Below are 144179 nucleotides of genomic sequence, written 5' to 3' on the forward strand. Positions count from 1 at the left end.
CGCTCTTAGGTGAAATTCACACTTTTCAACCTTGGCGTATAGTTGGTGTTGAATCAGCTGTTCCAGTACGTCTTTCGCTATTACGGCCTCCCAGAGGACATTGTTTCGGACCGGGGTCCCCAATTCACGTCCAGGGTATGGAAAGCCTTCTTCCGTCTCTTAAACATTAATGTCAGTCTCACCTCGGGTTACCACCCGCAGTCCAACGGCCAGACTGAACGCTTGAATCAGGAGATAACCAAATTTCTCCGGACATACTGTCACCTTAACCAGACGGATTGGAGTAGGTACCTCCCCGTGGGCGGAGTACGCCCAAAACTCGCTACTCAAACCATCTACCAACTTGACTCCCTTCAAATGTATCCTGGGATACCAGCCCCCCCTGTTCCCTTGGTCCGGCGAGCCTTCGGAGGTCCCCGCAGTAAACGACTGGCTTCAATGCAGTGAGGCGGTATGGGACCAGGCCCACGTCCACCTACAACGGGCAGTGAATCGCTCCAAGGAACAAGCTGACCGTCACCGTCGCCCTGGTCCCAACTACGCTCCTGGCCAATGGGTCTGGCTCTCCACCCGGGATCTCCGTCTTCGCCTTCCCTGCAAAAAACTCTGTCCTAGGTATGTGGGTCCCTTTAAGATTCTCAGACAAATTAACCCAGTTTCGTTTCGTTTACAACTTCCCACTAATTACCGCATTTCTCCCACTTTTCATGTTTCTCTGCTCAAACCGGCTGATAGCCTGAGGGCTGAGGAGGAGGTGTGTTCCAGGCCCCCTCCTTTGATGGTGGGCGGCGAGGAAGCTTTCTTGGTGCGGACCTTGCTAGACTCCAGACGACACCGGGGTCAGATCCAGTACCTGGTGGATTGGGAGGGTACGGTCCGGAGGAGAGATCCTGGGTAAATACTAATGACATCCTCGATCCCAATCTCATCGCAGAGTTCCACCGGACCAATCCGGAGAGACCGGCCCCTCGACCCCGGGGGAGACCTCGTCGCAGGTCGCATCCTCGCGTCCGGAGCCGCTCACGGGGGGGGGCTCTGTCACGAACATTGAGAACGCCTCCCTCTCCAGCCGTCGGAGATCAGATTCACCGGAGTACTGACCATAGACTACATTTCCCATAAACCCACATACCTAGGTCTGATTGCCCTACAGCTGTTTCTCGTTTACCTTCCACTATTTAATGAACTCTGTACTCACACACTTTGCGAAGTCTTGTTTTGCTCCGGCTACAATTCCAAGCGTTTAACTTGTTCTATATTCTGTCTACCGTGTTTCGACCCTGCTCTGTTCCTGTACCTTGTTAGTTTGCCGCCTGCCCTATATTACCTTTGCCTGCTCCTTGTTTATCGATTGTTTGCTGCCTGCCCCGATCTCCTGCCTGTCATCACACTGCTTCTGCCTACCTCCTCTATTCCTGTTTGCCTGTGCTTGACCATTGCCTGTACGACTACTATGTGTTCTATTAAAGACTGCTTATGGATCCCAACCAGCCTACGTCTTCGTTACACCATCCATGTCAGAGCATTGTGAGAGAAATTAAACTTTGACAGTTTGGATAACAGTACATTATGATTTACACTATCAAACGCCTTTTTAAAATCAAGGAAAACAGCCCCAACAACCCCTCCATTGTCAAGGCTGGATTTTATTTGCTCAACAAAATAACAAGTAGCTGTTTCTGTGGCATGATGTTTCCTGAATCCAAACTGCATAGGGTGCAGTGGAAAATGGCCTTGATTTAAATAGGCTAGCAACTGGTCACAGACAATCCTTTCCATTACTTTAGAGACCACAGGAAGGATACTAATAGGTCTATAGTTAATTATATTAGTTGCATCTCCAGCCTTAAAAATGGGGGTTATTACAGCTGATTTCCAGGCATTGGGAAAAAAACTTTGTTTAATAGATAGATTTACCAGATGAACAATTGGAGTACAAAGGATACTTTTATACTTCTTCAAAAATACACAGTCACAAGCAAAAGCATATTTAGCCTTTGAGTTCTTAAGCTTGCCTAAGATTTTAATTATTGAAGATTCTGGCACTTTAGAGATGCTAAACAGTGGAAGATCATCATTTGCTGGTGTAATGACCTCTCTCTTATACCAAATCCTTGTGCCAAATCCTGAACTGAATCTATAAAGTAGCTATTAAACATAGAAGAAATTTGATCTTTATCTTTAGTTAATGTTCCATGTACTTTTAATTCAAATTCTTTATTTCTTTTTCTGGTATTCTTTAAAACTCTATTGATATTTTCCCAAGTTTGCCTACTGTTACCTTTTGAATCATTTATAATATCAATAAAAAACTTTGCTTTTGCCTTTCTCAATTCATTTACAACCTTATTACGTAACTGTTTAAAAGTTCTCCTATGATGAACTAACCCTGACTTAATTACAGTTTTCAATGCATAATCCCTCTGCTTCATTAAATTCCATATTTGTTCATTAAACCAGGGCAGATTTTGCTTTTTTCTAGCATGTGTAACACTTTTACTAAAGTCATTTTTAACGCTATTAACGTTAGTCATTAAGCTCCTAGAAGCAACCTCTAAGTCTTCTGTAGATAAGATCTCACTCCAGTTTAGTTGTTTCAACTGGTTTTCGAACTCATTGATAAACCTCTTTGGTATAATGTTTAAAACCTTGTTACTTTCTTGCTGGTATAAGAACCTTTGTTTCGTTAATTTCCTTGATACCATTGTCAAATTATGATCCGATAACCCTGTTAAAAAATTGAATGTTTTAGTTATTCTTTCTGGTTTATTACTAAATATAAGATCAAGCTGTGTCTGAGATGATGGAGTGATTCTGGTGGGATCTTGTATTAATTGTTTTAGGTCATATTGACTTGTTATATCTTTAAGTTTTTTCCTTTTTGACTTCTCAGTCCAACTGATATTTAGGTCTCCAACCAAAATCAACTCTTTGGTCCTATCAAATTCTTTCAAAATATTTCTCAAATGTTCATAAAACATACTATTTGATGACGGTGGTCTATATATACAAATAACAGTAAATGACATATTGGTAGATAAAATCATTCTTACTGCCATACATTCAATATCCATACAGTTTAGTTCAATTTCATTACAATTTATATGGTCTTTGACATACATCAGTAGTCCACCTCCTCTGCCAGTCTTTCGATCTTTTCTAAAGATATTATACCCTGGTACTAGGTATGCTGTGCCCGGTGATGTGACTGTCAGCCATGATTCCGACAAACAAAGGAAATCCAGATTTGAGTCCACAAGTAATTTTTCGAGTTGATCAGTCTTTGAAGCAACACTTCTAATGTTTAAATGTCCCCGAATAACCCTTTAGGTTTTGCGTCGCGGATCCCATAAAACTTTTGCATGATTTGTTGTTTGAAACAGCAGAGGTTTATGTTGTTTATGAATGGGCAATTTATCGCGCACTTTTGGGATAGTTAGGCGCTAGAAGCGCATTTACCGAACCGGCTGAATAGAGCACGGTGGATGACTTCGTTGGGACATCTCAGTCATGGGATGACGCAGTTTAAAATCGACAGAGGGCCTACCTTGTCCAATAGATGCAGTGGCGAGTTGTGAGCCACCACTACAGCTAAAGTTAGGCCCAGGATTTTGATCTTCTGAAGTGATAATTTTTAATGCAATCACTTAAGGTGAGAAACAGATCAATATTTCAATCCTTTATTACTATAGATTTCCACTTTCATTTGAAATTGAAGGTGGATATTTATAGTAAAAGAAAATACACTGTTTCACACATATCATATTACTTTGGAAGACAAATATTTAACCTCTGGTTTTGTATTGGTTACTTTTATGTTTCCTTTATTCGATTTTTGGAGCTTGAAAGGTCTGGTCACCATTCACTTGCATTGCATGAACTGCAAAGCTGAGATATTCTTCTTAAAATCTTTGTGTTCTGCAAAAGAAAGAAAGTCATACAATTCTGGGATGGCATGAGGGTTAGTAAAAGATGAGAGAATTTACATTTTTGGGTGAACTATCCCTTTAAGACCCCTTTACATCGAGAAAGAACATTTACCACAATTTTACTCAACAAAAAAAGATTAGAATGGTACCAAACCATTTCAGTGAATCAATTAACACATGAGCCAATTTTTTTCAGATTACAAAGCAAGTGTTTTGTAAGGTGAGTGGTATCTTGCATTAATCTAGCTTTGCTCTTTGTGTGAATAGACCTTTCATCTGTGGTTTTGCTTTTTCGTTCAGTTCTTGGTGTGAAAAGGCCTGTATTGTTTGAATACAAACTGTATATTTGAAAATATATATGAGAGTGATGGGAAATGGACTCAAGATGGTGCCGAGTATGGCTGCTGCATTGCGAGCTCCATTACAACACTGCGGTTTATTGTTTGTTTTGTTTACAGTTCTTTGTTTTTTGTCTTGGATGTTGTCTGCCTTATTTTTTATGACAGACAAATGCTTTTGGACATTGGTTCTGCAATTACACATCGAAAACTGGACTTCAAATTCCTCAATGCCGACCCGCTGTTTACAAACACGCCAGCGGAGCCCTTTGTCTGGGCTGCTCGGCCACGGAAACGCAGAAGGAAAAGAGGAAAACGAGCCGGCGTTCTCATCAGCGTAAGACGTCGTGCAAATCGACCCCCGCTACCCAGTATACTACTGGCAAATGTTCAGTCTCTGGACAACAAGCTCTGCGAGCTGAGAGCGCGTGTCACGATTCCCTTGTTGTCTGCCCTGGTTTCACTTGTCTTTGTCCGAACTACATTTCCCACAATCCACCTGCAGTCATCACTGCCATTTTGTGTCATTGTGCACACCTGTTTATCATTTGTATTATCCTGTCCTTGTGTATTTAAGCCCTGTTTCTTGATCACTCCTTGTCGATCGTTGTATGTTGTAGCCTGGTATGTGTCCTCCTGCCCTATTGTTTTAGTTTATGTTTTGTTTCCCCATTGTGGGCTTTCCTTTGTGTTTTGCCTGTATTCTAGTCAATAAAGATAACTGCATTTGGATCCTCAACCTTCATCTGCCTTCGCTGCCTCATTCAGTAACCAGCGGATCTCTTTTCAACGAGAGCGAGAGATTGCTGTGTTATCTGCCTTACAGATACCTGGATGTCGGCCATCGGAGATTCCAGACTCAGCCATCGAAATCACAGGCTAACGAAAGACCTCTCAGGTAAAAGCAGAGGTGGTGGTTTATGTTTTATGATCAACAAATCATGGTGTGATCAGAGAAACGTACATTTCATCAAGTCTTTCTGCTCTCCTGATCTGGAATATCTCATGCTTCTGTGTCGACCATTCTGGCTACCGAGGGAATTCACAGCGGTCACCATCACAGCTGTGTACATCCCCCCACAAGCCGACACAGACCGGGCACTCAAGGAACGGTATGGGAGCATAAGTGAGCAGTAAACCGGACACCCTGAAGCTGCGTTCATTGTTACCGGGGACTTTAACAAAGCCAATTTTAAAACAATCGTCCAAAATACCACCAACACATAAACTTCAACACACGAGGGGACCGGGTTTTGGATCATTGTTACTCTCCTTTCCGGGATGGCTACAAATCCCTCCCCGCCCCCCATTTGGCAAATCGGACCACTCTTCCGTTCTGCTTCTGCCCACTTACAGGCAGAGGGTGGGAAATGCATACTTGCGTAGCCCCACGGGCCAGCTGTGTGCCAGCGCGTCTGCCCCAAGGGGAGCCTCTGTTCGGCCGTACCAGAGCGGGCAGTGGGAGGCAAGCAGGTCTACCTGGGCTCTGCCGAACCATTCCCAAATCAGCTGGACCGACTGGGGGTGGAGCCTCCACTCTCTTTATATGTCTAAAATTAGCCAAATTAGCTCTGACACAATTGGATATTTTTTTTATGTGTTTTTTAAAACTTAAGTTAGAGTCAATAATTAATCCTAAATACTTAAAATGATCAACAATATGTATTGTCTCTCCCATAATACAGATATCAGGCTGATGTCGTATAACATTCTTCTTGATAGAGAAATACATACCCACTGTTTTGCTTACGTTAAGACTAAGACAGTTGAGAGTTAACCAGTCTGATACTTTAGTTAGAGCTGCAGTAAGTTTTACTGCCGCTTGTTCCCTAGATTTTGCATGGGTGTAGGTAACTGTATCATCTGCGTACATTTGGATGTGAACTTCCGAGCAAGTCAATGGCAAATCATTAATATATAAACTAAATAAAATTGGTCCTAAAATAGATCGCTGAGGGACTCCAATAGTGCAGTTAACAAAGGAGGAACATCTATCATTAATCCTAGTGCACTGCTTTCTTGAATCTAAATAAGACTCCATCTGTCACGAACATTGAGAACGCCTCCCTCTCCAGCCGTCGGAGATCAGATTCACCGGAGTACTGACCATAGACTACATTTCCCATAAACCCACATACCTAGGTCTGATTGCCCTACAGCTGTTCAGCGGTCTCGAGGGCTGTGGGTAGCTTGGGTAATGGAATAAGACGGCAGGCCTTGGAGAACTGATCGATGACAGTGAGGATCGTGGTGTAAAGTTGAGAACTGGGTAGGTCGGTGACAAAGTCTACAGCGATGTGTGACCAGGGGCGTCGAGGTATGGTTAGTGGTTGCAACAGGCCAGCTGGTGACTCCTTGGGGGTTTTGACAATGTTACAGATATGGCATTTATTAACGAAGTCAGTAGTATCTTCTGACAGAGTCTCCCACCAGAAGCGGTTCCGTAACAGGCGAACTGTAGCTGTGGTGCCTGGGTGCCCGGAATATGGAGCATCATGTACCCAGTGAATTACCCTCTCCCGCAGACTGTGGGGTACAAATGTCCGATTGGGTGGGCATTCGGGAGGAGGGGGGGTGGAGGTGTGGGCCTGAGTGATGTCTGACATGATGTCCCACTGAATGGGAGCCAGAACCAACCCGGGAGGAATTATGGGTTCATCGGAGGAACTTTGAGGTGTGGCTTCGTGCTGACGAGAGAGAGAGTCGGCCTTAACATTCTTGGAGCCGGGCAGGTAAGAAATCGAGAAGTCGAAGCGAGTGAAGAATAAGGCCCATCTGGCCTGTCTGGGGTTGAGTCTCTTGGCAGAGCGAAGATATTCTAGGTTGCGATGGTCAGTAAAGACCTGAAATGGGTGTCTGGCCCCCTCCAACCAGTGTCGCCATTCCTCTAGGGCGGCCTTCATAGCCAGGAGTTCATGGTTGCCGACGTCGTAGTTTTGCTCGGATGAAGAAAGTTTGCGGGAGTAAAAGGCACAGGGGAACAACTTGGGTGGATTGCGCTGTCGTTGGGAAAGGATGGCTCCAATGCCTGTGTTGGAAGCGTCAACCTCTACCACAAACGGTATATCAGGGTCGGGGTGGTGTAAGATGGGAGCTGAGGTGAAACGTTCCTTTAATTGGTTGAAGGCTTGAAGAGAATTGGAGGACCAATGAAGTTTGGTCTGTCCCCCTTTTACCAGAGCAGTCAGCGGTGAGGCGACGGTGCCGAAGTTCCTGATAAACCTCCGATAAAAGTTGGCAAAACCCAGGAAACGTTGGAGCTCCTTAACCGTATTAGGTTGAGGCCAATTTAACACGGCTTGGACTTTACTGCTATCCATGGCCACCCCCTCCGGGCTGATGACGTAGCCGAGGAAGGCAACCGCTCTTAGGTGAAATTCACACTTTTCAACCTTGGCGTATAGTTGGTGTTGAATCAGCTGTTCCAGTACGTCTTTCGCTATTACGGCCTCCCAGAGGACATTGTTTCGGACCGGGGTCCCCAATTCACGTCCAGGGTATGGAAAGCCTTCTTCCGTCTCTTAAACATTAATGTCAGTCTCACCTCGGGTTACCACCCGCAGTCCAACGGCCAGACTGAACGCTTGAATCAGGAGATAACCAAATTTCTCCGGACATACTGTCACCTTAACCAGACGGATTGGAGTAGGTACCTCCCGTGGGCGGAGTACGCCCAAAACTCACTACTCAAACCATCTACCAACTTGACTCCCTTCAAATGTATCCTGGGATACCAGCCCCCCCTGTTCCCTTGGTCCGGCGAGCCTTCGGAGGTCCCCGCAGTAAACGACTGGCTTCAATGCAGTGAGGCGGTATGGGACCAGGCCCACGTCCACCTACAACGGGCAGTGAATCGCTCCAAGGAACAAGCTGACCGTCACCGTCGCCCTGGTCCCAACTACGCTCCTGGCCAATGGGTCTGGCTCTCCACCCGGGATCTCCGTCTTCGCCTTCCCTGCAAAAAACTCTGTCCTAGGTATGTGGGTCCCTTTAAGATTCTCAGACAAATTAACCCAGTTTCGTTTCGTTTACAACTTCCCACTAATTACCGCATTTCTCCCACTTTTCATGTTTCTCTGCTCAAACCGGCTGATAGCCTGAGGGCTGAGGAGGAGGTGTGTTCCAGGCCCCCTCCTTTGATGGTGGGCGGCGAGGAAGCTTTCTTGGTGCGGACCTTGCTAGACTCCAGGCGACACGGGGTCAGATCCAGTACCTGGTGGATTGGGAGGGTACGGTCCGGAGGAGAGATCCTGGGTAAATACTAATGACATCCTCGATCCCAATCTCATCGCAGAGTTCCACGGACCAATCCGAGAGACCGGCCCCTCGACCCGGGGAGACCTCGTCGCAGGTCGCATCCTCGCGTCCGAGCAGCTCACGGGGGGCTCTGTCACGAACATTGAGAACGCCTCCCTCTCCAGCCGTCGGAGATCAGATTCACCGGAGTACTGACCATAGACTACATTTCCCATAAACCCACATACCTAGGTCTGATTGCCCTACAGCTGTTTCTCGTTTACCTTCCACTATTTAATGAACTCTGTACTCACACACTTTGCGAAGTCTTGTTTTGCTCGGCTACAATTCCAAGCGTTTAACTTGTTCTATATTCTGTCTACCGTGTTTCGACCCTGCTCTGTTCCTGTACCTTGTTAGTTTGCCGCCTGCCCTATATTACCTTTGCCTGCTCCTTGTTTATCGATTGTTTGCTGCCTGCCCCGATCTCCTGCCTGTCATCACACTGCTTCTGCCTACCTCCTCTATTCCTGTTTGCCTGTGCTTGACCATTGCCTGTACGACTACTATGTGTTCTATTAAAGACTGCTTATGGATCCCAACCAGCCTACGTCTTCGTTACACCATCCATGTCAGAGCATTGTGAGAGAAATTAAACTTTGACAGTTTGGATAACAGTACATTATGATTTACACTATCAAACGCCTTTTTAAAATCAAGGAAAACAGCCCCAACAACCCCTCCATTGTCAAGGCTGGATTTTATTTGCTCAACAAAATAACAAGTAGCTGTTTCTGTGGCATGATGTTTCCTGAATCCAAACTGCATAGGGTGCAGTGGAAAATGGCCTTGATTTAAATAGGCTAGCAACTGGTCACAGACAATCCTTTCCATTACTTTAGAGACCACAGGAAGGATACTAATAGGTCTATAGTTAATTATATTAGTTGCATCTCCAGCCTTAAAAATGGGGGTTATTACAGCTGATTTCCAGGCATTGGGAAAAAAACTTTGTTTAATAGATAGATTTACCAGATGAACAATTGGAGTACAAAGGATACTTTTATACTTCTTCAAAAATACACAGTCACAAGCAAAAGCATCTTTAGCCTTTGAGTTCTTAAGCTTGCCTAAGATTTTAATTATTGAAGATTCTGGCACTTTAGAGATGCTAAACAGTGGAAGATCATCATTTGCTGGTGTAATGACCCTCTCTCTTATACCAAATCCTTGTGCCAAATCCTGAACTGAATCTATAAAGTAGCTATTAAACATAGAAGAAATTTGATCTTTATCTTTAGTTAATGTTCCATGTACTTTTAATTCAAATTCTTTATTTCTTTTTCTGGTATTCTTTAAAACTCTATTGATATTTTCCCAAGTTTGCCTACTGTTACCTTTTGAATCATTTATAATATCAATAAAAAACTTTGCTTTTGCCTTTCTCAATTCATTTACAACCTTATTACGTAACTGTTTAAAAGTTCTCCTATGATGAACTAACCCTGACTTAATTACAGTTTTCAATGCATAATCCCTCTGCTTCATTAAATTCCATATTTGTTCATTAAACCAGGGCAGATTTTGCTTTTTTCTAGCATGTGTAACACTTTTACTAAAGTCATTTTTAACGCTATTAACGTTAGTCATTAAGCTCCTAGAAGCAACCTCTAAGTCTTCTGTAGATAAGATCTCACTCCAGTTTAGTTGTTTCAACTGGTTTTCGAACTCATTGATAAACCTCTTTGGTATAATGTTTAAAACCTTGTTACTTTCTTGCTGGTATAAGAACCTTTGTTTCGTTAATTTCCTTGATACCATTGTCAAATTATGATCCGATAACCCTGTTAAAAAATTGAATGTTTTAGTTATTCTTTCTGGTTTATTACTAAATATAAGATCAAGCTGTGTCTGAGATGATGGAGTGATTCTGGTGGGATCTTGTATTAATTGTTTTAGGTCATATTGACTTGTTATATCTTTAAGTTTTTTCCTTTTTGACTTCTCAGTCCAACTGATATTTAGGTCTCCAACCAAAATCAACTCTTTGGTCCTATCAAATTCTTTCAAAATATTTCTCAAATGTTCATAAAACATACTATTTGATGACGGTGGTCTATATATACAAATAACAGTAAATGACATATTGGTAGATAAAATCATTCTTACTGCCATACATTCAATATCCATACAGTTTAGTTCAATTTCATTACAGTTTATATGGTCTTTGACATACATCAGTAGTCCACCTCCTCTGCCAGTCTTTCGATCTTTTCTAAAGATATTATACCCTGGTACTAGGTATGCTGTGCCCGGTGATGTGACTGTCAGCCATGATTCCGACAAACAAAGGAAATCCAGATTTGAGTCCACAAGTAATTTTTCGAGTTGATCAGTCTTTGAAGCAACACTTCTAATGTTTAAATGTCCCCCGAATAACCCTTTAGGTTTTGCGTGCGGATCCCATAAAACTTTTGCATGATTTGTTGTTTGAAACAGCAGAGGTTTATGTTGTTTATGAATGGGCAATTTATCGCGCACTTTTGGGATAGTTGGAAGCGCTAGAAGCGCATTTACCGGCACCGGCTGAATAGAGCACGGTGGATGACTTCGTTGGGACATCTCAGTCATGGGATGACGCAGTTTAAAATCGACAGAGGGCCTACCTTGTCCAATAGATGCAGTGGCGAGTTGTGAGCCACCACTACAGCTAAAGTTAGGCCCAGGATTTTGATCTTCTGAAGTGATAATTTTTAATGCAATCACTTAAGGTGAGAAACAGATCAATATTTCAATCCTTTATTACTATAGATTTCCACTTTCATTTGAAATTGAAGGTGGATATTTATAGTAAAAGAAAATACACTGTTTCACACATATCATATTACTTTGGAAGACAAATATTTAACCTCTGGTTTTGTATTGGTTACTTTTATGTTTCCTTTATTCGATTTTTGGAGCTTGAAAGGTCTGGTCACCATTCACTTGCATTGCATGAACTGCAAAGCTGAGATATTCTTCTTAAAATCTTTGTGTTCTGCAAAAGAAAGAAAGTCATACAATTCTGGGATGGCATGAGGGTTAGTAAAAGATGAGAGAATTTACATTTTTGGGTGAACTATCCCTTTAAGACCCCTTTACATCGAGAAAGAACATTTACCACAATTTTACTCAACAAAAAAAGATTAGAATGGTACCAAACCATTTCAGTGAATCAATTAACACATGAGCCAATTTTTTTCAGATTACAAAGCAAGTGTTTTGTAAGGTGAGTGGTATCTTGCATTAATCTAGCTTTGCTCTTTGTGTGAATAGACCTTTCATCTGTGGTTTTGCTTTTTCGTTCAGTTCTTGGTGTGAAAAGGCCTGTATTGTTTGAATACAAACTGTATATTTGAAAATATATATGAGAGTGATGGGAAATGGACTCAAGATGGTGCCGAGTATGGCTGCTGCATTGCGAGCTCCATTACAACACTGCGGTTTATTGTTTGTTTTGTTTACAGTTCTTTGTTTTTTGTCTTGGATGTTGTCTGCCTTATTTTTTATGACAGACAAATGCTTTTGGACATTGGTTCTGCAATTACACATCGAAAACTGGACTTCAAATTCCTCAATGCCGACCCGCTGTTTACAAACACGCCAGCGGAGCCCTTTGTCTGGGCTGCTCGGCCACGGAAACGCAGAAGGAAAAGAGGAAAACGAGCCGGCGTTCTCATCAGCGTAAGACGTCGTGCAAATCGACCCCCGCTACCCAGTATACTACTGGCAAATGTTCAGTCTCTGGACAACAAGCTCTGCGAGCTGAGAGCGCGTCACGATTCCCTTGTTGTCTGCCCTGGTTTCACTTGTCTTTGTCCGAACTACATTTCCCACAATCCACCTGCAGTCATCACTGCCATTTTGTGTCATTGTGCACACCTGTTTATCATTTGTATTATCCTGTCCTTGTGTATTTAAGCCCTGTTTCTTGATCACTCCTTGTCGATCGTTGTATGTTGTAGCCTGGTATGTGTCCTCCTGCCCTATTGTTTTAGTTTATGTTTTGTTTCCCCATTGTGGGCTTTCCTTTGTGTTTTGCCTGTATTCTAGTCAATAAAGATAACTGCATTTGGATCCTCAACCTTCATCTGCCTTCGCTGCCTCATTCGTAACCGCGCGGATCTCTTTTCAACGAGAGACGAGAGATTGCTGTGTTATCTGCCTTACAGATACCTGGATGTCGGCCATCGGAGATTCCAGACTCAGCCATCGAAATCACAGGCTAACGAAAGACCTCTCAGGTAAAAGCAGAGGTGGTGGTTTATGTTTTATGATCAACAAATCATGGTGTGATCAGAGGAACGTACATTTCATCAAGTCTTTCTGCTCTCCTGATCTGGAATATCTCATGCTTCTGTGTCGACCATTCTGGCTACCGAGGGAATTCACAGCGGTCACCATCACAGCTGTGTACATCCCCCCACAAGCCGACACAGACCGGGCACTCAAGGAACGGTATGGGAGCATAAGTGAGCAGTAAACCGGACACCCTGAAGCTGCGTTCATTGTTACCGGGGACTTTAACAAAGCCAATTTTAAAACAATCGTCCAAAATACCACCAACACATAAACTTCAACACACGAGGGGACCGGGTTTTGGATCATTGTTACTCTCCTTTCCGGGATGGCTACAAATCCCTCCCCGCCCCCCATTTGGCAAATCGGACCACTCTTCCGTTCTGCTTCTGCCCACTTACAGGCAGAGGGTGGGAAATGCATACTTGCGTAGCCCCACGGGCCAGCTGTGTGCCAGCGCGTCTGCCCCAAGGGGAGCCTCTGTTCGGCCGTACCAGAGCGGGCAGTGGGAGGCAAGCAGGTCTACCTGGGCTCTGCCGAACCATTCCCAAATCAGCTGGACCGACTGGGGGTGGAGCCTCCACTCTCCGCTGGGTAAGCGTTGTCGTGACAGTGCGTCCGCTATCACATTGAGCTTGCCGGGAATGTGAGTGGCACGCAGCGACCTGAGCGTACGCCGCCTTGGCGATTTATGTATGCTACCGCAGTGGTGCTGTCTGACCTGATTAGGATGTGTTTGTCTCGAATTAACGGGAGAAACCTCCACAGGGCAAAGAAAACAGTCAAAACCTCTCGGCAATTGATATGCCAGCGCAGCGGGGCCCCTCTCCAAAGGCCTGCGGCTGCGTGCCCTTTGCACACGGCGCCCCAACCCAATCTGGAGACGTCGGTAGTGACCAGGACGCGTCGGTCACCTGCTGCAGGGGCACTCCTGCCCATAGAAAGCAGAGGTCTGTCCAGGGTTTTAGTGTTTTTCGGCAGGCGGGGGTGATTGTCACACGGTGCGTGCCGTGGTGCCATGCTCAGCTTGGGACTCGAGTCTGAATCCAGTGCTGAACTGGTCTCATATGCATCAACCCCAGCAGTGTGGTTGCGGCGGAGGATGCTATATGCCCCAGGAGCCTCTGGAAGAATTTTAGAGGGACGGTTTTGCCTGGCCTGAACTTGGCGAGGCATCTCAGCACCGACTGCGCACGCTCGTTGGTGAGACGTGTTGACATTGAGACTGAGTCTAACTCCATGCCAAGAAAGGAGATGCTTTGAACCGGGATGAGCTTGCTCTTTTCTCTGTTGACCTGAAGCCCCAAGCGGCTGAGTAACTCTCGGGAGTGGGCCAGTATGAGCCAGTCGTCGAGGTAATTGAGTATGTGGATGCTGGCTTCTCAGAGCGGGGCAAGAGCTGCATCTGCGACTTTCGTGAAGACGCGAGGGGACAGAGATATGCTGAAGGGGAGGACTTTGTACTGGAATGCCTAGCTGTCGAATGTGAACCGTAGGAAAGGTCGGTGTCGTGGCAAAATTGAGATGTGGAAGTACGCGTCCTTCAGGTCTACCGCTGTGAACCAATCTAGGTGCTGGATGCATGTCAAGATACCCTTGTGCGTAAGCATTTTGAACGGTAGTTTGAGCAGCGTTCGGTTGAAAACTCGCAGGTCCAAGATTGGTCATAAGCCGCCGCCTTTCTTGGGTACAATGAAGTAAGGGCTGTAGAAACCCTTCTTCATTTCGGTTGGAAGGACAGGCTCTATCGCGTCTCTCACCAAAGGGACGAGTATTTTTGACATACCCGGCGGGGCTTCGCAGCGGGGCGGAGCAGGTAGAACGCCCTCGGGAGGCGAGGACGCGTCCCGAGGCTCTGGTGCTGAGAAAAGACTCGAAGCACTTACCTTGCTCTGCACATCCGGCAGGGGGCGGGTTAGTGACTGAGGAGGAGGTCCTGTAATAGTGTTCTCTGGACTCGTCAGAACCGGCCGGCCGGGGAACAGTCGTGGGGCTGAAGGCGGATCTGGGGCCGTGTCCAGCATGCCGGGACTGTTGAGGCCTGGCGTCAGAGTGCCGTGAGAATGCCATTTGCGGGCCAGGTGACCCAGAGACAAAAAAGGAAATAGCTCTATTATTGAGAATGTGAGTGCCGCAGCCCCCGTTAGGGGGTGTGGCAAATGAAATAAATTCAACAAAAGAGTCTCCTTCCGGCCCCCCACCGAGGAACAGAGTGGTCTTACCAGCTCCGGAGCTAACGTCTTGGTCTCTGGGTCGGTCATCTCAGGAGCACCTGGGAGCCTTCTGGGTCCTCGAGGTGGTCCGTGAGATGAGGGGGCATCCATCTTCTGTGGGGAGCTCGACGCCGGGGCTGAGAGCTGGGCCCATGTTTGTTGAGGCGGAGCACTGCTTTTCTTTCTTTCTTGAAAGCCGCAGGAGGACACCCTCGGGGAGCAGACAGGGCATGGCCCCTGGCGGCAAGTTTGCGGCAGGGCAGGATGTGTGAAATGGCCTCCGTCTGTTTCTTCACCACTGAGGACTGCTGGGTGGCGTCGTCAGGTGGTGTCGCCGAATGGACGGAGCTGGGAGATGGGAGCGTTTGAGAAAGCGTGCTTTGTCTATCTCCTCTACTGTGACCAGGTCAAGTCCATGTGTTGTGTTTCCGGACCACGAGGGTGGCAAACGCCTGTTCGAGTGCAGTTCCTGCAGCACGTAAAGAACAGGACTACCCAAGTGCAAAATTTTGGAGTACCTTGGCCCGGTGGACTTGCAGGAGGCGGCCATGGAATGCAGGGTGGGGGGGGTGCGTTCTGGGACCACTCTACCGCCGAGGGTAGTGAGAGCGGAGGAGCGAGGAAGCTTGGCTTGCTCAGCTCGTCATGCACGTCCGGGAAGAAAGGAACATGTCCGGAAGATATCGGACCTCTGTGCATCAGGCTCAGACTGGGCGCGCAGACCCGAAGGTGGCGGTGCAGACGAGTCATCAACATCAGACGCCGCTGTAATGCTCTCCGATGCAGCTGTGATTATCGCACTCATCCCAAGCAGATGGGAGCAAGCAAGTGTGCTGGGGAGGTGGGTGGTTCGCAGGGATTTACCCGGCGAACAGGCCCGTCATTGTCCCCAAATCGGCTTCATCGCCCGCGGCGCCTGCCTCAATCCCGTGGGAAAGAGGCGAGGTGCGGGGGGGGGCGGCTGAAGTGGCTTTCTCTCATGACAAAAGAAAGCCCTGACCGCAATGCTGCCACAGCTATGTTCTCGCACTGAGAACATAACCTATTGGAGAGAAATCGATCATCCCGAGCTCGGATGGAAACCAGCAAGCGTACCGGGTAGGCGGGAGGTTCGCGGGGATTTACCCGCAGCTTTATCTCATGAAAACATAAAGCCGCGACCGCAATGCTGTTATGGCTATGTTATCGCACTGAGAACATAGACCATTCATAAAAACGCTGCCTGCGTGTAATCGCAACCCAGGTACGCCAGGCAGCTTTTATGACCGTCGGAGGTGGGGAGAAATCAACCTCATCCAGAAACTACACAGAGGCGGAAACACATCTTTAAAAAGACGTGTCCTGAAAAGGACGTTCAACGCCGCTGTGTATTGCTCTTTTAGAGAAAATCACTCTTTTAAACAACTCTCTTAGAGTTTGGGTTTCTGCACTGTCGAAGCGCCCAGGGGCAATTGCACTGCCGTGCAAGAAGGAGAAATCGCCGCTGTAATGCGCCATCAATCCAACAGCATGCAGAGCATCAGAGGAATACTGGAACTGGTGTGATCTCACGCGAACAGCATGCACAACCATCGGCTCCGAAGAACATTTCTGAATGAACTCTAGTATTTGCCTCGCCTTTATACCCGTATGTCCAGGGGCGGGGTATGCAAATACTGACTGCCAACTTCTCATTGGCCTTTTTTCATAGATCAGAGGTATATTCGGTGCTCAAGAGAGACCCCTAGTGTCGCTTCTCCGACACAACGTGGAGAGAGCGACAGAAGGGGAACCATAATATTTTTTGTCATTTTGGTGTGCGATGTAAATGTGTTTTTAGTTTTTTATTTTTTTATCTCAGATGTGGATTCTCCAGTGATTAAGTGTCCTAATATAAAGGAGAAGACAGCTGAACCCAGAAAACTCACTGCCAAAATGACATGGGACACACCAGAGGGCAAAGACACAGCGGACGGCATTCTAACAGAGTCAGTGTATCATACAAACACCAGTATATTATGCTACAGTATTAAAGTGTTCTCAAGGTTGTGCTTGGTTTGCAGATTGCCAACAGTTTGCTTGAATCTCTACATCTCTTCGGCAAGAGACTTATGTAGATTACAAACACACGCAAATGCAATTGCACATTTAGAGTTGTTTGGCTTTTTGTTCATGTGAGCTTTGAAGTTAGCTACAGTACATACGACTGTAGCATTGACAAAATCCACTTTTAGCTAGATAGATATATGGTTCTTCGATATTCGTCTTTCTCTTCTGGGAATATGGACTAAAATATTGATCACTCATCTAGCGCTGCACAGGTTTTGTCCAATCAAATTCTAGAATGAGAATGTCCTTCCCCCTGCAACCAACCAACAAGTAGCAAATCATCATTCATGGCTCTGAATTAAAAGCCTATTGGCTATTTAAAAGCAAAAGGGAAGAGCCCTTTGATAGTTAGTGCTCAAACTTCCTGTTTCTAAATGAAATATTTCAACACAGGACATAAAGTCAAGCGATTTCATGTGGGCTTTAAATCACACCAAATCACTTTCAAAATTGTTAGTTTCATAAGGAAGAGACTGATTGTTTCTTTGTGTTGTAGTGTTGAACTGAAAGGAAAACCATCTGGAACCCACTTCCAAGAAGGATATCATAAATTATCTTATACGGTTTCAGACCGGGCTGGAAACAAAGCTACCTGCAGGTTCAAGTCAGAGGTGAGTCGTGTACCTTACCAGTGCTGATGAACCTCCTATGAAACCACGCATAATTTAAAGTAGTTACGCTACAGCTACATTTAAACAATTGTTTTAGCTACTAACAAGCCATGCATGGACCCAAATAAATCAAATAATGTTTTTTGGAACCGGTTAATTGAAATGAACTGAAAATGAAAGAACTGATTGATTTAAATGTACTGGCCTTCCCAACACTACATTGGAAAAGAGTGTGTTTGATTAATACCTCAGCTCACTTGGTTGAGTGCAAAATACATTGTGACATAAAATGGTGATGTAGCCTTTTTGTCACTCTACACTGCACTGCTGCACATTGGAAAAAATAGCTTGTTACTGGAAAGGCTACACTGTTTTGACAGCAACTACTACTGACAAATGAAGTTAAGTTAAAAGAATAGCTTTTTTTCAATTGCTTGCCATTACTGCAACTTGCATCACAATGCAAACACACACACTACCCACCAATTAGAATGTGCTACAGAGCACAATTCTAGGATAAACTGTTTACCACCTAGATTTTAAACCATTATTTTTGCAGCGTGGAAAGTCATAAGTGTATGATATGTGCGTGTTGCAGTGCATCGATGTACTCCTCTTTCTGTTCCTGACAATGGCTGGATGAAATGTGACAGCGGGGGTGATAATTACGGGCCACGTATGAATTCAGCTGTCGGGGTGGTTATGAGCTGAGGGGCAGCGCTGCCAGAGTCTGCCAGTTTAACATGGAGTGGTCTGGCCTGGAGACCTCCTGTGCTCGTATGGAAAGCAATTTTAACTCCTGACTAACATCTACATCAGCTAACCAAGTGAGAAATAACTTCACTATTCCTTATATGTTTTTATATTTGTGATTACATAGTATTTCAAGTTTTACATCATATGCCATAGGTAAAGGCATAGAAAGACTTACAAACAGAGTGATGCTGCTTATTTAGGCTGAAATGTAAGATTCAGAATTCTCATTAAAGGAATAGTTCACCCAAAAAAAATTTACTTATGTAAACGTGTATTACTTTTTTTCTTTTCTTTTTTCTTTTTTTTTTTTTCCAGAGAAACAAAAATGAGATGTTAGTCATAATGTTCATGTTGCTCTTTTTGGCCAAACTATTCCTTTAATGTTAATACAAAATTAATCTTAAAAGGATAGGATCTTTTACTTACCCTCATGTCATCCCAGATGTGTATGTCTTTCTTCTGCAAAACACAAAACAAGATTTAAAAAAATATCTGTAGGTCCATATAATAATGGAGACCAAACTTTTGAAGCTCTAAAAGGCACCTTAAGTCAGCATAAAAGTAATTGATAAGCAATCTAATAAATTTTGTGTGAGAACAGAACAAATGTAACTTCTTTTTCACTGTACATCTTGCCATTGCAGTCTCCTTGGTGATTATGGTTTCAAGCTTGATTACACTTTCTACAGCCATCTAGCACTCTGTGCATGTGCATGTGTTAAGCACTAGGAAGTGTAATCAAGCTTGAAAATGATTGTGCCTAGAGACTTCAATGTCAAGATGTATAGAGAAAAAGGAGTTACATTTTGGTCTGTTCTCATGAGGATCACTTCAAAAGATGTGGATTGAACAACTGGAGTCTAAAGAATTACTTCTATGCCTCCTTTATGTGTTTTTTGGAGCTTCAAAATTTTGGTCACCATTCACTTGCATTATATGGAACTACAGGTATTTTTTGTTATCTTGGTTTGTGTTCTGCAGAAGAAAGACATACACATCTGGGATGGCATGAGGGTTGAGTAAAAGATGCATTGAATGGACCTACAGAGCTGAGATAAATTATTATTTTACATTAAAGAATACTTTAGCTAAACAGTCAAACCAATACTAGTCTGGATTAAAAGTGAACAAATGGCCAAAATATTGACTCTATTGGATATATGATAAGTGCAGAATGTACTATTAATGAGTGCTCATGTAGGAATTAAAAGATCTTTGTTTGTGTGATTCAGCATGCACAGTGTGGTCTAGAGTTAAGGCATGTGACAGTGATTGAGCTGGTGGGGGTGTATCCAGCTCAGATTGGCCGCATCAGACATGGGCTCATCTCTTTAGGACTAGCTCTACAACTCAGGTACTTTATTAATTACCACAATCCATAAGCTTGATGATATGATAGTGTTTGCAAGACATTTCTTTATATTCTTTTTTTTTTTTCTATTAGAGTATAACTAAATATCCACAGAGTTTGTGTTTTGTTTGCTTTTGGGTATGTTGTTGCCACAGCTGTCTCAGAACTCATTTAGTATGGTGCTGTTGGATAAACAGGGTGTGGACAAGCAATGCTACACTTTTCCCATCACAGCAGCAGAGATCTTCACCATTGACACCTTTCCTTTGCACATTGAGGAGGCTATACAACAGAATGAGGCTGGACATGGCTGTTAAACACCCCTACACACAGTTCCCTATTCTTTTGTACTGGAAATAAGGCTAGCTAAACTATGTGAGAGTCTGGATAGAGCTGCTACATTTTATATTGAAAACACATATGCACACACATCTTTAAACACAAATGCATGAGTGAGTCTCTGTTTTTTGCCTTTTTTATGATGCTCTATTCTATTTTATTTGTCTCTATTTATGTAAAAGTGGGAAATCCACTTTTCTAAAGAAACACTACCAAAGCAATATTAATGTAATAAAGGCCTTTTTGATGATTGATAATTGAGAGTATGGGACACAGCTTTCTTAAAATGCCAGTCATGTTTATCTTATGTTTAAGTTTATTTTAAAAAGGGACAATGCATTACATTAATGAACATGAGCACATATGTCAATCATGCATATGTGCCTTATTTAGACATACAGGCTAATTTTCATCTGCAGTCTCTGGCAGGTTGATGGCATAGAAAACATACAAAGCACATCAGTCATAAGCATAGACAAAAGCACATAAGCACATACAAATAATAATACAATAACATAGCCATGTAGAATATAAAACATTAAAGAAACATTAATGTAAGCACAGACAAAAACACATTAGCACATAGACACATAAGTGCAAACTCATAAGTACATAAACACAGACAATATCCCAGACACTACTCCAGGTTATGACAACATGTCTGATAATCTAATAACCACTGCTTCATAGATTTAGAAAAAGAGTTGAAAGATGTGATGTTTCTCAGCTCTGTCGGCATAGTGTTCCAGTTATGTGCTGCTCTGTAAGAAAAGGCTGACTGCCCAAAAGAACTCAATTGTTTAAAGAACTCATTGAGCGGAGGTGGTGCCAGACCATGGAACATTTTATACACGTAAAATTACAGTACAATATATGCAAATGTAATAATATTTTCCCAGTTTAAGATATATTTAGTTAAAATGTACAATTATAATATGAATTTGACATTTCATCCAATGTTTTCAAAGCCTGCTTATAGAGTCCAGTGTGTCTGTGTCTAGCAGGTAAGACAGTAGTTAATGTGTGAGAGAATCATGGCACTGATGTCGAACTTTGAGGTCTCAGTAGTCAAATTGTTCCTAATGAGTATAAAATATGGCAAATTGAATTTTATTCTGTTCACAACTTTTTTAACTTTTTAATGCGAGTTGTGAATCTATTATTATGCCTAAATATTTATACTCGTGCACTACTGATAGTCTTCTCCCTGCTATTATAACATCTGGGTCTGGATCTCTATTTGCAGACTCTGAAAAAAAAACATACATACAGTTTTGCTGACATTAAGGTGTAAAAATGAGTTTGTTAACAAATTAGAGAGATTGACCATTGAAGCGGATTATTCTTCTGCGTCTTGCTTCTTGTTTTTGGCATGTAAATATATGACTCATATCATGAGCATACATCTGAGAATTTACAAAAGGTGGACAAATTTCAGGCAGGTCATTAATATCCCAACTAAATAACAAAGGACCCAATGTTGAAACTTGAGGTACGCCAACAAAATGATCAACCATTTGTGATGTTTTATGATCTACCCGAACACTATCAGTAAAGTATGACTTTATCCATTTAATTACATTAGGTGAAAAATGTTACTTTGATAACTGTTAATTAGAACCTCATGATTAACTGTATCAAAGGCTTTCTTTAAAGCCAGGTGGAAAGATTCTACCACACCTCCCTTGTCCAATTTAGCTTTAATATTTTCCAGAAGGAAACAATTAGCAGTTTCTGTGGAATTATATTTTCGAAACACAAATTGCATTGATACTGCTGGAAGGATACTGATGGGTCTATAATTATGAATAAACATGTGTTCACCTGAATTGGACACTGGTATAAATATTTCAGTTTTCCAAGCAATTGGAAACACTCCTTCATTAACAGACCAATTAATAAATTTTTTTAAATTGGAGGAATGAGTGCCTCATGGGTTTTGACATGGGTTTTGATAGATACTGTATCCATCCCATATACACCCTATGCCCTTGAACAGTTGAGAGAGGAATCATATGTACTTTGGAGTTTGTCACTTCTCTAAACGTCAGAATGAGAACATCAGTATTTAGGGGAGTGACTGAATAATTTGATCTAGGGAACTTCTGAATCAGAGATTTTGTAGAATCAATACAATTATTTTTAAATGCTGTTGCCAACTTACTTGGGTTTTGGGACACATTCTGCTCTATATTTAATTCTATTGCTTTATTAATGGTATTAGATTTCCCTGTCAATTTATTTAAATTCTTCTAGATTTCTTTAGCATTTCCCTTTGCTTCGCTAATAGCCTTAATGAAAAATGTTGCTTTTGACTTTCTGAGCTCTTTTACAACCTTGTTTCTTAGTGTGGTAAATAAACATCTCTCATGTTCCATCTTATTCTTGAGAGCAATCTTGAGAGCGTGATCCCTTTGTTTCATGAGTAATAAAAATGTTTTTTCATTTATCATCCATACTTTTATGTACAAAGTGCTCATTCCAATTTATATTAAAATCACCTAATGACCCCTTTGTTAGTATCATACCTTTTCATAAGGGTATTTCATTTATCATAAAACACAAATTTTGCAGATGGTGGTTTATAAAATCCAATCAAAGTGAATGACATTTGGACTGAAATAGTTAATTTGAGACCAATACATTCCAAGTCATTAACACACGGCCACTGGATTTGCTTACAGCTTAAATTATCCTTGACATAATATAGCACACCCCCGCCTGACCATCAGTTCTGTATCTAATATTATAGCCTTGCACAGATTCTGATCCTGAAGAAATCCAAATTTGATTAATATAAAAGATGCTGTAGTTGTTCACTTTTAGGAATAGCACTTTGAATGTTCAAATGTCCACCTAACTCGATATGTTTTGCCCAGGAGTCCCAGAGAATGCGAGCCTGGTTTACTGTTCTGAGAAGTTTAAAGCCAAAGATTTATCTTGTGTTTTGACTTGTTTGGTGATGCATTGTTAATCCTTTGCACATGATTCGCCATGAAAGGTGGCATATTGCTTGGCAAGATAACTGCTAGTTAGTTATTGGTATTGAATTAGTTGAAAGCTCACCCAGACAGCTGGCTTCAATGTTAAGCAGATTGCTGTTAGCAGACAGTTCGCACCCTGGTATAATCTCAACCAATCCAGTATAGTGATGCACATTCTCTGCCAGTGCCACTTGATGACGTCGAACTGGGCCTACGTCACAAGCAATTGGCTCGGGATTGAAAATTATCCCATATATTTTTTTTTTTTTGTAAACATATGTCAGTATATCCACAGAACTAAGGAAGCACTAGATGTTTGGCACAGATGTTTTCATTCCCCGTGCTTTGAGATTGATTAAATGTATTTGTCATGTACGGCCCTACTGGGTTAGCGACAAGACTAAAAATATAGAAGACTATCCATGTAGTAATCTTGAAATGAAGAACGTTGCTTTACTACTTGCAGGATGGCATTGCTGTTGCAGTGAAAGATCTAGAGAGCACCTGCCTTACCGAACGCTGTCATTTTTCCAATATTGGTCTGGTTAATTAAATAAATCTGATCAAAATACTCTGAAGTTATATTTGTTTTTATCTACATATAATAAATACTTTTATGTCAATGATGTGATGCTATATATATATATATATACATTTATTTTTTATTTATTTTTTTCTGTGAAAATATTTTATACTGTACCAGACAAAGCTTGGCACATAAAATATTTGTGCAGTGTAGCCACAATACAAAATGTATATTCTGTTTCGTGGCCAGGCACACACACAGGGCAGGAAGGAATCTTTGGTAGCAACAACAGTAAATCATATTTATTCTATTTCTGAAGATGATAAAGTACAGTACAGAACAGTACATGTTTGGTAATCCTAAACACAGTCTTCTTGATGAGAGTGGAAACTGCACTCATACACTGCACTTGCTTTTGACAATACTTGGACATTGTTTACAACAATTAACACATGGAGGTCACACTTTGACATTGATAAAGCCGAATACATGGCACAAAAATTATCACACTTCTTATTTATTTTAAAATGTCATGTAATGTTACACTTGATTGTAACTGATTCTAGCAAGAGTAATGGGTAAAAAGAGGGGATGCACTCATTATTCATTATTCACCTCAAAGTGAGATCAGGCTTAGTATTGGAGCTCTTGGTGCTTCTATAGTGCATGCGCATATGTGTGTTGCAGGCACTTTGTGCAGAGGTGCAAAAACCATATAGGCAAAGTATGCAAAGCATAGGGGTGCAACAGAGGCTTACCCCAGCTAGACAGATACATGGGGCACAAAATTTAGTTTTGCATACCCGCTTAGAAATGTGTAGTTGTACCCCTGACTGTATAATGATTCCAATACATACATTCTTGTTCTATCCATTTTTCTGCAATGGATTCAGCTCCAACTTCTAAAAGTGCAGATTTCCTTCCTATTTTGTTTAGTAGACTATTTTAGTTTTAGGTCAGCTGTGTATTTTTTGGCTTTTATAACTTATACATTATAACACATTTTGTAACATTAACTTTGACTATACATTTTTGTCAATAGCATCTAACTGCCAGGATGATGTCATAGTGATATTTGCATGCTGAATTGTGATTAGTCTTTATTTTAAACATCCAGGTAACATGTTTTGTAAATGGAAAGTGAAGTCAAATGAGAAAATTATTTAATCTCTCTACAATTTTACCAAAAATGTTATTCGTTTACTCACTTGCAAGCACTGGTATTTTCTGGAGGAAATGCAAATCTAGTTAAGGTAATGAACCAAAGTGTCCCTTATAATGTTCTGTCATGCCTGTTTCACATAGCTTAGAAATTTAACAGCCAGTCTCCCTTCAGCCAAAGTACATAATTACATGCCAGGATATCTTCACACTTTTGTGCATGTCTGTATGCATGTGCTTATTGAAAGCCAGAATGTGCTGTTCTCCATGAGTTTGCTATGTGCTAGGGTTGTGTGCAGACGCTATGGAACTGTTCACTCATTATGTAAATTTGTTGGCTAACCCAGAAGGCTAATTCAGCATGGTTTCACTCAGGAATATATAAAGAGTTTTTAGAATAGTGGTTTTCAATATATACAGTGCATTCAGAAAGTATTCAGACCCTTTAATTTTTTTCCACATTTTGTTATGAAAACAAGCTTGTAAATGTAGTTGGTTATGTAATGCAAATGTCATGCGCTAGTTAAGGTGTTATATGTCATAAGATTGCATTATGTGAGGAACAGAGTAAAAAGTAAGTGTTCATGAACTTTCAATCTGCCATTTTACTCGTGATTTGAGTGAAAGGGAATAGAAGTTGTTGTTTTAGCTCCTCTAGTGTACATTCCACCAGGAAATTGCCGTGTTACGTACAACAGACCTGTCATGTATTACACTGTCGTGTTTCACCTTGCTCCTTAGTTTTCACTTTTGTCCATTATTTAACTCCATAGTCTCCTTGTTAGCATTCGTGTTCACTGTCATTGTTCTCACCTGTGTCTTGTTTGTAATCATCCTGCCTTGTGTGTATATAACCCTGCCCGTTCCTCCATTACCTTGTTGTTTGTTGAATGTTGTTGATGTTCGCTTCCATGCCCGTGTTCCTAGTTCCAGTGTTCCAGCGTTTTGTTTTCATTTTACCCATCGTGGTTGTTTTGTTTGCTCCTGTTTTGCCTGTTTATCAATAAACCTGCTTTTGGATCCTCAACCTTTGTCAGCCCCCGTCCTCAATCATAACAGAACAAACGACCAACACTATGGATCCAGCGGTTTTACAGGCCAACTGTAACCTTCTCAGCCTACTGCAGGGAAACCGTCCGGTGGAAGAGCACATCCGCGATTTTCTCGCAATTGCCAGTGCCTCCGACTTCCCTGATTCCTCCCTGGTCGTATTTTTCCGGGCTAACCTGAACAGTGCGCTCAAGGAGCGGTTGCCATCGGCAACGCGTGGCTGGACGCTCCGCGCGTTCGTGGAGGAGACTCTACTGACCTGCGGTTCCTCGTTCACCGTGGACATCGTCGAGGAGAACCCCGTAGCTCCTCCCAAAGTGGTAACCCTCCATTCGCCCGTGGTTCGTCCCTTCACATCTGCCAGCGAACCAACCTTCATGCCTGCCATGATCAAGGAGCCAATGCTGCCAGCTTCGTCCGCCCAGAGGAGGAGGAGGAGAAGAAAGGCTTCCGCTCCCCAGTTCACGCCTTCTACGGTCTGCGAGCCAGAGCCCACGCATGCCACGGTGAGTGAGCCTGAGCCCTCGACCGTCCCCGAGCCAGCGCCTGTAGCCTCCGATGTCAGTGAGCCAGCGCCTGTAGCCTCCGATATCAGTGAGCCAGCGCCTGTAGCCTCCGATGTCAATGAGCCAGCGCCTGTAGCCTCCGATGTCAATGAGCCAGCGCCTGTAGCCTCCGATGTCAATGAGCCAGCGCCTGTAGCCTCCGATGTCAGTGAGCCAGCACCTGTAGCCTCCGATGTCAGTGAGCCAGTGCCTGTAGCCTCCGACAGCAGTGAACCTATGCCTGTAGCCTCCGACAGCAGTGAACCTACGCCTGTAGCCTCCGATGTCCCTGAGCCAGCGCCAGCAGCCATGACCATCCAAGAGCCAACGCCTCCCGAGCTTCCCAGAGCTCCGCCTCCCGAGCTTCCCAGAGCTCCGCCTCTCAAGTCTCCCGAGCCTCCCAGGGCTCCGCCTCTCAAGCCTCTCGAGCCTCCCAGGGCTCCGCCCCTCAAGTCTCCCGAGCCACCCGGGGCTTCTCCTCCCAAGACTCCTAGGGCTCCGCCTCCCAGGGCTCCATCTCGCAAGTCTCTCGAGTCTGCCAGGGCTCCTCCTCCCGAGATTCCCAGGGCTCCGCCTCTCGAGCCTCCCTCTGCTCTGCCTCCTGAGCCTCCCACGGCTCCGCCCCCTGAGCCTCCCGAGCTTTCCATGGTTCCTCCTCCCTTGGCTCTGCCTCCTGAGTCTCCCACGGCTTCGTCCCCTGAGGCCTCTGAGCCTCCAGAGCCTCATTCGGCTCCGCCTCCAGAGCCTTCCAGGTCTCCGCCTCTAGAGCCTCCTATGGCGCCACCTCCATCGGCTCCGCCTCTAGAGCCTCCTACATTGCCACCTCCATCGGCTCCGCCTCCAGAGCATTCCAGGTCTCTGCCTCCAGAGCCTCCCAGGCCTCCGCCGCTAGAGCCTCCTATGGCGCCTCCTCCCTGGTCCCCCAGACCTGTCCTTGCCCTGTGGCCAGCTCCCAGGCCTCCTGAACCTGTCCCTGTCCTTTGGCCGCCTCCCAGACCCCTGAACCTGTCCCTGTCCTGTGGCCAGCTCCCAGGCCACCTGACCCAGTCCCCGTCTTGTGCTCCCCTTGGACTGTCTGTCTGCCCCTTGTGCCCCCGTGGACTGCTCGCCTGCCCTCTGTGCCCCCTTGGACTGCCTATCTGCCCCTTGTCCCCCCCTGGATTTTCTGGTGTCCCCTTGTGCTCTCCGTGGTCTGCCAGTCCCCCCACTCATTCCTTGGACGATTCTGTTTTTTTTTTTTTGTTTGTTTGTTTTTAGGATCGTCTGGGATCCGATCGTTTGAGGGGGGTCTATGTCATGTATTACCCTGTCGTGTTTCACCTTGCTCCTTAGTTTTCACTTTTGTCCATTATTTAACTCTATAGTCTCCTTGTTAGCGTTCGTGTTCACTGTCATTGTTCTCACCTGTGTCTTGTTTGTAATCATCCTGCCTTGTGTGTATATAACCCTGCCCGTTCCTCCATTACCTTGTCGTTTGTTGAATGTTGTTGTTCCTAGTTCCAGTGTTCCAGCGTTTTTGTGTTGTTTTCATTTTACCCATCGTGGTTGTTTTGTTTGCTCCTGTTTTGCCTGTTTATCAATAAACCTGCTTTTGGATCCTCAACCTTTGTCAGCGCCCGTCCTCAATCATAACAAGACCACATAAAAATCATTTAGCAAAAATGGTGTTATTGTAACATAATTTTTTGACCAGGTTGCAAATGTCTCTGGGGAAGAAGTAATCAGAGACAGTAAAAAGGCAACTTTAACACCAATCGAATTTAACAACATCCTCTCTTACGTAATCTCCTCTCTCGAATTCATTCTAGCTAGGAAAACATTTACTTACTTTTTTTAATACTTAAGTACAATTTAATCTGAATACTTTTTTACTTTCACTCAAGTATATTTTGGCTAGATACTTGGACTTTTAATTGAGAAAAAGTTTCACTTAGTATCCATAATTTCACTTAAGAAGTTAGTGTTTTTTACACCCCTGCTCTATTGTAAAAAAAAAAACACAAAAAAAAACAATTATCTAAAACTAACAGTATATTTTTATTAACAATACTTTTTAAAAAAATCCATTGGAAATTCCAGAGGGAACCCATGGCTCAAACATTTTCATCTGGATATTAGGACTACAAACTGAAAAACTCTATTTGTGCAAATTACATTTTATATTTTATTTTTCAGTCTTTGCAGAGGAAGTGCTTTGTGCTTTGTGGACAAAATGTGATCTTGGATTGTTTATACAGTAATGTTCACTGTGCTCTTTTTAGTCCTCATGTGCTATTCGCTGTTATTTCCAAAGTTAATTTTTTTTGTTGAGTGTATAACACACAGTTGCCTGTCACACCTGGGTTGGAGTCGAGTATGTTTTTAATGCATGTACATTTCTAGAATTTAGCGTGCAGATGTACGTTAGAATGGGAATGTGGGTAACACCAAAGCACATAAAGAGCATTGAAAGTGGCTAGTGGAGATCAGAATTTCAAGGGAAACACCGTCTTCTTCATTTTTGCTCTGTCCTTTTTTTTTTATCTTTTCCTCTATGTCTTTCTCTTGGCCATGCTGGATCGCAGCATCAGCGTGCACTCTTGCGGGACTTCGGGGTTGTCAACCATGCGCTGCCATAGCTGCTGCTCCACTCCATAGGAATCGTTCCAATCCACTTCCTTCCCATAACTAAGACCTGTAGGTCAGAAACAGGTCAATTACCTGCTCTGTGTGCCAGTGCACCCAGACTATTATGGAACCCAGCCTGCAAAAATGGCACAAAATTACATGAATGTCTAGATTCTGAAATGTTAAATTAGAAAATACAAATTAAGAACATCAAAAAGACATTAACAATTTTAATATACAGTAAGTGGCTTCTTAGCAACTTGAGGAGGGTGTTGTTACTCATTTCACATGTGAAGATGTAAGCCAATAATAACAAGAGGACATTTCATATATAAGTGCTTGTTTTACTATTTGATTCCAAGTGACTTTGCCCTGTGCGGTTGTGTGTGTGTGTGTGTGTGTGTATGTTTGCGTGCATTTTCCCCTTTGGGCTTCTCGTATTAGGTAAGACATGAAGAGCTTCAGATGCGCTCATTGTCAGTGTTCAGTTTCAGTTTAGTTTCAGTCTCAAACCACCTCCAGAGGTAAGAGGTTTGAGTGATCGGATTTAAATTCATCTTTCTTCTATCTTGGAAAGCATTTACACTTGGTCTTTTCATGATCGGATAGCAATCCGAACAGTGAAAACGCATGAAGTGACCAAGTGTAAATACCCCCAAGTACAACGTTTAGGTCAAAGAAACCTTGACTAACATTATAAGTGGAACAATATATATATATATATATATATATATATATATATATATATATATATATATATATATATATATATATATATATATATATATATATATATTTAAATTCTACAAAAGTGTAGAACATGACCCTTTTAAAACATAATTATCAAAGTGAAACAAATGACTTTGTATGAGTAAAGAAATTAATGAAAGTAGGAAAAAAGGAGCTAATGATTCAATGTATTTGTAATGGAAAATTAGTTTAGCCTGAATATAAAATAATTTGTGCCACATCAAATAATGCTTAGTGCGTCATTCATGATTGTTTAAGGGAACAATTAAAAAGAACATTACAGTGGAAATTATATTCAAGTGCAATTGGGACAGAACGATTATCTTAATTTGATTTAAAGAACATTTAACTGTGAAGCACTGTGTCAGATCTTTCCTACTAATGTGGAAATAAAATAAATATATCTGCAAGCAGCAATTAGCGTAGTCCAGCGAGTACAGGAATTTACCCTAAAGGAGTAGATGAAATGGACATTGAAAGCTCAAGCTCCAGCTTTTGTGTTGCTTTCTCTGTAGACTCACTACAATTTATCAGTAGACTTATCCCTGCTATAACTTGAGGATTATGTGTGTATGACTTTCGTCAATTCAAATTCCTTGCCCATTTTTACCAGAGAAATATCAAGATGTGTAATGTGTAAGGGATGTCTGATATACATACAGTGTATTCCTAACATGAACTGACAAACAGTAGAGAGAAAGAGAGGGCTCACCTGTCCCTGCGCCAAGTCGCACCCCACCCAGGAAGACGTTGCTGGTGAATGGTTCTCTGTCCCACACAGTCAGTTCCAGACATACGCTGTCCAGATCACTGTGCTGCAAGCCGCAGTATGTGAAGGTGTGATTCCAGCTAGGGTTCACTGTGTGCTTCACCACGGCTGTCTTGTGCTTTGTGCTTTTCTTGTCATCAGGAAGCAGGTATCTGATGTGCAAACAGAAAACCAGGAATGTGAGTCTTTTTTGTGTGTATGAACTAGCAATCCAAGCAAAGCAATCTGCTGACCCTTTGACAAACGAATCAGAAGACCCTCCTTTGACGGCCGTCAGGTTTTTGGCCTCTTTCACCAGCAGCTCCACCATTCCTCCATTAGGAAGAGTGATGGTCTTCTTCTTTCCTTTCAGAAAACCCTTCTTCACTAAGATGGACAGAAGTCCAGAGAGAGAGAGAGAGAGAGAGAGAGAGAGAGAGAGAGAGAGAGAGAGAGAGAGAGAGAGAGAGAGAGAGAGAGAGAGAGAGAGCTTGATCGTATGCTCCATTTATGATTTATTCAAGTAATTTTAATTTGTATAGCACCTTTCACAAAATACATAATTTCAATGCAGCTTTACAGAAAATCATGCATTAACAGTAGAAGCTTAAAAGAGCCTTTGTTGATATTCTGCACTTGACAGTCTTGCATTATAGTGACTTTACAGTGATTTTAGTGTGGTTCCAAACCTTCTTTTTGCCATGAAAAAAAAAAATAAATGACATGATGGCAAGATGTCCAGTGAAAACAACTTAAATATTGTTCTGTTTCTCACAAAAAGCTATCTTATGACTGGTCAAAAGATGTGGATTATAGTGCACTGGTCATAGGACTACATTTATAGTGCTTTTTTGTACCCCTGGTCACTATATACTTTCATTAAGAGGGGAAAAGCAGTGTGAACATTTTTCATAATTTATCCTTTTTTTCCATACAGGTTTGGAAAGTGTAAATGATGACAGAATTTATATTTCTTCCTCATAGTAAAATTGTAAGCCGTTTACAAGCCGTAATGATCAAAGATTATTCAATAAATATTAGAATGTATATATATATATATATATATATATATATATATATATATATATATATATATATATATATATACAGTATATGACATATACAGTGATGAGAAAAAGTATTTTCCCCCATCCTAATTTCTTCTGTTTATTTTCTGATTAACATGTTTTATTGATTCACATAGATAACAAAGAAAAGAAAAGCATATATACACAGAGTCAACATTTAACCTTCCCTATTACCCCTCCCCCCTCAATCCCCAACACCACCCTGACCTTCAACAACATCCTTGTGGTTACACATGATTGTAGACATACACAAATGTTTTTTTTTTACAATATTCACACACATTTAAAATTAAACTTCACTCTCTCCAATGCCTCTCCCCTCCAAAAATGACAAATAGCTGCCCCATTTCCCATTATATGAATCCCAATTCCCCAGCCATCTACATGACACTTCCTCAAAAACTGCCACCCTCCCCATCTCCAGGCACCATTCTTGAAATGAGGGCGCTCCAGCCGACCTCCATCCCCTTAAATCAAATTGTCTGCCGAGATTTTTTTTATGTGTTATCCACTATATTGATGACCGTCCCATCGCCTAAATACAGAATACAGAAATCTGGGGCAAAATGAAATTTGAGTGCCCAATACATCATACATAAATCTCTGAACCTTCAACCAAAATTCTTGGATCTTAACACACCAGCAAAAAACATGGGTTGTGTCTCCATCTTCTGATTGGCATCGCCAGCAGGTGGGTGTGTCTTTAAGACCAAGCCTATACAATCTATAGGAGGTCCAATAGAATCGATGTGAAATCTTTAATTGCATAAGGTGCACCCTTGCATCTCTAGATGCCGACTTCACGTTTTTTAGAATCCTAGCCTTAACTCCCAACCTCCAATCCCAAGTTAAAATATTTCTCCCAGCATAACTTCTCAGATTAGTTTGATCGAAAGGCTTTGCAATGGCGAAATTGGGGCAAGACCTTCCTGTTCAATATCAAACCAGGGAGGGGCTCTCTCAGGTGGAAGTAACCAATGAGCCACATGTCTGAGACTGAATGCATAATAATAAAACAAAATCTTGGGTAGGCCTAGCCCACCTTTGTCAATCGGCCAATGCAACTTACTGAAATGTAATCTGAGACATTTACCATTCCAAATGAAGGACTTCGCAATGCTATCAAATTGCTTGAAATAAGAGAGGGGAGCATCTATAGGGAGAGACTGGAGCAGGTAGTTACATTTTGGAATACAATTAATTTTAATAACATTAACCTTCCCAATCATAGATACATTTAATGAAGCCCACCTGCCCGCATTGCTCAAAAACCTTTTTATGAAAAGAAACTAAATCACACAAATTTGCTGGGAATAAAATGCCCAAATACTTAATGCCCTGTTTGGGCCACTGGAAGGAGCCTGGCTGAAAAGCCATTACCAGGCTGTAGACTGTCGGAGCCAAAGCTTCGTATTTAGACCAATTAACTCTGTATTCCGAGAATTTAGAAAAGGAATTAATAATTCTGTGGAGGTAAGGCATAGATCTAGCAGGGTCGGAGATGAAAAATAAAATATCATCTGCGTAAAGCAAAAGCTTATGTGCCACACCTAGTGCCACCACCCCTGGAAAATCCTCCTTCTTTCTTATCGCGGCTGCTAATGGTTCCAGGGCAAGACAGAACAATAATAGGGAAAGAGGGCAACCCTGCCGGTTCATTTGTTCAGCCCCTACTGGGTGTCTATAAAGTAACTTAATCCAACCAATAGAAGTATTCCCAAACCCATACATTTCCAAAATATCAAACGCATTTTCGGTGTCAAGTGAGATGGCAGTGACTGGAGTCTGATCATTCGCCACTGACCACATAAAATTCATGAAACACCTAATGTTATCAGAAAAGGCCCCAAATAAACCCCACCTGATCTATATTTATATGAGATGTCATAACTTTAATAAATTGGTTAGCCAATATTTTAATGTCTAGCTGGAACAGGGAAATTGGACGGTAACTCTTACACTCACTTGGATCTTTTTCCTTTTTAAGAATCAGACTGATCTGGGCTTGCGTAATGGTTGGCAGAAGCTTTCCATTCTTTTCATTTCTTTTTCTTTTATAAATATTTTTAAATTGTATCCCCTCTTATCCCCAATTTGGAATACCCAATTACCACTACTAAGTAGGTCCTCGTGGTGGGGTTTTTACTCACCTCAATCCGAGTGGCGGATAGAGAAAAGTCTCAGTTGCCTCCACTTCTGAGACAGTCAATCCACGCATTTTATCACGTGGCTTGTTGTGCATGACACCATGGAGACTCCACATGTAGAGGCTCATGCTACTCTCCACAATCCAAGCACAACTTACCACGTGCCCCATTGAGAGCGAGAACCACTAATCACGACCACAAGGAGGTTACCCCATGTGACTCTACCCTCCCTAGCAACTGGGGCAATTTGGTTGCTTTGGAGTCCTGGCTGGAGTCACTCAGCACACCCGGGATTCAAACTCGTGACTCCATGGATGGTAGTCAGCATCAATACTCGCTGAGCTACCCAGGTCCTGAAGCTTTCCATTCTTTAATGATTCCATATAAACTTCTAGCAAATTGGAGCTATTTCTGTAGCATAAGTTCTAAAAACTCAGAGGCAAAGCCATCTGGCCCCAGAGCCTTGCCTCTAGGCAAGGCCTTCATTTACTCGCCATTGCCAAGTTGCTCCAAGGCTATCTCAAAATCAAGATACATTTTTTGCTCAGCCATCTGTTTTGGAAGTTCTATTTGTTCTAAAAAGTTTCAAATATCTTCAGCAGTAGACGAAGACGTGGAACTATAGAGATCAAGAATCTTTAAAAGCATTATTAATATCAATAGCTGATGTATATATATTTCACCACCAGTGGATTTCACTGAGGGAATGGTAGAAAAAGATTCTCTCTGTTTTATATATCTAGCCAGAAGTTTTCCTGCCTTGTCCCCCGACCCTGAATAGCCAAAACTCCACCTTCCATGACAAAATAGTATTGTATCTGTATTTCAATCGGGTCAACTCTCTGAGGCCATCAGATGACATTTGGCACTTCAGCTCTACCTCTGAACTTTTAATATTCCCTTCCAACTCCGAGAGTTCTCGTGTTTTGGATTTTTTGGTGAATGATGCATACTGTATTATCCAGCCCCTAAGAACCGCCTTAAGTGCCTCCCAAGCCATGCCCACAGAGGACACTGAGGACCAGTTGGTCTCCGTATAAACATTGATTTCAGCCTTTAACAGTTGTTGGAATTCAGGATTTTGAAAAAGGTATACATTAAAGTGCCAACTATTTGATTTCCTTTTCTCTTTATGTGGCAACACCTCTAAATTCACCAGGGCATTATCTGAGACTAAGATGTATCCAATTGAGTAATGATCAACAGATGATATGAGGGACTTATATATATATTTCTCTCTCTCTCTCTCTCTCTCTCTCTCTCTCTCTCTCTCTCTCTCTCGCTCTCTCTCTCTCTCTCTCTCTATATATGTATATATATATATATATATATATGTATTCTAGAATAAATCTTATGGGCTGATGAAAAAAGAATATAGTCCCTCCCAGATGGGATCAAAAGTCTCCAAATATCTGTAAAGCATCCTGCGAAGCATCATTGTTGCTCTACAATGACTACATTGTTGCGTAACTATTAGCCTTAAAGGGGTCATGACATGAGAAACCAAATTTGCCTTGATCTTTTGGTATATAAGAGGTCTTTGTATCATTAAAACGTCCTGCAAGTTTAATATTTTAAGACGTCCTCCCCATTCTAAACAAATCATTTATTTAATCAAGCTCAAAATACAGCTCGTTCTGGATTCATGGTTAGAAGTGACGTGACGGTTAGAAGTGACGTACCAGCGTTTGCATATGACCGCCTCCAGCACAAGATAACTACGCTTTAAGCGCAAGACAACTACGCTCATTTCAGTATCGCCGTGCGCCTCACAAGTGTTCAGTCGATGGACAGCGAGCTCTGACAGAGACTACTTGTGCACAGGAAAATTACGATGCCACACAGATGTGCTGTTCCTGGCTGTGGTCAAACAAAACCTCTGAATAAGCTGCCGAAAGATTCAGGCGTCAGGGAAAAATGGATGCAGTTTATTTTTTGCGGACGTCCCAGTCACGGCAGTGTTAACTTAAGCGTTTGTTCTGTACATTTTAAGGATGACTGTTTTGAGAACAAATCTCAATATGATGCTGGCTTTGCCAGAAAACTGTTAGCTCAAAGATAAGTCCGTGCCGACTATTCTGGGAACAACGACGACGCAAACTGTAAGTAATCTATTTTAAACTTTAAACTACTTTTTAAAGCGCAATTTCATTCATTATGAATAATCACAGTGTTTTTACTTAGTTTACTTGCAGATTGTTCTGGCTGGGAGCGTCAATAATTGATACATAGGCACTGACGTTAGCCAATCATAACAGTGGGCGTTAACACTGAAGTCTTAAATGGAAAACGCCCCCAAAACAGACTGTTTGAATCGGAGGATGAGAAACAGGGTGGGAAAAGGTCATAAATCACTAGATTTTAAAAGTTTTTCTTAAAAAAAAATATATTAATACTATAATTGCACCTAAGGGAACATAATAATACAATAAAAAAACCCATGTCATGACCCCTTTAATAAAACTTGTCCCCTGAATTTCTGCTAAAACAATAATGACTCTTCCTAATTGATCTTTAATCTTTTTGAGATATTTGATTTGTAGATTCTTACTTTTCAGCCCTGCTCTTACTTGAGCCAGCACTAAACAAAATATGTCCACCCCATATCTTCAAAAAAATTTCAGCTTCCTGTGGGGAAAGATGCATTTCTTGAAGAAACACTATATCATATTTCTTATGCTTGAGAAGAGAAATAACCTTCCTTCTTTTTTTGGGGTGCCCCAACCCATTCACATTCCACGTGGAGAGAGACAATCCACTCATATTAACATTTGATATTTTTACATAATATATGTAAAATATATTTTACTTCCCCCGTACAGAAAAAATAAAAACGTGCGTATTAACCCTGTGCACAATAGCGCCAACTGGCCTCCATCCCTCTAAACTCAAACAGTCAATGTATGCCAATGAGAGCCTCCGTGACAACTTTGCTGTCGGATTGCTCAAGTTTGGTGTTTCTATACAAATTTTGTGAGACAGAATTACACAACAAAATATAACTCCAGCCAATAGGTGGTATAAACAAAAAGAGTTTGTAGATTAATCCACATAACTGTCCCGAAGGTGTGTTCCTCTACAAAACAAACTCCAGCTGCTAGGCAGAACCAGCACAAAAAAAGAAAAAGAAAAAAGGTGCTCGGTTTCCTCGGACAGTCAAACGAATGTTCAGTGAGCTGGCGCATTTGGCTGCTACATGAGTGCAACAAATAACCTAATAACTCCAATGACTTGCAAGAAATACTCCACAAAACAAACTCCAGCCAATAGGAGGCATAAGCACAAAGAACATTCAGATTCATCCACAAAACTGTCCCAAAGATGTGTTACTCCACAAAGCAAACTCCAGCCGCTATGCGGAACCAGCACAAAAAGAAACAAAAAAGGCGCTCAGTTTCCTCGGACAGTCAAGTGAATGTTCAGTGAGTCGGTCCACTCACAACGTGAGTACCACAAAATAACTTACTCCATTGACTTAATGAAGGACATCTCTTGCTGGGGACATGTGAATGCTTAACGGCCATCCTTAGCATCTTTTCTCAATTTGGCCAGGAACATCAGTGCAAAAGCGATCTTCCGTTGATGTAAGAGTTTCTTGCATTCCTTGAATTGATCACGTTTATCTCTTGTTGAATTCACAAAGTCTAGGAACAAGAACTGGTTCTTCCAAGAAAGCCTTCCTTTACTCCTCGACTCACATAACACAAGATCTTTATCAGATGATCTGAGAAATTTGGTCAGAATTTGGTCAGGGATCGCCAAGCCGGAACCCTGTGAGCTTGCTCAATTTCCAGTTTTGGCCTGTTATGTCTAGCAGACTCGGAAAGACCCAATCCAGGAATTTCACCATATACTGACCATATATCATATATTCATATCCTTTGAATTCTTTGACATATTGTCCCCCTAGAACAGTTATGGAACAGAGTGTATCGAATTTCACCGTTTATGATATTAATAGTGTTAAAACTAGCAAAGTGCGCAGAGCTTGCCGTTCACACGTCAGAACCTCTTATGGCATCACGCGACTCCCTCAATTTCGTCTATTTTTGTATATTTTTCATACTAAATTGTATTAAATCTTCAAATGAGATATGACATAAAACAAAGGCAACCTGAGTAAACACAAATTTAAAATACAGTTTTCAAGTCTAATTCTTTTATTGATAAAGTTATCCAACACCTATATCACCCATGTGGTTGTGCCACCTTTAGCATCAATAACTGCAAACAAATGCTTCCAATGGAGATTAGTCATTCACAATGATGTGGTGGAATTTTGGCCCAATCTTCTTTGGCCCAAACAGTTTTGGTTCAGCCACATTGGAGGGTTTTCGAGCATGAACTGCTTGTTTAAGGTCCTGCCACAGCATCTCAATTGGGTTCAAGTCAGGACTTTGATTAGGCCACTCCAAAGCTTTAATTTAGCTTCTTTTGAGCCATTCAGAGGTGGACTTACTCAATTGTCTTGCTGCATAATACAGTTGCACTTGAGCTTCATCTCATGGACAGAAGACCGGACATTCTCCCTTAGGATTTTCTGGTAAAGAGGTGGACTTACTCAATTGTCTTGCTGCATAATACAGTTGCACTTGAGCTTCATCTCATGGACAGAAGACCGGACATTCTCCCTTAGGATTTTCTGGTAAGGAGCAGAATTAATGTTTCCCTCAATTATTGCAATTTGCCCTGGCCCTGAAGCAGCAAAGCATCCCAATACCATCACACTACCACCACCATGCTTAACCGTAGGTATGATGTTCTTTTTGTGGAATTCTGTGTTTGATTTACGCCAGATGAACAGTCCCACTTTCGACTCATCAGTCTGTAGAACATTCTCCCAAAAGGTTTGAGGAACATCAAGGTGCATTTTGGCAAAATTCAGACATGCCTGAATGTTCTTCTGGGTTAGCAGTGGTTTTTGCCTCGCCACTCTAACATGGATGCCATTTTTGGCCAGTGTCTTTCTGATAGTGGAGTCATGATATATAGCAAATACTTTTTCACAGCTCTCTCTGTCTCTGTCTCTCTCTCTCTCTCTCTCTCTCTCTCTCTCTCTCTCTCTCTATATATATATATATATTACAATTACCATAACAAATAAAAGTGTCAAATTAATTTCATTAAAAAAAAAAAAAGACACATTTAAAAAAAATTTTTTTGCAATTTTTCAATGTCTTTCCAATAGTTCTTATGATTTAGGAGAAATTATCCATGTAGGTCATATTCTCTTACAATAATGAACAGAGGGATAAATTAGATATTTATATAAATCGTACCTTGCACTTGGTCCAGAGGATGGGAGACATTTCTCTCTGCAGGAATGTACTTCAAAACCACCGTCAGTTCCCCTTTATAATGCATCACTGAATCTACATAAGACTCATTCTGACACACACACACACACGCACGCACACACACACACAAACACACATTTCAAAATAATTTCTCATTTCTCAATCTCACTTGTCGTAACTGCCATGATAATGTGAAATGGGACAAAAACTTTTGACATACATTACTTGCAAATTGTTTAGAAAGAAAGAGTAAAAACTATTGAAATACTTCTCTGTTTAAGCTGTTTTAGGCTGTTTAAGCATATGGAAAAGAAGCGGTTACATCTATCCATAGTGATGTATGAACTGTCATTTTATAAGAGGTAAGCTGATATTCACAATGTGATTATATTCTCTTGATGTACACTCACTGAGCACTTAATAAGGTCTATGGTCCTAATAAAGTGCCTGACGTGGTTGCTGTTGTAGCCCATCTGTCTCTCTGACATGTTGAGCATTTTGAGATGCTATTCTGCTCACTAGAATTCTGCCCTACAAAGGCAAAAGACCTTAACTCGCCAGAGTGTGGAACTGAGAAAAATGACTTTAAAGTTTTTTTGTTGTCCAGCCAAATGTATTATAGGTAGGCCACTGGAAATCTGGCAATTAGATGTTTTAGTAATGATATTTATCTACATAAAAAAATCTTGAGCTCAAACTTGACTTTTGACCCCTATTTTGAAGTTACTGTATTCTGCCTTTGTATTGTCTGCAAAAAGTGAGAAGTCACGCCAAGGCAAAAGGCAGTAACTTCCATATTATCAATATTTGGTTGCTGATCACCATTTACAAAATCAATATAATAACATGTATAATATCTAGAGATCATTGCATTTGTTTTGAATGATTTACAATTACTTATAGCCATGTACTTATTGCTATCCTGTGCTTTGGTTGTATTCTGATGGCATTTGTAATACATTATACATGACACATACCTCCATAGCGGTAAAGAATAGCTTTAATTGGTGTGCAGCAAAACTAACAGGTTGACTGCAGATAGGTGACAGAGTTATATGAATAAATACAAGATAAGCATATTTCTAATGAGTAAACATAATAATTTAATTAATAATGGAATGCAAAGATATAACAAATCATGTACAAATTTAAAATGCATGGGATTGGAACAAGAGATAATAAATCATGTACAAATAAGTGAACTTGGAATCCTGTTAATTTCTTGTTGTTTCATTGTTTTCTTACTCATCAGCCTCCACAACATTGCTCACAGGCAGTGTACACCAGAAAGCCCTCCTGTTTGGGGACATAAAAGGACATAGATTTGGGCAGGCTCAGGTGCTGGCAGTGGTGCTGTGACTGGAGCGAGGGGAAACTCCATAAGAGCAACAAAGTTGGTGTCAGGTGTGCTGCAGAACAGCTCATTGGAACCAAACGCCGGGAAACAAATAACTAACTATCAAGAACTGTCCATGTTTTTGATTTAGGTGCTGGATCGCAATAAATATCCCCAAGTATTTTGAACTGAAATAGAAAGCTTTTGTAACATTATAAATGTCTTTACTGTCACTTTTGATCAGTATAATGCATATTTGCTGAATGAAAGTATTCATTTCTTTCAACAAAAAAAAAAGAAAAAAAATTCTTACTGACCTCAAATATTTGTACATTAGTGTGTTACAAAAGCTTTCCATTTCAGATAAATGCTACTATTTGGAACTTTCTATTCATCAAAGAATCCTGAAAATAGTTCACAACTGTTTTTAACATTGATAATAATAATAAATGTTTCTTGAGCAGAAAACCAGCCTATTAGAATGATTTCTGTAGGATCATGTGACTCTGAAGACTGGAGTAATGATATGAAAATTCAGCTTTACATAACAGGAATAAATTGCATTTTAATATATATATATATGAATATATATATATATATTAAATTGCATTTATATATATATATATATATATATATATATATATATATATATATATATATATATATATATATGAATATATATATATACTTGTTATATACAGGTGCTGGTCATGATAATTAGAATATCATCAAAAAGTTGATTTATTTCAGTAATTCCATTCAAAAAGTGAAACTTGGATATTATATTCATTTATTACACACAGACTGATATATTTCAAATGTTTATTTCATTTAATTGTGATGAATAAAACTGACAACTGATGAAAATCCCAAATTCAGTATCTCCGAAAATTAGAATATTACTTAAGACCAATACAAAAAAAGGATTTTTAGAAATGTTGGCCAACTGAAAAGTATGAACATGAAAAGTATGAGCATGTACAGCACTCAATACTTAGTTGGGGCTCCTTTTGCCTGAATTACTGCAGCAATGCGGCGTGGCATGGAGTCGATCAGTCTGTGGCACTGCTCAGGTGTTATGAGAACCCAGGTTGCTCTGATAGTGGCCTTCAGCTCTTCTGCATTGTTGGGTCTGGCGTATCACATCTTCCTCTTCACAATACCCCATAGATTTTCTATTGGGTTAAGGTCAGGCAAGTTTGCTGGCCAATTAAGAACAGGGATACCATTGTCCTTAAACCAGGTATTGGTAGCTTTGGCACTGTGTGCAGGTGCCAAGTCCTGTTGGAAAATGAAATCTGCATCTCCATAAAGTTGGTCAGCAGCAGGAAGCATGAAGTGCTCTAAAACTTCCTGGTAGACAGCTGCGTTGACCTTGGACCTCAGAAAACACAGTGGACCAACACCAGCAGATGACATGGCTCCCCAAACCATCACTGACTGTGGAAACTTTACACTGGACTTCAAGCAATGTGGATTCTGTGCCTCTCCTCTCTTCCTCCAGACTCTGGGACCTTGATTTCCAAAAGAAATGCAAAATGTACTTTCATCAGAGAACATAACTTTGGACACTTCCAGTCCAGTCCTTTTTGTCTTTAGCCCAGGCGAGACGCTTCTTACGCGGTGTCTTGTTCAAGAGTGGCTTGACACAAGGAATGCGACAGCTGAAACCCATGTCTTGCATACGTCTGTGCATGGTGGTTCTTGAAGCACTGACTCCAGCTGCAGTCCACTCTTTGTGAATCTCCCCCACATTTTTGAATGGGTTTTGTTTCACAATCCTCTCCAGGGTGCGGTTATCCCTATTGCTTGTACATTTTTTCTACCACATCTTTTCCTTCCCTTCGCCTCTCTATTAATGTGCTTGGACACAGAGCTCTGTGAACCGCCAGCCTCTTTAGCAATGACCTTTTGTGTCTTGCCCTCCTTGTGCAAGGTGTCAATGGTCATCTTTTGGACAGCTGTCTTCCCCATGATTGTGTAGCCTACACAACTAGACTGAGAGACCATTTAAAGGCCTTTGCAGGTATTTTGAGTTAATTAGCTGATTAGAGTGTGGCACCCAGTGTCTTCAATATTGAACCTTTTCACAATATTCTAATTTTCTGAGATACTGATTTTGGGGTTTTTCATTAGTTGTCAGTTATAATCATCAAAATTAAAAGGAATGAACACTTGAAATATATCAGTCTGTGTGGAATGAATGTATACATTATCCAAGTTTCACTTTTTGAATGGAATTACTGAAATAAATCAACTTTTTGATATGAACAGCACCTGTACATACTTACTTATACAATATAACTTGCCTTAGGGGCGTTTACCATTTGCATTGATCGCCTCAGCACATTACCATATGAATAGCGCCCTCTGCATGTGGGTGCGATCACATTAGGGATAATAATCTGAGCCTGGAGAAACTGTACATCGCTTTGTTTCATACAGATTACATTGCAGGAGAATATTTGTTTAAAATTGTTATTGTTTTATTTAAAAGTACACATTTTAAGCTTTCTTTAGACATATGTTTCATTTTTGTGTGATAAGTATTCGCGGAGTTTCAGTTTTTTGTGACATGGTTGTAGAGAATGAAGGAGAATCATGGACTCATTGATTCTGAATACAATGAACACACTGTTAAACCGTATCTAAATCACTGAAATAGCGCCAGCTAGTCTGGGGAGTAGAATGCACTATTGACAGAGAGACACTCCAGACATCCGCGTGACTTACCATGTGAGAAAAGAATGTGAGAAGTTGGTAAAAATGTGTGTGTCTTTCATTTAAAACCCAGAAGGGCTTATTTTGAAGGAAATATGTTTATCCCAGTATGCTTGTGTATTTCTGTTATATCAAACTAGTTAAGATTGTTTAGTTGTTTAGTTAAACTCTGAGGCCTTATATAAAGGGTCTTAAAATATATATTCACTTTTAAGTGTACCAAATACAAGTTTCTTGGTATCAAATTAAACCTTACGACTTGTCCTAGCTGAATATAAATATAAGGTTACATTAAAGGGTATTCTGCTATGTTTTACTGTCTTTTGAGTGATTCAACCCAAAATCCTGACCCGGTCGTAAATTATGCAATTGAAGAGCCTTGGCAGGACAAAGAAACCATCTCGCGCCCAAAACAAAGGAGCCTCATTGGGCCATTTCTCCCAAAGGAGGTGTGACCTCCCTGCCTTAAAAGTCAGGCTTCGGCATTGACTCTCTCTCTTTTGCTGCTCCCACTTCAACTCTCCACTTCCGTCCTGCTCCCTCACCCGGCTCTCTCCCCTCCCTCGGACTCCCCTGAACACTCTCTCTCTCAGCAACAACAACAGCCACTCCTAAGATGCTTTGAACTTCCCGCAAGCGATCCACGCTCGGGAAACACCAAGAGAAACCCTCCAGCTCACGGACGCAACGAGGACATTCACGCACACACGCAGTCTTGTTCAGTGACACAAAGGTCCATTTTGCAAGTATTATTCCATCTAAATTCAAATGCGTTAAAGTGTGTAATTCCCTTGCTGGCTCTTAAGGTTTAACTGTTGTAACAAGTTTGAACCCTGTAATCTCTTTTATTTTCCTTACTGTTTTTACTTTGTTTATTTTATGTTTGTTCTATGTTAAATGTTTGTTTGTTAAGTGTAGTGATATATCCTAGTTCCTTGTATTAAACCCAATTATATGCTTGATTGTCTGTGTTTGTTGGTCATAAAACAAAGCCTCTTTAATGTGCGATCTAAAGCTACGAGATGATATTATCAAAGTAAGTTAACGTGCTTTGATTAAGTAAGCTTATACTAAGAATAAACCTGGAGAATTGATCAAGAGCATCGAGCAAAGTGGTTCGGCGGACGAACTGGTCGGTCTCGATACGGGTCAATTCCATTAAGGTGTTCTGAAAATTAATATAGCCTGTCTGCATATGACGTATATTCCTAATTAAATATAATTCGTAGTGTTTAATTATATATATATATATATATATATATATATATATATATATATATATATATATATATATATATATATATATCTGAAGCAGACTCTTGGACTATATAAGCCCTTTTTGGGGCGATTTAGTATGTATTGTCATCTAGTTCAAACCGTATGATTAATCATTGATTACGATCATTAAAATTAATTGTACATTCCCCAAACCTGAACCTAGATACCCTACATGGTTCAGAAATATACTCACGGATACAGATACGGCTGAAAGCGCACCCTGTTTATTTTCTATATTTTACAAAAGCACAAGGTTTTGTTGTTATTGTGAGTGTACACAAATAAAAGTAGACCCTTTATAGTTTCTAATGATGGAGTATTTTAAGTTTCCGCTGTTATGAAATCCTGCAGGATGCAACTCCAGGGGGTTAGTAAAAACACTCAACAATATTTGTTTACTACATTTTTATTCAGGTATCGTGTGTGTCAGATTGCTTCAATGACAAATGTATGACAATACACAGGCTACACCATAATTTAAACGTGGTAAACTTTAATGTAAAAACAAAGGCAGGGTACCGTAACTCCCTGCCGGCACAGTAACTTCACTTTGACGCACGGCTAAACAAAGGCAGAGTGCCCTAACTCGATTTGGGAGTTCCAAAACAACGTTTAAAGCGGTTATTGGAGTTATGGAGTTCTGCCTTGGTTTCTCCTGGGCAAATTGACTCAAGATACTTATCTACATGATAAAGGAGGTCTTCAAAGTCTCAAAAATATAAATAACTCATTTTTGACCAAAAATGAATTTACGGACTTTTGCCTTTGCACGGCAGAATTGTACAGAATGGTTACATGAGTTACTGCCTTACTGTCAGCTTGAGCCAGTCTGGCAATTCTCCGTTGACCTCTCTCATCAACAAGGCGTTTCTGTCCGCAGAACTGCCGCTCACTGGATGTTTTTTGTATCTAGCACCATTCAGAGTAAGCACAGAGTGTTAAGACTATTACTTCCTCAAGATAGTCAAGTTTGTTCGTCTTCTCGGCACTCCGCCAAGGCATGCGAGGAGCCGCAGCGGGGCCAATCCGAGAACCTCACTAAACCATCCAATCTGTAGTATCGAAATAAAGTATTTCAATTGTATGCCTATGTGTTCAGCTCACCCTGGGCTGCAGGGCGAACCACTCCTCTATCTGAGTGTCAAACTCCCAGGAGTCAAAGGTCAGCTCTGTCTCCCCCAGGAAGTTGTTGTGTCCAAAGCGATCATGATGCCACACAGACACCTGCAGTGTGCGTGTCTCCAGCTGAGAGTGACTGACCACATACTGCACAAAAACAGAGAGACAAATGAGTGCCTTCTGAATCAATACCTAATTTGCAGATTCATCCTGATACAAAAGCTAGTTATGCAGAGAGATGCCTCCTCTTACCCTCAGCTTTTCATTAAACACTGGGTTAGCAGTGTTGTTTTTTATACTGGTTTTCCTCTTGCTTTGACGGGACTTGTCTGGCAGGAGATATGTTTTAACATAGCTGCAAAACACATAATTTATGTACACAAAACTTAGGATTATTATAAGAGCTGTCAAAATAAGCAAGCTGAATTCAAAATATGACATTAATTGCGTTAAAGGAATAGTTCACCCAAACAAAAACAGAATTCTGGAAATGTCCAGGTAGCTGACAAGCTCTAATTTTCATTGTATGGAAAAAGCAACATTTAAATTCTCAGCAGCAATTCTCACAAAAGGACACAAAATCTCTTTGTGTGTTCCAAGAAAGAAATAAAGTCATACAGGTTTGAAAACAGCATGAGGATGAATTAAGGTTGACAGAATTCGAATTTTGGGTTATTTATTCCTTTAAATAAAAAAATATATATATATATATTAATTACAATTAATTATTTTAATTTGCACTAATAGTTATACATCTAAGCATCTAATGCTCTGCCAGGGCTCCAAGTGAAGTGTTTAGTAGAGTGGATGTATTGTATATATGTGTGTGGTGTGTGGTCTTACGAATCTGTGCGCTGTCTCCTCTCATCCCCGGTTGCTAGGCAGCGGCACTCACGGACTAGCACGTTGAGTGCCCCTGTTTTATAGCTGTAGGAAATGTTGAGCAGGATCTCCCCGGAAACCCGCACGCTGCCATAGTCCCCTGTCTCACTGTACACACTCATCATACTGTTGATGCTGGTCTGAAGAGCACACAGGGAGAGTGTTAGCCTGTACATCTTTTACGCTTGTGTTTGAGTCTACGTATGAATGCCTCTATGAGTCTCTTCAGTGGTACAGAAGATGAGTAGAAGCAAAAAGAGGGACAGTTAGACAGACAGACAGATACAGAGCACTCACAGTATCAGCATCTGAGTCAGGGACATTAAGGAATCCCCACTTTCTTTCTGAGGCAGGTGTGGAAGACTAGAATAAAGAAGACAGGAGAAAGAAGAGAGGAGAGAAGATTGATAGCACGAAGACATAGCTGGAAAGGCAGTTGAAAAAACAGAGCAGAGAAGAAAAGAAAAGAACAAGAAAAACTTGGATTGTGTGAAATAATAGAGATTGCTGAGGCCAAAAAGGAGCTTTTTCACTTTTGATTATGTATATTTGTTTAAAACAATAGTTCATCCAAAAATTATTTAGTCACCCTTTTGTTCTTTCAAATCTGTATGACTTTCTGTCTTTAGTGGAACACAAAAGGAGAGGTTTGGCATAATTTTCACACTGCTCTTTTCCATACAACAGAAGTGAATGAGGCTGAAGAGCTTCACAAATGGCAAAAAAAAAAAAGTACCATAAATAAAAATAGTCCATACGACTATATTCCAAGTCATCTGGAGCCATCCAAAAGCTTCACATGAGGAACAGGCTAAAATTTAAGTTGTTTTGCCGAAGCTCTCATATCTCATTCCTGCATGCGCATATTTAAACTTGTTGTCACGTGAGGCTATGAGATGAGTCTTTCACATTAAATACTATTCCTATTTGAATGTTTTTTTTTTGGTCTGTTCCACACACAAAGCTGTTGTATTATTATATTATATTTCTGAAGACTTGGAATATAGTGCACGCAGAGTCATATGAAATTTCTTTTGGGAGCATGACAGACCCAGTAACTATTCACTTTCATTGTTTGGAAAAGAGCAGTGTGAAAATTCTTCAGAACATCTCCTTTTGTATTCCACGGAGAAAGAAAGTCATAAAGGTTTAAATCAACATGATAGTGAGTAGACTATGACAGAATTTTCATTTTTGGGTGAACTTTTCCCTCTTTCTGTGACAGTGTGACTTTTCTTTGCTTTCATTGAAAGCATGTCTATGATTCACTGCAAATAATTTTCTTAATTTTCCAGTAAAAATATTTAAACATACTTAAAACAAGATACATTAACTTTGCAAATTGACATAAGATATTTAAGGGACACTGTGAGGAGGAGGGCAGGGCCGGGCCGTGAATCCTCCAATCGGTCTAATACACTGAGTAGAGTGATAGGCAGAGTCGGATGCGGCAGTTCAGGAGAGAGAGAGAGAGAGAGAGCCACACACAGCTTGCCATGTGTGTTTGTGTTTTATGTCTTTTTGTTTCATGAAACAAATTTTGCCCACATTACCTTGTTACAGACACAAAAATGTATATTCTCTCATCAATTACTCACACTCATCCTAGATGCTTTTGACTTTTTTAGGATTTTTGGATGAACTATCTCTTTAAGTCTTGTTTTCTGAGAAATGTAACAAAATATTGTGATTTTTATGCTTAAAACATCTCAATGGCAGATTTTTGTTCTTGTTTAAGCAAACAGAAAGTAGACTTAATATCTTATTTGATGTTGCTTGTCATATAAATGTATCTTGTTTTAAGGATCTTTAGATATTTTTTCCTGGAAAACAAGACTAAACAATTGAATAAGAACTTTCTTTTTGCAGTGTAGTTTCCTTTATCTTTCAATCCCTTTTCTTACACTCTTCACATCTGCCAGTGTGACATAATGACTCATCTAGCTCTTAGAAACTGTGTGTGAGCTTCGAGTTATGTCAGCTGTTTTAAAAGAGGGCACTTGTCTTCTTGTTCAGCTCAATTATCTTTTTTGTTGTGTCTTAATGCACCACCAGTGTCTGTATGTGTGGGCAACAACAGGAAAAATATAACTACGATGCACTTTCGCTTGGTAATGTATGCTTGATCTTGTGCTAAATTGTGTGTGAGAGCGTGCAATATAACTGGATGTGTGGGTCTGACAGGTGAGTCAACAAATTAAGTGAGCTCATGTAATTGGAGATTTTGCGAGAAGGAAACGTTAATACCCATAAGGCACACAAATATAAGCCTGTACAGTACTGTACAGTGCACACATGCAACACACACAATAAACAGCCTGATCCTATCAGACATTTGTACAGGACTAGCAAACATACATTGCAGAAAAACATATCATGGAACTTTGCCTTTGATTCTAGTGTGTTATTTTGTTTTTGTGTGTGTGTAAATTCATTTTACCATTGATTGCGCACTGCAGACGCTGCGGTTGGTTTTGTATTGGGCTGATAACAAAGCATCAGTGTCCTCATCCGAGTCCTACAACACAAGCACTAATTCAGCGAATATCTCACTAATAAAACTCGAACAATAACCAGACACATTTTTGGGGAAATCGGCAACGATCAGCAGGTCGAATGTTTTGTCTGCTAAATTCAGTCTCTGCTTTCCAAATTTCCGAACTGTCCCCAGTGGCCAAAGCTGGAACTTATGCGCACCTTTGCGTTATGCACTGTCATGACATGACATGAGCACAAGACATGAGCAATCATTATGCAGTGAAACATTGAGTAGTAATTACATAAATCTATTTCTAACCTTAACCTTAACCCTGACCCTAAACCTCACCCTAACAGTACTAAAACCAAAACAATGTTCTTTCAATTAATACTTTGCAAATGTTGTATTTCGCTAGCCAGAAATCAAAGAGGATGTGACATCAAAGGCACAGCGCAGGCGATTTCCAAGGCATGTACATTTGCTGCAGTGTAGAGTGTTGCTTGTCTGGAATTCTTCACATTTTGTAATAATACAATTTAGAACTAACACACAGATGTCCCACGAGATCGTGTTGCAATAATACTGGTTTCTTTTTGCATTGTGTCCACTACAGTGCACAGATCTTCTTAAAGCATTTGAACTATTCAAAGTGTGTACATTTGACCCTTACCAATAATATTATTTAATTGCCCTCTATATGTCATTGGTTTTATTATTTAAAATGCAACAAATACCTCTAGAATATTTAATAAACCTGCTTGTTTTAAAGTAAAAGGTAACGTAACATTCTTTATTATTTAACAACTCTTGCATTAAAGGGTTAAGATTTATGCAATCACATCACAGTGGTCTACTATCAGGAAATCACATTACAGAAGGCTGCTCTTATATTTCAACCCAAGACCAAAAAAATCAATATGATATCCTGTACACAGGAAAAAATTATGTGAGCAAGATTGTGGGCGAGAAATGGTTTGATAGATTATAACTGAAATCTACCTCATCATTCAGTCCTGGAACTGAGTGGCACCGGCTAATCAACGGGTCTTCAATAATACCCTCCACGGCATTACTGAGGTCAACCTCTGAGCGACTTCGGTCTGTGATTGGAGAGAAATAGACACAGAGAGAGAGAGAGAGAGAGAGAGAGAGATAGAGATGTTCTTAACCTACCTCTACCTCAATGTTTCAACTAATTTATATATTTATATATTTATATATTTATATATATATATCTTGTTGTCTTGTGTTTTTCTTCTAAAGACATATGATTAATATATAAAACATTACATATTAATATATGACCAGTGGAAAATATCATTGCTCTAAGGATGCTGTTTCAGAGCTCAGGAGACATAATTGAGTATCAACCATGTTTCTCCTAAATGTTGTTGGGAAAACAAAAACTACACATATATGTGGCATTTGTTGCCACAGAATATTGAAATTGAAAATGAATGTGGATCGCATTGATCAGATAATTATGTCTGGGAAGAAATTTATTTGAAATGTTTGAGTTAATTCTGAAATCTCAGAATTTTTATTGCAGACTTTGATATCTTGGAAAATCTGAGTACAGTTTATGGTATTGCTCAGATCTCTTTAGTAACTCTAGAAAAGACATGCGTGAGATAACAAGGGTCTTTTTACAGAAAAAAAAAATCAGGAGACTTGAGCGAGTGACTTCATTTGTTCTACAAAGACAAACAATTGAAAAAAACAATTTTTTTTCTTTCCTATGGGTGGACAATTTTGCAAGCAATTATTTTCACTGGTGTTATTTACAGCATTAGTATATACAGTATGTCATGTTGTTGCCATGGTGATACCTGATGAGAGGGAGGCTCTGGATATGGCAATGGAGGGTGTGCTATAATCTGTTTGTCTCTGCCCATCAGCTATCTTCTCAGGAGCGCTGTCATTACTTTGTATACTAGACACACTCTCTGCCCCATCCGGCTGAACAAACACATACAGACAGAATTAAACTTCTTTCTTGCCATGCTTAAAGGAATATTCCAGTTTCATTGCAAGTTAAGCTCCATCGACAGCTTTTGTGGCATAATGTTGATTATCACAAAAATCTATTTCGACTCGACCCTCCTTTTCTTTGAAAAAAGCTAATCTGGGTTACAGTGAGGTGCTTACAATGAACTTGAATGGGGACCAATCCGTAAACATTAAAATGCTCACTAAATCAAAAGTACACCCACAAGACGTAAACATTACGCATGATAACATGATTTTACTGTGAAAAAAATCACTCAATAACCTTTTCTGTGTAAAGTTAAATCCAACTTTACAACTTTGTTGCTATGACGACAAAATGGCCCTGTAACCCGTAAAATTTACAATTTACAACTCAAATAATACATAAAGAGATTAATTAATGTAATTGCTTTTATAAAATTATAAGCTTCACATTTCTGCCTTTAATCCCTCCAAAGTGCCTTACTGTAACCTTGATTTTTGCCTTTTCTTTTAAGAAAAGGAGTGTGTGGCATGGGAGTGCTCGACCAGGTGGTACTAGAGCAGCTAATACTTCGTCTGCCAAAAGGAACGGCGGAATGGGTCCAGTGCCACCGCCCGGCGTCGCTGGAGGAAGCTGTCCAACTCGCGGAGGACCATATGGTGGGGTACCCTAGGGTGGAAGAGCCCTCCTCGCTCTCTCTCTCCCCCCTCCCCCTGTGTGTCCACTCTGCTCTCTCCCCAGAGCCCATCCACAAACACAGGTGCGGGCACGGCATCTGGGCCAGCCTGCTGGGGTTGCAGGGATCCAGGGCACTTCGGGATCAATACCCTGTGATGGAGCTGGGACAGTGGTCCGGATCCCCGACATCCCACAGGCTGCCCCCGACCGGGTCTAAGCGTACCAGATATCGGTAAGGATCAAGGGGGTCACCCCAAGCATTGGTGGACACAGGTTGTAATCAAACCACGGTCCACCAACGCTTGATTCAAAACAAGACATTTGGCACAGCTAAAACGGTGAGGGTGAATTTTGTGCATGGGGATATTCACAAATACCCTATGGTGACCCTGCTGAGTAGAGGCTGCGGTTAGTTCCCGCCTCACCCATGCATGAAAAAGTGATGAGATGTGATTTGTGCGATGCTCTGGCAGGGAGACGGAGCAGGGGCCGTCTTCAAGATGACGTGAGGGGGGGAGAGGCTGTGGCCCCTCCCATCCTCAGGGGATTTCCATTTGGAGCAGTCAAGAGATGAATCCCTTAAGCACGCCTTCGACCAAGTGAGAGTGATTGATGGTCAACAACTCCGGCCGAGTGTCGCACTTTCATAACACTATTTTATGATAATAAACGAGCGGTTATATAGAGTGACGCAGGATGCTCAAACAAAAGAAGATACAACCCAGATTTTAATACCAATGAGCTGCCGGGAAATGGTGTTACATGCAGCTCACAATAAACCGATGGCAGGACACCTAAGAGAAAGGAAAACAATGAACCACTTAATAGCCGTTTTTATTGGCCTGGCGGCGATGTTGGTGTGCAGCATACCGTGAATGTCAGCTGATGAATCCACCAGCCACCCCAAAAGCACCTTTGTGCCCCCTTCCTCTAATCGAGGTCCCCTTTGAAAGAATTGGTATGGACATATTTGGGCAATTAGAGTGGAACACATGGACATCACTTTGGATGCGATATCCGGAAGCAGTGCCGAGATGTGCAACATCTCAGCACATAGTGTTGCGGAGGCACTCTTCAAAATAATCTCCGGGCAAAAATTTTTATGTCACGGACATTATGTGAGCTTTAAAAATTATTGGGTATTAAGTTAATTCGCACCAGCGTTTACCATCCACAAACAGATGGCCTGGTGGAGCGATTTAATAAAACCCTTAAGAATATGATTCGTAAGTTCGTGCACAAGGATGCTGTTACGATGCAGGAGGAGGCAGACAAGGAGTTGGATCCAAATGCAGTGATTTTATTAACAACGGTGAAAACTAAACGGACAAAACACAAACAAAGGAAATACCCGTAATGGGGAAACAAAACGCAAGCACGGAAAACATCAAAGGCAGAACAGGCAGGATGAACATGAGGAGGAGCACGGAGACAGGCGTCCACAAACATCAACGATAGACAAGGGAATGGAGAACAAACAGGGTATATATACACTGGATACAAGATGATGACAAACTACAATCAGGTGAGCACAATGACTCAAGGCTGGCAGTGATGAGTGCTGGGATCATGGGAAATGTAGTTTTAACACGAAGACAGTGAAACACGGGGCGGACAACAAGGAAAATGTGACATGGAATGTGAACAGAGACGGGTGAAACAGAAAACACGGGACAGACAGAAAGGGATCATAACATAGGCCCCCCTCAAAAGGACTGGATTACAGACGGTCCTAGAGGGGAAAAGACCCAAAAAAAATGACAACAAGAAAAAATTACCAAGGAGTGAGGGGGTAGACCCGGGGGGAAACCAGACAGATGAAGGGGGGCACAAGGGACACAGAGACAGACCAACGAGATACAAAGGACAATTAGACAGACCAAAGGGACGCAAGACAGGCAATCCAAGGGAGCACAGAGAACAGACAGGCAGTCCAAGGGGGCAACGTGGGGCACATAGGAAGTCCAATGGGGCACAGAGGGCAGGCAGGAAGTCCAGGGGGGCACAAAGGGCAGGCAGGAAGTCCAAGGGGGCACAGAGGGCAGGCAGGAAGACCTGAGGGGCACAAAGGGCAAGGACAGGTTCAGGTGGTCTGGGAGCTGGCCCCCGGACAATGACAGGTTTGGGGAACCTGGGAGAAGGCCACTGGACAGGGACTGGGTCAGGGGGCCTGGGAAGAGGCCACAGGACAGGGACCGGGTCAGGAGGCCTGGGGGGAGGCCACAGGATGGAAACAGGGTCAGGAGGCCTGGGAGGAGGCCACAGGACAGGGACTGGGTCCGGGGGCCTGGGAGGAGGCCACAGGACTGGGACTGGGTCAGGAGGTCTGGGAGGAGGCCACAGGACAGGGACTGGGTCAGGGGGCCTGGGAAGAGCCCACAGGACAGGGACTGGGTCAGGAGGTCTGGGACGAGGCCACAGGACGGGAACAGGGTCAGAAGGCCTGGGAGGAGGCCACAGGACAGGGACCGGGTCAGGAGGCCTGGGAGGAGGCCACAGGACAGAGGCCGGCTTTGGTGGCCTAGGAGATGGCCGAGGGGCAAGGACCGGTTCAGGTGGCCTGGGAGGACGAGTGGCCACTGGGAAGTCGGCGAAGCCGCGTGAGGCGGAGCCAAGGAGGACCTCTGAGGCGGAGCCGAGGGAGGCTCGGGAGGCGAAGCCAAGGGAGGTTCGGGAGGCGGAGCCGAGGACGGCTCAGGAGGCGGAGTCGAGGGAGGTTCAGGAGGTGGAGCCGTAGAAGGCTCTGGAGTCTCTCGGAGCAGAGCCGTAGGAGGCTCTGGAGGTGGAGCCGTAGGAGGCTCTGGAGTCTCTGGGAGCAGATCCGTAGGATGCTCGGGACATGGAGCCGTAGGAGGCTCGAGAGGCGGAGCCGTAGGAGGCTCTGGAGTCTCTGGGAGCAGAGCTGTAGGAGGCCCTGGAGTCTCTGGGAGCAGAGCCATAGGAGGCCCTGGAGGCAGAGCCGTAGGAGGCTCTGGAGTCTCTGGGAGCAGAGCCGTAGGAGGCTCGGGAGGTGGAGCCATAGGAGGCTCTAGAGACGGAGCCGTAGGAGGCTCTGGAGTCTCTGAGAGCAGAGCCATAGGAGGCTCGAGAGGCGGAGCCGTTGGAGGCTCGGGGGGCGGAGCCCTAGTAGGCTCGAAAGGCTTGGGGGGCAGAGCCTTGGAAGGCTCGAGAGACTTGAGGGGCAGAGCTCTGGAGGGCTCGAAAGGCTTGAGAGGCGGAGCCCTGGGCGGCTCGAGAAGCTTGAGAGGCGGAGCCCTGAGAGGCTCGAGAGACTCGAGAGGCGAAGCCCTGGGAGGCTCGAAAGGCTTGAGGGGCAGAGCTCTGATAGGCTCGAGAGGCTTGGGGGGCGGAGCCCTGGAAGGTTCGAGAAGCTTGAGAGGCGGAGCCCTGAGAGGCTCGAGAGACTCGAGAGGCGAAGCCCTGGGAGGCTCGAAAGGCTTGAGGGGCAGAGCTCTGAAAGGCTTGGGGGGCGGAGCCCTGGAAGGTTTGAGAGGCGGAGCCCTGGAAGGCTCGGGAAGCTCGGAAGGCAGAGCTCTGGAAAGCTCGGTAGGCTTGGAAAGCGGAGCTCTAGGAAGCTCGGTAGGCTTGTAAGGCGGAGCTCTAAGAAGCTCGATAGGCTTGGAAGGCGGAGCTCTAGGAAGCTCGGGAGGCGGAGCTCTGGTAAGCTCGGAAGGCGGAGCTCTGGTAAGCTCGGGAGGCAGAGCTCTGGAAAGATCGGGAGGCGGAGCTCTGGAAGGCTCAGGAGGCGGAGCTCTGGAAAGCTCGGGAGGCGGAGCTCTGGAAAGCTCGGGAGGCGGAGCTCTGGAAAGCTCGGGAGGCTCAGAAGGCGGAGCTCTGGAAAGCTCGGGAGGTGGAGCTCTAGAAAGCTCGGGAGTCGGAGCTCTGGAAAGCTCGGGAGGCTCAGAAGGCAGAGTTCTGGAAAGCTCGGGAGGCGGAGCTCTGGATAGCTCGGAAGGCGTTGGGTCTTGAACGGTAGCGGCTACAGGCATTGGCTCTGGGACGGTAGAGGCTTCTGGCGCTGGCTCTGGGACGGTAGAGGCTACAGGCGCTGGCTCTGGGACGGTAGAGGCTACAGGCGCTGGCTCTGGGACGGTAGAGGCTACAGGCGCTGGCTCGCTGACCGTGGCAGGTGTGGGCTCTGGCTCGCTGACCGTGGCAGGCGTGGGCTCTGGCTCGCTGACCGTGGCAGGTGTGGGCTGAGAGGCGGAAGCTTTCCTTCTCTTCCTCCTCCGGGCGGATGAAGTTGGCCTTGCTGGATCGTTGACGGCGACAGGCGTGGGGGTTTGCTCACTGACCGGAGGGACTGGCGTGACAGGGAGAGCTAGGGACGACTGAAGAGTCACCGCTGTGGGAGGGGAGGCAGGATCCTCCTCCACAACATCCACAGTAAGTGGCGAGCCGCATACCAGCAGCGTCTCCACCACAAAATCACAGAGCGTCCAGCTGCGCATCGCCGGTGGCAACCGCTCACTGAGCGAATCGGTCAGGCCATCCTTAAAAAACACCACCAGGGAAGAGTCAGGGAAGTCGGTGGCACACGCTAGGTTCAGGAAGTCCCTAACGTGATCCTCCACCGGGCGGCTTCCTTGCCTCAATTCCAGTAGGCGACAGCTTGCCCGGAGAACCGCTGGATCCATATGTGGTCTATCGTTCTGTTACGATGGAGGAGGAGGCAGACAAGGGGTTGGATCCAAATGCAGTGATTTTATTAACAACGGTGAAAACTAAACGGACAAAACACAAACTAAGGAAATACCCGCGATGGGGAAACAAAACGCAAGCACGGAAAACATCAAAGGCAGAACAGGCAGGATGAACATGAGGAGGAGCACAGAAACAGGCGTCCACAAACATCAACGATAGACAAGGGAATGGAGAACAAACAGGGTATATATACACTGGATACAAGATGATGACAAACTACAATCAGGAGAGCACAATGACACAAGGCTGGCAGTGATGAGTGCTGGGGATCATGGGAAATGTAGTTTTAACACGAAGACAGTGAAACACGGGGCGGACAACAAGGAAAATGTGACATGGAATGTGAACAGAGACGAGTGAAACAGAAAACAAGGGACAGACAGATGCTAGAAATTGGGTTAAATGGCTCGATCCCCTTTTATTTGCAGTACGAGAGGTCCCACAAGCCTCCACTGGGTTTTCCCGCAATAAACAGCCTTCTCCATGGCGTTTGGATTGCACCAATTTGTGACGCTTCCGTTCAATTTGTTTGGGGTCCCGGATACATTTTGGCGTCTCATGGACCGAATTCTCAGACAGCATACAGCTTACGCCGCTCCCTATTTAGATGACATCATCATTTACAGTAATGATTGGCAGTGGCATATGCAGCATCTGAGGGCAGTCCTGAGGTCGCTGCGATGGGCGGGGTTCACAGCAAACCCCAAGAAACGCGTGATTGGGCGGGTGGAGGTACGGTATCTGGGGTTCCACTTGGGTCATGAGCAGGTACGTCCCCAAATTGACAAAACTGCGGCGATTGCAACTTGCCCAAAAACCAAGACAAAAAAGGGGGTGAGACATTTCCTGGAGCTGGCTGGCAATTACAGGAGATTTGTGCCTAATTATTTGGACGTCACCAGCCCGCTGACTGATCTCACTAAAAAGCGCTTTTGCAATCCGGAGCTGTACATCAGCCATAAGCTCTCCTTGAGGGAGACAAATTACAGCACCGTGGAAAAGGAGTGTCTGGCCATCAAGTGGCCTGTCCTCACTCTCCAGTATTACCTGCTAGGGCAGTCCTTCACCCTCTGCTCGGATCACGCCCCACTCCAATGGCTCCACCACATGAAGGATACCAAGGCGCGGATCACCCAGTGGTATCTGGCTCTCCAGCCCTTTAATTTCAAGGTGGTCCACAGACCGGGAGCGCAGATGGCTGTCGCCGACTTCCTTTCCAGAAATGGGGGGGTGGAGTGGTAGCCAGGCAGGATGGCTCCTGAGTCGGGCTGTAGGGATATGTGGCAGTGTGGGCATGGTCAAGCGCCCGTCCGGAGAGAGAGAAAGCGGTAAGGGTGCTTGCACCTGAGCTACCGCCAGACGAGAGAGAACGGTACAACTGACCAGTGATTGTCATGTCTTATTGAGTGTTTTATGTTATTGTGAAGCTGAAGACTGAAGTTTATGTTACACTGATCTGATTAAACTGAGAAATGCATCGAGACGAGTGCACACAGAGTGTTGAAGGCAGAGGAATAAAGAGCCTTACGTGACTACTTCTCTTCTCTCCATCTCCTCCCTTCCATCTCCTAGCTTGAACGTGTTACAAAATTAGTGTCAAATTTTTTTTTTTTTGTGGTAGTCAGCATTATGCTACAAATGCTGTTGATTGAGCTTAATTTGTATTGAACCCAGAATATTTCTTAAACAAATGTCTGTACATAGGAATGCAAATGTGCCATCATGTGTTACCCTGTTTCTTGCCTCTGTTTGGGTCAGTGTTTTGGCCATTTCTGCTCGCATGTTATTGGGTATTGTTGGTAACCCTGAAGATTCCACAGCGACTGTTCTTTTGCTAATACACAGACACAGTCATAATGAGGAGTAATTGAATACTACAGTAATTATGCTTACTATTTTAAATACATGTAAAATAGCATGTAAACAGTTTGCATTAAGCAACAATCAACAGTATAATACATTGTTGTGACATAACGTCATTACATCATATGTGTAATTCAGGGAGTGTCACCCAGTTATCGTCTAGGAAATAAAAACATTTATTTAGCATTATTTATCAAGTTTTGTGTAAAAATGTCTCCAGTCAAATGATGAGAAAGAGATGTTAACAATTGCAGATTATATTATTCCAGGTTTCTTAGTAACACTGGAAATGGTAACATGCATTACATTCAATGGATCTACTGTATACAGTGTAGTGTGTTCTTTTGAATTCTGCACATATTGGCAAATGTAGCAGGCCATCCAGGTATTTCATGGATACTGAATATTTGCATACTAAACTACAGAACAAATAAGCATAGTATAGTTATATGCTAATCCAAACATAGTCACCATCTAACACACATTTTTAATGGATTAAAAATGACGCCCCTCACCCTTTTCTATTCTTCCAAGTGCTTTTCTGGGATTGAGGCGAGGCTGCTTTCTCAGACCTGGGTGTGGCAGATCTCTCCAGCTCTGATGAAGGAGGTGTTCTGTGGGTGGAGCCTCCATCTCCAAATAAAAAAACAGACATTAATTAGATAGAAATCAAATTGATACTATTTGATCAGCACTCAAGCCGAGAAGGATATAGCTAAAACTTTAGGGAGCCCCTAAACTAACCCTTTCCCTAACTTTAACCGTGAGTGGAAGTGGCGCCCAATTTTGGAGTTACCACGCCCGTTTCTGGAGTGACACCGCCCTCTTTTGGAGATTGCACCCTCATTTGGAGGTCTACAGTCTGCAGCTTTACCTACTTGCTCAAGCCTGTATTAATCCTGTATTAATGTAGAAAAATGTGGGGGGAAAAAACTAAAATCTGCATATTAATAAACCCTTAAAGAACTGTACTTTTTTAGCCCCTGTCATGCGTTAATTGTATGGAAAATAGCAACCTAAACATTTAACTAAACAGCTCCTTTTGTGTTCCATACAAGAAGAAAATCATACAGGTTTGGAATAACATGAGGGTGAGTAAAGCATTTTCATTTTTGGGTTAACTATTCCTTTAATAAACATCATGTATTATAGTAATATTTGCTTTAATGTTGATTCCATGTAGTTTACTACATTGCTACAATGCAGTGATTTTGTTGTGTTTGTGCCAATTATTATCTTTAATTAAAGACAATTTGCTCCATCATGGGTTATTTGCTGTAGTAATATTAAAACTGTTTTATCCACATTACAGATAAAAAGAAAACGTCTCACCGAGAGGACTGCTGATGATAGACTGTTTAACTACATCACTGCTGGGAACACTGGCATGTTGAAACCTTTTGGATCTCTCTTCCAGAAACCATTCCCCCGTAACTACTTTCAGCTCCCTAAAACAGCCAGCCACACACAGACAACATGGTGTAAACACCAATTATAGAAGCAACAATCACAGCTTAATTTGTTTATCTATTAAATACTCAATGAAATGGATTGATGAACCCAATTTATTTACTGTGCTGATGGGGTAGGACATTTTGAAGGGCTTTTCCTTTTTTAAAACAGCTAAACGCCTTTAAAGATACTTAATTAAAACATGATGTGCAACTAGGGGCATAGATACCCATTTAGGTGGGTGTATGTAATATCAATGTTGGTGCCCTCTTGAAGTTTCACCATCAACCCCCTTTAGGTTTGATTTGGCACACTCCTTTGTGTGGTGCCCCTATACAACATAATTTTCTACTGGGAAATGGACCAAAATATTGAAGATACAACCACTTAGGAGTAAATTTAAATGAAAAGGATCTTTAATTTTGAATGATATGTTTTATTATGTTTATGTTATATTATATGTTTGTTTGGTCAACTTTTAGGAGTACCCTGGCATATTAATGGCCTTAAAGCTAACAGACATAGACTTACAGCCACCGAACTTTGATTTTGATTTCATGGGGCCATGGGAATATCAGGGTTCTCACTCAGACAGAGCAATTTCTAGAGCAGAGCATAAATACATTATATTATACTCACTATAGAAATGTCCATTACTTTTTAAGAATGTATTAAGTTCCATGACATTTCCAGGCCTAGAAATCACAAATTTTAAATTTTCTAAAATATCCAGGTTTTTCATGACCATGGGATTCCTGTAATATTGTTAAGCCATAAAGTAAAAGTTCATTTCATTGATAAATGAAATAATCTTATCCCCATTTCATTCCAGTGTGTATAGATGTTGTGTGTGACTCACGCAGTCTTTGCACACACTGTGCATTTGCACTGGTTTCTGCCCGGAGGCGTAGCAGTGCAGAAGTTGCAGATGCGACGATGACAGTTAGTACACACATTTCCCCTCTGCAGGATCAGTCCCAGAGCACGTAAACATACAGCACATTCACGCTGATCTGCCGAACTACGCCGCCCGGCTCGCTTTAGCTCCACAAGATCATTTTTCAACTTCCTGTAGAAACAACATCAAAACATCTGCACTATAGTGACAAGTCTGGTAGCCATTTTATATAAATAAATAATGATCATGTTAATAGTGATAAGATTATTATTTTAATTTGTATTATTATATTTTGTTGTAAAACAATGAATTGATATTGCTGATTTGCACATGTGACTGATTTGTATCAGTTGACTAAATACACTTTGTTGGAATGTGGCATATTGATTAATACAATATTTTGACCCCTTCATCTTTTAAAGTAAATTTTTGTTTCTGTTAAACTGGATTTTGGATTTACAATTTCTAAATTGTATTTACTTTTTTTAGGGATCAGATCAACAGAGTAATTTCTTGTGCTGCATGTAAAACTTGCAATCACGATGCTAATCAGTTATGGGTGGTTGCCAGGACGTTATTAAGCAGTTGCTAAGATGTTCTGAATGATTTTAAGCACATTGATTTGTGATGTGGTTGCTTACTGGCCCAGGTATAGACCACGTCCAGTGATATTCTGGTACCTAGATATGGCTTGAGTACCTCCTGCAATTTAAATCTATAGGATTTGTTTTATTTATTTTTTTCCAGTTTTCACATCCACCATGTGAAAATCATAAGCTCGATTGCTTAGAAAAGTAATGATATGAGGTATCATTTGTTACTGGGTTTCCCAAAGCACTAGACTGTTAGAAGCACAAATAATTTTTAAGGCATGATTTTCAATAGCGTTATTCATTTTAATGGCACAATGAGAACTTTAAGACATCACAGCATCTTTTTCTGTTACGTCATCATTTTCTGTAAAGATGCTTTGAAAAGCGCTATACAAATAAAATTGACTTGACTTGAGTAGTAGTTAATCTCTACGCAACATTTCCCAAAAGTATGGCTATCTAAGTAGTACATAAAAACATTAGTAAAATAAGGTATTTCACTACATGTTTCTTCACTAATGGCTTGTTTTGTTGCTTGAATTGCTCTGGAGGTGTCAGCAAAATAACCACCAAATCTTCATCCAATAGCTTTAGCTCAAAAAGCAGATACATATCCAAATCCTGATTAAAACTGCTGGTGTGTTTGTCTTGATACAATAGTGCCAAAAAATGTACAATACATCATTAAAGGAGAAAATAGTGAACGATTGGAATGCTACCTGATGCGTTTCTCCTCTCGTTTTCGGAGCTTCTCGTCTTTCTGGAGGACACTGAGGATCATCTGCCTTTCGTGCTCCAGGAGGAAGGACAGATTAATGGACTCAGCCCTCTTCGCCATGACCATTTAAAGAACTACTCACAGAGCTCAAACAAACATTCAGCAAATAAAATAGGCCACAGACCAATCAGAAAAATGCTTCATGGATGCTGCTGGAATCCTCAGTCAGAGTGAAGGGCTGTTCATCTGCATATCCCCAGAAAGGTCAACTGCCTGGTCTCTCAGGGACTGTGGCCAATCTTGTGGTCAGTGTATTGTTAATCTTTTCACAAGCAGAAAGGCTGCAAGCATAATCAAAGCATAAACAATGATTAGTGATGATAATTCACATAATTTAGGTCTGATGCATGCAGTAATACTGGTGAATACTAACTTATGCCTATTAAAGTTAAAGGGCTCATATTGTGACAAATTGTAATTGTTTTTATATTAATCTATTTAAAATTAAGTTTAATGTACAGCGAAAACGTCTAGGTTACGTATGTAACCTCCGTTCCCCGATGGAGGGAACAAGACGTTGTGTCAGAGAAGCGACACTAGGGGTCTCTCTTGAGCGCCGATATTCACCTCTGGACTATGAAAAAAGGCCAATGAGAGTTGGCAACCAGTATTTGCATGTCCCGCCCCCGGACATACGGGTATTTAAGCGGCGCAAATACGGGAGTTCATTCAGGATTTTTATGAGGAGCCGGAAATGGTCCGGCCACAAGTGGCTCGGCTCAGCGACGTGGCAGGGGAGACACAACGTCTCGTTCCCTCCATCGGGGAACGGAGGTTACATACGTAACCTAGACATTCCCCTTCTGTCGCTCTCTCCACGTTGTGTCAGAGAAGCGACACTAGGGGTCCACTTATAAAAGCGCCACGCGCTGAGCCGTGTACGTGAACTGCTGATACAGGAGCGAGCAGGTATTCTGACGTGCAGGACGACCAACTGTATCAGGCTGCACGTACCCTTCCCGAATGCCCCATTTAAGCCATCAGGATTCCTTATTGTTACCCCGGAAGGGGGAACAAGGTGCTGGCTGCCAACCTGGGAACGGGCCAAGCCTGGCCGGGCCTCTTTTCTCTCTATGTTTCTCGCATAGAGCAACTTAGGCTGGGGCCCTTACACGCATTGAGGGAAGGGGGTCTTAGCCCTTATTCAGGGCGGAGAAGACCCTGCGGAGGCCACGCCTACCCGAGAGGGGAGGCAAGTTTAAGTGGCAAAACCATCAGAGGCCTGACTTAGGGCCTATGTGGAAAAGTCGGTGCGGTGGTGGATCCAGCCTATAGAGGGGGGAACATACAACCGAGGCAGCCGTGACTGCCTAAGGGAAGCACGGGAGTCCGCTCGCCAGAGGGGACAGAACCGTGGCGTTACACACAGGGGGAGTCCGAAGGAGGCCAGTGCAGGGTAGCTTGCGGTACACGCAGTGGCTTGGGTCGGCGAGTTCCTCCGCTGAACTGCGACCCACGAGGGCTAGGGAGGAATCAACCAGTGTCCCAAACCTGAGATCTCCTGGGAATGAAGGCGCACTGTTTCCCCTGGTTAGGGGGAAGGGCGCTAGGTGCAAGCGATTCACCCGGTCAGAGCGTGAGCATTCCACCGAGTTCTACGGGCTCGGTACCTGAGAAAACGGGACGTTTCTGGGACGATACTGACCCAACTCGGAGATTGTAGAATCTCGCGAAAGTGTTAGGTGTTGCCCAGCCCGCTGCTCTACAAATGTCTGCTAGGGCAGTGCCCCTAGCCAGTGCCCATGAGGACGCAACACTCCTGGTGTAGTGGGCTCGGACCCGCAAAAGGGGGGGGGGCACGGCCTAAATGTGATAAGCAAGGGAAATGGCGTCGTCGACAACCCAGCGGGCGAGTCTCTGCTTGGTGACAGCATTCCCTTTCTGCTGTCCCCCAAAGCAGACGAAGAGCTGCTCAGAGCGTCTAGTGCTCTGTGTGCGGTCCAGGTAGATACGTAAGGCACGTACTGGACACAGCAGTGAAAGGGCTGGATCTGCTTCCTCCCGGGGCAGCGCTTGCAGGTTCACTACCTGATCTCTGAAGGGTGTGGTAGGAACCTTGGGCACATAGCCCGGTCACGGTCTTAGGATCACGAAAGTGTCTGCCGGACCGAACTCCAGGCAAGCGTTGCTAACAGAGAACGCATGCAGGTCCCCGACCCTCTTGAAGGAAGCGAGCGTGATCAGCAGGGCAGTCTTGAGAGAGAGGGCCCTGAGTCCAACTGAGTCAAGCGGGTCGAAGGGGGGTCTCTGGGGTCCCGTAAGGACGACCGAGAGATCCCAGGAGGGGAACAGGTTAGGCCGGGAGGGAGCTATCCTCCGGGCACCTTTTAGGAAACTGATGATTAAGTCGTGCTTACCAAGAGACTTTCCGTCTACCGTGTCATGGTGGGCCGCGATAGCGGCGACATACACCTTGAGGGTGGAGGGGGACAGCCTCCTCTCCAGCCTCTCCTGAAGAAACACGAGCACTGACCTAACTGCGCACTTCTGCGGGTCTTCGGCTCGGGAAGAACACCAGTCCGCGAACAGACGCCACTTTAGGGCGTAAAGATGCCTGGTAGAGGGGGCTCTGGCTTGGCTGATTGTATCTACGATGGTAGATGGTAGACCGGCTAGATCTTCCGCATCCCATCCAGGGGCCAGACGTGGAGGTTCCAGAGGTCTGGGTGCGGGTGCCAGAGCGTGCCCCGTCCCTGAGAAAGAAGGTCCTTCCTCAGGGGAATTCACCAGGGAAGGGCTGTCGTGAGGAGCGTGAGGTCCGAAAACCAAGTCCGGGTAGGCCAATAGGGGGCTACCAGAATGACTTGCTCCTCGTCCTCCCTGACCTTGCATAGCACCTGTGCAAGAAGGCTCACTGGGGGAAATGCGTACTTGCGCAGCCCCGAGGGCCAGCTGTGTGCCAGTGCATCTGCCCCGAGGGGAGCCTCTGTCCGGGCATACCAGAGCGGGCAGTGGGAGGTTTCTTGGGAGGCAAACAGGTCTACCTGAGCCTTGCTGAACCGGTCCCAAATCAGCTGGACCGAATGGGGGTGGAGCCTCCACTCCCCGCCAGGCAAGCTTTGTCTTGATAGCGCGTCCGCTATCACATTGAGGTTGCCGGGGATGTGAGTGGCGCGCAGTGACTCCAGTCGCTGCTGACTCCAAAGGAGGAGACGACGGGCGAGCTGTGACATGTGGGGGGAGCGTACTCCGCCTTGGCGGTTTATGTAGGCTACGACCGTGGTGCTGTCTGTCCTGACTAGGACGTGTTTGTTCCGAGTTAACGGGAGAAACTTCTGCAGGGCCAGAAAAACAGCCAGCAGCTCTAGGCAGTTGATGTGCCAGCACAGCGGGCCTCGGTTTCACCGGCCTGCGGCTGCGCGCCCGTTGCACACGACGCCCCAACCCCAATTTGGAAGCGTCGGTTGTGACCAGAACGCGTCGGGACACCTGCTGCAAGGGTACACCTGCCCATAGAAAGCAGAGGCCTGTCCAGGGTTTGAAGGTTTAGCGGCAGGCAGAAGTAACTTTTACGTTGTGCGTGCCACGGCGCCATGCTCGTCTCGGGACTCGAGTCCGGAGCCAGTGCTGAAGTGGTCTCATATGCATCAACCCCAGCGGTGCGGCCACCGCGGAGGATGCCATATGCCCCAGGAGCTGTTGGAAACGTTTTAGCGGGACCACGGCGCCTGGCTTGAAGGAAGCGAGGCATTTCAGCACTGACTGAGCACGCTCGTTGGAGAGACGTGCTGTCATTGAGACTGAGTCTAACTCCAGACCGAGAAAAGAGATGCTCTGGACCGAGGAGAGCTTGCTCTTTTCCCGGTTGACCTGAAGCCCCAAACGGCTGAGGTGCCTGAGCACCTGGTCTCTGTGTGCGCATAGTAACACTCGAGAGTGAGCCAGTATGAGCCAGTCGTCGAGGTAATTGAGTATGCGTATGCCGGCTACTCGGAGCGGGGCAAGAGCTGCCTCTGCAACTTTCGTGAAGCCGTGAGGGGACAGAGACAGGCCGAAGGGGAGGACTTTGTACTGATATGCCTGGCTGTCGAACGCGAACCGTAGGAAGGGTCGATATCGAGGGCAAATTGAGACGTGGAAGTACGCATCCTTCAGGTCTACCGCTGTGAACCAATCTAGATGCCGGATGCCAGATAGAATTTGTTTCTGGGTGAGCATTTTGAACGGGAGTTTGGACAAGGTCCGATTGAAAACTCGCAGGTCCAAGATCGGTCGTAAGCCGCCGCCTTTCTTGGGTACAACAAAATAAGGGCTGTAGACACTCTTCTTCGTTTCGGTTGGAGGGACAGGCTCTATCGCATCCTTTAATAGAAGGGAGGCGATTTGTTCGCACTGGGAATGGGCATGTTGGCCGTGTACTGCGGAAAAATGTACGCCCTTGAAGGGGGGCAGAGACCTGGCAAACTGAATTGCGTAACCGAGTCGAATGGTCCGGTGCAGCCAGCATGATGGGTTGGGCAGTGAAAGCCACGCCTCTAAGCTCCGTGCTAGGGGCACCAAGGGGATGAGTTTTTTGGACGTACCCGGCGGGGCTTCGCAGCGGTGCGGAACAGGAAACGCGGTGTCGGGAGGCAACGTGGCGTCCCGAGGCTCCGGTGCTGAGAATAAACTCAAAGCACTTACCTTGCTCCGCGCACCCGGCAGGGGGCGGGTTCGTGACTGAGGAGGAGGTCTGATGCTGGCGTCCTCTGGACTCGTCTGAACCGGCCGGCCGGGGAACAGTCGTGAGGCTGAAGGCGGGGACACCGCGTCCATGGAGCCGGGACTGTTGAGGCCTGAAAGCAGAGTGCCGTGAGAACGGCATTTGCGGGCCAGGTGACCCCAGAGACAACAAGGAAATAGCTCTATAGAGTGTAACGAATTTAACAAAAAATTCTCCTCCCGGCCCTCCACCGGGGAACGGAGTGGTCTTACCAGCTCCGGAGCTAACGTCTCGGTCTCTGGGTCTGTCATCTCAGGAGCGCCTGGGAGCCTTCTGGGTCCTCAAGGGGGTCCGTGAGACGATGGGCGTCCAACTTCTGCGGGGGGCTCAATGCTGGGGCTGAGAGGTGGGCCCACTCACTTGTTAGTTGAGGCGGAGCACCACTTTCTTTCTTTCTTGAAAGCCGCAGGAGGACGCCCTCGGCGAGCAGACAGGGCATGGCCCCTGGCGGCAGGTTTGCGGCAGGGCAGGATGCTTTTTTTGCTTGAAAATAGCCTTCGTCTGTTTCTTCACCACTGAGGACTGCTGGGCGAAGTCGTCAAGTGGTGTCGCCGAATGGACGGAGCTGGGAGACGGGGGCGTTTGAGAAAGCGTGCTTTGTCTGCCTCCCGTACTGCCTGTCCATTGTTGCGTTTCTGGACCACGGAGTGGCCATCGCCTGTTTGAGTGCAGTTCCTGCAGCACGTCAAGAACAGGACTACCCAAGTGCAGATTTTGAAGTGCCCTGGCCCGGTGGACTTGCAGGAGGGGGCCATGACGTGCAGGGGGGAGCGGTCTGGGACCGTTCTACCACCGAGGGTAGCGAGAGCGGAGGGCTTGCTCAGCTCGTCATGCACGTCCGGGAAGGAATCCGGGGGGGGCACGGCTGTGAGTGGTGCACATGCCCGCGGAACCAATTAAGCCCAGGGAAGCATAGCGGACCTTCTTGCGTCAGGCTCAGACTGGGCGGAGACCCAAAGGTGGCGGCCCAGGCGAGTTATCCGCATCCGACGCCGCTGTTACGCTCTCCGATGCAGCGGTGATGTCATCATCCAATGCTGGGGAGCTCAAGGGACCGGACGGTAGGCCGTTAAGCGGACCGCACTAATCCCGAGCTCGAGTGAAGCAGGCAAGCGTGCCGGGGAGGCGGGAGGTTTTCGGGGGGATTTACCCGGCGAAAGCGCCCCGTTATTCTCCCCAGATCGTTCTCCATCGCCCGCGGCACCTGCCTCAATCCCGTGGGAAGGAGGCGAGGCGTGGGGGGCGGCTGAAGCGGCTTTCTCTCACTACAAGAGAAAGCCTACGACCGCAATGCTGTCATGGCTATGTTCTCGCACTGAAAACATAGACCATTCATAAAAACGCTGCCTGTGTGTGATCGCAACCCAGGAATGCAAGGCAGTTTTTATGACCGTCAGAGGTGGGGAGACATCAACCACATCCAGAAACTACACAGGGGCGGAAATATCGTCTTTAAAAAGACGCGTCCTGAGAAGGACGTTCAACGCCGCTGTGTTTTGCTCTTTAGAGCGAAATTACTCTTTTAGAATAACTCTTTCGAGTTGTCTGCGCTGTCGAAGTGCCCAGGGGCAAGAATGCACAGCCGTGCATGAAGGAGAAAGCCGCTGTTATGCGCCGTCAGATCCAACAGCATGCAGAGCGTCAGAGGATTAATTAGGAACTTGGTGTGTAACTCGCAGCAGAGTTCATGCACGACCATCGGCTCCGAAGAAATTTTCTGAATGAACTCCCGTATTTGCGCCGCTTAAATACCCGTATGTCCGGGGGCGGGACATGCAAATACTGGTTGCCAACTCTCATTGGCCTTTTTTCATAGTCCAGAGGTGAATATCGGCGCTCAAGAGAGACCCCTAGTGTCGCTTCTCTGACACAACGTGGAGAGAGCGACAGAAGGGGAACTACTGTAACTTTCAGAACTCAAAAGACTGAAACTAAACTTAATACATAGTATAAATATATATACTTTTGTGGCCATAAACTAAATTATGGCCCCTTGACTAAGATTATGAGTGGACATTAAGGCAAAAATGAAAATGATAAAAAAAAACTATAATACAACTCCTATAAAAAAAAAAAAATACATTAAAAAAAAAAAATATATATATATATATATATATATATATATATATATATATATATATATATATATATATATATATATTCATGCCATTTTGTGAGTACTTAATGTTTTCTGCAACTTCTCTTCTTTGGGTGCATACCCAAACATAAACCGTGAAATAGATCTAATTGTTGAAAAGAAAGCATATTAAAAAGGCAATATATTAAAGCATATGCAGTACATGTATGGCACACTTGCATGTTGAGCTTTTGGTTCAGCTAGATAAACTTTATGGATTATAATGGTCTTCATTTTGTGCTTGGTGAATGGACTGACAGTCCAGATGTCAGTATGAGAGCTCAGCCAAACAGCAGCTATTTTGTCACATTTAGCTTTTCATTTAAAGTGACAAAACACTAATTGTAGTGGCAGTCTGCCAGCAGCAATCTGGGGTGAAGTGCATCTGTAGCACAAGAGTAATAAAACAGGACAGTAATCACTCTATATCAGGCCTACTTGGGACTGAATATAAAACCATTGAGTAGCTGGCACTGTCCACAAATAGGATACATTATAGAGCTTGAAACTCTTAAAGAATGATGTCAAATACATAAGCAAATTAATGATATACTAGGTTGAAGGCTTTAATACATGGATTTAATTTTAGCCTAAATTCAGCTGTCAAGCATTTAAAGAGAATCTAGTTTGGCACCAAATGTTGGCTCGCTCTTATTACATTTGTTTCCCATAAAATAAAGAAAATAATGCTTTAAATATTTTATTATTCGAGAAAACGTCTGGTTACTGTTGTAACCTCCATTCCCCGAGGGAGGGAACGAGATGTTGTGTCGAAGGAAGTGACACAAGGGGTCTTCTCGGACGCCGAATCGAACCTCTGAAACTGAGAAAAAGCCAATGTCAAGTTGGCAGACAGAATTTGCATGATTCATGCACCAGCAAATGCCAGTCAGGATTTTGCACTGAGGAGCCGAACTTTAAATACGGCCATTTACGGTGCTAGGTCTATTGCTGTGGCAGGAGGGACACAACGTCTCGTTCCCTCCCTCGGGGAACGGAGGTTACAACAGTAACCAGACGTTCCCCTTCTGTCACTCTCAATGTTGTGTCGAAGGAAGTGACACAAGGGGTCCATATAAAAACGGCACGCACTGACCGTGTTACGTGACTGTCGAAACAGGTGCAAAGCAGGCTATTGCGTGTTAGCGGAACCTGTACCGAGTGCACGTAGCCCTCCCCAACGCCCCCTTAAAGAGTTTCGCATACCACCTTTGGTTTTCCCGACCCCCTGGGGGGGAAAAAGGTGTTACATGCTAGCATGGGAGCTAGCCCAGCAGGCCAATCTCACTATGTCTCTCTCACTATGTCTCTCACATAGGACGTAAAGTGGCTGGGGCCCAACATAAGTCGGGGAAGGCGGTCTTCCCCCGGAGGGAGCAGGAGAGCCTGTCAGGAGCGACAGGTGCCCTGAGCCTAGGGTGCTGAGAGAAGACTAGAACCACTTGTACTGCTCCGCGCACCCGGCAGGGGGCATCTTAGAGACTGAGGAAGAGGCCTAAGGAGGCGTCTTGAGAAGCGAGACCGGAAGTAAGGTAACTGTCCGGTCCGCGAATGTCCTATTCTTTCAGAAGGGGAAGACCTTGCGAAGGCCACACCCTGCCCAGTCCAGGGGGAGGAGATGTGTGGCAAATACACCACGAGGGTTGTGAAGCCGGACGTGGGATACGGCGCGGTGGTAGGTCCAGCCTAATGAAGGGGGGAACTCTACAAGCAAGGGGCCGAGGCAGCGGGCTGCCCGAGGGAAACGCAGGTCCGCTGAGAGGGGAACCGTACCGCAGAAAATACATCACGGGGAGTTAGCCTGAAGAGGGAACTATGCCCGTGGAGCCCGACCCCAGTACAGAATTCGCAGGCTAGGGAGGAAAAACATCCATGAAGCGACGCTCAGTGGCTGACCTGCAACAGAAGGCACACTGGATCACTTTGGTGAAGGGCACAAGGTGCAAGCAGAACACCCGGTCGGTTGTACCACGTTACCGATTTCTACCGGCTCGGACCTGACAAAACACGGGATTAACGATCAAAAACACTTCTTGTACAGTGTGCTCGGACATGCAGGGGGGCGGGCACGCCCTGGGTGTGATAGGCTAAGGCAATGGCGTCAACGACCCAGTGGGCTAGCCTCTGTTTAGAGACGGTGTTCCTTTTCCGTCCTCCGCCAAAGCCTACGACTAAGAGCTGCTCAGAACATCTAGAGCTCTGCGTGTGGTCCACATTGGTATGCAAAGCACGCACCGGACACAGCAACGAAAGGGCTGGGTCTGCCTCCTCCCGAGGCAGCGCTTGCAGGTTCATGACCTGGTCCCTGAAAGGGGTCGTAGGAACCTTGGGCACATAGCCCGGTTGAGAACTCGCAAGTCCAAGATTGGTCGCAAAACCCCGCTTGGCTACAATGAAGTACGGCTGTAGAAACCCTTCTTCATCTCAGCTGGAGGGACGGGCTCTATCGCATCCTTGAGGAGCAGGGTGGAAATCTCTGCTCGTAAGGCACTGTCTTGTTGGCCGCGCACTAGAGTGGAGCGAATACCGCTGAAACGAGGCGGGAGCCGAGCGAACTGAATCACATCAGATGGTCCTGGCCAACCAGCGCGACGGATTGGGAAGTGAGAGCCACGCATCCAAACTCCGTGGAGGGAGGGTGCGTCAAATGAACATAAGGAAAACAAAGATTCACCTCCCGGCCCCCCACCGGGGGACAGAGTGGCCTTGGTACCATCTCCGGAGCGAACATTCGACTGCCTGGGTTGCCCGTCTTAGGAGCGCTTCGGAGCTTTTCTGATCCGGGAAGGGGTCCTAGAGACAGGGGGCGTACACCACCTGCGAGGTGCTCGACGCTGGGGCTGAGAGCTGGGCCCAGGTTGCGGAGCTGCCTGTCGTTGTTTGGTCACAGGGGGACACCCTCGGCGAGCAGGTGGGGCGCAGGGCGCGCTGGATGGGTGGCATGATGTGCGGTATCACCTCCGTCTGCTTCTTCACCGCCGAAAACTTCTGGCAGAAGTCGTCGACAGTGTCGCCGAAGAGGCCTGGGAGACGGGGGCGTTGAGAAATGTAGCCTTGCGTATCTCATCCATGTTCAGCCAGAGGTTGAAGAGGGTGGCCATCGCCCGTCCGAGTGCCTGCGCTGTGACCTTCGTGGCTCCGAGAACGAGGTCGGTGGCAGAGCACAGTTCCTACAGCACATCGGGGTCGGAAATACCCAGGTGCAGATCTTTGAGTGCCTTGGCTTGGTGAATTCGCAGGAAAGCCATGGCATGCAAGGCGGAGGCGGCCTGTCCGGTGGCGCTATAGACTTTTGAGGTCAGTAATGACGTCATTCTATGGCTCTGGAGAGGAGTACCGGGCAGTCCCAGCGTTCTCGGGACATAAGTGGATCGCAACCGCTCTGTCCACCTGGGGGACCTCCGTGTACCCGTGGGCCGCCCCGCCATCCAGGGTAGTGAGAACGGTTCCGACCGCGTCGGCTCGTTATGCACTTCCGGGGACAACGGCCTGGGAAAGCATAGTGGATATCTGCGCGTCAACCTCAGACTGGGCGAGCAGACCTGAAGGTGGCAGCCCAGGCGTGTCATCAGCATCAGACGCCGCTGTGACACTCTCCGATGCAGCGGCGATGTCGTCATCCAATTCCAGGGGCTCAAGGGAGAATGCCGGGTGGCCACAAGGCGAGCTGCACTCATCCCGAGAACGGACGGAAGCAAGCAAGCGTGCCGGAGGGGTGGGTGGTGCGTGGGGATTTACCTGGCGAAACCGAGCCCGTCGTCATCCCCAAATCGCCTTCATCGCCAGCCGGGTCATCCTCAATCCCGTGGGAAGAAGGAACGACACGGGGGGCGGCTGAAGTGGCTTTCTCTCGTGAGAGAAGAAAGCCGCAACCGCAATGTTGCCATGGTTATGTTCTCGCACTAAGAACATGACCATTCATAAAATGCTGCCTATGCATGATCGCAGCCCAGGCACGCGAGGCAGCTTTTATGACCGTCAGAAGTGGAGAGAAATCAACCGCAACCAGGAACTACACAGAGGCGGAAAGACATCTTTAAAAAGACGCGTCCTGAAAAGGACATTCAATGCCTGCTGTGTATTGCTCTTTTATGAGTGGGAACTCAAACTCTTTCAGAGAAAACAGACTCTTTTTAGGAGGAGAACACTCTTTTAACAGGAAGAAAGCGTTGTCGAAGCACCCAGGGGCGTGAACTGCACAGCATGCAGAGAGACAGACGCCAGCTGGAAAATGCACCATGCAGATCCAATAGCAATGCTTCTCACTGATAGAGGTGAGTGGAACAGTAGTGAAGCTCAGCTGCTTGTTGCACAACCATTCGGCTGCGAAGAAAAATTCTGATTGGCATTCGCCGCCCCGCTTCCCTTTATACCCGTATGTCTGGGGCATTGGCCTTTTCTCAGGTTCAGAGGTACGGTTCGGCATCCGAGAAGACCCCTTGTGTCACTTCCTTCGACACAACGTCGAGAGAGTGACAGAAGGGGAATCTTCTTACAATGACCTCAGTAATAGGGCTGAATTGATGAGCCTGACGATTGCTGTTAACACTACAATTTGGCTAAAAAGAGATTATTTACTTGTCTTTCCACCATGTTGAAGAATGGGTTCAAATGATGTTATAAGGGGCAGTTTTAATAAGGGGCACATTATGTCGTAACATAGTTACTAAAAAATTATGGGACAGCTAAATGTTATTTTTTTATCAAAATAAGTTAATAATTAAAATGTTTACAGCCTTTTGGATGGGACATATCAAAGGGCTCATGCCTCTTTTTTATTGCCAATAGGCTGTAGTTAGGTCACTGTTATAGCCATGATGCTACTTGTTGGTGGACTGTATGGTATGTGGCATTAGGGGAGACTCTCATTCTAAAGAGCATATGATTGGACAAAAATCTGTCCAGTGCAATTTGGGCAGTGTTGGGTAAATTACTAAAAAGTAGTCCACTACAAATTATTCACTACTTCTCTAAAATTATATCCATATTACTTTAGTGATTACTTAATTGGAAAAGTAATCACATCACTAATTACTTTACTTTTAAGTACATTTTCTAACACACATTTTCCACTCAACAAATTCAAAATGTCTATTTTCTCCTTGTTCATTGTTGCACACCCTTAAGCTGTCACAGAAACATACATACATATGAATTCAAATTTTAACTGTATTACACATAAATAACCTTTTTAGAAGTATTTGTATCCCATGTAATGTACTTAAAAGTAATTACTTCCACTGAAAGTCAGTAACTGTAATCTGATTACAATAATTAAATATGTAATGGGTTACACTACTTTTTTTGCCTAAAAGTGAATATATTACAGTAACTTTTTACAGTTTAGTCAACAACATTTTTGGTCTGTTCTCTCAGAAGAGAAAAACTAAATTTATATTTGCTAAAAAGGTTAAGGGGTGCACTAAAATAAAGATGGCCTCAAAGTTAATAGACTATGTATTAGAAATGTACTAAAAGTCCCAAAAACTCATGGGGTCTTTAAAAATGTAATGGGACACCAGTTGAAACCTTATTCATGAAAGGTGCCAGCTCTAATCCATAATATTTTTCAGTCATGTTCAATCGGTTTGCTTGTAAGCCGCTTGATGGCTGAAGCATTGTACTGGCCTGAATAATGTCTGTACAGATCTGTGGAGGACTTTAATTTGCTATTAAAGCACTTTAGATTTATGGGTCTTGTTCAACACATACATTTTTTTGTATGATATGGTTCATTTGTATGGGATGAAATTAGACTCAAAATTATTAACCATCAGTTTGATAAATGTTGCAAATGTATCTTACAATCCACAGAAATGCCTTTCAACTTGTCCATCCATCCATCCATCCATCCATCTTCAACCGCTTATCCGAAGTCAGGTCGCGGGGGCAGCTGCTCCAGCAGGGGGCCCCAAACTTCCCTATCCCGAGCCACATTAACCAACTCTGACTGGGGGACCCCGAGGCGTTCCCAGGCCAGTGTGGAGATGTAATCTCTCCACCTAGTCCTGGGTCTTCCCCGAGGCCTCCTCCCAGCTGGACGTGCCTGAAATACCTCCCTAGGGAGGCGGCCAGGGGGCATCCTTACCAGATGCCCAAACCACCTCAACTGACTCCTTTCAACGCAAAGGAGCAGCGGCTCTACTCCGAGATCCTCATGGATGACTGAGCTCCTCACCCTATCTCTAAGGGAGAAGCCCGCCACCCTTCTGAGGAAGCCCATTTCAGCCGATTGTACTCGCGACCTAGTTCTTTCGGTCATGACCCAACCTTCATGACCATAGGTGAGGGTAGGAACAAAAATTGACCAGTAGATCGAGAGCTTTGCCTTTCGGCTCAGCTCTCTTTTCGTGACAACGGTGCGATAGAGCGAGTGCAATACCGCCCCCGCTGCCCCGATTCTCCGGCCAACCTCCCGCTCCATTGTCCCCTCACTCGTGAACAAGACCCCCAGGTACTTGAACTCCTTCACTTGGGGCAACTTGTCTTTCAATTTGTGTCTGTGAAATTTAAAATTAAATGTGCTGGGATTTGTACAAATAGAGACATATTTGTGAACACAAATGTTCCCGTTTGTATAAATGTATCACAATTTATGTGTGCAACCAAAGGGAGATGTTCCAAATCAAACATAATTTACTCTTGTGAAGCAATGAATTTACATTTGTGGAACAAGAGATAACCTCACATTCATTGAAATCTATTTGTGTCAATTCCCTACAATGGATAAGTTCTAAATGTATTTATAAATGTGTGTATATCCACCCATTCATTTGAAAAACGTAACAAATGTGAATTTCAACCCTTAAAAATGCATTTCAACTGGTATCTGTAAAAATTTGTCATTAAATAAATGTGTTGGAATTTGTACAAATAGAGACAGATTTGTGAATACAAGTGTTTATTTTTGTACAAATACATCACAATTTATGTGTGCAACCAAAGGGAGATCTTCCAAATCAAACACAAATTGTTCTTGTGAAGCACTGAATGTGCATTTGTGGAACAGGAGATACACACACTTTCATTGACATCTATTTGTGTCGATTTCCTTTTATTCATTTGAATTTTGAGACTTCTTTTCCCCTTGCACGATCCACACATAACTTTGTGTGAGCAAAGTAGCTACCACTAGATGGTGACCTATTTTACAGAATTACCATCAGGAGGTGCATGGTTTATTCACAAGGTCAATGAGAAAATGCTCTACACTTCAAACAAACTGAGGCTGAATTCAGCATAAAGGATCAAATGTTTCAATGTCTCAATATCTCTCATATATAACCAAGGATTATATAATATTTTAAAAGGCGAAAAAAAGCCTTTTTCTGTGGCACCAGGGGTCAACATTAAAGTCTGCTATTTTAATCTTTACAAAGTTTATAGACTGATTTTGGGTTGCGCCAACAAGGAATCTGATAATTGTGTTGCTCTAAACTTTAAACCTTGTTTAAAAATAATCACTGTTACATTTGCGATTACGATGTCTCATCTTGTTGGCAGCGTGGAGACATGGGACAGACGGATCTCTCGAACAGAAGGAGAGAGTTAATTCGGCATTTAACGAGTGCGCTTACAAGTGACAGGTGTTCGTAATTGCTTCCCTCCTCTCTCTCATATTTGCTTCAGTCGGCAGTCCACACTCTTTATTTCTGACCACAACAGTAGCGCTGATGCAAGGGGAGGTGGTCTATCCGGGAGCCTATACTATTTTTTATCTTTTTTAATCCCCTTTTTACCCAATATGGAATACCCAATTCCCACTACTTAGTAGATTCTACATGTGGAGGCTCATCCTACGCTCCGTGATCCACACACAACTTACCACATGCCCCACTGAGAGCGAGAACCACTAATCGCGACCACGAGGAGGATACCCAGTGTGACTCTACCCTCCCTAGCAACCGGGCCAATTTGGTTGCTTAGTAGACCTGGCTGGAGTCACTCACAACACCCTGGATTCGAACTCACGACTCCAGGGGTGGTAGTCAGCGTCAATACTTGCTGAGCTACCCAGGCCCCACACAGTCCATTTTTCTTAAATTATGCTGCTAAATTCAAGGCCTGTGACATTGTACATGATGCTGAGTCATTTTCTTAACCTGCTTGATCGGCCCTGTGTACTAACAATCTACAGATAGGTTCAGAATTCATCAGGATGGACAAAATTAATCGAAGATGAAGTTTTTAATCACAGGTTAAAAGTTTAATCTCTGATTTGTTAAACCGTATTTAAAATGAAATGGTGTAACACAACTCAAATAAAAAAAAATTTTGGATCAGCAAATCCTGGATTGTTCTAAACTCTGTTTAATTTGTGTTGGTGCAACCCCCCTGAAACTTCTGTCAACATAATTGTCAAAGCATGAGTACAGTTCTTAATGTTGTAGTATCCAAACACCTGGCACTGTTGCATCCTTTCTTGGGTTTAACTTTGAGAAGCAGTTATTTCTTGGTCTCAAAATTTCAGTAGTCGGTACCAATACCAGTGAAATTTCACGGTACTCGATACCATTTTTGGTACCAAAGCAAAAACAGGTTACTAAACAACACTCTTTTATTAACAAAGTCTACAAAACATTAGCAGCAGAACTAAGAACAGAAATATGCCATTGAGCAACACTTTAATTTAAATATATAATTTTTTAATTATAACAAAACTGAACAATGTATGCTTAAAGTATTTTTGAACACTTATATTAGATTTGCTTCGACTTTTAATTTAAGTTTTTACCAAGTACTAAAAAAAAGCCTAAATAAACAAGCATACAGTAGTATTAATAAAAAACAATTTACAAACTAATGTGCAAAGTGACCTATGGTCATGAAGGCTGGGTCATGACCGAAAGAACTAGGTCGCGAGTACAAGCGGCCGAAATGGGCTTCCTCAGAAGGGTGGCGGGCTTCTCCCTTAGAGATAGGGTGAGGAGCTCAGTCATCCGTGCTCGGAGTAGAGCCGCTGCTCCTTTGCGTCGAAAGGTGTCAGTTGAGGTGGTTTGGGCATCTGGTATGGATGCCCCCTGGCCGCCTCCCTAGGGAGGTGTTTCAGGCACGTCCAGCTGGGAGGAGGCCTCGGGGAAGACCCAGGATTAGGTGGAGCGATTACATCTCCAAACTGGCCTGGGAGCGCCTCGGGGTCCCCCAGTCAGAGCTGGTTAATGTGGCTCGGGATAGGGAAGTTTGGGGCCCCCTGCTGGAGCAGCTGCCCCCGCGACCCGACTTCGGATAAGCGGTTGAAGATGGATGGATGGATGGATGTGCAAAGTGCTCTCTTATTAATAAAGCTGCATATTGCCAATTTTCTTCATGATAAGAAATGCATAGTGACATATATATATAGATATTATGATTAAGTCGCGAGCAACCGCATTCTAATCTAGCTGCATTTAGCGTGCACGCTCGAGGGAGGAGCGACCGAGGCAGAGTCTCTCTACAGGTACAGTTTCAATCTCTCCCCTGAGATCGGGACATTCGCGCAACTCATAGAAGAGGCACCAACCACACAGAGAAATGCCAGTTTCTGAGTTTATAGTAATTAACATGACCTGCTTCTGTATTTTAACTTTAATAAAGCAATTTTACTGCATTTAAGATGTTACGCCGGGATGTTTCCTTTAAAGAGCTCCGCCTCCGCTTATTCCACAAAGGTACATGCTTTTGAATGTACTTTTTTTAATCATTCCCTAATATTTTGGGATCTACATAAAATAAACTGTGAAAGTTTCGAGTGCATCTGGACTGATCTGTGTAATTCTTCCTCCATTAGGCGTGAATTGCTGCTCTCACACGATATCGTTACAGTTTAATGTGATTTCATGTTACGTTAAATGAGATCAAACGGCTATTCGACAACGAACATTTTTCTCATCAATTTTGTATTTTCGACGATGTCGATAATGTCGACTAAACGTTTCAGCCCTAATGCAAATTATAATATGCTTTTAAACTCACCTGCTATATTTGCTTGAATAAATCCGGGTGTCTGTCTTTATTCAGTTTGATGTGTTCCCTCCTATCGTCAGAAAATTGCGAAAGCAGCGTTTACAAATAGGTTTTTGCTGATCTGTGATGTTTCCATTTTCATCAGCCTCAAATTACCTGGCTTTTTCCACTTTTCATGATTCAGTTGTGGCTATGTTATATGAACCCATATATGTATGTACGGATGGACCACTTCTCCTCGCATCAGCGCTACTCTTGTGGTCAGAAATAAAGAGTGCAGGCTGCTGACTGAAGCAAGTATGAATGAGAAGGAACACTCCAAAAAAATGTGGGTTATTTATTTTACCCAATAGCTGGGTTTAACATATTGGGTCATTATGTTGGGTTATTTCTAATGTTTATTGGGTTGTTTCTATAATAACGCACCCAGTTGAGTTAAAACTCAAGGACATTTTAAATTTCAATGGTCAACCAGTGCTACTGCCAACAGAAGATACAAAGGTAAGTGTGGCAGGGCGTAGGGCGGGGCCGGGGTCGTGATCATACACACCCGGTCCCAAATGAAAACACGGAATGTAGGCTGTCTGACAAAGCGGGCGCATTTACTTGCGCGATTAATCAAAAGAGAAGTGCTGCTGGCTCATGATGTGCGAATGGCTTGCACGAGCAGAGCGAGTCTCATCACACTTTAATAGTGTTTAGCTTCCCATTCAGCTCATGAAAACACGCTGCATAATCATGAGGAAGGATTACATCAAGATGTAGATTGGAATGCAGGTGCGGAATTTATATAAATATAGTCTACACCTCTCTCGCCCTTGCTGCCGTGCCAATGATTCCCCCACAGTGTGCCGATGCTGCCATGTGTGCCATAGGTTGACGACCCCTGTATTACACAATAGCCAGCATCTACATCACATTGGGTGATAGACTAATCAGAAGCCACTTTTCAGATAGTTCTGCGCCCCTGAATTCATGACGGTGATGACTTTTTTCACATTGTGACATTTTGAATACCAAAAAGCAGCAACATTTTGATGGTGTTCTTTTACCATTGCAGGAATGTGACTGGCTCGTTTTGTGATCACCTCGTTAATGAAGCCCATTGCTTGAAATTGAAATTACAAGTTGTTAATTCACTTTATATGTACTATATTTTTTAAATAGCATGTGATGGATTCATATGTGAGGGAAACACTTCAGAAGTGGAACCTTGAAACATTCATTTAAAAAAAAAAAAGCTTTACTGCCATGCCCGAGTCAGCTCCATGCCATGTCACAACCACGCCTCAGCCTGCTCCATGCCATGTCACAGCCAAGCCAGAGTCAGCACCAGGCCATGTCACAGCCAAGCTCCAGACTGCTCCATGTCATGTCACAGCCGAACCACAGTCTGCTCCATTCCATGTCTCAGCCAAACCTTTGACTGCTCCATGCCTTGTCACAGCCAAGCTTCAGTCTGCTTCACGCCATGTTTCAGTCGAACCACATGCTGCTCCAGGCCATGTCACAAGCAAACCTCAGCTCACCGGTCCAGGCCCACCTCCATCCCTACGACTCCACCTTGGCTCCGCCCCTTGAACCTCTCAATAGCAATAATAATGATGTCAACAATAATAATAGTACCAATAATACTAGGATGGGTAAAGCAATGTATGGCCCCCCCCAAATAATAAAACCCAATAAATTTGTTATTTTATAACGCAATTTATTGGGTAAAATTTGCTACCCATTGCATTGGGTTAAAATAACCCAACAATGGGTCGGTACTATATCAACCCAACATTGGGCTATGTGTTGGGTCATTTTTAACCCTACTGATTTTAGTGAGTAAGCTATATTTACAATATTTATCAAATTGACGGATAAGTATATATGCATTTGTTAATAATTTTGAGTCTAATTTCATCCCATACAAATGCAGTATTTACTGCAAGTATATGTGTTAGTGAGCGTGTGTGGGTATGTTTTCTCATCTTTCTTGGAGATTTGTTTAAGAGACTAATAGTGAGTGTCAAATGGGGAGGACGGTGTGTATGAGTGTGTACACAATCTGATACAATATGTCTGAAAGGCCAGCCTACATAATCAGAGCCTTCAAATGCTGTTATTCACACCATCATTCACACTTAGGAAAGCGTCTGCTTTTGGTGACATAACCACACACATACAGATGACAAGCGATTTCTAATGTTTTCAAGCAGCAAAGAATACATATATTTTGGAATATGCTTTCAGTTGAATTGCTCTGCGTGCATGTGGCAGCACATCTTTCTCTCTCGGTTGTGTCTGTGACAGTGTGCTCATGTGTAACTGAGGTTCCTTTTGCATTTAGTGTCTGACTCACCAGGAAGACCTGAGGCCAAATTAATTCCAATTTTCCACACAAGCACCTTTTATAGGGGCAGAAACACACACACAAACACATACACACACACCATAGTAATTGGTAGAGCAACTTTAGTATCTCAGCTGGAAAGAAGGCAGAATGAGCCAGCAATGTCTGCCAGAACTAATTAAAACTATGTTCAAGCTCTTACTGCTGTCATCTTCAGACAGTGCAGGTTTGAATGTAGAACAGAAATATGTTTTTTAGCTTTAATAATATAAATAAAAAAAATAAAAAAAACATTCCTCCAGGGTTACAGAAGATGTCGTATCTCCCTGGATCCCACCTTAAGTAAACACATTGAATTGTGCACACTGCCCTTAGTAAACACATGTCTCTTCTGATGTTACACAGCTTAAACAATTCCTTTAGATTTTTTAAAGGATGCAGTAAGCCAAAAATAAAAATATGTCATCATTTCCTCACCCTCACGTTGTTCCAAACCCATTTGCCTTTTTATTTCCATGGAACACAAAAGGAGACGCTTAGCAGAATGTTCACACTCTTTTTTCCACAAAATGAAAGTGATATTTCTGCATTTTCATACTTGGTTTGTCATGATCAGTTGAGAGACATGCAACAACCAATCGAGTTTAGCATCAATGACGTCAAACCTGTCGCAACGTCTTTGAACACAAATAAGATTTGAGAGCTGCAGGGAAGAAAATATAATCTAGTTTACAACATATATTTTAAGTTCATAGAAATTTAATAATTATGTCCAATTGTGTTTCATACATTTTTGAAAAACATTTATAGCATTTTCAAAAAAATAAATAAATGTGATGACTTTTTTATATCATGTAACCATCAAGTAAAAGTTATTCAAATACTTTCCTGAATACACAACAGTGTACACAACTTAATCATTAATTAAAAAAAAAATTCAAACATATTATTCAAGGTGTATATATATATATATATATATATATATATATATATATATATATATATATATATATATACAAATATTATGTATTTTTGAGTCAAGATTATCAAGCCGTTTTCTCTGGGTTACTCCATATGACCTGAACAAAATGTGCCTTTAAAAAAAAAAAGACAAAATATTTCAAAGAAAGTTCAAACAAAGTAATGAGGGTCTTAAGGGGTCCTCTCTGTTTTTATTTTAACTACATTTTTGCACCCTTGAAGGGCACTTCGGGAAGGGAACATCACTCAAAGTGCCATTCCATACAAAAGTAAGAAAGTAAATTTTTTCACGAAGGCCCCTTTCACAACTCTTTTAGTGAAGGCTACATTTAGTGTAATGCCATGCTCCCTTCAGAGTGCCCACATCAAGAGCTCTCTCTTTCATAGTGACTAGGGCATAGGGATGATCACTTTGCCCAAAATTATTTTTTCAATTAGTTTGTCAAATATTACTGTAATTATATATATTTAAAAAAAAATACAAACAAAGGTGTTTCACTTTAAGAAATAAAAAAAATTGTACACTGCTCATGCTAACAGGATTTCAAGAATTTCAAGTGGTTTTTTTTTTTTTTTACTGTCTCTGGACGGTAACACCACATTATTCTTTTTTTACTTTAAGCCCCAGAAAAAAATCTCAAATTGACTTTGAACAGTGTGAATTGCTTTTTTAATGTATTTGTGAATAACTTTATAAATCAGGACAAAAAACTAGCATCACCTTTGAATTGGGGTCAAAATGATATTGTATGTCTTCAGAAGACTTGGAATATAGTGCATGAGTCATATGGACTACTTTTATGGTCCTTTTTCATTTTTGGAGCTTGAGATCATCTGTCCCCATTCCTTTTTATTATATAGAAAAGAGCAGTGTGAACATTCTTCCTAGCATCTCCTTTTGTGTTCGCATGAGGAAAATCATACAGATTTGAAACAACATAATGGTGAGTAAATGATGACAATATGTTCCTCTTTGTTGGGATCTATACCAGGTGCATATAATATAGACCATATAATACTCTAATCCACTGCATACTGCGTGTCTGTACTAATTAAAAGACACAATGATGATAGCACTCAAAAACACTACTAATTCATTGGTACATTATACTCTAATGAACATAAAGACACCATACAAGACTAAATGATGACAAGCATGTTGCAAGAGCCATGGGAAATGCAGTTCAATGGCTAAACCTTGAGGGAGCAAGTCAGCAAGCTGCCAGACCAGACTTTCAGCACTCAGTAATTACTCCTTTAATGATGGATACACATTCGCCAACAACACATGCTTAATGTAGATTAGACTCATGAATATTTTATGCCTTTCAGAGAGGCTGCATTAACATACTATAAAATGTAGACAAGTCCCAAATAGGTCTTGGGTAGTAAGCATAGTAGTGGTTGACCGATATGGGGTTTTCAGTGGCTGATAACGATCTCTATAGAGCAAGGGGGCTAATGGTCAATATAATTGTCAATATATACAATATGGCTCAATCGTGTGTGTTGGTACATTGAAAATCTAGGAGTCAACATCTGTTTTAAACATGGAAATACAGAATTTTTTAATATTTCAGATTTCTTGGTCATTAATCAAATAAGCACAATTGTGACATTGACCATGTTTGCTCTTTTATACAAAAGGTCAGATTTCTTTTTTGGAACATTCTCAAATCATGCAGGATAACATGGATCATCAGGTTTTGCAAAAACATGAGCGTCACGATTCCCTTGTTGTCTGCCCTGTGTCACTAGTCTTTGTCAAAAAACTCCAATTCCCATGATTCCCGGCCCTCATCACTCTGTCATTGTTCGCACCTGAATGTCGTTTGTGATCATCCTGTGTCTGTGTATTTAAACCCTGTTTGTTTCTCCATTCCTTTGTCGATCGTTGACTGTTTCTACTGTTTTGATGTTTCAGATGTTCTGATGTTCGCTCTGTTGCCTGTGTGGCCGTTTCATCCTGTCGTGTTCATCCTGTTCCGTGTACCTTCGATGTTTCCGTGTTTTAGTTTCAGTTTTCCCCTCGTGGATGTTTCATTTGTTCCTGTTTGTCTTGTTTTCACCTTTGATTAATAATACCCGTACTTAGATCCCCACTCCTCATCTGCCTTCGTCTGCTGCTCATAACAGAATGATCGACCACTATGGATCTAGCGGTTCTTCAAGCAAACCGTCGTTTGCTGAATTTGCGGCAAGAAAGCCGTCCGGTGGAGGACCATGTTCGTGACTTTCTTGAGCTAGCGAGTGCCACGGACTTCCCAGACTCCTCCCTGGTGGTTTTCTTCCGGGACAACCTGACCAGTTCGCTCAAGGAGCGGTTGCCACCGGCGACGCGCGGCTGGACGCTCCGCGATTTCGTGGAGGAGACTCTGCTGGCATGCGGCTCGACGTTCACTGTGGGCATTGTTGAGGAGGACCCTGCCTCTCCTCCCACAGTGGTGACCCTCCAGCCGTCAATGGCTCATCCTTTCACGCCTGCCCCACCTGCCAGCAAGCCAACCCCCACGCCTGCCTTGGTCAACGAGCCAGCGCTGCCAACTTCGTCCACCCGGAGGAGGCGAAGAAAGGCTTCCGCTCCCCAGCTCACGCCTGCCACGGTCTGCGAGCCTGAGCCCACGCCTGCCACGGTCTGCGAGCCTGAGCCCACGCCTGCCACGGTCTACGAGCCTGAGCCCACGCCAGCCACGGTCAGCGAGCCTGAGCCCACGCCAGCCACGGTCCTCATCACTCTGTCATTGTTCGCACCTGATTGTCGTTTGTGATCATCCTGTGTCTGTGTATTTAAACCCTGTTTGTTTCTCCATTCCTTTGTCGATTGTTGAATGTTTCTACTGTTTTGATGTTTCTGATGTTCGCTCTGTTGCCTGTGTGGCCGTTTCATCCTGTCGTGTTCATCCTGTTCCGTGTACCTTCGATGTTTCCATGTTTTAGTTTCAGTTTTCCCCCCGTGGATGTTTAATTTGTTCCTGTTTGTCTTGTTTTCACCTTTGATTATTAAAACCCACACTTAGAATTATGAGTGCATAATATCATGAAAACCAAATATTCCAAATACTAAGAAATTCTGAATTTTATGTGAATTTTAACATTTCACCCAAATTGTTATACACGCAAAAATATTTGGCAGTGGGCATTTGCAATAAGTGTATACAGCAACAAAACATAATGGTGCAAGTAGTGTCAGATGCTATTTGCACCCCTATCTTATTACTGACATATAGTATAGCAGCATCAGTGCAGCATGTTTATTGTGTTTATTTAGATACCCACAGACACCCTACATCAACCCCTACCCTTAAACCTAACCATAACCTTCTATTACAAAAATTAACCATGCTTTTACAACACAAACCATTGTATCACCATGGTATTTTGTAGTAAAATCATAGTAACCACAAAATTAAAACTTTTTACTATATTAACACCATATTACTGTTGTAACACCCTACACCACTACAGATACACTAGAGGCACAATTTGTCTTAAATGTCTGTGTTTCCACTAAACTATTGGAGCTCAAATAGGCAGTGTTTATTCAGTCAGTGTTTATTCATTTAAATTATGTGTTGTGTCTAGTAAACCAATAATACAACGTCCTCGCATGTAGGCACAGAGCTTCACGAAATTATTACAATGTATGTAAAATAGAAAAATTTTCATAAGTGTACAAATACTTCTGAACTCCACTTTATATATAAAAATTAGAGAGTACAGGTAGATGTGCACTTCACTAACAATTCTGAAAACAGAAATGGTTAATTAACCTTTGACAATGATAGTCTTTTTGTAAAAGACATCGCTTGTATGTCATTGGCCTATCACTTGTATCTGCTTCGCATACTTATATGAGGGACCGATAAAAGGAGAAGGGGAATATTTTCAGAACAATGAACTACCACACTAATGAATTAATGAAACCAAATGTAATGTAATAGGGTAGTCCTTCTCTCCAACTATGCTCTTTTGAATCTTTAATACATCCCTCTTCTTTAAACACAAATAGACACAAATCAATGCATCATGTTAGTTATGAAAAAGTAAGACAACAGTAGCAGGCTGATCAGTACAATAAATCATCTGGTACAAGTGCTTATACTGAGGTAGAGTCTGAACACAACAAGTTTTAAGCCCTTTTTCTGCCCTTTTGTGCGCTCCACTCTTCCGAATTTTGTCTCTAACCTCATGTTTGTATTGAAGCAAAGAAGAGTCAATCAAAAGGGATTACATGTGGGAGCACAGAAAGTATTTTTCTCCAAGAGTTGATGGTGTGAGTGTACAGCATCCCTTTACTACATTAAAATGCTAGTGAGATTTCTTTCTGTCACTCTAAATGTAAATTTTTTTCAGACACACGCAAATGTAAATTGGACCTGGCAGATCACATTCGGACAGCTATGACGCACTGCACTTTTTCATAATACAAACATTTTATTGTTATACGTGTAATTCTGCTTAATATTTTGGTTTCAAATTGTTAATAATTTGTGTATAATGTGTAGCTGATATGAAATTTCCAACAGTGACAGCTCGTATTATTACACAATAAATTCAACATGAAAGAAAATTTCATTTGTACTTTTTAAAATTAATTTGTCACCATATATTTTTTTAGAGGCTTAAATGTGATTCAAATTGTTGTTAACTTTCAAATGCGTATGTGTATAAATATAGTTGCACCCCTCCCTCGACCCGGTTTAACGCTCAAGAAATCTGTTTACCTTAACTATATAATGCGATGGGTGAATGACATTAGAAGATGCTCAGATATGTTGTACGAGATACTGTATATTTAATGACTTTGTGTCGTCTCTTATAGTTTAATGAGCACAGAGGCATATCAGTACATCCACAGCGTAAAGGTAGGATATTTAGTATTTATTAATAAAATACTGTAAAATCTCCCCTCTCTGCTTAGAGTTGTTTTTACATCCCCTGAACACTTTAAAATACGGATGATAGCTTTTGACAACTCTATAACCTGTAAATCCACTTTGCTAGCAAATTACACTTAGACGTCAACACCACAGATATCTATCTATACAGAACCGCTTGAACTGGCGCATAAGGTGAATACTTTTCAAACCACTTTCTCTTTATTCAGGACCAGTACACAGTTAAACCACAAAAAGTTCTAAAATGTGATTAGGTTACAAAATTGTTGTTTGGTTTTGGTTGTAAGAAAATTGACAAGTTATTATGACCTTGTTTACTACTAACAAAAAGTACCATTGTAATGCCATGTCTTTACAGACATGCACCAATACCATGTATTCGTTTAAATACTTCAAATGTACAAATGTCAATACCATATCACATGTATATTGTAATTGATGGTTCAATGGTAGAATTCTCGCCTGCCATGTGGGAGACCTGGTTCAATGTCAATACCATATCACATGTATAATGTAATTTATGGTTCAGTGGTAGAATTCTCGCCTGCCATGTGGGAGACCCGGGTCCGATTCCCGGCCAATGCATGAAAATGTTACATTATAGGCCAGTGGTGGCTCAGCAGTTAACGCTCTGGGTTACTGACCGAAAGGTCAGGGGTTCAAGCCCAGCAGATACCACTGTTGACCCTATCTGCTCCAGGGGTGCTGTTTCATGGCTGACCCTGCGCTCTGACCCCAGCTTTGTTGGGATATGCGAAAACAGCATTTCGTTGGCAGTGCACAATGACAATAAAGTTGAAACTTAATCTTATCTTAATTATTCAGTAACGTGATCAAAGCACCGTGGTATTACAATCTGATGCCATCATTTTACCATGGTTCCATCACTGTATTTTTCTCTAAAGATACTTTTTGTATGATCTGAATCATTCCTGCTCACACAGGAAGAACCAGAGCAGTCTGACATTATTTTGAATCTCGACAATACTTTACATTTTGAAGGATTTAAGTCTTCCTCTTATCTGTTTTCACCTATTTAAGTTAACCAATTAAATGTTTCTACCTTTCTTAGTGAGGAGAGGCATAATAAACCTCACATAAACCTAAATATGAGTTTCAGGAGGGAAAACATCTGAAAGGTCATTCACAAGAAAGAAAAATCACAGGTAAGATCTCTTTAGTATCTTAATTGTTTCTCCTAGACAACAAATTTGGGACTAAATGGAAAGCAAATGAAGACCTCTAATAAGTCCCTGTTTCTTACATTTTTCTCATGAGAAAAAGACAATATCACGTGTGTCTCCTCTTAAGTTTCAGAAGATATTTCAACCATGTAAAAACTGTGCTCCAAGATACCAAAGTCTGAAACAGTCAGAGATTTCAATATGACCTTTCTCGAACAAATTCCTCAAATTTCAAGTAAACACTGCACCTCTGCCGTAGACCAAAATTACCCCTTTGCCCAGTCGCATCATTGACGTCATGTTTAGAGTTGCTGCTAAGTGGCTTTTTGTCTGTATGCCACCTCTGTGATAAGACTTAATTAGGGCTCAAATCTGGGTGTGTATCCCATGTGAGTGGGCATACAGGTCAGTCTGTTCACTAGTAGGGAATGTGGGTTCCATGGCACGCCATTAAGGGTTGTGGTTTTCAGTGTAAAATTACCATTGTAACGCAGCATAAGTACTAAATGATCTGAGTGAACATATCTTCACATAGATGTGATCCACTATATCTATGTGAAATTGGAATTTCAACAAGTAAGAAATCAATTCTTGATATCAACAATTGATTTTGAATGGCAGCCTATGGTGACATTTCACTAGTGAAAATACAATTACAGATATCAAGAATTATAATTTTTACTAGTTGAAATACAATTCTTGACATCTAGAATGAGCATTTAACTAGTAAAAATGTAATTGTTGATATCAAGAATTAGCATTGTTACTAGGGGAAATGTAATTTCTGATATCAAAAACTGCCATTGTTACTAGTAGATATCGAATTCCTGATATCAATAATTATCATTTTAACTAGTGAAAATTGAATTGTTGATATCAAGAATTCATATCCTGGAAATGAATAAAAGTTAAAACGGCTTGCCATACTATATCATTTGTCACATCATAATATGTCTAGACAGCTTTCCGCTTGATGTCATTCTAAAGGATAACTCCACAGCGTGTGCATGAAATGTGCATAAAGCATTTGAACGAGCATCTTACAGACAATCTCACAGAAACCTTTACCATACATCTACAATATGTTCTAACAAGAGAAGGAATATATTTGCTTATTTTTTTGTGTCAGATATCCTATAATTGATATATTGGGGAAACCAGGACAAGTTCAAGTAACAAGGCTATATCTTAGTAACACAAATTCCAATTATTCACATGCATATTTTCTCCAGCCATTGATCACCTAGTTAAATACTGTCATAAATTAGGAACTTTTGTGAAATGTATCCTCCAAACTAAAATTCTAATACGATCATATTTTTGTAATAGCTCTTGTGTAAACAAGTACACATTAAAAAGAACACAATAACACCCTGAGACACATTAAATAAGGGCCGATCAAATAATGAAGCTACATTTTAACTGAAAAAAAATAAATAAATACAAATACAAATTGAAATGAAGAACTGAAAACTGAAATTAATGTTATTAAGACAAGGGTATTTTTCCATAAATGTCAAATTGGGAGGGTGTCACAATAATATTGAGGCCAAGTTTTCAAGTTTTTTCATGTGTTATATATGTTGTAACTACATTTTTGATGGCCAAAACAGTGATTTTATATTTTGAAAATTTTCGTGTTACTTATTCCATTATCGCTGTTTCATGAATAGTTTTTTTTCTAGCATAATTTTCAAACTTTTTAAATTGTACTGAAAACCCATTAAACAATGGCTTGGTTTTACTTTACATAGTATTTCATATTTCCAAAAAGGATTTCTCAATTCAGTGTCAATAAACAGCAGGATGATGTTGAGACAATTAATCCCATTAAGTGTGACAACATGACCAACTCTCTTTTTTTCCTGGGCAATAATGGTGGAAATGTTCAGCAGCTTTTTTGTCAACCAGACATTTTTTTAAAGTATGTGTCTATACAGAAATTTACTTTCAATAACAAACCTATCCAGAGAAATATTCAAAAAGTGGGAAAGCTAGCCCTGGTCTCCACTGTAATATTGACACAGTGATATCTGTGTGCAATAAAAACCACACCAGTAATTAGAGTGACGCTGTATAACTTAGAACAAATATTGCCAATAGAAATATGAAAACGACTTAGGGCAACCTCAGGAAATAATTATAAAAAACTCTGCTGCACTGCACCTATTCAAACACCTGGTGAGACGACATTACATGTAATGCCACAAAATAGTAGGAAATAACAGGCTTCATTATAAAAATAAATCTTCTAATACTGCCTTTTTTGTGTTTTATACTGTTTAAAGATTATGTTACCAATGTAGTACAGACTGACTGGAAAGGAGCATTGAAGTTCCTGCTTCTTCAAATGACATATCTCACCTTATGCCTTCAGCAACCGTGATGCGGGACAGCATACACAAAGCATTTGGAAAAAAAAACACATCAGGATATAAAACTGATAGCTTACCTGCCGCAACGTTCGTTCATTGATATCCTGTAAACTGCAGTGCGCTGTTACATGACCAAGGGCAGCTCTATAGCGGTTTGCTCCTAGCAGCCTGTGTTCTGATCTGACACTAGTCAAGCGCGAGGCAACCCCCATCCCCCCACCACCACCACCGCGCTCGCCCCTGGAGATGTTCTTGGCGTGGGCGGAGTTTGCACTCCCACGGATTCCCTGTGACCGTGACACACACACACGTTGGTGCGGCTATCCGTATTAGGACTCGCCATAGACATAATTATTTTTATACTTAACGAACTATATATAGATTCTATTCCTTAACCATAAATCTAACCCTCTATAGGTAGGTAGGTAGGTAGGTAGGTAGGTAGGTAGGTAGGTAGGTAGGTAGGTAGATAGATAGATAGATAGATAGATAGATAGATAGATAGATAGATAGATAGATAGATAGATAGATAGATAGATAGATAGATAGATAGATAGATAGATAGATAGATAGAAAGAATGAATGAATAATGGTGACAGCAAGTGTTTCTCCCAAAACACTAAACTACCACAGTACTTTCCATAATACTCTCCTAATATGAAATCTGTACGTGCAATGTCAAAAGTTTTAATTTGAGGTAAATTGGTCTGATATTTAATAATTTTTTAAATATTGCAAATGTATGGGCTTAATGTGAATCCTTGAAATTATCGCATTTATTTTAACCATGCTCCTCAGAGGCAGTTCATTGATTTTCTTAAAAAGGTGCTGCATAGGGCACTGCACAGAGGGACGTCAGATCATTCCTGATCCCTGAAAGTGATTGGTCAATGGAAGTCGACAGTGGCCAGCAGCTGAAATTTATTATGAGGTCACCATAACCTCCATAGTCCGGATGTAGTGTTATGGAAAGGAATCAGTTAAAAAAGTCATAATGATTGAGCTTACTGTTCAAAGAATAGGGACTGGAGGCAGCCTATGAAAAGAAGAAGCTAAAATATGTGTGGTGTGAAGTATTAAAAAGTATGCATTATGGGCTAGCACAGAACAAGTCAAAATACTTATTTGTCATTTTCAGTTTTGTTCAAGGTCATTAAATATAAGGTTTTTAAATAACTTTTAGAATAAGTTAAAGAATCGTATTTGGGGTAAAAAAAAAAAAAAAAAAAAAGCCCTCCTATTGCAGGGGCTAAAGGCTCCCATAAAACACATTGTTTTACTTAAATGAGGCAAATACACTTTTTTATGAAAAATGTTCAAAGTGGGCTCACTCTGAATCCAGTTACAATGGAGATTCATTTTTTATATATATATAAAATACCAAATGTGATTGAAATTAACATAAAATGGTTCACACTTTTCTGAAGTGAATATTTTGAATAAGCAGAATGTTCATTTATTTCTCAAAAAAATAAGAAGAAAGAATGCATTTTCAGTCTCAAAAGTATTTGCCTAATTTGACAAATTGTGCCCTATAAAATTTGTCCCTGTATTTCTACAATATCACTATAAGCCCCCCTGGGGGTCTTTTACCTCAAGGTCCACACACTTGGGGTAAAAGGACTCCCTCTCACCTTAAAAAAAAAAAAAAAAAAAAAAGGATTTTAATCAAAACATTACATTATGTTGCTCAATCAGTATTCAATAAAAAGAGATGTATTTCTACAATGTTGATACACAGAAAATAAAAGCACATTTTCCTTAAAGTGTGCCTTTAGCCCAGTTGTACCCTACAATTTATTTGTTGTATAAAATAAGTGACAGTGTTGCCATTGTCTAAATTATGATAGAAAGCTGCCATCTGCTGTGCAGTACAGGAAATGCTGATTTACAGATTTAGAATAAATTTCTAAATTAGGAAACTGAGTTATTCTTTATAGTGGTGATTTAAATGATGTTTTCAGAAAAAAAGTGAATTAATGACATGCTCCTGTCATGTATACTGAAATAATAGTCTTTGAATGTATACAAATATTTATTACAAAAACAAATGCTTTGGGCTACACTTTAACTAAGGTTATATACAGATAAAAGCACACAAGATTATTTTGCAAGTCATGTTAAAGGAATAGTTCACCCAAAAATGTTATACTCTCATGATTTACTCATACTCATGCCATCTCAGATGTGTTTGACTTTCTTCTGCTGAACACAAAGATTTTTAGAAATATATCTCAGCTCTGTCCATACCAGTGAATGGTGGACAGAGCTTTGAAGGTCCAAAAAGTACATAAAGGCAGCATCATAGTAATCCATACAGATACACATTCTTCTAAAAATATTTGTTTTGGTTCAGCAGAAGAAAGAAAAGCCATACACATCTTGGATAGCATGAGGGTGAGAATATTTTGAGAGAATTAAAATGTTGGGGTGAACTACCCCTTTAAGACACAAGACAGAGTTGTGTATATGTTTGTGTTTGTTTTAATGATAGAGAAGATAATTGTGTATGGTATGTGGTAAGCAAAGCATCCTGGTTTTGCTGAGTCTTTTTTGGCCCAGGGAACGGCGAATACGCCATCTACACATCTGAGACAACGAGCATGGGTCTGCAGAACCAAAAACAAGCCAAATCAGTTGCACAGTGCACAGGGGCATACTCAATGGTAAGACACTGTTTATTTATATACTTTGGGCTATATATATACTGTGCAGTTATATATTGTGTTTTCATATTTACCTAAAGTCTGCAGGAGATGTTTAACGTTTTGATCTGTAGTCAAATCCAGTGGTTTCATTCCCTCAGAGTTCCTTGATGTCCTATCAGCCCCATAAACTAACAGTAGCTCCACCTCCCCTGCCCCGCAAACTCTGGTTGCAGCATGTAAAGGTGTGTCAAGACCCCACCCACACTGCACATCAGCACCTAAAGACAAAAACAGGAGTGATTTAGAGATCATCACTCTCATCAAAGCTATGTTAAAAGTAATGTGGTTATACATGTGAATCTCACTAAAACTGCCAAGAACATGTCTGTATTATATTTCTCCCAAAATCAAATAAGAAATTATCATTTGTAGAGAGAAAATGTATTTTTGTGGACTACAAAGAGTTTTTGCATTGTGATATTTAAGCATGTTTCCACCAATTCTCTTTACTGTATTGCAATAAAATAATATATCACATTTAAATAAGTTTTTGTAGGGGCAAGGTAGCTCAGCGAGTATTAATGCTGACTACCACCCCTAGAGTTACGGGTTTATATCCAGGGTGTGCTGAGTGACTCCAGCCCGGTCTTCTAAGCAACCAAATTGGCCCGGTTGCTAGGGAGGGAAGTGTCACATGGGATAACCTCACCCTTGTTGCATTCTTGCACTCTGTGGGGTGTGTGAGGAGATGTTCGTGGATGCCGCGGAGAATAACATGAAGCCTCCACACGTGGTACGTCTCCACAGTAACGCGTTCAACAAGCCACGTGATAAGGTGCACGGATTAAAGGTCTCAGAGGCAACTGAGATTCATCCTCCGCCACCTGGATTGAGGCGAGTCACTACGCCTTAAAGCACATACACTCACCTAAAGGATTATTAGGAACACCTGTTCAATTTCTCATTAATGCAATTATCTAATCAACCAATCACATGGCAGTTGCTTCAATGCATTTAGGGGTGTGGTCCTGGTCAAGACAATCTCCTGAACTCCAAACTGAATGTCAGAATGGGAAAGAAAGGTGATTTAAGCAATTTTGAGCGTGGCATGGTTGTTGGTGCCAGACGGGCCGGTCTGAGTATTTCACAATCTGCTCGGTTACTGGGATTTTCACGCACAACCATTTCTAGGGTTTACAAAGAATGGTGTGAAAAGGGAAAAACATCCAGTATGCGGCAGTCCTGTGGGCGAAAATGCCTTGTTGATGCTAGAGGTCAGAGGAGAATGGGCCGACTGATTCAAGCTGATAGAAGAGCAACTTTGTCTGAAATAATCACTCGTTACAACCGAGGTATGCAGCAAAGCATTTGTGAAGCCACAACACACACAACCTTGAGGCAGATGGGCTACAACAGCAGAAGACCCCACCGGGTACCACTCATCTCCACTACAAATAGGAAAAAGAGGCTACAATTTGCAAGAGCTCACCAAAATTGGACAGATGAAGACTGGAAAAATGTTGCCTGGTCTGATGAGTCTCGATTTCTGTTGAGACATTCAGATGGTAGAGTCGGAATTTGGCGTAAACAGATTGAGAACATGGATCCATCATGCCTTGTTACCACTGTGCAGGCTGGTGGTGGTGGTGTAATGGTGTGGGGGATGTTTTCTTGGCACACTTTAGGCCCCTTAGTGCCAATTGGGCATCGTTTAAATGCCACGGCCTACCTGAGCATTGTTTCTGACCATGTCCATCCCTTTATGGCCACCATGTACCCATCCTCTGATGGCTACTTCCAGCAGGATAATGCACCATGTCACAAAGCTCGAATCATTTCAAATTGGTTTCTTGAACATGACAATGAGTTCACTGTACTAAAATGGCCCCCACAGTCACCAGATCTCAACCCAATAGAGCATCTTTGGGATGTGGTGGAATGGGAGCTTCGTGCCCTGGATGTGCATCCCACAAATCTCCATCAACTGCAAGATGCTATCCTATCAATATGGGCCAACATTTCTAAAGAATGCTTTCAGCACCTTGTTGAATCAATGCCACGTAGAATTAAGGCAGTTCTGAAGGCGAAAGGGGGTCAAACACAGTATTAGTATGGTGTTCCTAATAATCCTTTAGGTGAGTGTATGTGCTTCATTAAAATGAAAATAATGTAAAAATCCCAAAAATCTAAATTATCCTAAAATAAACTTTATTTTCTTTAAGCAGAATATAAATTCAATGAATTGTTTTCAATCTATAAGAATGTCTTGTGGTGAAGTGTGTGATTCTGACCTGACATAAGCAGGCTCCGTACACAGTCTGTGCTCTTGGCTACACATGCACAGTACAGCGCTGTTCCTATGCTTGGCACCTCCATTTCAACATTCACACCATGAGACAGCAGCATTTCAACGCATGCTGTGTGACCTAAAGCATACATATAGATAGACGGTTTATTTAAATCCCAAATGACTGATCTTAATATTTCTTATGTTTACAGTGTACTGTATATTCACATGCAAATCACACAAACTCACATACCTCTCTTTGCTGCTTCATGAAGAGGTGAATTTAGCAGATGAGCTGGATGGTGGACAGAGCTGTACATCAAAATGAGGCTGATGAGGGTGGGGTTTCCACTATAACATGCACTAAATAGAGGAGTAGCTCCATCAACAGTGACAGCATTTGCCTGAAGACACACACACACACACACACACACACACACACACACATATATATATATATATATATATATATATATATATTGTAGTCATAAGTGTATGAATATGCAGAAACAGTGAGAAAACATAATTTTTCACAAAGACGGTCATAAACAGTACATACATCAGCTCCATGCTCCAGCAGAATTTTTGCACAAGAAAAATGGCCTCCAACACACGCTTCATGCAGTGGAGTGATTCCATCCAGTGTAGCTATGCCCACACAAAACCCCTGTTCATATGTAAAAATGCACAATTAATGAATGCATACCCTCAAACTTCAACATGGAACAGCTTCAGTGGACTCATCAGTCAAACATAAAAAAGTCTACATGTCATTGCATTAAAAATCAAACCAAGTGCATCTGCAAAACTGCATCTTTGAAATTACAGTTTTTCTCAGTCGCTTTGGTGCATTTCTCACATCACTATTTACATTTGCACAACAGTTAGTTCAACCTCCACAACATTTAGTCATTTGTGCACATCATAGTAGCAGTTTTTCATTCCTTCCAACAAATTGCGAATGCTTTTGGACATGCATCAACTGCTTTCATACAACTCTCTGCTGTTCTATAACATTATCACTTGCTTATGTCATGTCAGTCAAAATGAACTATACTTGTGAATGCTGAATAGTCATTCCATATAAAACTAATAGTCCTCATTTCATTGCTTCAGTCATTACATACAAAAATGTTGAACTAGTTGTCAAAATCTGTCAAGCAAATAAAATTAAAAAAATTTAATTTTAAAATTTTTTCTGAAACATCTCCTAAATTGAACAATTTCTCTCAGGTGAATCTTTCACTGATGAGAAGGGGTGTGTGAAGTATTAGTTGCAACCAATGATAAGCCACTTCTCTACAATCACTGTCAGAGCTGAATCCCATAAACCCCCACTTTACAAGCATATATGAACCAAGCAGGACATAGTGTGTACCATTTCTACAATACTGTGACACATAAATGGAAGGTCAGCCTCGTGGAAGAGGGGTGAGGGTGCGGGGAGGAAGAGGAAGGAGACAAAACAGGGGAAGAGGAAGAAGAGGCCAAGTACATAGGCGGATCCCTGATGAAATCAGGGCTACAATTGTGGATCATGTTGTCAATCACGACCTAACAGTGGCTGAGGCTGGTCGAAGGGTGCAGCCAAATGTTGGGAGAACCACTGTAAATTCAATTATTCAAACATTTCGTCGGGAGAACAGGTGTGTATAAATGGACAGTAATTCAGCACTAAACAATCTGCACTGCACTACTGTCATTGTGTCATACATGAAGCTTGCAGTGGGACAATAACTTGTCACTGTACATTTTACATTTAGACGTACAGCTTTACTGTATCACACATTTAGTGTATTGTAGTGTTACAGTAAAGATTTGCCATATTTACTGTAATTTTACTCTGCACCACACAGGATTGCAAGACAACCTCGCAGAGGTGGAAGAGGGCCCCTTTTTACTCCGCAACAAGAGGAAGCCATTTGTGCAATGGTGATTGCAAACAATGCCATAAGGTTGAGAGAGATACAAAGTGCTGTTATAGAGGATGACAACGTCTTTGGGAATATTGAATCTGTTTCAGTCGCTACAATTGACAGAGTGCTTAGGAGGAATGAAATGCACATGAAACAATTGTACAATGTGCCATTTGAACGGAACAGCGACAGAGTGAAGGAGATCCATCACCAGTATGTACAGGTAAAACATGTATGTGTTCTATGCATATACTGTAATGTTCAGTGCCGTAAACTGTTTACTTTGTGTAGTGTCATGCACTACACTTACATGACAGTTCTGTGTATGTGTATTCACAGTGCATACTGTACAATATGTTGTCCAAAATGCATTATGTTACACAGGAAAAGTTGTTATAGTTTTTCTCACTCCCTCTTCTGTAATAAAGAATGTACTGGAGCTGGAGGCCAGGGAACCGCTGCACACATTCATATACCTTGATGAGGCAGGTTTCAATCTGGCAAAAGGTAGAAGACGTGGAAGGAATCGCATTGGACAGAGAGCAACCATTGATGTCCCAGGCCAACGAGGAGGGAATATTACTATGTGTGCAGCCATCTCAGAAAACGGCGTCCTCACCCATATCCCCCGTCTTGGTCCATACAACACACAACATCTGCTGACTTTTTTAGACACTCTTTACAGGGACATAATCCCTGAGAATGAGAGGGGTCTAACTGGAGACCATCTGAGCAAGCATGTTGTTGTTTGGGATAATGTGCGTTTTCACCACTCAGATCTCGTCAGACAGTGGTTTGCAGCACATGATAGGATGCTGGTGGAATATCTCCCTCCCTACTCACCATTCCTAAATCCAATAGAGGAGTTTTTCTCTTCCTGGAGGTGGAAGGTATATGACCGTCATCCACATACCCAAATGGCCCTGCTAGTGGCCATGGATGCAGCGTGTGATGACATCACAGCAGAGTCCTGCAGAGGGTGGATTCGCCACTCGAGAAGATACTTTCTTCGCTGCATTGCAAGAGATGATATTCGCTGTGATGTAGATGAAATTATGTGGCCAGACAGAGAGGAACGTCTGGATGTGCATGAATGATTACAGTACTATGTATGTTCAGTTCCAATATGTACTGCAATATTGTTTACAGTTGTGCACAGCTCTACCCAAAGGGAGTTTATGTTTGTTGTAAATAAGGGTGTATTTTTTCTTTGGCACAATGCTGTGAACAAATTAGAATTGCAAAGAAGTAACAATGTGAAACATACATATTCAGTGTCTTGTACTCAGGTATCTCACTAAATACAGTAATGTGTAACTTTACTGTATTTTTCAAATGGCTGTGCAAATAGTATATAGTGCTGTCTTGAGCATTTTCAGGTAGTGTCACCAAGATCTGACTTTTTTGCATTGGAAAACATTTACAGAGTAAACTGTCATAATGAAAACATGACAAAGCCATTTGACTATCTTGTTCATAAACAATGGTGTCAGGACTTTTCATCTTGACGACACGGACACTTTCATTGACATGAATACTTGCTTTTGAGGAATGAGCTATCCATTTTGAGAAAGTGACACGCTTTTGCAGGTTATCAACTAGGTTTTGCAGTTTGAACTAATTGTTTTGAGAACTGCATTAACTGTTGTGCAAATGTAAATAGTGATGTGAGAAATGCACCAAAGCGACTGAGAAAAACTGTAATATCCATAAATTCATATAATTAGTTATCTAATACAATACAGTAACAGTCATAAATTGTTATGTTAATTGTACATACAAGTAATAAATGTGTAATGGTGCAGGTCGTGTGGTCTTACTGGTTAATTGTTAAATGTTAACTTTGTAGCTATCCATTCTGTGTAGTGTTATACGACAATGTTTGTGAAAGCAGATAAAGCACCTCAAATAAACCAGAACTTGAAGGAATATTTTGGTTTCAAAGTAATATCTGTTGACAGCAATTCTAATCTGGTAATGATAACATATTACATTACTAAAATTGTAGTCAGTAATGATATTTCTTGGATTATATTTTAAAGTCATCTAATCTGATTGCTTTTGGATTCCTTTTGACCGAATTCTTGTTTGTTTGATGTAACATGCAATTGAGTGGGATATACTTGTATTATTTTGATATAATGTTGCTTAAATTCATTAAAGAATACTTACTTAGTGGACCAAAATATGAGAACTGATATGATTTTTTATATGTGTGATTTCCTTGCTATTTGTTTGTTTTTGAGTGAAATAAAAAAGGCACTTAAAATGTCCTTACTCCAGCAATTTTGGCATTACAAATGACATCCATGTGTTGCAACAAATCAAAGTTATATTTGTGAATCAACAACAACAACAACAAAATTCTCAAAAGCTGTCACAATGATTAACATGTAATCATTTAATCAGAAACTGTAATCTGATTGAGTATTTTTTATGTAATTTAATCTAATTACAAGTACTTGATTTTTCTAATCTGATTATGTTATCCAGATTACATGTAACTAACTGATCAAGATACTATTATAGTATCTTGACCAGCACTAACTGATCAAGATACTATTGATTCCAAGAAAAATTGTAATTTTGAATAGTTTATTTATTAAAAGCAAAAATTGCAGATAAAGTAAGATACTTCCAGTGAACGTGAATAGGGCCAGTTCATAAACTTTAAAATGCACACTGTATCAAATGTATAGCCACGAGACGTAAGCACTATATTTGTTAATGTGATTTTTTATAAAATTGCTTAATAACCTTATCTGTGTAAAGTTATATTCATTATTTACTTTGTTAACATGACAATGTTATGGCGGTAAACCAGATAAATGCTGTAACGTCAGTAAACCCATGATATAACCATGTGACGAGGAGGAGGATGGTGGGGCCGGGCCATGAGGACACACGTGTTTGTATGTGTGCGTGTTGTTTTAAGTTTATTTCTGTCATTAAAGTTTACGTTGACTGTTCTGCCGGTTCCCAACTCCTCATTGCCCATCCTTTACCTGTTGCAAACCAATGTGTACATGATATGTAGATGCTATAATTATGTAAATATTCTTGTGGCTATACTTTTAAAGCACTGTGCATTTTAGTTTTTATGGACTAGCCCCACATGCCTTACTGTAATCGTGAATTTAGCTTTTTATTTTTTATTTTGTGGAACTCAACATTATGCCACAAATGGTGTTGATTCATCTAAATTTGTATGGAACCTGGAGCAATAACCTTTAATGCTTATTCTTTCATCAATACCTGTGAAAGGAGTCTTTTCAGTGGCAGCAATCTTCCTTGCAGTGCAGCATCATGTAGAGGTGTTCTGTCATCCCAGGAGCCTGATAAAACGGAAAGATGTTTACTTAGCTATTTAAATGAGCACATACTAGGCCCAATACATTTCTATACAAAGCTAATTATAACCAAAATCCTACCCATAAAAGAAAACGTTTTGCATTCTTAAAATTAAATATGAATTATTATTACATTTAAGGACAAAGGGAGGTCAAATAGCTACATCTATAACAAAGCAATGCTCTTCAAACCCACACACACTTATGATAAGACACAGACATGCCAACCTACAGTCCATTATTTTTTAATAAAGTTAGCACTAGCTCTTTAAAATTAATAATTCAAAAATAGCCTGGCCTTTTTCTGTTTCCAAAGCATACAATTGTATACTAAAAACTATTTATTTGAAAGATTTACACATCTCATAAAATTCCATCAGATTAAATTGAGTGGTCATTAAAGAAATATCATTTAAAAACTATAAATATTGTAATATTTATTTAGTTAAAAAATGCACAATTCAATTTGATGGGGTTTTGTTATGAAATTATAATGCGGAAATCTTAAAAATAGGCTAAAATATTTTTGAGTGTATAAAACTCAATGCTGCTGGCTTGTTGTTGTATGTTATTATCATGTAATATGGTGTTTATGATACAATGGTGTAATATCACATGCAGACAACTAATCAGTGTTTTAGGTAGAGCAATAAAACATAAAACAGATAAATAAAAAATACACTGAAGGTCCTTGTGGTCTGTTGTATGATTGACTACTGAAAAGATTCAAGAACAAAGGGAGCAGCAGAGGTAAAGAAAAACTCACCTGCCATAAGTGTGTTACACACTTTTCCTCCATACATGTTAAACCTGTTATCCCATAGCTTACTCCAGATGCTCACCTCAGCATGAACCACAGCCATACTTAAACTTCACAATAAGAAACCTCAAGAGACCTCGTGGAATACGAGATAGTGTTACACAGTGGATCTCTTCAGCGGAGTTTATATGGCCTTCAGAGATACAAGTACCCCCTTGGGCACGAATGCACCTCCCACAGTTATCAGTGATATGTGAATACACCCCCAACTAACCAAACTCCCAGAGGTGAGTGACCCCACACAAACAATGGTCTCCTCAAAGTGAGTAAAGGGCCACAGAGGATAAAACATCTACATTTAGCAAGATTTGCTATGCAATTGAACTATTTAGGCAATAAATGAAATGAATGAAACTTTTGTTACATAAATAAAATGCCCAAAGAAGTCAGTGCAAATACAAAGCATTCCCTCTCTTGAACACAAATATTTCACAAACATTTGTTTTACAGCTGAAAAAATAGATATTTGCTCATATATACAGTATGTGAAAAAACTAAAACTAAAAAAAAAAAATACAAAAGAAAAACACATACAAAAAACAATTAACCATTAACAAGAGTCAATGTAACTGCAAATCTAATTGGTGATACATGATTTGCATCCAGTGTTATGCAGAAAAGGGACAATTCTAGCTGGGTTGACAGGCTGTTGAATATGTTTGTGTGTGAAAGCAGTCAGAAAGGCTGATAAGTATGCGTAAACAGCTCATAGTTGTAGACTTGAATGAATGAGGGTGTGAATAATCTGCCATTTGGGTGTTAGCATAAGACTTGAGCAGAAAGACCCTGATGGATATCTCAAACAAAAACAGCTACTTTACCTTATATTAACATGCCTCATTATAGTCAAGAACAGTTGTCTATTGCAAGCAAATTCTGACCTATTCATTGACTTCATATACTGTCTTTTCATTAGAATAAACTTTTAAATTCTACTCTTAATATTTTCTATACAAATTTTCATTTTTTTTTTGGCTTACTTTGATATCAAATTTTTTTTTTTAAAGTTCAAAGATTACATTTATTGCAGATTTTGTTAAAAAAAAAAAAAAAAAAAAAAAACAGAAAGACTACTAAACAGGAAGTATGAAAGCTTATGGATTATGATCATGTTTAGAATATGCACAGAGAAGGTCAGTATAAAGCAGGTATGAAAAGTGTGACATGAAGGAGTGCAAATCATCTGGAGTAAAAAAACAGCTCTACTTTAGAGCTAATTAGTTGAGTGTTTGGCATTAAACATTCTGCCTGTATGCGTCAGTTAAATGTAGAAAGAGGGTAAAACATATATTGAAATAAAACATATGCTGTGGTGTAAAAGATATTTGCATTTAGGAGTGATATATGAAAGGAAGTCTGTTATTTAAATTTTATAATTCAGTGAAATCTGTGAAAATGGTTATTTGAAGAGTGCATCTGCAAAAGCAGAAGCTGGAGTGGGTGAAGATTAAAAAAAGTGTATTAAAAGCTTTCTGTACACCTGAGGTCCTTGATTTGTACAAAAATGTAAACAGGTATAGTCAGTGCTTGTTTTGGAGTTCCTTTGCTTACATCTGTTCCTCCATAAATATAGTTAATCATGAGCCTTATTTAAGGTCATGTCAGAGAATGGGTCAGGACACAGAGGTCAAAGCTGGGTTTGGTGTTTTACTTTTCTTCTTACTAGCACTCTGGTCCAATCGGCTGTTGGGGCCAGATGCATCTATGGCCACATCAATCAGGTGATCTGGGTGGAGCCACTGCAGGAGAAGCAGGAAGAGGAAGTCTATTACAGCAAAAAAGGAGAAAATGGAGCCTGCCACTGCACCACAATGAGAGCCCAGTCTGTACAATGAGAGCCCAATCATACAGAAAGCGGCAAAACTGGCTCCTTGCACACCTGGTTATACACCTAAAGAAAGAGTGGCAAAATTACACGAAGATGGTTAAATTACTAAGCAAGTATTTACTTTGATAATAAAATTACTCCAAGAAATAATATTTTCATTCAAGCATAATACTAAACTCACCATTTCTGTGCATTCAGCAATGTTTTTCCAGGTGCACAGGGTTTGGACCTTGTGGCGGATGGTAGCAGGAGACACCACATTTCCTGTATGTATTCTATTAATTACAGTTTCTAAGCCGTCACATAATGGAGGAAATGTTGGTTCACACAGAGTCACCAACTCATCAGGCAGGACCTCAGGTATACCTCCAACTCGAGTGCTTACCACCTACACATACACAAAGCAAAGGTTACCATTTAGAACTTAAGTCTATTAGTAAATGTTATTATCATATTAAAAACATCCTACATAGTTCAACCTTTAAAACAAGAAAAATTAAATTGATGGAATTGAAACTGTCTACAACTCATATGTATCTACACTCACCTAAAGGATTATTAGGAACACCATACAAATACTGTGTTTGACCCCCTTTCGCCTTCAGAACTGCCTTAATTCTACGTGGCATTGATTCAACAAGGTGCTGAAAGCATTCTTTAGAAATGTTGGCCCATATTGATAGGATAGCATCTTGCAGTTGATGGAGATTTGTGGGATGCACATCCAGGGCACGAAGCTCCCGTTCCACCACATCCCAAAGATGCTCTATTGGGTTGAGATCTGGTAACTGTGGGGGCCATTTTAGTACAGTGAACTCATTGTCATGTTCAAGAAACCAATTTGAAATGAATCGAGCTTTGTGACATGGTGCATTATCCTGCTGGAAGTAGCCATCAGAGGATGGGTACATGGTTGCCATGAAGGGATGGACATGGTCAGAAACAATGCTCAGGTAGGCCATGGCATTTAAACGATGCCCAATTGGCACTAAGGGGCCTAAAGTGTGCCAAGAAAACATTCCCCACACCATTACACCACCACCACCAGCCTGCACAGTGGTAACAAGGCATGATGAATCCATGTTCTCATTCTGTTTACGCCAAATTCTGACTCTACCATCTGAATGTCTCAACAGAAATCGAGACTCATCAGACCAGGCAACGTTTTTCCAGTCTTCAACTGTCCAATTTTGGTGAGCTCTTGCAAATTGTAGCCTCTTTTTCCTAATTGTAGTGGAGATGAGTGGTACCCGGTGGGGTCTTCTGCTGTTGTAGCCCATCCGCCTCAAGGTTGTGCGTGTTGTAGCTTCACAAATGCTTTGCTGCATACCTCGGTTGTAACGAGTGGTTATTTCAGGCAAAGTTGCTCTTCTATCAGCTTGAATCAGTCGGCCCATTCTCCTCTGACCTCTAGCATCAACAAGGCATTTTCGCCCACAGGACTGCCGCATACTGGATGTTTTTCCTTTTCACACCATTCTTTGTAAACCCTAGAAATGGTTGTGCATGAAAATCCCAGTAACTGAGCAGACTGTGAAATACTCAGACCGGCCCGTCTGGCACCAACAACCATGCCACGCTCAAAATTGCTTAAATCACCTTTCTTTCCCATTCTGACATTCAGTTTGGAGTTCAGGAGATTGTCTTGACCAGGACCACACCCCTAAATGCATTGAAGCAACTGCCATGTGATTGGTTGATTAGATAATTGCATTAATGAGAAATTGAACAGGTGTTCCTAATAATCCTTTAGGTGAGTGTATATAAATTATACTGTGTATACTGTCATGTGCTGTATGCCACACAGTGTCATGCTGCACAAGTTAAGTCAACATGAAGTAGCATTTGCAACTTACTGTATTTTTCTTTCATAATATGACATATTTCTGAGTGAAATTGTATATTCAATGAGAACAAAATGTAGGATGGGACATGTAGGATGGAAATGTATCCTTTTGGGAATGATTAGATTGAGAAAAGTGGGTTTTAAATACCAGAATGTAGCCATACCTGAATGCAAGTTTGTAGTTTGTGACCAAGTTCACCCTCAAGAGCAGCTTGGCAAATCCTAATGATGGTGCTTCTGTTTCAAATCTTTACAAACCTTTACTACATTAAAGCTGCACTACGAAAGATTTATTTGGTTACAATGAACAAAAATCAATTATTGAATGAGTACATAAAAAGGCATGTTCAAACCACTGACCATGTCTTATGCTGACCTTGATTTTTATTTTGAGCTATTGTGCCGGATTTGATACAAAATCGCAGGTTTACCTCATTCATGGAATGAACCACCACATCCTCATACGGTTCTACACCAGCACTGTAGAGAGCAGACACATCATCGGAGGTGAGCTTCCCTCCCTCCAGGACATATATACCAGGCGGTGTGTGAAAAATTAAGAGGATCATCAGAGACTCCAGCCACCCGAGCCATGAGCTGCTCTCACTGCTACCATCAGGCAGGCGGTATCGCAGCATCAGGACCCGCATGAACCGATTACATGACAGTTTCTTCCCCCAAGCAATCAGACTTTTGAACACTTGATCTCTCACAATCAATAATCAGCACTGCACTTTATTATTCTTATATCTCACACTGGACTGTCAAATATATTCTCCACAATATAACTACTGTATATATATTTTTATATACTCTTGTATGTATATACACTTGTATGTGTATTCTATATTGTGTGTATTGTTTACTGTACATTGTATATTATTATTGTGTTGTGTAAGTATGTGTACATTTGATATGTAAATTGTGTTTTGTAAATATGTTGTTTATTGTAATTGGTATATGTCTCGTCACTGTCATGACTGCTATGTTGCTCAGAACTGCACACAAGACTTCAACCTACTGTTGCACTTGTTTACATGGTAGTGTGACAAAGTGATTTGATTTGATTTCATCCTTACGGGTTTTCATCATGTGTGTAAGATCAAGCTAGGAAAGCTTGGGTGGTTCAGTCAACTGAAGTTCAGGATAGCAGGGGCAGGGCATCAGTGTCTCGCTGGACGTTTAATTGTTAACTGTTTGTGAAGCCGTTTATTTGCTATAATGCTTGGATATGTTGTCTAGTAGGACTGTTGAAGCTTATATTTGTTGTCATGCTTAATGAATCAAACATTACTGGGGGATATTGTGTTTACCAGTTGCGATGTGTTTCGTAGGCTATGTTTACTGATGACATTACAGTAACATGTTTACTAATATTCATGACATCATGACTTATAACATTGCTGCAATTTCAGTTTCAGTTTGCAGTTTCCCTAAGTGTGTATGCCTCTATTTTTTCATTTCATTCACCCCAGTTGCAGAAATGCAGTTGTTACTTTCCATTGCCCTTTTAAGTAGATAGTGTTTAAAAAGAGTGGACAATTGCAAGATATTTCCCAATTAATATATACACATCTCAAGTTATTTATTATGTACCTATTTAGCGTGTAAACATCTCTCTATTATAACTTTACTATCAAAGAAACATGTACGAAACTGTTTATTATTGTTATATACACTCACTGAGCACTTTATTTGGAACACTGTGGTCCTAATAAAGTGCCTGACATGGACTTCTGCTGTTGCAGCCCATCTGCCTCAAGGTTCGATGTGTCTATGAATAGTAATTAATCTCACTTCCATGTGTCCTGCGGTGTCCCACTAAATCACGTTTGCTGACCTGCAACAGAGAATAAATCACTTGGAAACAGGTGCTTCCAGCACCCTTAATTTACTTAGTTTCGCTCAATTCCTGGATACCTATGAGATCAAGATTAATCTTTAATCTTATTGTCACCCGAACACACACACACAAGATGAGACAGTCACAATGTCGGAGGAAACTGCTTTTATTTAATAGCAGTGCAGGCAAAAGTACAAACAGGGGCAAATCCAGTGAAGAGGCGTCAAAGGGGAGCGTGATGTCGGAGCCGGGGAATCAAGAGGAAGGAAGGGGCAAATCCGGGAGAGAGTGGTCAACGAGAGCGGGAGGTCGAAGCCGGGAAAACAGTTAACAACTATGGCGTAGAACAAGACGGGACTAGCGGGATCAATGACAGGGGAACAAGGGGAGCTGGCAAGCTAAGGGGTAAACAAGAGGAGTATCAGAACTAGGCGAGACTAGCGGGGGGCAAGGACACGGGAAACTAAATACAATAACCAACACTGGAGAAACGAATGCGTGTGGAATATATAGTGACGAGTGCAGGTGTAAACAATGAACAGGAGTGCAGATGACGCGAGTGCAGGTGTAAACAATGACGTGGTGATTGGGACGAGTGCAGGTGGTCATAATGTTCTGGATGAGAGCGGGAAGTGAGCGAGTACGCTCGCGGAATGCATGTGTGCCCGGGGGGGGAGATAGTCTACGAGCATGTGAGCTCGTAGGAGCAAAAACGAGCGTGCAAGCTCGAACGAGCAAAATGGGCGTGGAAGCCCGAGGGAGGAAAAAGAGCGCATGAGCTCAAGGGGGCGGAGCGAGGGAGCGGGGTTCGTGACACTTATAGACACTCAACATTATAAATTATGTGGTTTAGGCCTCAGAGATACATCATGTGTCTATATAGTTGAACTGTGTTATTTATAAACATGCTGTGTCACAAAATGTACAAACTTCCAATTTCTAAATAAATCTGATTAACTGTAACCCTGACTTCTCTCAAAATGAACAGAACAAAAAACATTGTCTTGGCAGGAAAAAGACTGTTTTATCCTTCTGATATTTTGAGGTGCTTGGACGAAACTCACGCCAGTTCAAGCACAGATTGAAGGAAAGGGATGAAGGAAAGCAGGGATTGAAGCAGGGATTGAAGGAAAAATTGATTTTGTAACTTTTGGAATCTCGACCTGACACAGAGGCATCAGTTTTTCCAAGTCAGTCAATGGCTGAATGCAGTGCTGAGGTATCCAATTTTCTTATCTAAAAGTGCCATCTAACAAATTGAAACTTTGGTATGTATCTTAGTATCAAAGAAAAAAAAATTCTTGCAGCAGTCAGAAATGCAAATATGATGGATGCATACACTAAGCCACAAAAGAATGAAACCTACAAGTGGTGATATAATATGTATAGTTTTAGTGATCATCTTGTTTTATTACTTAGGTTATTCTAGATCACGTCAAATGGCCTGATGAAGGAGGGTTGGAGGATGATGATGACAGTGGGTACTCAATTGACTCCAAATGCAGAAATATGGGGTACTTGCGTCAGTTTATGAGAACAGGTAAATTGCATATCGATATTCTTTCCACTTTGTAATGTCCATCTAGTGGTTTGCATTTTTGGTTTTAATTTTTTTTGCAAAGGCACCATTATTATCATGGTTCATTAAAAAATGTCACTGTATTTAAATTTTGAATAAACTTTGAAAGCTATTTCTTAGTGGCAGTGGCTTATTGCCACTTTTTGAGACGGTGCGTTGCCAGTTTGTATACAATGCATGGAGAAATAAGATAATAATTATAAGATCCGACTCTCTGCCATGCTGAGCACTTGAGCAGAGGATGTAATGAATTGACATAAATTTCTTGTCCTAAAAATATATTGTTTCTGTTTACTGTAACATTTAGGGTTGGAGACTCAGTAATCTCAGGTTTCAATCCTTTGAGAATCCTTGTCTTGTGCTTTTGGTTCATTTTATTTTGAGTTTCCCAAGAGCAGCTGAAACAGCTTGTTAAGTTTTGGGTTGGATGGGAGATACCCATGGCTAACATGAAAGTAGAGGTAGTTTGAGCGGAATATCCCACTTCATCCACATGCTTCTGCACCCTTCGCTTGCCTGGTTACTACAACAGTTACAGATTATTTAATGTTCACTTAGAGAACTGCATTGCCACAAATGACAGTGGCAATTGTGGCATGACAGATTGTTGTAGAAAGTGGAAAGTTCTGATTTGAAAAAGTTTATTTAATTTTGTTTTCCATTGTATTTTAGCTGTATAATTAAAAGAAGAATCTAAATGTTGTATATCGAAGCATTGATCAGTTATCCAGGGCTCCGCCTCTCGAGTCTCCCAGGGCTCCGCCTCTCGAGCCTCCCAGGGCTCCGCCTCTCAAGTCTCTCGAGTCTTCCAGGGCTCCTCCTCCCGAGCATTCCAGGGCTCTGCCTCCCAAGTCTCTCGAGTCTTCCAGGGCTTCTCCTCCCGAGCCTTCCAGGGCTCCGCCTCCCAAGTCTCGCGAGCCTTCCAGGGCTCCGCCTCCCGAGCCTTCCAGGGCTCCGCCTCCCGAGCCTCCCAGGGCTCCGCCTCTCAAGTCTCTCGAGCCTCCCAGGGCCCCTCCTCCCGAGCCTTCCAGGGCTCTGCCTCTCAAGTCTCTCGAGTCTTCCAGGGCTCCTCCTCTCGAGCCTCCCAGGGCTCCGCCTCTCGAGCCTCCCAGGGCTCTGCCTCTCAAGTCTCTCGAGTCTTCCAGGGCTCCTCCTCTCAAGCATTCCAGGGCTCCGCCTCTCGAGCCTCCCAGGGCTCCGCCCTCCAGGGCTCCACCTCTCGAGCCTTCCAGGGCTTCAATTCCTGAGCCTTCCACGGCTCCACCTCCTATGGCTCCACCTCTAGAGCCTCCTATGGCGCCACCTCCCTTGGCTCCACCTCCCTCAGCTCTGCCTCCAGAGCCTTCCAGGTCACTGCCTCTAGAGCCTCCTATGGCGCCACCTCCCTCAGCTCTGCCTCCTGAGCCTCCTGAGCCTCCCTCAGATCTGCCTCCTGAGCCTCCCACGGCTCCACCTCTCAAGCATCCTATGGCGCCACCTCCCTCAGCTCTGCCTCCTGAGCCTCCCACGGCTCTGCCTCCTGAGCCTCCCACAGCTCTGCCTCCTGAGCCTCCCTAAGCTGAGCCTCCTGAGCCTCCCTCAGCTCCACCTCCTGAGCCTCCCACGGCGCCACGTCCCTCGGCTCCGCCTCCCGAACCTCCCTCGGCTCCGCCTCCCGAACCTCCCTCGGCTCCGCCTCCCGAGCCCCCCATGGCTCCGCCTCCAGGGCCTTCCATGGTTCCGCCTCCCAGGCCCCCTGACCCAGTCCCCGTCCTGTGTCCTCCTCCCAGGCCCCCTGACCCAGTCACTGTCTTGTGGCCTCCTCCCAGGCCTCCTGACCCTGTTCCCGTCCTGTGGCCTCCTCCCAGGCCCCCTGACCCAGTCACTGTCTTGTGGCCTCCTCCCAGGCCTCCTGACCCTGTTCCCGTCCTGTGGCCTCCTCCCAGGCCCCCTGACCCGGTCCCTGACCTGTGGCCTCCTCCCAGGCCTCCTGACCCAGTCCCTGACCTGTGGCCTCCTCCCAGGCCTCCTGACCCGGCCCCTGTCCTGTGGCCTCCTCCCAGGCCCCCTGACCTAGTCCCTGTCTTGTGGCCTCCTCCCAGGCCTCCTGACCCTGTTCCCATCCTGTGGCCTCCTCCCAGGCCTCCTGACCTGGCCCCAGTCCTGTGGCCTCCTCCCAGGCCCCCTGACCTAGTCCCTGTCTTGTGGCCTCCTCCCAGGCCTCCTGACCCTGTTCCCGTCCTGTGGCCTCCTCCCAGGCCTCCTGACCAGGTCCCTGTCCTGTGGCCTCCTCCCAGGCCTCCTGACCCGGCCCCTGTCCTGTGGCCTCCTCCCAGGCCTCCTGACCCTGTTCCCGACCTGTGGCCTCCTCCTAGGCCACCTGAACCTGTCCTTGCCCTGTGGCCAGCTCCCAGGCCTCCTGAACCGGTCCCTACCCTGTGGCCAGCTCCCAGGCCTCCTGAACCGGTCCCTGCCCTATGGCCAGCTCCCAGGCCTCCTGAACCTACCCTTGTCCTGTGGCCAGCTCTCAGACCACCTGAACCTGTCCTTGCCCTTTGTGCCCCCCAGGACTTCCTGCCTGCCCTGTGTGCCCCCCAGGACTTCCTGCCTGCCCTGTGTGCCCCCCAGGACTTCCTGCCTGCCCATTGTGCCCCCCCCCCCCCGGACCTCCTGCCTGCCCTCTGTGCCCCCTTGGACTTCTTGCCTGCCCTCTGTGCCCCCTTGGACCTCATGCCTGCGCTTTGTTCCCCCCTAGACTGCCTGTTTGCCCCCTGTGCCTCCTTGGTCTGCCTGTTGGCCCCCATGGACAATTTGTTTTTTGTTTTCTTGTTTTGTTTTTACTTTTTGGAGCATCTGGAATCCGCTCCTTAAAGCGGGGACTCTGTCATGTTCTCTGTTGTCTTTTGTTTTTGTGCTGTTATTTTGAAGTTTAGTTTAGTTCCTGTTTCCTGTTGGGTTTTTGTAGTCCTTTGTAGTTTCATTTTATGATTGGTTTTCCCCTGATCAGTTATCCTTCTCTGATTATTTCCCCAGGTGTTCCTTATTCCCTTGTTTGTTCCTTTTTGTATATAAGCCCTTTTAGTTTCCTTGTTTCCTTGTTAGTTCTTGCATGTGTTATGCTCTGTACTAGGTTTCCTTGTTTTTTTCCCTTTTGTCCTGAGTTTTCCCCTGTTTTGTTAATAAAGCTGCACATAGATCCACAACCTATGCCTGCCTACGTCACAGCCAATGTGAATTTGATTTGTACAAAATAGCAATAAAATAATTTGGCTGAACTGTTCTAAGTGTTTTTGAAGTGTAGCCAACATAAAGAATATGGCATGAATAGCATATTTCAAGAATCACCGTCATTGTTATTGCGTCTGCTCTAATAACACCCATTTGCCACGCAGGTGGTATTGGTAGATTTAACATGTTCACGAATCGCACAAACTCTGATCGCAAATGACTTTTAAATTTCCAAAGTGCAACCATTGAGGCCAAAAATTATCTAACGATGATCTTACATGAACAAGATCACCATTGAAGATCTAACGAGATGAATGGTAAGTTAATAAGTTTGAATATTGAATATGCCATATTATTTTTTGTACGTGGACTAATCATTTAAGTAGTAATTTAACAATAATTCAATTTATTCTATACCAATTTAAAGATATCAATTTAAATTTGTAATTTGCCTTACCTTAACAAACATTATTAAAATATAAAATACAATACAATATAATGCTTAAAAGATGCTTAAAAGAAACTGCAGCGCAGCTCATATCCACCATTGAAATCCGCTACTCTGAAGAACCACACGGTTGCTTACTTTGTGACGTCATGGTAATTTAATATTTTAAATGACATAATAAATAATAACAATTACAATATCAAGAGCAATAATTGTCAATTATGATTTTTTGCTAGACTCATGCTGCCTTAGTATGTATGCATGTGTTCATTGTTACCTCTGATTATGTACACTTTTCCCTGCTATGAAGCTGTTTCTCCCAGATCCTCGGATGGAGAACATAAGGCGGGCCACATCAACATTTTCCACCCCATGGTCACCACTTGAGAAGTAAATGTGGCAGAATTCAAGACTGCATAATTTTTTACAATTCACTTAAATTACAACTTTAATTAATATAAGAGGCCATTAATACGAAGGACAGTCAGAGTGGTATAGTTAAGGGTAAAATATATAAATTTAACTGTACAAGATTCACCTTTGTGGTAAGCCACATCTCTCAACAGCTTCATTGATGAAGGCAAGGGTAGTGGAGGCCTTGTTGTTATTGGCAACACGAGATAAATTATCTACAGGAATAATACACAACAAATCATACACAAAACCAAACATTGTAATTTTACAATTTGATTTAGGTAAATATAACATTCAATACTTTTAGCTATTACTACATTCCCTTGTAATAGCTAAGTGTCCATATTAAAATAATGATGTTCAGCATTAACAAATAACTACTCTAAGTAATTGTTATGCTACTGTTAAAAGATTTACTGTAAAAAAGGCCTTCATCAAATGATTATCACTACATTCCTGGAGAAGCCATCAATTCCGCCAAATATCACCATATTGTACCTTAATTGAGAAAGGGAAAAACATGTATAGTAGTCGATCACCTTCATTTTTAAATCGTGAACAAGCCCTGCAATAGATTTGTTTGAGAAACACAACCAACCTTATAAGATTGTGGTTTGTGTCGATATGCATCAGTGATCTGGGGCCTGGGACAGAGTATGTCCTGAGTACCACACACCGCAACTCTGACATTCTTGATACAATCCTTGCAGTGTCATCTCTGTGCATTGATGCACAGACCCTCTGCCACTGCACTCGATGTCCCTGTGCCCGTAGCAGTCCCAACATAATTTGGTACCCGGCATGTGGGTTGCTGGAGTGAATGTTTGACACAAGGACATCAAGTTCATCATCAGTTAAGTCACTGTACAGATCCCTCACTGAGAATCCCCAATCAGTCATACGTCTTTGCAGTGTCCACCTAGAAACCCCTACACACTTGGCAATGCACTTCACAGATAGGCCCATATTAAGAAGCTCAGACACATATTCCTTGAATATTATAACTCTGGGGCGGCCACTATTTCCCCTCTCCAGGGAAACTGTTATACATGTTTCCTTGTCATTTTGCCCAGGGAGTAGGCGATGCACATGGTAAGGGCATCATACACTGCTTGAGGGATCTGAAGCTGGCTTGATACTGCACCGAGTAAAAAATCTCCTGTGAACATATAAACTCCAAATAATCTAGGTCCAGAGGGGCACAATCAAGGCAATTTGATAGTCTGATGTACAGCCTGTCCATTAAATGACTGAGTAACATTTCCTAAAGGGAACGAAAATATATTGTTACAAAACCAGACGGGGCAGACGGACACCTACACAAACACTTAAAGGAATCATGGTGTTCATGTGTTTCTTTTAATGACAGCAGTCAATATAACAACTGAACAATTATTTGAACTGTACATTGAAATAAACAGCAAACATTTCTTTTTATGACAATTATCCACAAAGTGTGCAGCTTTTGTCACTGCAGTGTATCTTTCTGGGCTTCTGGAAGAACATTTCCATAAGCCTCTTGATGTGGTTAGTCAGAAACGTCTGGCCCATTTATCGAGATCCGCATGCAGGTTGCAAGATGGTCTTCTTGTTCTTAGAAATTTCGCATTCACAAAGTCTAGTGTGACCACGGCATTACACCGCGTAAGAGATGTCGCAGAAACTTTGCATTTATCCTACATGTAGCTTATCTCATAGAAAAAGGTAACAGTCACAGTGACTCTAGTTTGTAATTATGCATACCTCCATGCCAGAAAACCTGGAATGGAACAACTCTATGCTCACCTATGTGTGTGCATCGAGGCGGAACTACGTGTGATCATGTAGAGACAGAAATGACATGCCGTTGTGTAAATAAGATAAATAACATAAGGGCTATTTCGTTTGTTTAATAAAATAACAAGGTATAGACCTGTTCTATAGGAAAGGTAACCTTAAATGAATTCTGTTGCGATCTGGCGCGATTTAGAAAATACAATTAAATAAAATTAACTTGAACTTCAAGGGGGGGCGGGGTGCACCCCTAATATAATGGCAGGGGAAACACTGATATTCCTATAAAAATGACTATCCCCCAAAATAAATAAATAAAATGGTACCCACGTTTTGTTTTTTACCATGCTAAATTCTCATAAGGGTAATCTTACATTAGGTGCATACTTATGATATGATACTCACCTGCGAAGACCCACCCTGTTCTGTAATTTTGTGTGTGGTGCAAAAATAGCACACAGATATGTGGTTCAAAAGGGAGAGCCCGCGAAACTTGTCATTTGCAAGCGGAAAACAGCGTTTGAGACTCGTAGCAGCAGATTCAAGCTGTTGTAGTTATGTACTTGTGAATGTGCGATAAAAATATCAAAGACAAAAAAGGTATTTGTGAGAAAATATTTTACAAGTGTACAACTCTCATTGGATGAATTCACATACTGATTTGCGGATACGCAAGATTTGTCCGAGACTTCAAATCTTTTGATGCGTGTGTGTGAATGTGTTTTGCACCATATTCACTGCAGCAACTGTAGCAAAAATGTGAGCATACGAGTTTCTTAATTTGTGACTCTTGGAAAAGGATTTGAGAAGGTGTAACTGTTGTGTTGTGTTTGTGGGAGAGAATTTTTTTTTTTAAGTTGGTGACTTAAAATAAATTTCTCTGTGACTTAAAATTTACTGATAAACATGCTAATCTCTACAACTACAAATAACACTGTCACAGGTGCTCGTTTGATTTGCACCAATTTTATCTTCATACTTTCTATGGCATAGACATATGTGTGCAGACCTCTAATAAGATATGGAAGGTGCTATTTTTCTTTCTCGAAAATAAGCTATATCATGGAATTGAGTATGAATATGGTAGATAGATTGGTGCAGTTTGAGATCAGTTCAGTTAATTTAGATAAAAACGGGAACATTTGATATATATAAAAACTATCAACTGTATCTTTAAGCAAATGTCACAGCGTATATAGATATGGAAAGTCATAAGGGTCCAAATTCACGTGTTTTGTATCGCTGTATTAAGCTTTGAAACGCCGTTTTCTAAACGCCATAAGGCTTTATGTAAACGCGTTAGGCGTTACATAAACGCCGTAATTTACAGATGAAGATGTAATATATTGGTAAGCCCGTTTATCGGTCCAATGGCGGTCTCCAATAATACGGGTGAAGGTCTCTGCGCGTTACTGTCTTTCCTTTTACGCAACACAACAAGATTAAATGAAATACATTTTCTCTTATGTATTACCTCGTTATTTCATCTGACTCCATAAATGAAAAAGGTTTTAATGATATCTGAGCATCATTAAAAGTGAGCGAATGTTTGATTAATCTTTTTAACTCTTTAATGATATTTTACCCATTCAGATTAGGAAACTATGTCGCTTTGAATTCCTCGCATGTTTTTCTCTTTTATGCGGGTCTCACGCTCACAAGCTCATCAGCTTTGGATCATCAAACAGAAGTAATTGCTATATACCTAAGATCAGTCACATTCACATTTACACAATCAAAGATACTTCAGTATAGCCCCCATGGAATTGCATACACTTGAATGTAACTTAACATTTTCTTCAGTAGAGGTCACGGCCACTATTACAGATGTAAATTGACCAACATAACTTCTCTTGTAATAGCTTTGGATTGGCCATGCGTGGTTTCCCGCATACACTTATCTGGAGAAACATCAAATTTAAACAGAGGTAAGACACACCCGAATTTAGATTGGTCAAGCAGCATTTGCTGTTCTAAATGGAAATTCCCTTTTTGTCTTTGCAAACCTAGTACACTTGAATTGATGGCAAATATTAGTTGTCACTAATCAGACGCAGACTTGTGGTAACATATGAATCGTTTAATCTGCTTGGGAAAACAATTTCAGAGTCAGTCAGAATAAAATCAAATGTTTAAAATGTATTGACCAGGTAAATAGAACAATAATTCAAATCCAATTCATAGAGTGAAATCATCGATCAATCAAATATAATAACAACAATTCGGAAATTGAGGAATTTATAGAAATATTTATCTGGCAACGAGAACTACACACAGCGATCATGTGGGAAGTCTAACTACAGACTCCTCGAACCTTTTGACCATTTTCCTTATAAACCAGATAATTCAATATGCTTACCAAATGGTGGTGTCTGTCATTATAATTAGATTTTGGTCCCCTATTGAGGGGTTCACAACTGTGGGATCAGAATTTGCATACAGGAGGTAGTTTGTATGGAGGATCTGGGGAAGGGCACACCTTTAAGGGGCACGCCATATTTCTCATATTTTATAACTTCTTTTAGTTTTTCATTATGGCTGGGAGAATGAGACCAGTTTACCATGCGCACTGAGACACTTTAAATGATAAGTAAACATGTATATTTACTTTTTGTACACACTTAACATTGCATAGGTTTTTAGTGGGCTTTACAGTTTTTCTCAATTGCTTTGGCTCAGTTCTCAAATGTTTTTTTTATTTCCCAAAACATTAAGTTCAAATCTCTGAACAATTTGCTTCTTTTTCACATCAGATTGGAATTTCTTATTGATTTGAGCAACTTGCAAATGCTTTGGCACATGTGTGCAAAGAGTACATACAACTGTCTGCAGTTTGGACAACAAATAATTGCATGGCTTGTTGATCAAAACTGATGACTCGATTCTCACTTACACTGTCAAACACTTCAGAACTTCTCAGACATTTTTTATTGTGTAAGCCATCACATTCAAAACGATTTATTCAATTATCATAATTAGTATACATGAATGTATATTCTAAAATATATCTGACATTGACATTGTTTGTAATGTTTGCTAAATTGGCACATGACCTCTAATTGCATTCACAATCTAATTGCAAATTACCTCTAATATGAATCAACCATTTAACCATTTAACCAATCAACTTTGGGAGTATATATATATATATGTCTATATATATATAGATTGCCCACAGCACAATCACTGCTGTAGAAGTTTCTGAGAATGGAGGACATTCACAACCCTGAACTGCAGCAACATGCTCATGGAAGAGCAATTGGAAGGCGTGTAAGAATACGTGGTGGTGGTAGAGGAAGAAATAATCGAGGAAGAGGTGGAAATAGAAGAGTCAGAGTCTCTGATGAAATCAGAGCCACACTTGTGGACCATGTCATAAATCATGGTTTAACAATGGAAGAGGCTGGTCGAAGAGTACAGCCTAATGTAAACAGGTCCACAGTGTCATCAATTGTGCAAACCTTTCGTAGGGAAAACAGGTAAATATGTTTTTTTGTTTTGTTTTACAGTATAAACAACAATATTGTAAAGGTAAATGCAAGTCTATTTGTTTATTCTATAGAACTGCACGACAACCTCGCGCTGGTGGCAGAGCAGCAGTATTTAACCAACTGCAAGAACAAGAAATTTGCAACATGGTCATAGCCAACAATTCCATCAGGCTAAGAGAGATCCAAAGTGCAATCATAAATGACAATAATGTCTTTGCAAATATAAATTCTGTCAGCATTTCCACCATAGACAGAGTTTTAAAAAGACATCGGATGACTATGAAACAGCTCTGTAAGGTGCCATTTGAGAGGAACAGTGAAAGAGTCAAGGCGCTACGTGTACCAGTATGTCCAGGTAAACCATTGGTGTGCACTTAGTGAGTTTTCCTGTTTTTCTAAGATGCCTGTATTACTTTACTGTAAGTTTCAGAAACCCATAAGAAAAAACATTTACTGTTACATTTTTTTTCTGTGTTTCTTCATAGAGAATCATGGAGTTAGAAGTACATGAAACGACCCACATTCTTGTTTTTGTGGACGAGGCTGGGTTTAATCTGTCCAAAGGCCGGAGACGTGGTCGCAATCTCATTGGACACCGAGCCACAATTGACACACCAGGCCAACGTGGGGCCAATATTACGTGTGCTGCCATTTCAGAGAACGGTGTGAGCACACATATTCCACACATTGGGCCCTATAATACCCAACTTCTCCTGGCCTTCCTAAATGCACTTTACAGAGACCTGATTCCAGAACAAGAAAGAGGTTTAGTTAGACCACATTTGCCTAATTATGTTGTTGTCTGGGATAATGTCAGCTTCCACCGAACCAACAGTGTTGGGGACTGGTTTGCTGCACATGAAAGGATAACAGTGGAATTCCTTCCACCATACTCTCCATTCCTAAATCCAATAGAAGAGTTTTTTTCAGCATGGAGGTGGAAAGTGTATGATCATAGACCACAAAATCAGATTTCTTTGTTGGATGCCATGAATGCTGCATGTGAGGACATCACAGCTGACCATTGCAGGGATGGGTGCGGCATTCAAGGAGATTTTTTCCACGGTGTGTGGCAATGGAAAACATCAGATGTGATGTTGATGAAAATCTTTGGCCTGACCAACGTGAGCTGACAAGATGTCCACCAAGAATAATTTGTTTGTTTTGTTTTTTTCCCATGAATGTTATTTGTTGTTTGTGTATTTGTGGTAATACACAAATATGAAATGTAAAGTGAAATCTTGTTACTCTTGTCAGTTACTTTACATGTACAGTAAATACACTTGTATTGTGTATATACACAAAGTACAAAAATAAACACTGTAAAAATACAAATGTTCATAGACTTTTTTTTTTTTTCTACATACTATTGACTGTTCTCAACAAATATGAGATTTGTTTACAGTAAACCCTTAATTTTCATGGTTGACTGTTGTGGTGAAAAAACAACTAAACATTTTGACCAGTGTGGCTCACACAATGACAAAAATACTTTAGATTTTGGTGGCCTTGGCCAAATTATTGACACAATAACTAGGTTTTGAAGCATGAATTATATGTTTTGGGTGAGTAACTACATTTTGCAGACATGCTATAAAGTTTTGAAGTTCCTGCAAACAGTTGTGACATTTGCACTCACAGTTTAGAGAATGTTAAGACTGTTTCGAAAAATGTGCCAAAGCAATTGAGAAAAACTGTAAGTGAGGAGGAGAAGGGGTGAGTAAGGGGAGATGACGAGACTGTAGAAATGAGGTGTGAGCTGCACTGTTTCAACATGGCTTATTGAAAATAATATCACACATATTTAGGTACAGGTTTGAAGGGAAATCTTCTAGAAACAGGGATGAGATTATTTATCAAAATATACCACAGTCAAATCATCTTTGAATACAGACAAACTTTATTGCTATTCTAAACATAAATCTAATTTACATTTATACATTTGGCAAAGGCTTTTATCCAAAGCGACTTACAGTGCACTTATTACAGGGACAATCCCCCCGGAGCAACCTGGAGTTTAGTGCCTTGCTCAAGGACACAATGGTGGTGGCTGTGGGGATCGAACCAGCGACCTTCTGATTACCAGTTTACCAGTTTTGTGCATTACACCACTACCACTACACCACCACCACTCCAAATCTAATCTAACACATATATACATGAGACAGGTTGGTGAGAAGAGTGACAAATGTGAAATAAATGATCAATACACTGAAAATGAACTTTATGGAGTCTGTTGATTATTCCTTAAGAACCATTCAACCTTATTTGAGTCTACATCGATTTGCTATCGGATTACCCAAAGTATTTAACTAATACACCAGCACTTGGAGCACAATATTGGAGATGTACTTGCGTGTCGTGGTGTTTCCTTGCGTTCTTTGTGTTGTTTGGCTCTTGGTTGAAAGTTCATTCGGTCGATGTTTTGGAACGCTGTAAGATCGGATAGTTATTGTCTGTATGAATGATGAGGTTGGCTTTGAAATGTGGCCTTCTCTGAACCGTAGAGTTTGAGAGGCTTCCTCGGGACTTCGAGTCCAGAGCTTCTTTGGACCTCACATGGCATGGATCTGGTTCTGACGAGATCCAGAGGAGACCACAAGGGAAGAGTCAGAGCGAAGTCTGAGCAGTCAGAAGAGCAGAAGAAGAAGAGAGAGGAAGAGAAGAGTGGAGAGATGTTCTTCCTGTTTGGAAATTGAAATTTGAACTGAAATTGGCCGCATCCCTGTCCATGTGACTTTTCAGTTACATGGTCAACTATGCTGTCTTTTCCGATAGTTGATATTATGGTCCTTTGTTTTGGATTCTTACAAATCTAAACTATCAAAAATAGTGCATATTTAATCATGAACTTTTATACCTTGAGAATGGTACAAGAGACATGATATTTCGTTGTCATCAGCTTTCTCTATGTAACCAAGTGAGCATTTGCATACTAAACTTGATATTCTTTCATGAATATTATACTTGTAGGTAAAAAATATGAAAATCCCTGGTTACAAATCATACTGCTTAATTTCTTGGTTATACAACATGGATAAAACATTAAACACATTTTAAAGAAGTACATCAGGCTATAATCATTAATTTGTCAGTTATACAAGTTACCACAGTTCAAAGCAATTGTCAGAATTACCTAGCACTAGGTATTGTATAAATCGTGGATTTAAATGCATTCTGTACATTTTAGAAGGTTAAATTGTTAATGTACTGTGACTGTGTAGAATGTTCCTAGATTAAGATGAAATGTGTTAGTATTCAAGTCATGCAAATCTGATGGTCTTTTGGAAACCTTTCAAAGAAAAGTCTGCTTTAACACAGTGTGAAAGTTCAGAAGGTCATGCTGAGGGGCCTTACTGTCCAATGACCCTTTTTTAATTTAAATTAGGTTGTTTAGTGTGTCTTGACCATTTTATTGTCCAAAGACAGGCCTTCAGTAACATTGTTGATGCTTGGTCCATTAATTTATGATGTTGAAGAATTCCAGGATTAACCAGGTTGGGTTTTTCCTAGATTAAAATCATGTCATTTCAATTCTTCTGCATGTATAATACTACAAAGATTATTTGCGTTTTATTGTTCCTTGATTATTGTAGAGACCATGCAACTATGGGATTACTGTAGATTGCACCACTGCTATTGTCAAATAAATGATCATTGGATGAGAATGGGCTTTTTTTGTGTTTTAATGGATACACCATCCTGGTGGCACCTTACCTGAACCAATTTCTTTGAACATATCTTTCAATAATATAAATGACTTTAGCTTGATTAAAATAATTTCTTAAAGGTTTATTCTCTTGGTCTTGGACGTTATACTGACTGTTAGGAATAAAACTTGGATCTTGTTGTAGTCTAGAATATAACACTTCTGCCATCAAGAATTCCTCTGTTCCTTTTTGTGCATGGAAAAAGCTGATGGTGGACAGGCTGAAATCAACCTGTCCACCATCAGGTTAAAGTATATTATATTATGTTATATTGCCCATTTGCTTTTTCTATTTTCATGGGGGCTGACATAAGATCACACGACCAGCCAAGTACTACTCACTGTTTCTTTGGAATTACACTTTTGTTTGCAGAATAAATTAATAATTTGTAATATTTACTACTGTTAATACAGTTTCTCTACAATAGCATCAGTAACCAAAAAAGAATGCTTTGGCTTGATGCGGCATTCATGCTAATACTCTATTAAGTTGAAGACCACTGTTGCATCACCCAGGACAAAATACAAATAAAGCCATGTACACCTCTGCAGATCATAAACGTTTTACATGATGCAGAAATGATGTATTAAAGTGTGTGGTCAATGAACTATCACTATATAATATAACCACAACTACCATAAACATCTTTTGACTATAGATAATTATAGAAAAATATTGAAAATAGAAAAGATAATATAGGAAAAATATATATTGTAGAATATCTGCCATGTGTGTTACAGAACAATCACAAGAAGACATCAACCTATGTATCCACTACAAATCAGCAATGGTCGATGTCCAGTACTGTCTGTAGAGCAGCAGATTCAACTTTTAAATAAACAATCTTCCTAAGATTTCAATGTGAATCTGACAATATCTCATGTAAAAATACATTTGCATAATAACAAGGAAAGTTGACAAACTGCCCAACAGCAAATACATCAGTAAACAGTTAATAAATAGGCCTACTTCTGTAATATTAGCAACACACACACACACACACACACACACACACAAACACACACACTGCGGTAAGTGAATACCAATTTGTGAATTAAAGTTAGTAAATAGGGTCTTGGTTAGCAAATATCCAGCTTAGTTAGCCAAAAGTCAGCTGCAGTCATATAATGTGCATTTGAAATGTAAAACAAATGTTCTCCTTGCAGTTAATGATTTCAATCCAACCGACTTGCCGTAGATCCGTCAAACGTGATAGAGTTATTTACATAAGCAAATTAATGGGCTAATTAAGTTATGTGAGGTGCTAAAATAACACACGTTAACTTAACGGCATTTACTTAACGCAGTTTCAAAGCTTAATACGGCGATACAAAATATGTGAATTTTGACCCTTATGGCTTTCCTTATATAGCATTAACCAAAAACTTCATTCAGTTGAGTGCAAATACTTTGGAGGGTGTGTTTAGGCTAAGTTCAGACCTTGTTCTCTACAGTCCTGCATAAAGATGGAGAAATACACAGCGGGTCAGACTCCATGAGTACACGTTGCATGGCTATTTGTCAAGCATACTGGACTTTAGTGTTTTGTCTTTTGAGCTTGTGGTTATTGTAATGGTAAATGTTAATATATTGGTGTGGTATCTGTACTTTATCTTAGGTGTGGAACTTCAGTACTTTTCCACCGATGCACACTTATTTTTTCTATATACAAAGACATAGTTGGCTGCAGAAATTTTCAGTGGACACATGTGCTGCATATATATATGTTGTTCCACTCAGCTCCCTTTTAGCAAATAATGAAACAAGCTTTTTAAGCAGGATAACGAGTATTGAGAGGTTCTCATGCAGATTGTATTGGTGTAAAAAGTATACATATGGCTTAAAAATATAGCTAAGTAAAAGTGAGTTACATTAAATTAAAATATTAAAAAAGGTATTTAAAAACACCACTGTGAGTGTCTATTCTTCTAAATTTCTTTGTATTTTACAGGGGGGGGATAAAGGTGTGTTACAATCTTAATCAGTATATATGTGCGTGACAAATTTTAAACAATGTATGCCTGCTAACAAATGATGAATGATGTGTGTAACTAACTAGAAAATATGTGTTAAAACCAAAAACGCTAAAAGGATAAGTGGTAATAAGGTGTGATAAACTGCAGCTGCATTTCTGACACAGGAAATTCTTTAGTCAGGGGAACCTGGAAACAGTTTATACATTGGAAATTCTTTAGGCAGTGGAGCCTAGAAACAGATTATACATTGGAAATTCTTTAAGCAAGGAACCGATAAGAGAGAACCAATAGGAGGCAAAACCAGTAATCCCACTGCGGCAAAAACGAACCAACGGAATGATTGAAACTTATCTCTTAGAATATTGGAGATGCCCCAGTGGCAAAAATAAGCCAATCAAAAGAGTAAATAACTGAGAACAAAGGAATACACCCTGGGTCAGAAATGTAGAAATGAAGGGAACACTGGAGAAATGGGGTCTTTTTGAGCGGAGCTTACGGGTGATGCAAATAGTTTCTGTACTTATTCTATCTTGTAAATAAATAAAAATGTTACTTTAAAATCTTGACTTCGTCTCCTCAAAAAAGAACACTACAGAATTTGGTAACCCCGACATGATGCGGAGCGATTGAAAATGATATCAGGAGGCGGTGGCTGATTGATACCCATACGTGGGCCCATTTAAAAACGTTACCAGAGCCTGTTAAATCAAAATCTGCATAGTTTAGATAGTATTTTATTTAGGTGTGAGTGTCAACCAACACCGCCCCTGTAAGTAACAACATTTAAAGAATTATCAAGAACACAGTAAACTAATGATCATTACGTTATATGTATAAGAATGCAAATTGTTACATATAAAAGAATAAGTACATTCAATTATTTGTATGAATGCTATGTGTTGTGTGATATGCTTTTGAAGACCTCTGGGACGCGCAGTTTTACTGCAATAAATTAATAGGGAAATAAGACCTCTGGGAGGCCTGCTCTAAGGGGTAGAATGGTTAGAACCAATTTGTATGAATGCAAAGTTTTGTGTGATATGTTTTAGAAGACTTCTGGGAGGCCCAGTTTTTACTGCAATATATTAATAGTGTAATTATAAGACCTTGGAGGCCTGCTTTAAGGGCAGAGTGATTCACAGAGACAAAGACCTACCTGCCACACTACCTGCTTCGCCCCGCTGCGAAGCCCCTGCCGGGTACGTCCAACATACTCGTCCCCTTGGTACCACCAGCACGGAGTTTGGAGGCGTGGCTTTCACTGCCCAACCCGTCACGCTGGCTGTACCGGACCATTCGACTCGGTTATGCAATTCAGTTTGACGAGCATGGTGCCACGGCACGCACCGTGGGATATCACCCCCGCATGCCGCCAAACACTTAAACCCTGGACAGACCTCTGCTTTCTACGGGCAGGAGTGCCCCTGCAGCAGGTGTCCCGACACGTCCTGGTCACTACCGACGCCTCCAAATCGGGTTAGGGTGCCGTTTGCAATGGGCACGCAGCTGCGGGCCTTTGGAGAGGGGCCACGCTGCGCTGGCGTATCAATTGCCTAGAGTTGTTGACTGTTTTCTTTGCCCTGCGACAGTTCCTCCCGTTAATTCAAGACAAACATATCCTAATCAGGTCAGACTGAACCACTGCGGTAGCGTACATAAATCGTCAATCACGACTCGCCCGTCGTCTCCTCCTTTGGAGCCTGCAGCGACTCAGGTTGCTGCGTGCCACTCAAATCCCTGGCAAACTCAATGTGGTAGCGGACGCGCTGTCACGACAACGCTTGCCCAGTGGAGAGTGGAGGCTTCACCCCCAGTCGGTCCAGCTGATTTGGGAACAATTCGGTAGGCCCAGGTAGTCCTGCTTGCCTCCCGAGAGACCTCCCACTGCCCGCTCTGGTATGGCCGAACAGAGGCTCCCCTCGGAGCAGACGCGCTGGCACACAGCTGGCCCACGGGGCTGCGCAAGTACGAATTTCCCCCAGTGAGCCTTCTTGCACAGGTGCTGTGCAAGGTCAGGGAGGACGAGGAGCAAGTCACTCTAGTGGCTCCATACAGGCCCACCCGGGCCTGGTTCTCAGACCTCGTACTCCTCGCTACAGCCCCTCCCTGGCGAATTCCCCTGAGGAACGACCTTCTTTCTCAGGGGCAGGGCACGCTCTGGCATCCGCATCCAGACCTCTGGAAACTCCACGTCTGGTCCCTGGATGGGACGCGGAAGATCTAGCTGGCCTACCACCTACTGTCGTAGACACTATCAACCAAGCCAGAGCCCCTTCCACCAGGCAGCTCTACGCCCTGAAGTGGCGCTTGTTCACAAATTGGTGTTCTTCCCGGGCTGAAGACCCACAGAGGTGCACAGTTTGGTCAGTGCTCCTATTCCTGCAGGAGAGGTTGGAGGGGAGGCTGTCCATATCCACCTTGAAGGTGTATGTTGCTGCTATCGCGGCCCACCACGACGCAGTACACGGCAAGTCCCTTGGTAAGCAGGACTTAATCATCAGGTTCCTAAGAGGCGCCCGGAGGTTAAATCCCTCCCGGCCAAGCCTGTTCCCCTCCTGGGTCCTCTCGGTAGTCCTCACGGGCCTCCAGAGACCTCCCTTTGAGCCGCTAGAATCAGTTGGACTCAGGGCCCTCTCTCTCTCTTAAGAGCTCACTCGACAAGGAGTGTAGCGTCATTGAGGGCACTGGCCAGGGGTACCTCCCTAGCAGACATTTGTGGAGCAGCGGGTTGGGCGACACCCAACACCTTTACGAGATACTACAATCTCAGGGTTGAGTCGGTTTCATCCCGTGTTTTCTCAGGTTCGAGCCAGTAGAACTCGGTAACACGCTGATGGGCTGACCGGGTGAATCGCTTGCATATACGGCCTTTCCCTCGCTTGAGGTAATACTGTGCGTCTTTTCCACTGCGGGTACTCAAATCTACCTTGTACTGGAATAGGTGCTCCACAGGGTGAGGACTCCTACGCGGACTCCCCCTGTGTGTATTTTCCGCGATACTGTCCCCTTACGAGTGGACCCGCGTTTTCCTTGGGTAAGTTTCGGCTTCCCTTCGGTCGCCGTGTGTAGCAACTCCCCCCTCGCTGAGGCTGGACCTACCACCGTGCCACTTCCACGTGTCGCCTAAAAACACATGTGATGTATTCACCACCTTACCTCCCCAGCTGGGTAGGGGTGGTCTCCGCAGGGTCTTTTCCCCCTGAAAGAATAGGAAATTGGGTAAGACCCCCTTCCCTCAGTGCGTGTAAGGGCCCTGGCTGTCTATTGCTCTATGCGAGAAACATAGATAGAAAAGAGGCCCAGCCAGGCTTGGCCCATTCCCAGGTTGGCAAGCGTCGCCTTGTTCCCCTGTCAGGGTAACCAAAAGGATTCCGATGGCTTTTGTGGGGCATTGGGGAAGGGTATGTGTAGTCTGATACAGCTGGTCGTCTGGCACGTAAAAAACACCTGCCCGCTCCTGTGTCAGACCACGTACATGGCTCAGCGCATGGCGTAATTTAAATTGGACCCCTAGTGTCGCTTCTCCGACACAACGTGCAGAGAGCGACAGAAGGGGAATGTCTAGGTTACGAATGTAACCTCCATTCCCCGATGGAGGGAATGTGACGTTGTGTCCTTCCCGGCCACGTCGCTGAGCCGAGCCGCTGTAGTGGCCGGACCATTTCCGGCTCCTCAGAAAAATCCTGAATGAACTCTAGTATTTACCTCGCCTTTGTACCCGTATGTCCGGGGGCGGGGTATGGAAATACTAGCTGCCAACTTCTCATTGGCCTTTTTTCATAGATCAGAGGTATATTCGGTGCTCAAGAGAGACCCCTAGTGTTGCTTCTCCGACACAACGTCTTGTTCCCTCCATAGGGGAACGGAGGTTACATTCGTAACCTAGACATTTTTATCAAAGCAATAACTAAGTAGATGACACTGATCAGTGTGAATGGTCCAATGCAACAAAGGCCAAACTGGAAGGAAATTGATTCCTCCAATGAAGATATGTATGAGGAATGATATGTTATATTAGATTTTTTATTGACTTTTATTGATATAATACTCTGAATTACTCTGATGCAGTCTGAAACTATGGAAAACAGCATAGCTTGCACTATGTAAGGACGTTCAGTGTTAAAGGAAAAAGTATTATATAATGAAGAAAGTGATGATTGTTAGTTAATATAAAACATGTAACCATAGGAGGAAATAACAGTGTGGTTTATGAATATAAAATTAAATAGTAATGATGTTGCCATCATTGAAGCAAGTTGGGTCAGAGTGACCAGCTGAAAGAGAGAAGGTGGAAAACAATTGCAGCCTAAAATAACAATGATGTAGAATAAAATATAGTATTAATTTATAAACTTTAAAAACACTGGAAGTACCACTGGAGGGCAAGAGAATAAGAGATTACAAAATAAAGAAAAGGATCAACAAGCACCTCAGAGCTTAGCAGCAAGAGCAAGACTCTTCTGGTGGTTTAAAAACCCACTGTCTGATCCTACACACCACCAGATAGCTCTCCAGACTACCGGAAATGTCTGTGAGTTCCTCTGGCACCGTGGGATGTATCATATATTGAGAGAGAGCATATGAGGTTACTAAAAGTGTTGATGCTGCAAAAACCACAAAGGGCTTCCCTGGTTGTCTGGTTGTCAGGGCAGCAACAGCGATGATGAAGATGCTCGCGAAGATCCTGAAACCAACCAAGCTAGGAAAACCAAACTATCTGGGCCCCACCACTGTGACAGCAGTAACTAGGACCGGCATGCTGATGGATCTTCAGATTGGGTACAAAGTTAAAAAGGAAAAAACACAAGTGGCACGAAGAACAGTTGCCTTCCTGGGAAGGATGATTTCTGCAAACTCACTAACCCTTACTGCAGCGCAAAGAACAAACATATTGTCACATGGTAAACCCAAGACATTTCAACAAATGTTTGGTTTTCTAGGACTTACTGGATAGAGCAGGAACTATGTACCAAACTATGTGGAATTAACACAACCCCTGAGGGACATGATGGATGCTACCCTTTCATGGAAAACAGAAGCTGACGAGGCATTGACCCACACGAAAGATTGGCACAAGCGGCACACCTCAGTACATAAGATTATAAAAACTCTTTCTTTCTGGATGTTTCTGAAACAGTTGGGGTAGTGAATGATGTGCTGTTTCAGAAAAAGGAGGGAGAAAGGAGGGTACTTAATTACCACAGCTCAAAGCTGGACAATGTGGAAAAAGGCCAGTTGGGATGCACGAGACATTTAGCAGCACTCTGCAAAGCAATAGAAAAAATGGCCCACATCGTTATGTGCCATCCACTCATAGTGAACACCTTGCATGGACTGGTGGCATACCTAAACTCAGCAGCCTTCACATTTTCAACAGTAAGAAAACTAAAGATCGCTGAAATGTTGAAACAACCTCATTTTACCTACACCGCCACAGGGGTAAACATGACAACAGGAATGAACTCTGAAGGACAAGAGCCACACGACTGTGAATTCAGGGCAGCAAAAGATCTGAAGATAAGAATGGAACAACACACAGAACCCCTGAAGGAACCAGACTTAACCCTTTACATACTCAAGCCAAAAGAGGTGGAAAACGCTGAGGGATCTGAGGAAGAGACCACAGAGCCTCCTGACAAGCCTGGTAACTGGGTACAGGTGAAGGTCCACAAGAGAAAGTGGTCTGAACCCAGGTGGACAGGGCCATGGGAAGTGGTGGAGTGCACCCCCATGCCCTAAAAGTAAGGAGTAAGACAGGAGCTAATTGGCACCACCTGACACATTGTGTACCCTCACAGGCCCCCTCACACACAACTGCAGAGGTTAGAACTGATTTGGCTGAGCTGCATGAAAAAGATAGATGTCTAGAATCTGCAAAATACTTTAGAAGAAATAGAAGCAGCGATAGGGGACGATTCAGAATCCCCATTTACTACAAAGTGGGAGGACAATTTCCCTTATCCGAGGAACCACTCCCTAAGGAAGAGAGTGAAGCGGAAGAAGAGAGCTGGTTAGCATAAAATAAAAAATACAGCACTCGAAATATTGTAAATAAGGACATGATCTAGCCCTATTCCTTACAGGCAGTGCAGCGGAGTAGTGGAATAGAATCCTGTCAAGAACACTGGCACTAAGACTGTATTACACTCCTCGACAGTTTTTCCTCTTCACACAGCAGATACGAAAGCCTTAAGTTTTCCCTTGTATTTTGTAGCAAAGTGGGATCCCAGGACCGAGGGGCCAGCTGTTCGCCTGTGTAGGCGCACTAGATGGCCCTAAGGGAATGAGAGACCAGTGCAGGTTTAAGAGAGAAAAGTGCTGGAACGAGTATCACACCTAACAAGGTTTAAGAGAGAAAGAATCGGCACAGAGTATCACACCAGACGAAGCATCAAAGGGACAGTGTTTACACCATGAATGGTGTAAAAGGAGGGAATTGTTGTGTGTTACAATCTTAATCAGTATATATGTGTGTGAAAAATTTTAAACAACGTATGCCTGATAACAAATGATGAATGATGTGTGTAACTAACTAGAAAATATATGTTAAAACAAAAACGCTAAAAGGATAAGTGGTAATAAGGTGTGATAAACTGCAGCTGCAGTTCTGACACAGGAAATTCTTTAGGCAGGAGAACCTAAAAAACAGTTTATACATTGGAAATTCTTTAGGCAGGAGAGCCTAGAAACAGATTATACATTGGAAATTCTTTAAGCAAGGAACTGATAAGAGAGAACCAATAGGAGGCAAAACCAGTAATCCCACTGCGGCAAAAACGAACCAACGGAATGATTGAAACTTATCTCTTAGAATATTGGAGATGCCCCGGCGGCAAAAATAAGCCAATCGAAAGAGTAAAAAACTGAGAACAAAGGAATACACCCTGGGTCAGAAATGTAGAAAAGACGGGAACACTGGAGAAACGGGGTCTTTTTGAGCGGAGCTTACGGGTGATGCAGACAAAATCCCCAGCTGGGAAAATGGTTTCTGTACTTATCCTATATTGTTAATAAATAAAAGTTTTACTTTAAAATCTTGACTTCGTCTACTCAAAAAAGAACATGACAGTGAGGAAATAATGACAGAATAATTAGTTACTTTACCCCGGTTACAAACAGTAGGCTACTAAGATGTGACTGAATAATGAAAATGAACAGAATACATATTTTTTTATGAGCAGTAAAACAGCCAATGAAAATATGTTGAACTTGGGAGAAATGACCAATGATTATTGAGAATGTTTAGCGCATTTACATTTCCAGAATTTGCACACGTTTGAGGTTTTTTTTTTTCTCCACTCGGTGGAACAGAAGAGAGCTGACTATGTGTTTTATTGCAATCTTTGAAGAAATGTGAGAATTTGATTAGTCAAATAGCAACATTTTGTTAATATTGAAGTGAGAATTTATTTAGAAATTATTTAACATGGAACAATGGAAGATTTTAGTATAAAAAGAGACTGTTTATTTAGTTGCTGAGATTGAGAAGAAGCATCATATAGCACGTTATTAACACATTAAAAAGTTGTTTTATGAAGAACTAAAGAGTTATAGTGAAATAAATTTTTATTGAGACGTTTCAGCGAAAGACCAGGTGGAAACTGAGTTCCTTCGAAGTTAAAAGGGATTAAAACAGTCAAGTTCATCAGTGGTCTTGGTGAGTTAAATCTGTTATTTCATGTACTAATCTGTTGTAGAATGTTCATATAACTGAAATTTAAAATGAAAGAGAGTTGTATTTAATTGTGAATGTACAATGTGAGGCCACACGTGATGAATACATGTTCGTATGAAAAATACAACGGCCATTTTGAAATTGAGTTGAACTGCGGTAATTGATGTGATGTATGTGTATCACGAAAAACATTACTAATGATGGTTCTGTGACCTTGTATTTAAGGTCTTTTCTTTTCTTTTTTTCCTGTCTATTATTATTTGTTTGGATTTGGTTTCATCTTCTTCCTGCCTGGTGAATGCTGTGTGCTGATGAGCTGATGTTGCATTGAAGTGACGTTTACCGAAGTCGAGTTCTTGGACTTCTGGAATTCGTTCGGATTCCCGTGTTCGTGGAGGGAGTTGGGACTGGCGAGCCACAAGGAGCTAACATCGAGTTGTGATTGAGTGACATTGTCGTTGCCGAGTTGGACGGTACCAACAGCACATACACCTGTATTTCTCTGGTTCTTTTGGAGGAACTAAATCAGAGGAAAGACTGAGTGAAAAAACAATACAGTTGTTGTGCAAATGTTCCAGCCATATTCACAAAGTTGTGAATAAAACTTAAAAGACTGATTCACAGAACTCATTTTGAAAATGAGACATACATTTATGTAAAGGGGAGCATATGTAAAATTATTTTGATTTCATTAAAAATTTTCATTTGTGTTTTTTTATTTGTATTCATATGTAATTTGAATGTTATTTGTTTATTATTTTTACAAATTGAAACAGGAAGGGACATTTATTTCATACATTTAAAGAAGTGTCAAATAAGTGTCAAATAATTTATTTATTACTCTAAAGTTGGAATTGGTTCACATTTATCTCTATAAAGTAAACTGAAACATATGAGTGAATAATACAAAAGAAGAAATAAAAATCAAAGGTTAATACCAAATGTTTTCTTTTTTTTCATGTTATGCATGCCAGTTAATGTGTTATATTATAAGGTTCAAATAATGTAATATATTCAGCTGAACCTAACAGTGTCTGAGTAAGTCATTATTGTTTTGTGCTTCTTCTCAGTAGGTCGAATCTGATCTTCTGATAGAGCTGGTCCATACTCAGACCGATTGTGTCTGCAGCAAATTGTGTAGAGGTTTGCATACTGGTAAACTATTATTTTGTCTGATAAACTAAAATATGCACCAAGTAGATTAGCTACTATATGTGTAAAAAAAGAAATCCACATACCTGAGGTCCAGTCTGCATTTTTTTATTTATTTTTTTTTCAGTGATGTGGCAAACACATTTATTTAAAAATAGTGTAGGGTGGAGGAGACAGCTGCAAACAACAGCACAGGTCACAGACATACAGTATAAATAATAGACAACAATACAAACATTACTAATCTTACAGACCATGAAATGGTGGTAGCAGTTGGGTGTGAGTCATTTACAGAAACATTGTGTTGTGTCAGCCAGCAGTTTCACTTTCTGCTTTTAGGGTGGAGCTTGAATGTGTTCAAAAAATGCTGTAAAAACATCTCTACAGTGACAGTCAAAGATATAAAGAACACAAATGCTCTCATTGGATTATGGTGAACAAGGAACATGGCATTTGCAGTAAACACTGGTAAACCTTTTTTTTTTACTTTTATAGCTTAGATTTGAAGTGCTAGTGACATTGAAGCATAATCATTTCTGTAAATGTTTCTCAGATTTTCTTTAGTAAGGCAGGAATGTGTACTAGTGCAATGTGTTCCTTATCGCAGCTTTCCTTATGTACCTCTTAATGTGTTAATAAAGGCAGCTTTGTTGACACTGATATGTCTCACCAAGCTTTGTTTTTACTGTTTAGAGAAACACAGTAGTGTGTACCACTGTGGCAACAACAGCACTGTTTCAATTTCTGTACAATTATATGTGCAGCTTATCAGTTCACAAATATTTTCTATTACTTTTGTAGAAAACCAAAGCGGGATTACCTTAAGTGAAGGCAGTCTTGTTGAGCCATACAGAAAGAAGGCAGTTACTAGTTCATTTCCATTTATAAAACCAGGTCTAAGAGTTGAGCAACCACAGGTAATGACATTATAACATTCTCTACAAACAGTTCCTTCTCCAGACAGCTTCTTTATCAAAAACATTAGCATTGTGTGGGTATTGCTAAAAAGAAAAAAATTCCAAGTTGATGGTTTGTACTTCATATATAGCATAAAACCCCAAACCCTATTTTGCAGTGAATACAAATTAATGATAGATGACAGATGTTTCCTTGTTGTTGTTGTGTGTTTTTATCTAGAACAGTTTTTCTTCTGCAGACTGTTTTTACTATTAACATAAGCATTGTGTGGGACAATGTACCGCACTTGGTATTTACTCTGTAGTTACAGGAATTTTTTTTTTAGAGGTTAGTGAAATCTAATGTTATGACCCTGCTCTTCCTCATTTAGGACTTGGTTAAAATAATAAAAAAAATTGAGAAGGTCTGCCACCAGGTAAACATATGCAATAAGTGTACATTATTATTATTTTAGCCACATGTGTCCACAATTTCCTTTTTATATATATAATAATTATTTGCAGGGATTTAAAAAATGTGCGAGTGCAGATAAACACAATTTATCTTTGAATGAATCCAAGTGCAACATCAGAGAACTGGCTGCTGAACTGGACAGAGTGGTACAGGTAAAATATATGATGTCATTATATTGGGTTTAATTTTTTTAGTAACAGAATAACATTTCAAATCATATGCATTATTGTGACCTGAACCTGTGATCCCCACAGATCAAGAAGTTCTCCCTGATGTCTGGAAATATGAAAAATAAAGGATCTCAAGAGGAACAACAATCTTATATTTTGCAATGGGCTGAAGAGATAGAAAACTTGGAAACAAAACAACTGGATACATCATCACAGGAAGAGGTTTGGTTTTCACAAGTGATTTGTTTCATTGCAAAAGTTTTTTAGCAAAACTTCTACATTTATTCTAATACAAAGCGTTGACAAGTGGGGAATAAAGCTTTGTATTAAAACCTTGATTTAACCCTACTTCTCAAAAGTGTTTTACTTTTATTTATTTTTGTTTCTCTTTTTCTATTGGCTGCTGTAGAGACCTCAAACATTTTCTGAGATGTGTGTGTCAGATACTGAAATGAAACTAACACAGGCTAAAAAAAATGTGTCTCGGTTGACTTGGAAACTTAAAGAAATGAAACAGGTATTTTTGTGTGTGATGAGAGATGAGCTATTTTTCTGTTATGCATAGGCTGTGGAACAGGTAATGGCAGTATAGGGCCATTGCCATGATCTATTTTGGCATGTGTCCAATGTAAAAGATGTTGTTGTTTTTACAAAGAGAAACATTCCAAACCATTTGTTTTCTACCAACAATTGAATAAAATAAATTAAATGAAGACTTTGTGAATACAAGCAATTCATTGACAAATGATAGCAGTCACCTTTGGAATTACTCAAAGAAACATTTATAAGTAGCTTAAGTCTGTCTCAGCCCAAATTGCTTTCCACAGTCCATGCTGTCATGCACAAAATTGTATTATGTCCAAAATATCTCATGAATTTCTTTCTGTCGGTTAACTTTTGTCCATCTAGAACTCAGTATGCCCAAAGAGAGAGTGTAGAGAAACATTGAGGGACCTCCACAAACAGTGGAGGCAGGGAGAGTCCAGTATACTTCCAGTAATGGACTGGATGATGAAGACCGTATTACAGCCAGAAAGCTCTGAGGTAAAGGCCAAATCATAATGATACATCAAGACAATAATCTAGCTGATGCCTTAATGTTTTGAATTTTATATGTGAGATTTTAAGTAATGTTCAAACCTTTCAATAAATATAATAAATGTTAAGACTAATTTATACGATGAGAGAAACAGTCTTAGATTATTTAAATTTAACACATTTAAAAAAATTATTTTTTATATGTATTTCACTATTAAAAATATCACACAATCACATCTCACAAACCCTCCTTACTTTATTGATCCTTAGGAGTTGCAATAGTTTTTAGTGGGTATTTCTGATAACAGTTTTCTCTTTTGAATGGAAGGATTTCATCTCCAGAGAGTGGGTGAAAAATAAACAGAAATCTAAAAACATAGGTGAGGTTTTGCTTTGGTCTTTAACTGATTTATTATTTCTAAGAAAGTTATCATAGAGATTGCATTTAAATGTATGTTTAAAGTTATCTTAAATAGTTGTTTTCTTGTTTATAGTTGGATTACGCATTCCTAACACAGGTATTTTCTTTAGTTTTACTGAATTTCATAGATGCATGGTTTCACATTTAAAAGCTCTTTAACTTGTTGGGTAAAAATAGAAAAGAATGTAATAGATGTTGATCTCAATCTTTTGCAGTTTGGCATTGGATCACAAAGTCAAAAGGTTAGCTCTATTGATTCTCTCTATTCTTTCTATAAATAAATAAATATAGAACTGGGGCTCTCATGATCAAGTGCTATAAATGTAGTATACAAAGTTAATGGTGTTCCTTTAATATTCTTCAGTCAGAGTTCCAGATTTCAATACATTTTCTTTTTTGTTCTTGTAGATGTTATCATTTTGGATCCAAACACAGCCAACCCAGATCTCCTCGTCTCAGAGAATGGAAAAACTGTGAGAGCAAAACATTATGGTGATCATTGGGAAGGTTTCCAAAGAAACCAATCAAAATTTGATGGCTGGACTTGTGTTCAAGCTAAAGTGGGATATAACACAGGTAGTCATTACTGGGAGGTAGATGTAAGGAAGAAATGTGAATGGCGGTTGGGAGTCATAAAGGAATCAGCCCCTCGCAATGGTTTTGTCACGATGAACACAAAAACAGGGTTCTGGAATCTGCGCCTACAACTGAGAACTTTGATTGCTCTAACTGAGCCAGTCACTAAACTGAACATGCCAGCACCTTATAAAATAGGGGTTTATCTGGACATAGAGGAGGGCCAAGTCTCCTTTTATGATGCAGAGAACAGGAGACATATTTTCACATTTAACACAGAGTTTAGTGGGACTGAAACCATTTATCCAATGTTTGGCACCATTGAGACAGACAGAGAGTTGGTGATTTCATAATAAAATATATTATATATAAATATATAATACGTGACACAATTACACAGCATGGGGGGGTTACTAGATTGTAACTGAGCTCATTTCAAACACAATTTGAGAGGACTTAAATATGAACATACAAAATTACTGTATATAAACATTGTACTGTATTGTACATCAGTGTATACTATATTATTGTATAATTAATATTGCTTAAAAATATTATATATTGTAACTGGACTTGTTTCAAATCAAAATTGTTAATGTAAATATTATGTAGATAAAAAGTGATTCAATAACTTTGTATAAGTTTAGTTTAAACAATCCTGCTATCATAATATGCCTTTCTAAATAATAATAATGAAAATTGCTCTTCATTAGGGAAATTTTTAAATTATTAACACAATTTGAGTTGATTTAAATATGAACATACAAAAACTATTGTAATATATTATTGTATAATTAATATTACTTAAAAATAAAAATAAAATTGCAAGTGTGACTTGTTTTATATCATATGTTTTGTTTTGGTCTACTTTTTATGTATTCTATTGTGATATATCAGATTTCTGGGTTTAACCTGGAAACGTCTCGGGTTACACGTGTAACCCTTGTTCCCTGAAAAAGGCGGAACGAGATGTTGCGCTGCTAAGCGCTACGGGGAACAATCTTGCATTGTGAGCAGCTGTGAATTTGTGTGAAACACGTCAATGAACATTGACCTGAATTTATAGCCTCGGCTGGTGAAGAACATTAGATGCACCTGTGGCCAGGCTATAAAATAGAGGCGTCACCAGCGTGTCGACAGATACCTTTTTCTGAAGAGCAGTCCTGGGACGTCCCAGTGCGGCAAAGCAGCGCAACATCTCGTTCCGCCTTTTTCAGGGAACAAGGGTTACACATGTAACCCGAGACGTTCCCTTTACAAAAGGCTTCACTACGATGTTGCGCTGCTGAGCGCTACAGGGAATGCAATACCCACGCCGCCGCACTTGGGGCTGTCCGGACCCCTACGGTTGTGCAGTGTACTCACAAAAACGCGAGAGGTCTCAGACATGAGCTTGAGATATCGACTCAAGGGCATAACAGCCCGGAGTAGCATAAACATCTAAACCATTCAATTTTGATGAATGTGTGCGGAGAGGACCAGCCTGCCGCATCACAAACTTGTTCAGGCATGAGCTGAGATGTCGACTCAAGGGCATAGGAGCCCGGAGTAGCAAAGCATCTAACCCATAAAGTTCAATGAATGTGTGCTAAGAGAACCCTATCGCAACACAAACTTGTCATAAAAACTGATGAATGTGAGCGGAGAGGACCAGCCTGCCGCATCACAAACTTGTTCATGCATGAGCTGAGATGTCGACTCAAGGGCATAGGAGCCCGGAGTAGCATGACCATCCAAACTATAAAATCTGATGAATGTGTGCGGAGAGGACCAGCCTGCCGCATCACAAACTTGTTCATGCATGAACCTGTCATAAAAACTGAAGAATGTGCGCGGAGAGGACCAGCCTGCCGCGTCACAAACCCGTTCAGGCATGAGCTTGGGATGTTGACTCAAGGACGTAAGAGCCCGGAGTAGCATGAACATCCAAACTATAAAATCTGATGAATGTGTGCGGAGAGGACCAGCCTGCCGCATCACAAACCTGCTGCAGAGGGACCCCTCTAACCAAGGCTTTAGAGGCGGCGACCCCTCTGGTGGAGTGAGCCCTGACACCTACTGGCGAAGCTTGACCACGCGCCTCATAGGCCAGGGCAATAGCATCCCTCACCCAATGTGACATAGTCTGCTTGGTAGAGGCTGCCCCCCTGTTGCGGCCCCCAAAGCAGACAAACAATTGCCCAGACTTACGCCACTGGCTAGTGCGGTGGACATAAGTTTGAAGGGCACGGACTGGGCAGAGTCCATGAAGACTTTCCTGCTCCGGCATTAAAAACGGCGGGGAGCAGAAGGCTTCCAGAGTGACAGGGTGTAGTGTCGAAAAAGGCAACTTAGGAAGGTAGTCAGGATGAGGATGCAGGATAGCTTTGGCCATACCTGGGGCAAACTCTAAACAGGCTGGCAAAACAGACAGAGCCTGTAGATCCCCGATTCTCTTAAGAGAGGTAATCGCCACAAGAAAAACCAGCTTGAGAGTCAGAAGTCTATCAGACGCTGACTCTAGAGGTTCAAAGGGGGTTTCGGCCAGACCCTCCAGGACTATTGCTAAGTCCCATGAGGGAGTTCTGGTCCTAACAGGAGGCCTCAGTCACCTGGCTCCACGAATGAAGCGATCGAGTAGAGGGTGTCTCCCCAAAGGCACCCCGTCCATCAAGGCGTGGCAAGCTGAAATGGCGGCCACATAAACCCTGAGAGTAGCGGGGCATATGCCTGCTGACAGTTCTTCCTGCAGAGAGTCCAGAACTGAAACAATTTGGCAGTTAACTGGATCTGCACCATGTAAACTGCACCACCTTTCGAAGACACCCCATTTATTGGTGTAGATTCTTCTGGTGGAGGGAGCCCTAGCACTAAGAATGGTCTCGATAACTTCAGGCGACAGCCCTGTGTTCCTCAGTTGGTACCCTTCAGGGGCCAAACATGAAGTTTCCACAATTCGGGCCGGGGATGAAATATCGTCCCCTGTGCCTGAGACAGAAGGTCCCTCCTGTCCGGAATCGCCCAAGGCGAGCCGTCGAGGAGAGATATAATTTCTGAGAACCAAATCCTGTTCGGCCAGTGAGGCTTATCAGTAAGAGGCAAGACCCTTGCTGGCGAACTCTGGCTAAGACTCCGGGAGCAGAGAAACCGGGGAAAAGCATACAGACACATTCTGGGCCATGTATGCGCCATCGCGTCCAGACCCAGGGGGCTGGGTGACTCAGAGAGAAGTAGAGGGGACATTGCGCAGTCTCTTGAGAGGCGAAGAGGTCCACTTCTGCTCTGTAAAATCTCTCCCAAATTTGTTGTACTACCTCGGGGTGGAGTTTCCACTCGCCCCTCTGTATGTTTTGTCTGGACAGCAAATCTGCTCCCACATTTAGGCGTCCAGGGATGTAAATTGCCCTGAGTGACAGGAGCTTGCCCTGGGCCCAAAGGAGAATCTGACGTGCCAGCAAATTCAGGTGGCGAGAGTGTAGACCTCCTTGACGGTTTATGTAGGAGACTGCTGCTGTGTTGTCCACCCGCACAAGGACATGGCAGCCTCTCAGATGTCGGAGGAAGTATTTCAGGGCCAGAAATACCGCCATCAGCTCGAGGCAGTTGATGTGCCAATCGAGCTGATGACCCTCCCATTCCCCTTGGGCTGGACGACCACTTAAGATCGCACCCCAACCCGTCAGGGAGGCGTCTGTCGTTAGCATCCTGCGACGACATGACGCACCGAGAGTGGGACCCAAGGTAAGGAACCGGGGTCTGAGCCACATAGAAAGGGAACGAAGCGCTCGGCGCGTAACCCTTATTTGCCTTAGGGGACTGGCCCTTGGATGAAATCCCCTGGCTTTTAGCCACAGCTGAAACGGTCTCATATGGAGAAGGCCCAAAGGAATCACCGTGGACGCAGACGCCATGAGACCTAGCCTGAGATTGCTCAGGGAGTTCTGGATGGAGCTGACACGAGCGGGAGACAACTGTGCCCGCATCGTGAACGAGTTCCATATAATCCCAAGATAGGTAATTTCCTGGGTTGGAGCAAGAATGCTCTTCTGGACGTTGAGTCTCAGACCCAGAGAACCTAGATGAGCCAACACGATATCCCTGTGCTGAACTGCCAGTTCTTGAGATTGTGCTAGTATCAGCCAGTCGTCTAAATAATTCAGAATGCGGATGCCCTGGAGTCGCAAAGGAGCCAGTGCTGCATCCATGCATTTCGTGAATGTGCGGGGTGATAGGGCTAGGCCGAATGGAAGAACCCGATACTGGAAGGCTTCGTCCCCGAAAGCGAACCTCAGGAACTTCCTGTGCTGTGGCAGAATTCCAATATGGAAATATGCGTCCATGAGATTGATCGTGACCAGCCAATCGTGATGTTGGATCTGAGACACGACCGACTTGACAGTTAGCATCTTGAACTTGAACACCCTGACCGAGCGGTTCAAGCCTCGAAGATCTAGAATCGGACGCAACCCCCTACCCTTCTTGGGAACCAGGAAGTATCTGCTGTAATAGCCTGACTCTTTCTCTGGAAGGGGAACATGTTCTATGGCCCCTTTTGCCAAAAGATTTTGCAGTTCTTTCCACAGTAGACTTGCCTGCTCCGGTCTTACGGTAGTGGGAACCACGCCGTTGAAACGCGGAGGGCGGCGAGCGAATTGAATTCTGTAGCCTCTTTCTACTGTCTTTAGAACCCACATAGAAATACCTGGCAGAAGTTTCCACGCTGCCAGGTTCTCTGAGATGGGTACTAATTTCAACACTTCCTGTTGAGGGGTGTTGAGTGTTCCGTGTCCTGGACTAAGGCAGGAAGCAACGGTACACCCAACTCTTTGTTGGAAGCCTCTATCACCCAAAACACCAAAGGCGCGGGAGTGAAGAGGTTTCGGTGAGGGTATCGGAAGGGCCGAAGTGGATGATACACGCGCCCGTCCTGAAGGAACTACCCTCACAAAGTTGGGTACAAGAACGTCAGGGCTTCTTTCTTTTAGAGATCACAGCCCTGAGGTCCTTCTTGGGCGGCTGCTGAGGGCGACGAGCCTGTCCCCAGTCTCTACGAGGGGGAGCACGACTCGCCACGCTCTGTTTTTGAGCCTCTCTCCTAGCAGGGGCGGGGCGAGACTGGGTGGCCGACGGCCCCGCCCCCTGAGTGTGGCGAGGAAGAAACTGCCCAAAGGCTTCCTCATGGCTTTTCGCCTCCTGGAATCTGGAGATAACCGTACTCATGGCATCTCCGAAGAGTCCAGAAGGCGAAACCGGGGCATCGATTAAGAAAACTCTGTCCCTATCTCGGATGCCTGACAGGTTAAGCCATAAATGCCTCTCCGTACTGACTAAAGCAGACATAGACCGGCCAATGGCACGGGCTGACTGCTTGGTCGCGCGGAGAGACAAATCCGTAGCTCGACGAAGCTCTGAAAAGGCCTCTTCGTCGAGAGTTTTACCCGCACTCAGATCTTTTAGCAGGTCAGCCTGGTACGCCTGTAACACAGCCATGGTGTGCAGCGCAGCACCAGCCTGACCTGCCGCTTGATAAGCCCTCCCCACTAGCATGGAGGTAGTCCTGCATGGCTTAGAGGGGAGAGCAGGTTTTTTCAATGACGATGCCGAACCCAGCGAGAGATAACCCGCAAGTGTCTCTTCGACCGGCGGCATCCTCGAATACCCTCGTGCCTCAGCACCCACGATAGTCGAATATAACGACATCGAGGGCACGTGAACGCGCGAGGTATAAGGGTTCCTCCACGAAGGAGCAAGCTCATCGTGGAGGTCATCAAAGAAGGGAAGGGACTGATGAGGTGTTCCCTTCCCTTGGCCATCAGACAGAAATCTATCCTCTAATTTGGAGCGTTTGGGGGTTTCTTGGTCACGTGGCCAGTCTAATTGAAGTCTGGCCACAGCACGAGTCACCACATCGAGTAACTCCTCAGAGGATTTTGCATCATGCAGAGTGCTCTGATGTGGGTAACTCGAAATCTATAGACCCAAGGGAATCGAGGTCCCCCTCCTGAACTGAAGAGGCGCCAGAGCGCTCTTCAAGAACACGAGAAGGACCAGCCGGATCTGGGGAGAGAGCGAGCGAAAGGGACGCACCCGTCTCTCGCTCCTCAGCCAGATCCATACGAGAGCCCCACGAATGAAGTGCGGGTGCTGGCTCTGGAAGTAAGCGTAGGCGAGCCGAAGCATCCCGCCTGAAAGAAGGTCACAATCGCGCGCACCGCCCCGCCCCAACGCCAGAGCCGCGTGCTCTTCCCCAAACAAACAAAGCAAAACTCATGCGTGTCCTTGTTCGTCATGAGACGTTGACAAGGAAACACGCATCGTTTGCTCTGTTTCTCCGTCATTCTCTTTTTTTTTTTTTTTTTATATAAATATATATACTCTTTCAGAGCAGAGAGAGAAAGAAAGAAAGTTCTGCGCACTGCCTAACAATATCTAACTCCTAACAAAGAGGGAAGAAAGTTTTCTAGCAGGTTGTGAGACACACAGCATAGTATGCTCTGAATTAAAAATATCTGTCGACACGCTGGTGACGCCTCTATTTTATAGCCTGGCCACAGGTGCATCTAATGATCTTCACCAGCCGAGGCTATAAATTCAGGTCAATGTTCATTGACGTGTTTCACACAAATTCACAGCTGCTCACAATGCAAGATTGTTCCCCGTAGCGCTTAGCAGCGCAACATCGTAGTGAAGCCTTTTGTAAAGGGAACTATGTATAATGACAAATGTATGGAAGCCCGGAACAGCAAGTTGAAAAATAAAATTCACTAGCCATCTAAGTGCCTACCTATACAACAGCATTTTAGTGCCACATTTGTTTTTTGATCTAAGATTTTGATAATATAAGTCAAAATTAAATGTTTCATTATAAGATTAAAGTCGCAATATTTTTTAGAATCAATCGTAAAGAAAGTAACATCAAAGTGATGTGGTGGACAACAGCAAAGTGTAGAGTCTTGGTCTTTGAATACAGTAAACGCCAATAACCATGGAGGTAACACTGTCTATGCAACTTTGCTGTTAAGTTTTTTGTGAGTTTTCTGTTAAAGATAAAGATGTGTATTAGTATAGGAGTTTTCAACCTGTGGGTGCCTGTCAAAGGAGGTGCGTGATGCACTAAAGAGAAGCAAAAAATAACAAACTGCTGTGAATTATATAGGTTCATTTGAAGACCTATCTGAAGGTAACATCCCCTCAGTTATAGTATTGTTTTTAGAGCAAAAAACAAGAAAAAAGGAGAAACGAACCGAGCATGACTGCGTGAATGTCTGTCTGGTTCAAATTTAATTTCCTACATAACCGCTGCAGTGTCCGGATATTTCTAATAACTCTGTGCTGATGCACCAAAAGACCAAGGATTTCTTTAAGGATAAATCCTGTCCTAAATAATGATTGAACTAAATCCTCCACATCCATTTCTCCTTGCATTAATGAAGCTGCTGGCTTGGTGTCCTTTCTATCGTTATGATAATGACGAGTTGTTTAATATAGATTTTTAAATTTCTCTTTAAATATTTTTACTTTATTCATGCAATACTTTATACTCCTAATGCTACAACTTTATTCTAATGAATTTGACTTTATTCTCAAAATATTGCAACTTAAAACACATAATGTTAAGACTTTATTCTTGAAACTTTATGACTTAAAGTCCCTCTCCAGTCACTTGTTTAACCCATAAAAACTCATCTTTGTTAATCAAAATGACATATTTTAATTTATTTTCCATGAAACTAATCCCTTCATGCCTTAAAATGGCTTAGATATAACTCTACAACTTTACCCATCTGTTTTGGGGTAAACATTTTCAAAACAGTTCTCTAGAAAATGACTATTGCAAACCCGAGTTTTCTCTGGAAGTTTTGCTGGGATATTACAATTCTCTTACGAGAGGTTCTCTCATATTGCATAAGCTAGCTTACGCTACGGGAAAGATTCATCTTTTCTGAGATATTGAAGCCAAAAAATTATCCTTAATTTTTGTATCCATTGTCAACGCAGTGCGGCAGCTGCAGACCTTGAGCGGGCTAGCTAGCGAGCTCATAGGTTGCTCTGTGGCAACTGCTGCAGCCTATAGACGAGCTTGGGCGAACTAAGGTTACGCTGAAACCAGAGCAACCGAAGTCTTCCTAACTTTGTTGAACAAACGACAGCTCAGTCCCGCCGCGGCCGGACCACCGTCAAAGCTTTGCCCCCTGTCAGTCCCCTTCTCTCAGGGTACTACAGTGGTGAATTTAGCAGCCAACAAGCCG

At 42.2% G+C, this 144179-nt stretch overlaps 3 protein-coding genes and 1 long non-coding RNA gene across 5 annotated transcripts; 2 read left to right on the plus strand and 2 right to left on the minus strand.

Annotated features, from left to right (window-relative positions):
• The first annotated feature begins 16642 nt into the window (after positions 1-16642).
• On the plus strand, positions 16643-40856 carry LOC127655132 (uncharacterized). The gene is made up of 6 exons (XR_007972018.1): positions 16643-17021; positions 17639-17753; positions 18352-18580; positions 19742-19863; positions 39384-39464; positions 40355-40856. It is a non-coding gene; the product is annotated as an uncharacterized LOC127655132 (long non-coding RNA).
• Positions 28447-90591, minus strand: LOC127655117 (synaptotagmin-like protein 5). 2 transcript variants are annotated; one of them, XM_052142748.1, is made up of 17 exons: positions 90490-90591; positions 61797-62136; positions 60446-60655; positions 59467-59582; positions 58650-58767; positions 58003-58105; positions 50747-50876; positions 49917-50017; positions 48879-48956; positions 46736-46801; positions 46400-46578; positions 45809-45911; positions 45542-45703; positions 39085-39193; positions 30825-30957; positions 30535-30743; positions 28447-29139 (listed from the first exon to the last, which is right to left on the minus strand). In XM_052142748.1, the coding sequence occupies exons 2-17, from the start codon at positions 61919-61921 to the stop codon at positions 28997-28999; spliced, it is 2085 nt and encodes a 694-aa protein (XP_051998708.1). In that variant the 5' UTR covers positions 61922-62136; positions 90490-90591; the 3' UTR covers positions 28447-28996. The 2 variants fall into 2 exon arrangements, with proteins under 2 accessions (XP_051998708.1, XP_051998709.1); XM_052142749.1 differs by lacking the exon at positions 46736-46801.
• A 2305-nt stretch (positions 90592-92896) lies between these two features.
• Positions 92897-101476, minus strand: LOC127655125 (ankyrin repeat and SOCS box protein 5-like). Its single transcript, XM_052142761.1, has 7 exons — positions 101380-101476; positions 100519-100598; positions 95907-96014; positions 95601-95751; positions 95352-95486; positions 93153-93338; positions 92897-93021 (listed from the first exon to the last, which is right to left on the minus strand). Exons 1-7 carry the CDS (start codon positions 101474-101476, stop codon positions 92897-92899), a joined length of 882 nt encoding a protein of 293 aa, XP_051998721.1.
• A 31228-nt stretch (positions 101477-132704) lies between these two features.
• si:dkey-18p12.4 (SPRY_PRY_C-I_1 domain-containing protein) lies at positions 132705-136346 on the plus strand. Its single transcript, XM_052142752.1, has 11 exons — positions 132705-132843; positions 133177-133292; positions 133664-133708; positions 133797-133898; positions 134001-134138; positions 134326-134433; positions 134826-134960; positions 135283-135334; positions 135449-135472; positions 135591-135617; positions 135784-136346. Exons 1-11 carry the CDS (start codon positions 132822-132824, stop codon positions 136302-136304), a joined length of 1290 nt encoding a protein of 429 aa, XP_051998712.1. The 5' UTR covers positions 132705-132821; the 3' UTR covers positions 136305-136346.
• The last annotated feature ends 7833 nt before the right edge of the window (positions 136347-144179 follow it).

Source organism: Xyrauchen texanus, chromosome 14 (assembly GCF_025860055.1).
Source record: "Xyrauchen texanus isolate HMW12.3.18 chromosome 14, RBS_HiC_50CHRs, whole genome shotgun sequence".
Taxonomy (NCBI): Eukaryota; Metazoa; Chordata; class Actinopteri; order Cypriniformes; family Catostomidae; genus Xyrauchen; species Xyrauchen texanus.

Excerpts from the sequence above, each read along its gene's own strand:
- LOC127655125 (XM_052142761.1), bottom strand. The coding sequence starts at position 101,476 with ATGGCTGTGGTTCATGCTGAGGTGAGCATCTGGAGTAAGCTATGGGAT. Across the intron at positions 93,339-95,351 it reads ACGGAGCCTGCTTATGTCAG|GTGCTGATGTGCAGTGTGGG; the intron begins GTCAGAATCACA and ends TTTTGTCTTTAG. Across the intron at positions 93,022-93,152 it reads ACATCTCCTGCAGACTTTAG|ACCCATGCTCGTTGTCTCAG; the intron begins GTAAATATGAAA and ends TTGGTTCTGCAG.
- LOC127655117 (XM_052142748.1), bottom strand. The coding sequence starts at position 61,921 with ATGGTCATGGCGAAGAGGGCTGAGTCCATTAATCTGTCCTTCCTCCTG. Across the intron at positions 58,768-59,466 it reads TATCATCAGCAGTCCTCTCG|ATGGAGGCTCCACCCACAGA; the intron begins GTGAGACGTTTT and ends TTTTATTTGGAG. Across the intron at positions 50,018-50,746 it reads CAGAGCCTCCCTCTCATCAG|ACCGAAGTCGCTCAGAGGTT; the intron begins GTATCACCATGG and ends CTCCAATCACAG.
- si:dkey-18p12.4 (XM_052142752.1), top strand. The coding sequence starts at position 132,822 with ATGGCATTTGCAGTAAACACTG. Across the intron at positions 133,709-133,796 it reads TTGAGAAGGTCTGCCACCAG|GGATTTAAAAAATGTGCGAG; the intron begins GTAAACATATGC and ends AATTATTTGCAG. Across the intron at positions 134,434-134,825 it reads AACTTAAAGAAATGAAACAG|AACTCAGTATGCCCAAAGAG; the intron begins GTATTTTTGTGT and ends TTGTCCATCTAG.